A 144,179-nucleotide genomic window follows, 5' to 3' on the forward strand; every position below is an offset into this window, starting at 1 on the left:
CTCTCTTGTTCTTTTTATTTGCTACTATTTTGCTCTTTGGGTTTCCCTGGTGTCTCAGCAGTAAAGAGTTCACTTGCCGGTGCATAAGACATGGGTTTGAGACCTGGGTTGGGAAGATTCCCTGGAGAAGACATGGCAACTCACTCTTGCATTCTTGCCTAGGATATCCCATGCCCAGAGGAGCCTGGAGGGTTATAGTTCATGGGGTCACAGAGTGGGACATGCTTTAGTGACTAAACAAGAGCAATTTTTCTCTTTGCTGCTTTATTTTTTTTCTCTTAAACTGCATTTTTCTTTTATAAAGAAGAAAAGAATGTTGATTGCCATCCACTTCTATAAGCCATTAGCCTCTGCAATTGCCCACTGGCAGTGAACCTGCAGGGAATTCAGGATGGACAAAAAACAGGAAGCATTCTGTGCTTTCGATATGGCACCTAGAATGTTAAGACACATATATAAGGAAATACTGCAGTGATCCTGGATTCTTGCATTTTCCCCCACACAGAAAAGTATTTAAATTATTAACTTGAGATGTTAGTTCTTTGTGGTTATCAGTAATCTTTTGATGCTTGACTACATGTTTTCTCCCAGCAAAAAATTCACATGTATTCTGTCCCTTCCTTTCCCTCTTCTGACCAGTTTCTCTGAGCCATCTGAGAGGCTATTTCCTGGGATAAAGTCCTCATTAAAACATTGAATAACCTCAATTCGGGGATCTTACACTTTGCATTTGTTTTTTAAGTAAACACTATTTTTTTGGAAGATAAACATTTATTTTCTTGTCTTTAGAGTGCTAATATAGAACTGTGTTTAAAATGAAAAGCTACCCACAAGAAAAAGACAAGAACATTATAATACTTGAGTTCATCCCTCTAATATATTTCATGTTAGTTGTTACAACATTAATTCAAAGTGTTTTAACCTGCTGCAAATTATAAATGATTGTTTTAGCTTCCTAAGGCATACTTCCTTTGATTTATCCATGTGGTTACCAGTTTTTTGGTTCACTACTTCTCCCTGCACCGTGATTCTCCATTAAAGATTATATTTCCTCTTGCTGAAGTACACCTTTGGGTGCTTCTTTTGTCAAGTGTACGAAATGGTAAATTCTTGACTGTAATTGGTCTGAAATGCTTTTCATTCTATTGTTGTTAAAATTATTCTGTTTGAATTTATCCAGTATGGCCTTAGTGTTCCCCTTGTTGCCAGAATGCAACTTCTGTATACTGGTATGAAATAAATCTCAGAGACAAGAGTTTTGAATGAAGTAGAAAGAAATAACTAATGCTTTGCCAGGCACAGGGGACCACAACAGGTTAATGCCCTCAAGACTGTATCCCTTCCATGGTGGGGGGTGGGAGGGTAGCATGAGGAATATTTACAGCATTTAATGAGCAGGGCATGATCAGCTCATGAACATTCTTCTGATTGGGTGGTGTTGAGGGAGTTGGGAGATAGCATCATCAACCTTCTGGTTTAAACCAGTCTGGGGTCTGCATGCTTGTGGGCAATATTTTGCTAACTTCTTCCCCCTGGCAGGGATTTTCATTATCTGTAAGATACCTTAAAGGACATGGTTCAGAATATTTTCTATAGTCCCTGAGGAAAAACTAAAGGTCCTTGACTTTGTTTAACGGCTAAAGTAATATTATTTTGTCTTGACTGTATTCCTTTCTTTCTGCATTTTCTCACTCCTCTGATTAAATTTACTCTTCGATTGAAATTTTCTACAGACAAAGGCAGGTGGAGGACATGGGGAGGGGGTCTATTCTGGGAAGGTGCCATAGGGTCTTGCTTGATTACACCCTCTGCTTGAATAAATATTTTCCTGACCATAGGCCCCTGACCTTTCTTTTCTTAGAACATTTGTTTAAGGCAACTTGGAGCTATAAATCTTTTCCTCTTTGAAGGATAAATCTAGCCTCTTGCCAGTTGTACAATCAAGGAATGTCTTTCTCAAGGAGCTGGGAGCCATCACTTTGAAATGCCCAGAAAGATAGAGCTCCTACCTTCTGATCTCTCTGGGAGGGGAGGAACCTGATTTTGATAAGTTGGGTTTAGCAAATACAGAAGACCTAATCACATTAAACACTTCACCCTTAAGTCTTCCACTAGTTCACTTCAAAGCTTAAATTCTTATTTTGTTCCAGTGGAGCTGGGTTTGATCACATATATTTCAATAGCCTTGAAAAAGCTCTGCTTTGCCTGTTCAACTCTTTATCTAGACCAATTTTTCCCTGACAGAATTTGCCATATCCCAGATTTCTATGCTTATATTTTTGTATTAATTTTATGATGCTTCTTCAATGTGAAGTTACACTTTTTATTAATTCTGCAAATTATCAGTAATATTTCTCTCAGCTATTGTCTTTCCCCCATTCTATTTTTTCTTTTCCTTGCTAGTAACACGTTGCCCTCCCCAATCTAGCTGTTAAATTGCTTTACTGATCTTTCAAACATATCATTATCATTTATATAATTAATTCAATAACTTCAGCAGAATTCAAAGTAAATTTTGTTTGAAATGAATTCACATTTCAAAAGTTAATTGCACTGATTCCTTCTTTCCATCCTTCCTGCCATTTCTTGTGCACGTGTGTGTATTGGGTTTTTTTCACACCCAAGCAAAAATCCAGTAGATAATATATATAAACAGAAAGATCATGCAATAAAGTCCCCATTTCTTTATCCTCAAGGAGTGTCACAGCATTTTTTTTTTCCCACTCACCTTTCAAAATCAGGAAGTCTGGCTTCCATTTATAATGGAGGCTAAGACCCTTTGTCTCTTTGGATCCATTTTTATTCCCCTTTACCCATTTCTTGCTTTAGAAAGTGTGTGTGTGTGTGTGTGTGTGTGTGTGTGTGTGTGTGTGCTCATGCTCGGTGGCTCAGTCCCTTCTGACTCTTTGCAACCCCGTGGACTGTAACTAACCAGGATTTTCTGTCCATGGAGTGGGTTGCCATTTCCTACTCCAGGAGATCTTCCTAACCCAGGGGTTGAACTGTGTCTCTTGCATCCCTTGCATTGGCCAGAAGATTCTTTAGCACTATGCCACCTAGACTTCCCTAGGAAGTGTAATCAAGCACAAAAACCTTCATCTTTCACAACCACTACCACTGTGTTTCCAATTCATCTCTAGAACACAAAGAAATTTGTGTTGTTTTAGGACTGGGGAAGCAGAATGAGCCACCCTAGAAAGTGCCAATTTGGCTTTTGGATTATTTTGATTTGAAAAAAGCAAGAGCCCAGCAAACTCAGGAAGTGCTTTTTCCATCCCTCTTAATTATCTAAGAAAATTTAGATAGGAATTCCTTACCAGGAAGAGTGCTATTACCAAAGATAACTTTTGTATCCAAAATATATAGCTACATGATGTGACAAATATTTGTGTACCAAATCTTTGCTCTTTACATTTTCCTAATGATTGTTCTCTTCCTCTTTGAAGTTCCAGACCCCAGTCCCTTTCTCCTTAGCTCAGGTTGATATGTAAACCTCCATTACCTGATTATCAGGGAGTCTCATATTTTTATAGGGCTCAGGCACAAACAAAATTTGTTTATCTGCTGTTAATCTGTCTTATGCCATTTTAATTACTAGACCAGCTAAAGAACTTAAAGGAAATTGTTTTCAATCCCTATAGGATTCAACAGCATTTGTTTAGTTGTTGTTTTCTACTAACTATTTATCTAACAGTGCTGTTTGTTTGGAGGGAAAGATGTATCAGTGTGAATTCTCTGTATTGTGGTGACAGGAAACCTATGGATACAGTTCACACGTTTATACTTCTATGTTACCTGGAGATGTACATGTTTATACTTTGAGTGGATCTGAACTCTAGACTAAACTGCCAATTGTCTTCTTGGTAACTCATTTGAATGTTTAATAGGCATCCTCAAATTTAAAATATCCAAATCAGAACACATCCCAATCTTCTCCATGTCAGTAAATAAAATGGTGCTAGTTTCTACAAACCCGCATTTAAAATCTATCCCAAATTTTCTTTTGCTACCTTAACTATATCAAGTCTATTACCTCTGCATCTTTGTGAAATAAACAGCACTATCCTTTTTGTCTTAATGTGTGCATGCATGCCAAGTCACTTCAGTCCTGGGCATCTTCCTGACCCAGAGATTGAACCCACCTCCCTTATATCTCTTGCATTGGCAGACGGGTTTTTTTCCACTAGTGCTACCTGGGAAGCCCTTTTCTCTGAATAATGTCACCATATTTTTTTTTCCATAGCATTCATGCCCTGGAATTGTTTTATTAATGCATTTATTTGTGCACTGCCATTTGCCTATCAACATGCAAGTGTGATAATCAAGTTCATCACCCATCTTGTATATTGCCTTTTTCTCTGTGTACAGAGTTGTGAATAAAATTAATGAATCTTGGGTAAATGAATGAAAATCATTCTTCAGGATCAGAGAGAGATCAGTTAGACTTTGAATTTGGTGCCAAAGCTTACTTCTGTTCCTCCATAAAACACAGTATTAAAAAAGACTTAACTGCTTCATTTATACTTTCAAATATCTACTTTATGTTTTAAAGGGAAAATCAATTAAAGGTCATTTCCTACTGCTATTTTCATATAAACTGAAACTGTGAAGAGATTAATTTATTGATAATCTTGTTTATGCCTACAATATAGTATAATATTTTTCTGTGCAAGTTTACATCAGATGCTACTTTTGAGCAATAAGACTTTCAAAGTCAGTTGTTCTCAAACTTTAGTGTTTTACATAACCTCACAACTCACCCATTTCTATTGAATCAGATTCTCAATATGCTTTTATCTGCTGAACATTTATGTTTCCTCATGTATAAAATGGGAAAATGCTTTAGTAGTGGGAATTCTTAAGAGCTTTAAATAAAATATGTATATACAAGTCCTTCATACAATATATGGTACATACATGTGCTTGAAATTTTTTGCTATACTCACAAGTTCCTTCAAAAGTTTTCACTTCATTATAATCACTCATTTGATACTTAGTATCTACAGATTAAAATATAAGCAGTGAATTAAACTATGAATTCAAGGTGTGCTATCAATCAGAAATTTTAAGAAACCCTTTAGATTACACAAGGGTCCCTTTGGGATAATAGGTTGTATTTCACTTTTAAGCTGGACTAACATACATCTTGAAAGGTGATCGTGAGTTGTTTATGAAGTACAGTGTAACTGAAAAATGAATTACTTTTTCTTGGGTTTATTGATATTTAAACATGAATGCAGAATGTGTTTTTACTTCATAAATTTTTAAATAGCAGATACCCTGGAAAGTGCTGATAAAATATTCATTACTTAAATTCCATCCATCATCTCATTTTCAAACTCCAAATTTTTTATGACAAAATGTGTGTGTGTTTAATTTAACTCTTTTCCTATCCACAGAATGAGTAATGAGCAAATGCAGAACAATTGCAATAATTTAATTTCTATGTACTATTCCTACAAAAAGCAAGTTTATTTGGAGGAGTGTGGTTGATTCCTATTCTGGGGCTTGGACATTATATGATGAGCCTGGGACTTGAACCAAGAAAGAAATGTTATCCATCAGTGTCATCTTTCAATATAGTCACATTAAAACGAAAGAAGAACCAGCTTAAAAGGACACACAGATGACAAATTTTGGAAAATTAGAGCATCGACATTTGCCTTGAAAAATCAAACTAGTAAAATAATTAAATATGGCACTTTAATGGTTTTTAAAAATCATTCTAAATATTGTAATTCTGGAAGGACCCTGTTTCGTCTACAATCTAACACTTCTCTTTTGATAAAATTGTTTCATAAAATTTAAAAATATTTATTTATTTATTTTTGGTTACTCTGGGACTTCACTGCTTCACGGGCTTTTTCTGAGCTGCAGAGTGCAGACTTCTCATTGTGGCAGCTTCTTTTGCTGCAGATCGCAGGGCTCTAGCCACCTGGGCTTGAGTAGTTGCAGCACATGGGCTCAGTAGTTGGGGCTCCCTGACACTCTAGAACACAAGTTCAGTAGTTGTGGTGTATGGGCTTGGTAGCTCCTTGTCAGCAGGGATTTTCACGGATCAGAGATCAAATTGTTGTCTCCTGTATTGCGTATTCTTTAACACTGAGGCACTAGGGAAGCCTCATACAATTATTTTTCAGAAAATTTAGTAATAAATCAGTGTGAATTATTTGTGTTCATATTTCAGTTCAGTGACTCAGTCCTGTCCAACTCTGCAACTCCATGGACTGCAACATGCCAGGTCCCTGTCTATCACCAACTCCCAGAGCTTGTTCAAACTTGTGTCCCTCTAGTCAGGGAGGCCATTCAACCATCTTATCCTCTGTCATCCACTTCTCTTCCTGGCATCAATCTGTTTGAGCACCAGGGTTTTTTCCAATGAGTCAATACTTTACATCAGGTGACCAGGGTATTGGAGCTTCAGCTTCAGCATCAGTCCTTCCAATGAATATTCAGGACTCGTTTCCTTTAGGATTGGCTGGTTTGATCTCCTTGCAGTCCAAGGGACTCTCAAGAGTCTTCTCCAACACCACAGTTCAAAGGATCAATTCTTCAGTGCTCAGGTTTCTTTATCGTCCAACTCTCACATACATATATGACTACTGGGAAAAACATAGGTTTGACTAGACGGATCCTTGTTGGCAAAGTAATGTCTCTGCTTTTTAATATGCTATCTAGGTTGGTCATGGATGGGAGAGTTAAACTATAAAGAAAGCTGAGTGCCCAAGAATTGATGCTTTTGAACTGTGGTGTTGCAGAAGACTCTTGAGAGTCCCTTGGACTGAAAGGAGAGCCAACCAGTTCATCCTAAAGGAGATCAGTCCTGGGTGTTCATTGGAAGGACTGATGCTGAAGCTGAAACTCCAATAATTTGGCCACCTGATACAGAGAGCCGACTCATTTGAAAAGACCCTGATGCTGGGAAAGATTGAGGACAGGAGGAGACGGGGATGAAAGAGGATGAGATGGTTGGATGGCATCACTGACTCAATGGACATGAGTTTTAGTAAACTCTGGGGATTGGTGATGGACAGGGAGGCCTGGCATGCTGCAGTCCATGGGGTTACAAAGAGTCGGACATGACTGAGCTGAACTCAACTGAATGTTGGTCATAGCTTTTCATCCAAGGAGAAAGTGTCATTTAATTTCATTTTAGTTTCACTGCAGTCATCATCTGGAATGATTCTGGAGCCTAAGAAAAAAAGTCTGTTGTTGCTCCCATTGTTTCCCCATATATTAGCCATGAAGTGATAGGACCAGATGCCATGATCCTCATTTTTTGAATGAGTTTTAAGCCAGCTTTTTCACTCTCCTCTTTTTATTTTCATCAAGAGGCTCTTCAGTTCCTCTTCATTTTCTGCCATAAGTGTGGTGTCAGCTGCATATCTGAGGTTATTGATATTTCTCCCTGTAATCTTGAATCCAACTTGTGCTTCATCCAGCCCAGTGTTTCTCATGATGTACTTTGAGAAGTTAAATAAGCAGGGTGACAATATACAGCCTTGACATACTCTTTTCCCGATTTGAACCATTTTCCATGTCGAGTGCTTACTGTTGCTTCTTGATCTGCCTACATATTTCTCAGGAGGCAAATAAGGTGGTCTGGTATTCCCATCTCTTTCAGGATTTTCCAGTTTGTTGTGGTCCACACAGTCAAAGGATTTGGTGTGGTCAATAATGCTGAAGTAGATGATTTTCTGCAACTCTCTTGCTTTTGTGATGATCCAATGGATGTTGGCAATTTGATCTCTGAATCTTCTGCCTTTTCTAAATCCAGCTTGAACATCTGATAATTCTTGGTTCACATACTTTGGAAGTCTTCCATGGAGAATTTTGAGCATTACTTTGTTAGTGTCTGAGATGAGGGCAATTGGGCAGGAGTTTGAACATTCTTCTGCATTGTCTTTCTTTCGGATTAGAATGAAAACTGACTTTCAGTGCTGGGGCCACTGCTGAGTTTTCAAAGTTTGCTGGCATACTGAGTGCAGCACTTTAATTGCATTGCCTTTTAGAACTTGTTATAGCTCAACTGGAATTTCATCACTTCCATGATCTTTGTTCATAGTGATGCTTCTTAAGGCCCACTTGACTTCAGACTCCAGTATATCTGGCTCTAGGTGAGTGATCACACCATTGTGGTTATCTGGGTTATTAAGATGTTTTCTGTATGGTGTTTATATTTAGTATATAGTAAAAATAAATTTAATAGTCAAAGAAACAAATTATTTTTGATAATTATTTCTATAACAAAAAAGGAATTAACATGTGAAATGTATAAAACATTTCATTCAAAAATTATAAACTTTATTTTTAAATGTATTATGTCTTCCACTTTCCTTTTATCTTTTCTGTAATATGCTAAATGACAGCTAAAATTTTTTAAAATCATATATCTTCAGCAGAAAATTACCACTATTATATATATATTTTAATATATAAAAATATTTATCATGCCTTTCCTCTTTTCTGTATCTTTCAAATGCCAGACATCTGAAAAATTAGCCCCTTCTTGTGTATTATTATATCCATAATACTAACTAGCTTCTATTATTTTTAGAGATATTTAAAGCTCAATATTTAAAGCTTTAATGTTTTAAATTGCTGATAAATTCACAATACATTCAAAAGTTTTTTCAGTTATAAAAATGAAATTGCATGCTTTGTTCAAAAATTTTTGGCCTAATTGTAAATGCAATCTTTGAAGTTTCAATCATCTAAATCCTTAAGGTCAGAGATTTCTTTAAATATAAGATAACTGCTCAACTCAGAATATATTCTATTTCTGTGATTTAGCACATATTTTGTATTATCAAATGAAAGTAGAGATCTCTTTAGATATCTCTAACTCTGCTTGGTACACCTTAAACAAACTTACCATTTAAAATATTCAGCATTCAGTATATTCTGAGATAATACTTGAAAGTTATTTTATGTGTAACAGATATATATAGAGAGAGATAGATAGATATAGATATGGTTTGTTTGTTAGTTTAGTGTTGCTTTTCTTGGGAGTTAGTATTGGAGAAAAAGAAAAAGAAAAAAGAAACAGTCACTATGAGTTATGGATTTTTGGATATGGTAAGTGAAACAAGTCTCTCTCTTTTTTTGCTTTTTCCAGGGAACATTAGTAAACATATGTGATTCCTCATGAGTATTAGTGCAAAGAAAAGAGTACCCAGGCCCTTAAGTTCAGTTAAATGACAAGTTAAATATGAAAATATTAAAGAAGATGGAAAAATTATAGACTATTTCAAAGGAAATAAGGACCTTAAGAAACAGATAATAAATAGATGTTCTCATCAGAGTATTCACTGTCTGAGGCAAGTCTATGTTTTTATTTAATGCTACTCTGCTATATTTTCTTTAGCTATTTCATGATATTTCATTTACATATGAATGAGAAATACCTTGTAAAATTTATAATACATTTGAGAAATGAAAAATAACTATGTTTTCAGGAAAATTTCTTAACATTTTTATTCCATATCATTGATAATTTGAGGGGTTATGGATAATTTGAGGGGTTATGCTATAAACTGAAGCAAATATTTAAATGAAGAATCAATATTTTATTTTATTTTTTGATGAATGTTATTATAGAAAAATAGTGGATAAAGATTGGCCTCTTTAGGGTAAAAATATTTATATGTAAATGTTTATGAAATAACATTTAATATCTTGAGGTTAAAATTTTGCATGTATCTCAGCAGAGATTCTTTTTAATTAAATACAAGTCTTCTCTATTACCTTATGTTCTAAAATATTAATGACCTGAACCAGAGTCTGCATTAAAAGAGAGGTCATGGTTTGTGTTCTCTGCAGTCTCCAATATGAGGAAATAAATAATATCACTAATCTATGCTAACAGAGACATACAAATTTTCTTAATTTCTCTGATACACTTGATTGCTTTCTAAGTGTGCTTTTTCATTAGCATCTGAATCATTAAGTAGATCCAAAGTGCAGGATTACATTAAATTACAGTTCTTAAAAATGACAAATTGTTGAACATCAATGGTTACATAAACTACTATGTGGAAGTTCTGAAGAGCTAAATTCCTTAACTGTGTGAAAGAACGTTAATTATTTTGGAAAATTTTAAGTAGTTTCACCAAAATACCTGAGTAGGAAAGAGGGGACTAATAAGAGAGATGGTAGGAACTGAGGTTGGAAAGAAAGTCAGGGATTTTTCAGGAGCTTTCGTATACAAGGTTAAAAAATCTAAGTTTATTCTGGAAATAATGAAGATACATCATGACATTGAGGGTGGAGAACAGTGATTGAAAATAGATGGAGAACAGTGATTGAAAAAAAAATTTTTTTAATTGGAAAAATAGTAGAGTTTTTTGATAGTCAGAACTAATTTGTTGCATTAGCAGCAAGGAAGGGACAGAGGTGAAAAGACAAGAGAGGAATAAGCAGGTAAGACCCAAACATTTGGTGATCCTTCCTGGATAATAGCAGAAAAGAAGAGATGCTGGCTAAAGATAAGAGGGATAAGTTCAGTCAGAACCCAGCCACCTATGGACCTTCCCCTTACCTCACCCATAATGGGGGAAACTATGGTCAGGGGGTGGGCAGCTGAACTTGATAAACAAGGAGCAGAGTGACATGAGAGAACTTCCTTGGGCTGCACATGCCCAGACTTTGTTGTTCAATTTGATCTCTGGTTCCTCTGCCTTTTGTAAATCCAGTTTGAACATCTGGAAGTTCACAGCTCATGTTGAAGCCTGGCTTGGAGAATTTTGAGCATTACTTTACTAGCGTGTGACATGAGTGCAATTGTGTGATAGTTTGAAGATTCTTTGGCATTGCCCTTCTTTGGGATTTGAATGAAAGCTGACATTTTCCAGTCTGGTGGTCACTGCTGGGTTTTCCAAATTTGCTGGCATATTGAGTGCAGCACTTTAACAACATCATCTTTTAGAACTTGAAATAGCTCAACTGGAATTCCATCGCCTCCACTAGCTTTGTAGTAATGCTTCCTAAAGCCCATTTAACTTCATACTCCAGGATATCTGGCTCTAGATGAGTGACACCATCATGGTTATCTGGGTCCTTAAGAGATTTTTTGTACAGTTTTTTCATGTTTTCTTGCCATCTCTTTTTAATCTCTTCTGCTTCTGATAGATCCTTGCCATTTCTGTCCTTTATTGTGTCCATATTTGCATTATATATTCCCTTGATATCTCCAATTTTTTTGAAGAGCTCTCTAGTCTATCTTATTCTAATTTTTCCCTCTTTTTCTTTGCAGTGTTCACTTAAAAAAGGCTTTCTTAACTCTCTTTGCTCTTCTTTGAAATTCTGCATTCAGTTGGGTATATCTTTCCTTTTCTCCTTTGCCTTTCATTTCTTTTTTCAGCTATTTGTAAGGCCTCCTCAGACAACCATTTTGCCTTCTTGCATTTCTTGTTCTTGGGGATGGTTTTGGTTACTGCCTCTTGTACAATGTCACGAACCCCTGCCCATCGTTCTTCAGGCACACTCTTTATCAGATATTATCCCTTAAATTTATTTGCGACTTCTACTATATAATCATAAGGGATTTGATTTAGGTTATGTCTAGGGAGTATGTAATTTCCTAAGTTCTGTCTCACCACAGCAAAGATTTGAAAAGGCAGACCAGTGTTACAACTCAGAGTTTTATTAGGCAAGCAAAGGAGATACACCCTTGAGGCAAGAGGGTGGACTGACCCCAAAGGACTCAGCTGCCTCTGTTTATGTTTTATCTCCTTCCCCTGAGTCTGCCCTATGCAAATTGGGCTAGCCAAGAAAGGGGTGTGTTTGCTTCACCTGAAGTTCTCACTCAGGTCCACTGATATTCTTTTGTTCCATTTTCATTGGCTTTTTCCTTTCTTTGTCTTTTAGCCACCTCCATTTTGGACTCCTTTTTCCTATTCTAACTATCTAACAGTTATATCTGAATGGCCTACTGACTTTCTCTATATTCTTCAATTGAAGCCTGAATTTTATACTAAGTAGCTCATGCCCAGACTAGACAGATATATAGTCTATCTAACAAACCACTAACACCTCTAAAACACCCAAATTCATAATAACAACAGTATTATAAAATCTGCACGTGGTTCCCTCCACCACCACCACCATGGGCATTTCTTAACAAATGAAAGGTGAGGGCATGCACAATAATAACTTTTTATGGCCTTAGGACAATCAGTCAAATAGCGATCCCCTGTCACACATGATCACCACGACTCATCACAGAATAACTCCTTGTAAACATCCTTAAGCCTGTACCTGTATGGGAGGGCTGGTTTAACCTCACAGAAACAGCCCACTGTTCCTTTGAGAGTGCTATTGTTCTTCAATTATCCAGTCGTGTCCAACTCTTTGTGATCCCATGGACTGCAGAATGCCAGGCATCCCTGACCCTCATCATTTCCGAGAGTTTCCCCAAGTTCATGTTCATTGCATTGGTGATGCTGTCTAGCCATCTATGCTTTAATGAACTTTGCTTTGTGCTTAAGTCTGAAGTAGTAGTTTGCAAATTTTTGCTTGCTATTGCAAGGATTGAGATTGCTGGTCTGTCTCCTGTTGATCTCCTTGGTTAAAGCTCTCTGACATGTCACCACCAACCGCATAAGCGATTCAGGTGAATCATGATGTGAGATTGCAAGGAAGGAAAGGTGAGTGTTTGAATTTAAATCAGGAACATGAGACTGTGTGTTCAGGGGTTAAAATGAGCACTAAGTGACTTGCAGATGATGATGTCTTCTAAGAACTGCTCTTGTGATTTCAGAGTGACACCATACATGACCTTGTAGGGCTCTTGGGCACAAAAGCCTTCCTGTGTCTCTAGCTTCTTGATTACAGGAAATAGGCTTCATTGAGCCTCCTTGTCCTTCCCTGAATTCCAAAGATCAGGTTTAAACTCTTGCTAGTTAGAGAAGGGAGGGGCTGCAGACAAGGGATGAATAGTTAAGAGAAGCAATAGTGCAGCCTCAGGCAGAGGGTCCCATCAAGGAATATATAAAACAATACCTTTGAGTGTCTGCAGATAATGAAACTTCCATCAGGAGGGAGAACATAATGGTATGCTGCCCACATGTAGATACCCATAAATACTGTAGACCCCAGATTAGCTAGAATCAGAAGGTTGATGATACTGACTCCCAATTAACTCATCAACCAGTCAGAAGAATATCCAGGAGCTGATCACACTCTCTTTGTGCAATAATTATAAAACCTCACAATCCACTTCAGTTTGGGACATACAGTCATGAGGCCTTTAGCCTGCTCTGGCTCTCTTTTTCTAAAACTATTCTTTTCTACTTCACCCAGAACTGTCTCCAAATATTAATTTGATGTCAGGTTACAGAGGCTAGATTCAGCTTCAAGAGCTACAGACGTCAGTTTTGGAATTGCTCCTGGATTTATTTTCATGGACGACCAAGATGTTATTATCCAGAAATTACGCAGAGTGGTCAGAGAAGTACAGTAAAACTAATGTGACAGGACTGGTGGAAGCCCAGAAATTGACAAAGAGAGAAATGCTATTTTGAAATGCAAGTGAATGGCTTTATATTAGCCAGGGCAGATCCAGTGGCTCAGATGGTAAAGAAACTGTCTTCAGTGCAGGAGACTTGGGTTTGATCCCTGCATCAGGAAGATCCCCTGGAGAAGGACATGGCAACCCATTCCAGTATTCTTGCCCTAAGAATTCCAAGGACAGAGGAACCTCACAGGTATAGTCTATGGGGTAGCAAAGAGTCAGACACGACTGAGCAACTAACATGTTCACTTTCAAGTACATTCAAAATATTAAGAAGAGATAAAATTATCCCCAGAGTCAAGTATTAATAGCACAGTTTCAAGTGAGGAATGTGCTGGAATTTGACCATGATGGAGACTATTTACAATTGTAAATTTTTTTCTTTCCTTCTTTTCTTTTTGTTTCAAAACTTTTTTCCTTCTTTAACTTCATATTTTTTTATATTAATTTTTATATCTAGTTATCAAATATTCTATTTGTGTGTTTGGTTGTTTGTATTTTTTTACATACATTCATTACCTGACTTTTCTTATCCACATAATGTACTGTTCCATTCCTCTTACTTGATAAAGACACAGAATTAAAGCCAATTCTTTCCTTTATCATAGGAATATAATAGCACTTTTTATTCAAGGGTCTTAAAAATAAATTAAGCTTAATATCTCATAAAGAAAAATGTTGGTATATTAACTTACATAATACTGTATACTTTTTGGCTAGTTTGCAGAAAATTTATCTACTCAACAGATAGAGTAATTTACTTAAAAATAAAATTAAAATAATTTTAGAAACTATAACTTTAAGACATAGGCTGTAAATTCTATTCATAGAGTTAACCATCACAAGAAATATAACTATTAAAAGCAAAAGAATAGAGAGGAAAATGTAAATTAGTAAACATCATCTTGGATATATCTTATCATACATTATGCTTTAGGAGAAAGAGGCAGAAAATAAAATTTAATGAGTAGTTGTCTAAGTTCCTCTACCATATAATGTTCTCCAAATTAACTTTCTGAAGCTAACCAGAAAGAAAACCTGTCAGGAGATCAAATTTTATAACCTGCATGAAAAGAATGATTCTTCAAGAATTTCAGTTAGGAATGATTCTTACGAATAAATGTCAACAGACAATATTGTTTGCAGTCAGTTCTTATTAAAGATATACCATTCAAGGTTTAATATGATTTAAGACTGAAGTTACCACAGAAATGCTGTAAAGAGGTGTTTTGTTTTGTTTTTGTTTTGTTTTCCTAGTGTTTGTTACCATTTTCTCATTTCTCACAACTTGTATCCAGTTGAAGATCCTGGCTTTGCACTCTACAGATTCTCTGCACACTGAATGATTTTGCTTCCTCAAGGCCACAATACATTACATCTGTCTCAGCTTGGCTGATGCTCTGGCCATGGTTCTCTTTGCACTGAACACTGCTGGCACATTCATTTGGCCTTTTAAACTTGAAACAACAGGAAAGTTAGAAATACAGAGGACTCAATTCAGTTCAGTCGCTCACTTGTGTCCTACTCTTTGTGACCCCATGAACCACAGCAGGCCAGGCCTCCCTGTCCATCACCAACTCCCAGAGTCCACGCAAACCCATGTCCATCGAGTCGGTGATGCCATCCAACCATCTCATCCTCTGTCATCTCCTCCTCCTGCCCTCAATCTTTCCCAGCATCAGGGTCTTTTTCAATGAATCAGCTCTTCGCATCAGATGGCCAAAGTATTGGAGTTGCAGCTTCAACATCAGTCCTACCAATGAACACCCAAGACTGATCTCCTTTAGGATGGACTGGTTGAATCTCTTTGCAGTCCAAGGGACTCTTGAGAGTCTTCTCTAACACCACAGTTCAAAAGCAACAATTCTTCAGCACTCAGCTTTCTTTATAGTCCAACTCTCACATCCATACATGACTACTGGAAAAACCACAGCCTTGACTAGACGGACCTTTGTTGACAAAACAATGTCTCTGCTTTTCAATATTCTGTCATATTGAAAAGGTTGGTCATAACTTTCCTTCCAAGGAGTAAGCGTCTTTTCATTTCTTGACTGCATGAATACGGAGGATTAACGTAGAGGACAGTGACTGACTTTATTTTACTGGGCTCCAATATCACTGTAGATGGTGATTGCAGCAATGAAATTACAAGACGCTTACTCCTTGGAAGGAAAGTTATGACCAACCTAGACAGAATATTGAAAAGTAGAGACATTACTTTGCCAACAAAGGTCTATCTAGTCAAGGCTATGGTTTTTCCAGTGGTCATGTATGGATATGAGAGTTGGACAATAAAGAAAGCTGAGTGCAGAAAAATAGATGCTTTTGAACTGTGGTGTTGGAGAAGACTCTAGAGAGTCCCCTGGACTGCAAGGAGATCCAACCATTCCATCCTAAAGGAGGTCAGTTCTGGGTGTTCACTGGAAGGACTGATGTTGAAGTTGAAACTCCAATACTTTGGCCACCTCATGCAAAGAGCTGACTCATTTGAAAAGACCCTGATGCTGGGAAAGATTGAGGGCAGGAGGAGGAGACGACAGAGGATGAGATGGTTGGATGGCACCACCGACTCGATGGACATGGGTTTGGGTGGACTCCGGGAGTTGGTGATGGACAGGGAGGCTTGGTGTGCTGCAGTTCATGGGGTCGCAAAGAGTCGGACATGACTGAGAACTGAACTGAACTGAATACGGAGGATTAATATTGTGCAAAACTGAGATTAACTAAGAATGATTATCTTTCCATCGAAGTTGGCTTTTAACCCTTCAATTCTCAACAAACACTAATTATATATTTGCCAAACTCCTACCTCAGGAAATAAGGGTAAGGAAAAAATAATATTTGAACCTGACATGATTTTATATCATTCTAATATGTTTGTGGGGGAGGGAAGAAGCAAATAAAAGGATAATAATAACATGATATGCAAAATTATATGGTTATTAGGTGTTATGTAACATGTGAGCCCAAAGAACTACAAGAAAAGCTGGCATTGTATATGTTACCTCCTGGTCACCTAATAACATCACTAACAACTGAATTCATCCATAAAAATGTTAACATCAAAGGGGCAGAAATGCTTTATTTTCATAACTGTTCTACTCCAAGCACCTCCCCCCATAAGATTACTAAGTTTTCGATAAATATCTATCAAAATAATGAATGAAATACTTTGAGATTTTTGAACAAAAAACATATTCTCAATGAATTCAGCTTTCTTACTAGAGCTTCAAAGAAGGCAAACAAAGGTATGATCACTTACATAATTCTCAGCAATACTTTTTACTTCTTGCAGCCTTAAACTTAATATATATATATATATGTTAATATATATATATACATATACACACACACACAATCAAAACACTGTAAAATGGGGGACATTATTTTTAACTTAAATTTTGGAACCTGTACACTTCATATTTGTTAGGATTTTAACCAAAGAACTGCCCTAGTTTTCATAAGATTTTCTTCTGTGCTTTTTGTTTTTTTCTCTTAATCTCCTCATTCGGAATCAATTCTGGAAAAAGTCTTGAGAGATTATCATCTGACTGGTCATTTTGCTTTGATGAACATAGTTGGGGTTTCACATGCTTTGTTCTGCTTCAGTTGTTAAGTCCTATCCTACTCTTTGGGACCCCATGGACTGTAGCATGCCAGGCTTCCCTATCCTTCACTACCTCCTGGGGTTTGCTCAAACTCATGTCCATTGAGTTAATGATGTCATCCAACCATCTTAACTTCTGTCTCCCCTTTCTCCTTCTGCCTTCAATCTTTTGAGTAAAGGAATAGCCAAGCAGAAAATTCAGATGACCAGTAACTTAAACTTCTGGAAGAGAGAAGAGAGGAGGAGGTAAATTTGCCTTCCTCCCACATAAACTGCTACTTGTTTAGCAAGTAAACTTGAGCCTCACCTGCCCCTTAGCACCTTAGAGACAAAGACTGTATTCTCCTTTTGAAAAATGAACCTCTATCATATCTGCAAATATGAAACTAACAATTAAAATTCTTTTTAACTTAAAGCTTGAGCATCGCCATTTCTTTTCTCAGAATATCCTTATGAAATCATCAAAATTCTTCCACTTCCCAGGAGTTTCTATACAAAAAACTGAGAGAGACGGAGGCTAAAAATCTCAGTCCACCTCCCAGCTGGCTGGTTGTTCAAGCAACTCAAAATGTGTCCTGAGTTCACTTTCACACAGCTGTGCTCATTACTTTATACATACAGATATAAAGAAAAAACTAAAAAAGAAATATATTGAAGAAAATTCTGGATATTGAAAATATAAAAAGCAAATGATAGAAAATAATTTTTTACCAAGGATTAGAGCATTTGATTTAACTGATCAGTACTGTAAATTAAATAGACATGAGTAATGCTGATATTTAAGATAAGACAGAATCTTGGTTCTGCTAAGAAATTATTAATCTTGAGAATATCTTGCTTTTATAAAGAATTTGGCCCTTTGAAAATTTATTCAATGATTTGGGATTCTTTTTACCTTCATTATTTGTTTAAAATGTTATAGAATTACAGTATTCTCTATATACAACTTTCTTTGTACATTTTCAGTTGGAATGAGCCCTGTTTCTTAGAGAAAACTATAGATTCTGAATTATATTGTTTCATATGAGAATAAAAATGTCTTCTATATGAATGCAATTAAAAATCACCAATAGATTTACCAATTAGTTGTTTCAATATAATGGTCATAAAATTCATTATAGAGCAAAAATGCAAAGAATCTTCCATATTCCATTTCTTTAAAAGAACAGAAATAGTATATTTCAATTCACTTATTTATTACATACTTTTAATATGTTGTTTTTTCTTTTTCTTTTTATTATGTTATTGTGAACACTTTCCAAGTTATTAAATATTCTTTGAAAATTCTATGTTTCATGACTGTATAACTTGACCTGTGAAGGTACCATAATTTTAAAAATATTATTTTATGACCTAACTCCTAATTAATCAATTTGTCATTTAATAATGTGATTTATACTGATAATGTGTTTAATACTGATAATATCAGCTAGATCATATTTGATGTGAAAAACATGAAGAAAAATGACACAATCAAAATCATGACAAATAAAATATTTATACCTGAGATGTTGAGCAAGTAAAAATTTATACCCAAAATCACATTGCAAAATTCAGAAAGCAAAAGGAAAACTTCATTGAAAAAATGATAAGCACATTGCTGACTTTTAAAGTAGAAAAATTATTCAGGGACCAGTAATAAAAAGGAATCCCACAGTAAACAGTAAGAGATACACTTGTTTACTTCCAGGAGGTAACTATCTCAGATCTATTAACTATCTTGGTCCTTGAGATTTCTAATCCCTTACAGACAAGATATAAGCCCACAGATACTTTCGATAGGAAATCTGGAACTAGACTCCCTACATAATACAAGCTGGTGGGAAAGGACTGAATATCAGAATACCTGAGCAGGGACAATGCTTCTTTTTCTGCCAATTAGGCATGAAAGAAACATTTGGGGATAGCAGAGTAACATGACAAACTCAGATTCTAATGGGAATACATGAAACAAAGCTTGCCTACAGCTTGGACAGGGTAGACTTCTATGTGACAGAGAAATAAATTTTCATCTCATAAAATCCATTCAGTTTTTAGACTATTGTTAGAATAATCCAGATTTTATCCTGATACACTTACTATTTAAATGATCTGTCTTAACACGTGATTAAACTGTCCACAGTATTAAAGGACAGATTTTGCACTGTCATGTAGAAAAATGTGGTTTTATTTTCTGTTTAGGACAGGGATGCCTGGCGTGTTGCCGTCAATGGGGTCGCAAAGAGTCAGACAAGACTGAATGACTGAACTGAGCTGAAGCTCCTTATGAAAGTTGTTGTTTTGCTGACATTTTTCCTCAAAGTAAGTAACATATAACAATTTACTAAAGACAGATAAAAATGTATTTTAAATATCTTTCATGGATTTTGCCTGATTGTTCAGTTTTCTTAATTATTCATGAGAAAGATTTTATAACTTCAATGAATAGGCTTAATATAGCCTAGGTGTGAAGGGTTAATGGTGGGCAGATAACTCTTGACTTGAATTTATCAAGAGTTCATATGCTGTTGATCACACAATGCAAAAAAAGATTCAACCCCAATGTTTTACTGAAATATAAATATCACAAGAGGTGCTTTAAATAGAACTACTGTGAAGGATTTCTAAAATTAGCTAGCCTCCCTTTTGGACACCTCTACTTTGATCACAAAGTTCTTTGTGTTCCTGTTTTCTGAAATTATGTTAATAGCTCCTCCAGTGTCTTATTTTTCAAAATAATTCAACCCTGGTTCTTAAAGACTATTATACAGCAAAGCCAGAAGAGCAATAGCTAGCTTTGCCTATCACATTCTTTGAGAAAGTAGTTCAGCAACCTCTTATGGTCACTCAAAGCATATCATCTATGCCTCTCACTGCCCATACTTCAGCTTTAAGTACTTCATCCATTTGTGATATTCAAATGTGGAATTTCACTGTATGCTCCTCTGTGATAGTTTTAAAGTATGTCCACTAATCCTTCAACACTTCTTCCTCAAAAAGTGCAATCTAATTTCCCTGTCCTAGTGATTTGCTTACATAAAACAAAAGTATCACAACACTTCCCTCACTACATTGCTCCAATTTTGATTTTTTTAAAAAAGTTTTATTATTCAACAATATGTACAACAGAAAAAGTGGACTCTATATTTCCATATGGACCAAAAAAAAAAAGGTTGATTTTTGTATTTATGGTAGTGTGACTTTATTTTTCTTTTAACCTTTGCATGGTTTTGACATTTCACTGAGTCTTCCTTAATCCTAGACATGTCACTGTTAGCTGTGTGAAAGCTCTAGAGGGTGGCTTTATGCTTATTTTAAAAGGTGATTGAAATATACTGTCATCTAGGGTCGGGTCTTCTCTAATTAAGCAGAAACATCTGGTGTCCCTCAAGGGTCTATGTTAAATAGTTTATTATTAATTTTGTATGTTAATGACTTGGAACCCTTTAAATTTATGAAGCCAGCAGGGTTATTATTTTTGTCAATGATGCACATTACTTGAAAAAGTCGCTACAAATTATATGCTTTTTTTTTCAGTAATAGCACATTGGCATAATATGAATATAACTTGAAGTTGTTCATAAAAGTTTTAAAACTTAACTCAATAATTATTGCTTAATCAATAGAAAATATTCTTTATTGGAAATACAATCAATTATACAATTTGAATCAGCAATACCAGGAAAGTTATTTTTACAAGATAAATATACAATCATATTTTAAAAAGAAATGTTAAAATATATATGTTCAGTAGCATTAACTAGTAGAATTGGATGTTTACCCCAAATTTTTAATATTGGCTATATAATTACATGGATGCGTTTTTAAAGCCAGTGTTTTAGGAATAGCTATAAATGGTTCAGAATATGTTTTAACCTCTAAGGAACAATGGCAAGATAATAACCAAGCTCAACAATAAATTGTAGTTTTGAGTATTTTTTTCTTGTATATGAACACTGCTTTTGGATTGTTTTATAACTATCAACAAAATTTGCTCAGAAACTTTTAAGATCTCCTTGAGAATATGACATAGAAGTCTTTATTTTTGTAAATATATGCTTATAACTGCCTGTGTTATCAGAACCATGATTAAGTTTAGTATAATCTCTTCCACACTGCCTCCTATTCACATATTCAAAGTTTTAATTTGCTCAAAGTCATTTTTCTGAGTATTCTTACATTCTGTTCTCATTAGTGATAATTTATTACATGCTGAATCTCTCAGCCTCCTCTAGATCAAGACCATAGATATTTCACCTCTATTATCCACATCTGGCACAGGTTTAACAGTTCAGGTTATCCTTCCTCTTTCTCCTTTGACTCCTCTCTAATTTGTACATAGCCAATAAATTTTCATAATTCAAGGTATCTAAGTAGCTGCTGAGAAGAAATGTAATATCTTTTATCTAGCATTCTCTTGTGTTTTGAAACAAGGTGTGATTGCTCTTGCTATTGACACTTTTATTCATATAATTTCTCATACTATTTTTAAAATTTTTTATTTATTTTTAAATTATTTATTTATCTGTTTGACTGCACCAGGTCTTACTTGCAGCATGCGGGGTCTTTAGTTGCAGCATGCAGGATCTCTGATCAGGGATTAAATCCAGGCTCCCTTAGAAGTGGGAGCACAGAGTCTTAACCACTAGACCACCAGGGAAGTCCCTAATTTCTCATATTATTTAGCAATTCCAATTTTATAGTGAATGAAGTCAATTTAAATTACAGAAATAAAGAAAAACACAATGTGTCTTTTCATGTAAACTTGTCCTCTTTCAGAGATGCTACCAAACCTTACCAATTTTCAAGCTTAAACCCAGAACCTGACACAATATTTCTTAAAGATTTCATTTTCAAAATCTTAGTAGATATTCTAGCTCATTATGTGTATATAGATATCTATCTGGTACATGATTTTTTAAAAAAACCTAACTTTGGTGTTCAGACTATATTGTGTTTTTCTCAAAAATAACTGAGAAACTCATAGTAACCTTACACCAGCAATGTCATATAACTCTAAATTTGTGAAGCTATGCTTCTGAATATTTAGGGGAAAAAATCAGAATGATAATGCTCCTTATAATTCTCTTTTGGCTAAAATGTTTTAAATATATATGAGTCAAATATAATTTTATAGTATGTCTAAAGATAATTAAAATTAGGTTGTGATAGATTGCCATATGAACTTCTAGTTTCAGAAATATCATTAAGGAATATATTTGTTACAGGCAGGTTTTCTGAGAAAGAGTAGCTGAGGAAAAAACCTTATGGGTTAAAGTTTTATTTGGGAGTGTACTATCTAAGCTGACATTCTGACTGCTCAAAAGCCAATAAATACATGAAGTTGTTGAAAAGGAAAGTTTGCTTTATTTCAGATGCCAGCAGCCCTGGGGGTATGGTGGACTCCTATCCAAAGGCCACCCCCACCCCATCCCATTCAGGGAGTAAGTGATTTTATAGACAGAGAGAGGGGGTTACATCTAAAAACAACACCATCACCTGAAATTGGTTTGAAAATTGATTAGCAATCATCTTCAGGTCACTGGTGGTCTGACCAGCATCATTGTGGCTGTTTTAAGTCCAGTTAATCCTCAATTTTAGGGCTTGCTCATTCCCATTTCCTTGAGGCCAATTTTCAGAATCGCAGCAGCTTATATCAGAGCATGGTCATCATATAGTCATGGCTGCAGTCTGGTCATCTTTTTCCACCTGTGGGGTTTCAGTATCTACAAGACAGCTCACAGGCTATGGATCAGAATATCATCTGTAGCCCTTGAAGAGGAACTAACTGTCCTTGACTTAGGTTAATGACTAAACTGTTATTAATCTTTTTGGACTGTTTTCTTTTGTTTCTTCATTTTCTCACTTCTCTGGTTAAACCTAATCTCTAGCTAAAGTTTTTCCACAGACAAAAGGCGGGTTGAGGTCATGGGAGGGGCAAGGATATCCTGCTCCATTTTAGAAAGAGCTAATAAAGAGAGCAAACACCATAATGTATGTTACCAAGTCAGCCATGGTTCTCAAAAACACAACTGACTGCTCCATCTGGGGACTTCTTAATGGAGGCCAAATGGGATGATCATATCTTGGATTCTTCATTTTTGTGTTGGAGTGGGGATTGCAGCAAGTTTAAAGACATTTACTTATTGATCCTTCCTTCCCCCACCCCTCACTGGTCAAAGTTGAATGTATAAACCTTTTTACTCCTGCAATTCTGACCTGTGGTAAATGGCTCCACCGGGTTACCTCAGGAAGAAGCTAGAACCTTAGCCAACTCCTCTGACAAGTGTGCATTCACACTGACCTCTTTCCATGTCAGTCATCAGTATATGGAAGTATTAGTTAACAACTGTGTTATAACACCAGATTTATAGGTTTAAAACCACAATTATTTATTACCTCAGCTCCTGGGGTCAGGAACATGTAAACAACTTAACTTGAGCACGTATGGGTCAGAGTCACTCACAAGTTGTAGTTCATCTATTGTTCAGGGCTGCACTCATCTCCACTCGGGGAGGAGCCATCTCCAACCTCACTCACATGGCTTTGGCAGATCATAGGTCCTCCCTGGCTGTTGGCCAGAGATGGACGTTTCTGGCCACGTGCCTTCGTCCACAGAGTAATGAAGTGATTCACAACATGCCTGGTAGCTTTCCACAGAGAAATCCCAACAAAGCCAGAGTCTTTCTTTAACCTAATCTTGGAAATGACATCCCGCCACTTTTGTTATATTCTATCAAATTCAATACACAGTTCAGGGGAGGGGAAAAAAAGGGGTGAGGGCATGATACCAGGTTGTGGGCATCATTGTGATTACTGTGGAAGCTATTTTATTATATATATTTCATTCACGGCAAACAGATGTGGAAACAGTGGCAACAGTGGCTGACTTTATTTTGGGGGGCTCCAAAATCACTGCAGATGGTGACTGCAGCCATGAAATTAAAAGACACTTACTCCTTGGAAGGAAAGTTATGACCAACCTAGAGAGCATATTAAAAAGCAGAGACATTACTTTGTCAACAAAGGTCTCTCTAGTCAAGGCTATGGTTTTTCCAGTAGTCATGTATGGATATGAGAGTTGGACTATAAAGAAAGCTGAGCACCAAAGAACAGATGCTTTTGAACTGCAGTGTTGGAGAAGACTCTTGAGAGTCCCTTGGCCTGCAAGGAGATCCAACTAGTCCATCCTAAAGGAAATCAGTCCTGGGTGTTCATTGGAAGGACTGATGTTGAAGATGAAACTCCAATGCTTAGGTCACCTGATGTGAAGAGCTGACTCATTTGAAAAGACCCTGATGCTGGGAAAGATTGAGGGCAGGAGGAGACGGGGACAACAGAGGATGAGATGGTTGGATGGTATCACTGACTCAGTGGATATGGGTTTGGGTGAATTCCAGGAATTGGTGATGGACAGGGAGGCCTGGCATGCTGCAGTTCATGGGGTTGCAAGGTCAGACATGACTGAGCAACTGACCCAAACTGAATCAATATTAATAATGTGGGCTATACCTAAAGTAACATTTGAATGTATTTATTTACCCTCATTAAATGCATCTGTTATTCCTTTTCTTGTACTGTATTTTCTTCTCTGTAGCTTCAGGAACAAGAGATTCTGGTAATGAAGGAAAAAGGACTAAGGTCACATTGTGGAGGTTCTTCAATTCATATTAGGAGCTTCTGTACTACTCTGGAAAAGAGAGAAATTCAGTGATAGCAACAGGAAAATATATAAATTACTTTGCATTTATATGGAAGTGATAGCATGGTGCCAAAGGCGTGGAAGAAGTTTAATGTTTTATTCAGAAGCTAGTGAAAATTGCAGTTATCACAAAACTTTCCCTTAAGCATGTTGTTTTTCAATATTCAAATCTCTTGGTTTCTAAATTTTTATTTTTTCAATGGATTTACATATGATTAACACATTCTTTTCAATATGAAAGATGTTGAGATTTTGAATGAATATTTCCATGATGTGAAAACTTAAATTACCTTATTCTTTAAAAGTTTCCTCAAAGCTGAAATTCATCAATAATTCTGTTTATATTGTTTGAGTATATTACTTGTCATTGAATATCTAAAATATAGGGAAAACAACAAAAAGCTGTGTTACCATATTTGTGACAGGTTGCATTTTTCTGATTGGGATTAAAAAAAAAAAATTTTGACTCAGTTTCCTCAAGTTCCAAATCTCTTTCTTTTTTCCAAGTTCAGTAAGTTATTTGTTCTTAATCAGTCATTAACATTCACCATTATGATGATAGCATGTTGATTTTTGAAATAGGCTAATAAAAAGCACTTTTCCCCCACTCAAGTGGTGTTTCAATTGAGAAATGAAAATGAGAAATTATGACCAACCTGGACAGCATATTACAAAGCAGAGACATTACTTTGCCAGCAAAGTAGTTAAAGATGTGGTCTTTTCCAGTACTCATGTATGGACATGAGAGGTGGACCATAAGGAAAGTTGAGCACCAAAGAATTGATGTTTTTCAACTGTAGTGTTGGAGAAGACTCTTGGGAATCCCATGGACTCCAAGGAGATCCATCCAGTCCATCCTAAAGGAAATCAGTCCTGAATATTCATTGGAAGGACTGATGCTGAAGCTGAAACTACAGAACTTTGGCCACCTGATGTGAAGAGCTGACTCACTGGAAAAGATCCTGATGCTGCAAAAGATTGAAGGCAGGAGGAGAAGGGGACAACAGAGGATGAGATGGCTGGATGGCATCACCAACTCAATGGACATGAGTTTGAGTAAACTCCAGGAGTTGGTGATGGACAGGGAAGCCTGGCATGCTGCAGTCCATGGGGTTGCAAGGAGTCGGACACAACTGAGTGACTGAACTGAGCTGAACATAGCAAAATGTGATAATTATTATTGAAAGTATTGATAGGATAAACTGTAGTTTGCATTCATGCTCTTGATTATCTTTTAATTTCTCTAAAGTTAGGCAATCATAATGATTTAGCCAAAAGCAGAGCTGGAAGAAGATAGATTCAAGTAAAGTTTACTCATAGCAAAAAGAAATTTAGGATACAGAGTTTGTGCACCTAGGAGAGATCAAAAGTAGAGTAGTAAGGGGCTAAAATATGCAAGCCCAGTTCCCTCCTCACCCCAAATACAGCAATTAGCTGAATCACACTTCCAGTGGGTGAGATAGTGGAGGATCATCAGCCAAAGGCTGTAGGAACACACATAAGGAAACAGAGGGGAAAAAAAAGATAAGCATTTAATGAAGGTAGATGGATATGTTTAAATGTTGCACTAAGTATAGCTTATAAACAGTTATGAATAGTGATAAAATATATGATAAAGGAGCTATTGATTTTGATGAAACCAGAATGCCATCTAAATTAAAAGATCACCAGTGTCAGAGAAACCTCAGTGAAAGCAACAATTTAACTTACATTAGTCTAGCACATTTTATGCATTTCTCCTTTATCTTCTTCAAACTTTTGAAATCTATGTCTTAACTCACACTAACAGAATTGAAGAAAATCACACTTACTAACAAGCAAGGGATTACATGCAACAGATTAGTATTAATATGGTTCATGAAGCCTTTATGAAGCTGGGTAATTAATAGCTTTCTAAAGAGAAATAGAGAGAAGTTAACTAAGGAAAACTTTAGATTATTTCCATTAAACTATTCATGGACAGTTAGTTCTGTTAACTTGTTGTAAAATATAAGCCCAAGCAACCTTAAATGTTTTTAAAAAGTAAATCATTTTAACAATTGTCCTTTTCCTTCATTAATGTAACCACCTGGTGGCACTGTTGATTAACTTGGAAAAAAAATCTAAATTTTTGATAAATCCTTTTAAAAGAGCATTTTCTACATTAAAATTGCAAAATGTTTATGATTTCTGTTGCAATTGCATTACCTGAAGTTATTTGATGCTGGATTGCTGTTGCTAAAAAAAATGCATGAAAAATCTTTTGTAAAAATTTTAAATGTAAAATGCATCTTATTGAATATTTATGTGTGCAAAATTCAAAGACTTCCAAATGGATGTGCCTAATATTAAAAAGTAAACCAAAGACAATCATAAAGAAAATGATTGTGTACTTATTTAACTGGAGAAATATTTCCAAATGAGATTTATTTATTAAAAAAAAATTAAGACAAAAAGCATGTCTCATTTTCATGATTTGATTTCAGATAATTTGTCAAGAAGACCACTGCTCTTTGACAGAGAGAGAGATACCAGAATCTCAAACATAATCTTCCATATAATTCAGTTATCTATAAGATTCTTTTCCAAATTCACTCACAACTTGGTTCCATGCCAATTGTGAGATTAAATGATTGTGGTGAACTGCAACAGCACTTTGTCTTTTGCCTCATATATTATAAAAATCGTTGGAAAATGAAAAGTGTTAAATTAGATTCAGGATACACTGATAAATCAAGAAGTCTTCAACTAATCTATACTTTGTGAGAGCAGGACGTGACAGAATACTACTTTACTGAGATATTTTAGAATTCACTTGATAGGTAAAGAGGAAAAAGTGTCTTAAAACATTGAGGAATATTTTATAAATATGGTGTGAATGAAACTGAGTTCGTAACCACAGGCCATATATAACAATCTTCAGTTCACTTCAGTCTCTCAATCGTGTCAACTCTTTGCGACCCCATGGACTGCAGCATGCCAGGCTTCATTCCTTATTGATCACCAACTCGCCGAGCCTACTGAAAAACATGTCCATGGCATCACTGATGCCATCCAACCATCTCACCTTCTGTCATCCCCTTCTCCTCTTGCTTCAGTCTTTTCCAATAAGAAAGGGTCTTTCCATCCGTGTCTTTTCCAACAAGTCGGTTCTTCACATCAGGTGGCCAAAGTATTGGCATTTCAGCTTCAGCATCAGTCCTTCCAATGAATATTCAGCACTGATTTCCTTTAGGATGGACTGGTTGGATCTCCTCTCCATCTAAGGGACTCTCAAGAGTGTTCTTCAACACCACAGTTCAAAATAATCAATTTTTTGGTGCTCAGCTTTCTTTATAGTCCAACTCTCACAGCCATACATGACTACTGGAAAAACCATAGCTTTGACTAGATGAAATTTTGTTGGCAAAGTAATGTCTCTGCTTTTTAATATGTTGTCTAGGTTGGTCATAACTTTTCTTCCAAGCAGCAAGCATCTTTTAACTTCATGGCTGCAGTCACCATATGCAGTGACATTGGAGCCCAAAAGAATAAAGTCTCTCGTGGTTTCCACTATTTCCCCATCTATTTGCCATGAAGTGATGGGACCAGATGCCATGATCTTAGTTTTCTGAATGTTGAGTATTAAGCCAGCTTTTTCACTCTCCTCTTTCACTTTCATCAAGAGGCTCTTTAGTTCCTTGCTTTCTACCATAAGGGTGGTGTCATTGGTGTTTCTGAGGTTATTGATATTCCTCCCAGATACTGTGATTTCAGCTTGTGTTTCAACCAGTTACACACTTCAAATGATGGACTCTGCATATAAGTTAAACAAGCAGTGTGACATTATACAGCCTTGACGTACTCTTTTCCTGTTTTGGAAACTGTCTGTTGTTCCATGTCCAGTTCTAATTGTTGCTTCCTGACCTGCATACAGATTTTTCAAGAGGCAGGTCAGGTGGTCTGATATTCCCATCTCTTTCAGAATTTTGCATAGTTTGTTGTGATCCACACAGTCAAAGGCTTTGGCATAGTCAATAAAGCAGAGATAGATGTTTTTGTGGAACTCCCTTGCTTTTTCAATGATCCAGCAGATGTTGGCAATTTGATCTTTGGTTCCTCTGCCTTTTCTAACTCCAGCTTGAACATCTGGAAATTCACAGTCCATGTACTGTTGAGGTCTGGCTTGGAGAATTTTGAGCATCACTTTGCTAGCATGTGAGATGAGTGCAATTGTGTAGTAGGTTGAGCATTCTTTGGCATTGCCTTTCTTGGGATTGGAATGAAAACTGACCTTTCCCAGTCCTGTGGCCACTGCTGTTTTCCAAATTTGCTGGCATATTGAGTGCAACACTTTCACTGCATCATGTTTTAGGATTTGAAATAGCTCAACTGGAATTCCATCATCTCCATTAGCTTTGTGATGCTTTTGAGGGCCCATTTAACTTTACATTCCACAATGTCTGGCTCTGGATGAGTGATCATACCATCGTGGTTATCTGGGTCATGATGATCTTTTTTTATAGTTCTGTCTTGGGTGGCCCTAGATGGCATGGCTCATAGTTTCATTGAGGTAGACAAGGCTCTGGTCCATCAGATCAGTTTGGTTAGTTTTCTGTGATTGTGGTTTTCATTCTATCTGCCCTCTGATGAATAAGGATAAAGGGCTGATGGCAGGTTCCTGATGGGAGAGGCTGACTGATGGGGCAACTGGGTCTTGTTCTGAAGGGTGGGGCCATGTTCAATAAATCTTTAATCCAATTTTCTGTCGATGGGTGGGGCTGTGTTCCCTCCCTGTTGTTTGACCTGAGGCCAAACTATGGTGGAGATAATGAAGATTATGTCAAGTTCCTTCAAAAGGTCCCATGCATGCACTGCTACACTCAGTGCCCCAACCCTGAAATAGGCCACGGCCGACCCACGCCTCCGCCAGAGACTCCTGGACACTCATGGGCAAGTCCAGATCAGTTTCTTGTGGGGTCACTGTACATTTCTCCTGGGTCTTGGTGTGCAGCAGGTTTTGTTTGTGCCCTCCAAGAGTCTGTTTCCCCAGTCCTGTGTAAGTTCTGGTGGGTCTATGGTGGGGTTAATGGTGACCTCCTTTAAGAGGGCTTACGTCATACCCAGGTCTACGGCACCCAGACCCCCTGCAGCAGGTCATTAATTAGAACTGAAACATAATGGCTACTTACATTGTCAGGGTTATCACATGTCAAAACTTTCTAACTTAAGTATTAAAATTCCAGGTTTTACCTGTTTGCTCAAAATCTATTTATGTCAGATATTCCCTTGTATCTATTCCAACAGAATTGATAGAAACTATTTAAATAGTGATCATACAGGCATTTTTAAATTGATTATTAAAATTTAAACTTATGCAATGAATGATTTTTTTAAAAGGTGCAATTGACTCATTTACATTTATGTTATGTGTATAAATATGCTTTTATAAATATTAGTCATTTTGTGTGTTAATCTTTGATAAGATGCTGCATGATAGATGTGAAAAATTATAGGTGTTTTGTTAAAGAACCTGCCTGTCAATGCTGAAGATATAAGATGTCAGTTCAACCCCTAGGTCAGAAAGATTCCTTGCTGGATTCAATTCTACCTGCCCTCTTGAGGTGAGGTCTGGGTAGTAGCTCATTTTTTGCTCATCATACGTGATATGGTAGTGCTGGACTGTATTCTGAATGGGTGTCGAATCTTTCATGTACCTTTCTATGTTTTAGTCCTATGGCTCAAAAACTAGCAATGCTTCCTCAAATAAAGAACCTCCCTTTGCCATCTCCTCCATTGTGAATCCTTTCAGTTCTTCAGTTACTTTTTCTTCCTCTTGTCACTCTTTGTTCTTTCTCTGGGCACATTCACATCTTTGAAAACTTGCAACCTGTAGCTTCATATGTAGGGGACTTACTTTAGTAGGGAAGTAGCGCAGAATCGGTCATCAGTGTCTCCTGCTGCCTGAATTTCTATGGGCTGTTGAATTAACCAAAAATCTCTCTCTCTATGATCTTACTATCTCTCCTGCATGCCTCATATACAATTCTTCCTGCAGATACTCTTCATATAGATAACTGCAGTCAATATTAGCTAGTACTTTTTTCTGTGCACTGGGTCCTTCATTTTTACCTCCACTTTTCTCTCAATTGTTCCATGCTGGAATGCCTTACTTCTCTTTTCTCTCTATTGAAATCAATGATTGTGGGAGACAATAACTGGTCGCAATTCTTAGGCAATTTTGGAAAGAAATGCTTTTGACTAGATCTGATGATAATATGATGCTTGCAATGGATAAAATGCCTCTGCCAACTTTCCTTTTTTACAAAGAAGCCTTAGTTTCCTAAATTATCTACTATTCAAATTTCTTTGACAAATTTTATAAAAATACACAGCAAAAGAATATAATCTTATTGAAGAAGAAAAATTCAAATCTCATAGGCAGAATATATTGAGTCTTCCACTCATGTTTCAAAATCTGTCTTTTCTATTAAGCAAACTTACCCAATGAATTTCTATCATACTGTGATTTTTCAAAATTTAATTTTTATTGCATCTAAACATATGTATGTTATCACTTTAAATATCATTATTTCTCAGTAATCTTTTAATGACTGTCAGTAATTATTGCTGAATAAGCATGAACGAATGTGACACCTCTTTATGAGAATATAATTGAATCTCTATACAGTTCTTATGTTTGTTCATTTAAATAGCATTATTCCATGTCTACTCTGTTCAAGATACAGTTTTAGGTGCTGGAGAAATGGAAAGTGGTAGAGTAGAAGGACATACGCACATCTTCTCCCTTGAGAACTCCAGAACTACACTGTATTACTGAGCCATCGATGGTAAATTTTAGATACCACCAAAAAAAGATAGCCCATGTGCGAGAGCAAAGGAGAATCCCCAGCAAGACAGTAGGAGGGGTGAAGTTGTGTTTAGAATCAAACATCTTACCCACCAGAGACACTCAGAGGACTCAAACAAACCACGTGTGCACCAGAACCCAGAGATCCCACAGAGACTGAGCCATACCTGTGTGTGGATGTCTCCTGCAAAGGTACGGTCAGCAGTAGCCTGCCACAGGGGCAGGGGCAGGGGCTCTGGGTGCAGCAGACCTGGCTATGACATAAGCCCTTTTGGAGGAGGTCTCCATTAACCACTATAGAGCCGCCAGAACTTACACAGGACTGGGGAAACAGACTCTTGGAAGGCACAAACAAAACCTTGTGCTCACCAGGACCCTGGAGAAAGAAGTGACCCCACAAGAGACTGACCCAGACTTGCCTGTGAGTGTCCAGGAGCCTCCAATGAAGGCGTGGATCACTGTTGGCCTGCTATAGGGTCGGGGGCACTGAGGGCCACAGTGCTTGCATGGGAAATTCTGAAGGAGGTCACCATTAACTTCATTACCTCCACCATAGCTTGGCCTCAGGTCAAGCAAGAAGGAGGCAACACAGCCCCACTGATCAACAGAAAATTGAATTAAAGATTTACTGAGCATGGCCCAGCCCATCAGAACAAGTCAGTCTGTTCTGACAGACTAAGTCAGTCTCTCCCATCAAGAGGCTTCCATAAGCCTCTTGTCCTTATTCATCAGAGGGCAGACAGAATTAGAAACAATCACAGAAAACTAACCAAACTGATGACATGCATGACAGCATTGTCTAACTCAGTGCAACTATGAGTCATGGAGTGTAGGGCCACCCAAGATGGCCAGGTCATAGTGGAGAGTTCTGGCAACTGGAGAAGGGAATGGCAAACCACTTACATATTCATGCCTTGAGGACCCCATGAAGAGCATGAAAAGGAAAAAAAGTAATGACACTCAAAGGTGAACTCCCCAGGTCGGTAGGTGTCCAATATGCTACTGGAGATCAGTGCAGAAATAACTCCAGAAAGAATAAAAAGATGGTGCCAAAGCAATAACAACACCCAGTTGTGGATGTGACTGGTGATGGAAATCTAAGTCTGATGCTGTAAAGAGCAATATTGCATAGGAACCTGGAATGTTGACTCTATGAACCAAGGCAAATTGGAAGTGGTCAAACAGGAGATGGCAAGAGTGAACATCAACATTTTAGGAATCAGCGAACTAAAGTGGACTGGAATGGGTGACTTTAACTCAGACGACTGTTATATCTACTGCTCTGGGCAAGAACCCCCTAGAAGAAATGGAGTAGCCCTCATAGTACACAAAAGAGTCTGAAATGAAGTACTTAGATGCAATCTCAAAGACAGCAGAATGATCTCTGCTCATTTCCAAGGCAAACCATTCAATATCACAGTAATCCAAGTCAATGACTTGACCAGTAATGCTGAAGAAGTTGAATGGTTCTATGAAGAGCCACAAGGCCTTCTAGAACAAACACCCCAGAAAGTTGTCCTTTTCACTATAGGGGACTAGAATGCAAAGTAGGAAGTCAAGAGATATCTGGAATAACAAGCAAATTAAGCCCTGGAGTACAAAATGAAGCAGGTCAAAGACTAACACAGTTTAGCCAAGAGAACACACTGGTCATAGCAAACACCCTCTTCCAACAACACAAGAAAAGACTCTACACATGGACATCACCAGATGCTCAATACTGAGATCAGATTGATTACATTCTTTGCAGCCAAAGATGGAGAAGCTCTATACAGTCAGCAAAAAGAAGACCAGGAGCGGACTGTGGCTCAGATAATGAAGTCCTTATTGCCAAATCCAGACTTAAATTGAAGAAAATAGGGAAAACCTCTAGACCATCCAGGTATGACCTAAATCAAATCCTTCATAATTATACAGTGAATGTTACAAATAGATTCAAGGGATTAGATCTGATAGACAGAGTGCCATAAGAACTATGGATGGAGGTTCATGATATTGTACAAGAGGCAAGGATCAAGACTCCCCAAGAAAAAGAAATGCAAAAAGGCAAAATGGTTGCCTGAGGAGGCCTTACAAGTAGCTGAAAAAAAGAAAAGATGCAAAAGGGAAAGGAAAAGAAGGGAAGATATACTCATTTTAATGCAGAGTTCCAAAAAATAGTAAGAAGAGATAAGAAAGCCTTCCTCAGCAATCAAAGCAAAAAAAATAGGGGAAAATAATAGAATGGGAAAGACTAGATAGATCTTCAAGAAAATTTGAGATACTATGGAAAAATTTCATGCAAAGATGAGCACAATAAAAGACAGAAATTGTATGGACCTAACAGAAGCATAAGATATTAAGAAGAAGTGACAAGAATACACAGAAGAACTATACAAAAAGATCTTCATGGTCCAGACAACCACAATGGTGTGAACACTCACCTAGAGCCAGACATCATGGAATGCGAAGTCAATTGGGACTTAGGAAGCATCACTATGGACAAATAAAGTAGCTATTTCAAATCCTAAACGATGATGCTGTGACAGTGCTGCACTCAATATGCCAGCAAACCTGGAAAACTCAGCAGTGGCCACAAGACTGGGGAAGGTCAGTTTTCATTCCAATCCCTAAGAAAGGGAATCCCAAAGAATGTTCAAACTACCACACAATTTCATTCATCTCACACGCTAGCAAAGTAATGCTCAAAATTCCCCAAGCAAGACTTCAATAGTACATGGACTAAGAAACTTCCAGATGTTCAAGGTGGATTTTAAAAAGGCAGAGGAACAAGAGAACAAATTGTCAACATCTGTCGGATCATCGAAAAAGCGACACAGTTCCAGAAAAACACCTACTTCTGCTCTATTGGCTATGCGAAAGCCTTTGACTATGTGGATCACAACAAACTATGGAAAATTCTGAAAGAGATGGGAATACCAGACCACCTGACCTGCCTCCTGAGAAAGTTGTATGCAGGTTCAGAAGCACCAGTTAGAACTGGACATGGAAAAATAGACAGGTTTCAAATCAGGAAAAGAGTGCGTCAAGACTGTATATTGTCACCCTGCTTATTTAACTTATATGCAGAGTACATCATGAGAAACGCTGGGCTGGAAGAAGCACAAGCTGGAATAAAGATTGCTGGGAGAAATGTCAGTAACCTTAGAAACACCGATGACACCACTCTTATGGCAGAAAGCAAAGAAGAACTAAAGAGCCTCTTGATGAAAGTGAAAGAGGAGAGTGAAAAATTTGGCTTAAAACTCAACATTCGGAAAACTTAGATCATGGCATCTAGTCCCATCACTTCTTGTCAAATAGATGGGGAAACAATGGAAACAGTGTGAGACTTCATTTTTTTTGGGGGGGGGAGGGGTCTCCAATATCACTACAGATGGTGACTGCAGGCATGCAATTAAAAGATGCTTGCTGCTTGGAAGAAAAATCATGACCAACCTAGACAGCACATTAAAAAGCAGGGACATTACTTTTCCAACGAAAGTCCATCTAGTCAAAGATGTGGTTTTTTCAGTAGTCATGTATGGCTGTGAGATTTGGACAATAAAGAAAGCTGAGCACCGAAGAATTGATGCTTTTGAACTGTGGTGTTGGGGAAGACTCTTGAGAATCCTTTGGACAACAAGGAGATCAATCCAGTCCATCCTAAAGGAAATCAGTCCTGAATATTCATTGGAAGGACTGATGCTGAAGCTGAAACTCCAATACTTAGGCCACCTGATGTGAAGCACTGACTTATTTGAAAAGTTACTGATATTCGGAAAGATTGAAGGCAAGAGGAGATGGGGATGACAGAGGATGAGTTCTTTGGATGGCATGACCAACTTGATGGACATGAGTTTGAGTAAGCTCCGGGAGTTTGTGATGGAGAAGGAAGCCTGGCGTGCTGAAGTCAATGGGATCACAAATAGTCGGACACGACTGAGCGAATAATCTAAACTTTATTTTCAGAGGAAAGAAGCATGTGTGTTTTAAAACATTCATTCCTGTATGCAATCTATTCTGTATCTAAATAAATAAATTTAGAACATAGATGCTTCTGTAATACTATAAATATTATCTGCTCAATATGCTAATATTTTGTTCTTTTCAAACTTTTATATTAGCCTTGAACCAAGGAAATAGAGTAAGTCACATAGCTTTTATATGCTAATCCTAAATCAAATTTACTGCATTCAGTACCTAAATTCATGAAACCTGTTATTTTTCTAGATACTTTAAGTTAATGTTCAGGCAAGGAAACGCTGTGATTTTATGGCTATCAACTCCCTCCAGCAATACAGACTTAGAGATTTCACTGTTGAAATATCCTACAGCTGTGACTTTATTAAATTAAACATAGTTCATGGCAATTAGCCATGGAAATTTCCTTCAGGCCACTCTTCTGATCACGGAGAAACATTTCGTGAATGACTGGAATTCTACCCATCGAACTGCCACTTCCCTGCACAATGTCTTTTATTCAGGGTTTCACCTGCTCTCTCTCCTAGTTCCCAGGGATATGTTTGCTGATTTTTTTTTATCATTATTTCTTTCTATTTTTTTTTTCAGTTTTAAAATGGGCAAAACATCCATTAAATGAACTATGTAGTTTTGCCTTTGTTATTGCGTTTACTGTTTGTCATGGTTTCATTTGCAATGGCCATAGCCACAAAAGTGTAAATGAAGATCTAAGCCATCTGGTCTAATTATTTTAGGAAACATGAACTGTAAGGCTTGTCAGTAATTATTATTTGCTCTTTCCTACTTCACGTTGGCTGAAAACCCTTTTTACTTTCTTTGTTAGTTTTCAATTTAACACTTGAATTAGATTTTGATAATGCCAGTTTGTTGATTTCACAGTTGGTACCAAGATGACAGAATCTCTCTACCCTGAAGTCACATTGAACTGTTTTTGCTTTTCTGTTTGTTTGTTTGTTTTTCTTAGAGGCTCTGCACATTTGCACTTGTCAATTTTTTTCCCCTCCCTTTTATTTCTTTGGAGAGGCCCTTCCAAGCCAGGTAGAGCCTTGTTCCCTACATGCAACTCTATGTTGTTAACTGTTCTCTTTTTCAAATTAATTGATTAACTTGTCATCTCATAACCAATCTCATTTACTGTAATTATCTGTCTCTCACTGAATGTAAGGTAAATGAGAACAAATCCTCATCTATCTGTCTACAAGGTTACAGTCCTCAGTAAGACACTGAATAAACTCCTCACAGCTTCTACTTGTGCTGTTGTTTCAAATTCACAAATGTCTGCTCTCGTTGCAATTGCCAGAGGCCTCAGATTTCTCAAGGTTCTTTTCATCTCATTTGTTGAATGTGTAGTTTCCTAAGTATTAATACACCTACTTTAAGTGTGTGTCTTCCAGCTCTTTCATCTGTAGCTCCCATTATTGTCCTGGAGCCCTGATGAGCAGTGCTAATTTGTGCAGTAGGGAAACATGCTACCATGTCTTCTGAAATCTCAGTCTTTTGTGCCTTTTGCCTTTGGTCTGTCACCTGTGACCTTCACAAGTGTTTCATAGTTATTTTTCTTTTTTAAGATAGGAACTCTAAAAAGGACTGTAATGGGAGAAATGCTTCTTTCCTAGGAAGGATGAGATCTGGTTAAATATCCTCAGGTGCATTTATTATGGGTTGCATTTTAGGGGGGTGATTCACAAGGGCTGTTTTTCCTGCCAGAGCAACAGGGTATCTTTCTCAGCTCTTCCCAGGAAGAATTTGATGGGATATCTGAAGTTAAAACCCATGAAGGAGTGGCCAACATTTTGTAAGCTGAGTTCCAGGAGTTTGGCATTCTTAGGACAGTCTATTCTCAGCTTGCCACAATTTATCAAAATTGGATTTTAGCAGACCATGTATATGACAAAGTGGATTCATCAGTTTCTCTAGATTTCAAGGTGACTATCTGCCCTGTCACCTCAGTCTCTAATGAGTTCAAAACGTTATTTATTTTCACTTTGTTTAGCTCTCTGTTTTTGTAAGGATAGGAATGACATCTTCTAAACTCTTCCCATGCTGAAACAAGCCAAAAATTTACAGCTCTCTTTTGGTATTACCCTACTCTTCCTCATCATTCTCCTTGACAATAAAACTGAATGAGAATATAGGGATCATTGTCCATTTTGAAGAAAAATCAGATGCTTCATTGGTGATTGAGATTGACTTAGTAAGAAGGATAAAGAAAGAAGGATTCCCTTCTAATAGGTGCACATTTCCATCTGGAGACATAACTTAAGATCTAAATTGATGCTTAGACAGCCCCCATTATGGTAGAGAGGTCATAAACTACAACCTCTAGCATAATTAAGTACAGCAAATTTATGAATCAATTAAAAAGGGTGGAAGGAGTTGCTGCTAAAATATATATGTACACTTAAGTGACAGTTACAGAAGTGCACATATGCTTCTAGTTGATTTAAGTGTGTGATTAGGCAATTATTATGTTGATTTGATTTGCTCAATTTGTGTCCTGAAAGACAAGACAAAAATTAAGGTATATTAAAAAAATTCTGCAGGACACAAGAATTCATTTTTAAAAGTTGATCCTGATGTCTCCTATTCAGCTTAAAGATACTGCTTTTAATATAATGCATTAAATTGCCATTAAAATTAACTAATAATCTGCTTCCATAAACAACAGATGCTACCTTTCTCTAGCCATTATTCATGGACACATTAAATCATTTGAAAAAAATTTAATTTCCAATATCTTTAGCATGAACAAAGATCAGGGAGCCTCTGCTGTGTGATTGATAAGTAAACATGAATTTGTATAGACAAGAGTAGGAAAAGGTAAGAAGAAAAGAGAGATGAGATATTTCAGCAATGTCTGTGCTAAAGCTCTTTTGGGTTTGTTCAATCCTCTGTTTTAACTAAATAAGGAAAGGTAAGGAAAATAGGAATGATTTAAATGGAAACGGTAGAAATCATGACACTGTAAGACAAACGTGTATAATACAACCCAGCAACCCAGTGGATTTCAGTGGTGGGTTTCTGTACTGAAACAAATTGTTCTGCACAAATTGTACTCAAGGTGTGAAGAGGGTTAGTATTTGATTACAAGATTATATTTTATAGAGCAGACCTCCAAGCAGCTGTTAGAAGTCTGTTGATTAGTTAGGAATACTTCAGATGAGTAACTGGGGTCTGAAACAAAGCTCTGGCCCTAGCAAGAAAAGTAGAGGGTTAATCATTCATTGAAGCAGAAGTATAGTAAAGAAGGCGTAAAAACTGGGCTTAAGATCACAGCTCAGAGGGTGCAGGCATAAGATCTGATTAAAAGCTTGACATATAAAAGAGTTATGACATAATTTAAATGTCATCTAATGGTATGGGAGAATTAATATTGTTTTCCTAGTGTGGTTGTTCCAGGGTTTAGAATGGGCTGTTTCTTCAGCTATAGATGAGAGGAAAACTAAGTGACAAGCAATTTATAGAAAACCCCAAACTTGCATGTTTGGAAGTCAAGGAAGAATGTAAATTATTAGGGAGTGTGAAAGGGTCTAAATAAGTTATTGTTTCAATCTGTGCAATTCTGAACGATGTTATTGAGTAAATATTTTCCATCATAATTAGTCTCTAAACAAGCAATTACTAATTTTATTAGGTCTACTCATTGACAAATTATTGTAATATATATTGTATGTGATTTATTTCACCATGATATCTATATACCCTAAAACTATGTTTATAATAAAAATGTAATAATATAAAGAATTAGAAGCTTGTGTATTTAGAAGTGCATACTATGTTATTAACCTAGTAAACTTTGAGAAACATGTCAAAATAAAATTGTGTATAAGCCTCCTTCTGATTAAGTATTGATGGAAGAGGTGTTTGTATTTCCTTGGTTTTGTCGATTTAGAAAACAGTATGATGTAAAAGTTTAGCTATTTTTTAAAAGGTCCCATGAAATATCAATATATTTAAAACATTCTGTAGTTTATCTGTTGTGTATAACTAGGTACTTTCACTCTCCTATTGCTTGTGGTAGACTCATTAGGCTTATAGAAAGATTCAGCAGAACTGATGGCCAGAAACTGACTTAAATAATATTTTTGAAGATGGATACAAGTTTCTTCTTTAAAATATAGAAACATTCCCATCATATATTTACTGAAGCTTTCAAATTCCTACATGACAAAATATGTTTTAATTTCAAAAGTAATATTAGATGTTTAACTTTGGTTAATGGCTTTTAATGGCTATACAGTTCATACACCATGTGGAAAACATATTAGCTCCTGACACCAATTATTAAAGTCAGATATTACATCCTATTACATTTAATTATTCAGAACTTCTGTAGCATGTAATAAGATAATTTCCAACATAATTAGAAACACTGCAATATCAAAAGAAAACTATTTGTAGAATCTCAGCAGCAATTATAATATCCTATAGACTTTCCTCTATGGCAGGATTCTTTTAAAAACATTTACTGATTGCTATTCAAGACAGATGATTTTTTTTTTTTTTTTTTGGCTTTGGTAAAATTAACACATAAAGGAACCCCCACTCTCTGTCAAAAAACTTTTTCTGTTAGTGCATTAATTGTAAATATTTACCATGACTCATAAAAACAAGCCTTATAATTCTGCTTAGTCTAAAGACAGCTTATCTCTCCTCTGTTTGAACAGTATCCACAGTTCAGCCTCAATCGCTAAGGTGACATATTATCCTTTGTTGCTCTTTTATTTTCTAATTTTTTTTATTTTTTATTAACACTATTTATTGTACATGACAAAGTGCTTTTTTGAAAGTGAAACAGAAGCACCATGTTAAGAATATAACACTATAAATAAACCCAATGATTACAATTTTTAATGTTATAGTATAAGTAAACATATTTCTGTAGTTTGAAAGAAATGTGAATATAAGGTTTATGGTAATGATTTATTATTTTTCTATTTAGAAGCAACTTTTTTCCTAGCAATAAAGTAGCATTTTAATTTATTTGAACTTTATTTTGATTATACAAATCATAATATTATAGGTTTGGCCAAAACCTTGCCTTGTATTTGTAATTCCAAATAGAAATTTGAACTGCCTTCTCTTTGGCAATCCTACAATACTACTTTGATGTTAATCGATTTCTTTGTCTTAACGTTCCCAAAGGAACACTTAACAGTAACAATCCACGGAATTTGTAAGACCTTTCTTTGTGTTAATTCTTATTACATATCCTGACCTTGTGAGAAGAAGAGCAGGTTTTACTGACATCAATCTCTCCCTTCAGGCAAACAGCTAACAGATAAAATTTAAAATATAAAAGAAGAAAACAGTGATTGTGTTTGTGATTTCAATGTTGAAATCTTTTGTCATTTGACTACAACATAGCTTTCTTTTAGAGAGAACACATTCATTTTATGAATGTGAACTTGAATTCTAATCAATGGAAGCAAGATCACAACCTGTGTCCTTCAATACAACCCACCATTAATTTTCCTCTCTCATGTTGCTCCTCTGTAACAATGAGGAAACTTCCCTTTGGAAAATACTTATGAGTTTTAAAATGTGCTTCAAATATATGTTACAGGAATAGGCACTTTACTATTTACAAATGAGGACATGGAGGTCATTGAAACTGTGACACTTTGATATTTCACGTAACTAGAAAACTATATGGAAGTCCCACATTTTGATTCTTAATATAAGAAATCCTTGCAAGTAAACAATGTATCTTGATTCTCTTTAGCTGGTTTGGAAAATTTTCCAGAAAAACATGTTTTGGTAAGTCATTAGAATTTTGTTCTGAAAGAAAAAGAGAAACATTAATTTCCTAAAAGAAGGCAGTGATAGAAAACTCTACAAATCTAAAAAGATCTTTGGGGGGAATTTTCTTCTATATTTTATTTCTTTGAATTAAAGGGCGAAAACTTAATACCCAGAAATTTTCTGAAAAATGTATGTTAATTCTAGAAGCATTGTGGCATGTATTCTCATTTTGTTCAATATGAAAATGCACTATTATTACAGGTTTCAATTAAATTTGGTTGATTTTTTCAAGGTTATGTCAAAAGTCACATTGAATTACTTAGCCAACTGTAAACAGTGCTTAATTCTAGAATTTAATATGTATTGTTATGGAATCATAAGTATATTATCAGTTCAGTTCCGCCACTCAGTTGTGTCTGAATCTGCGACCCCATAGACTACAGCACACCAGGCTTCCCTGTCCATCACCAACGTCCAGAGCTTACACAAACACTTTTCCATAGAATTAAGAATGCCATTAAAACATCTCATCCTGCCATCTCCTTCTCCTCCCTTCTTTAATCTTTCCCAGCGTCAGGGCATTTTCAAATGGGTCAGTTCTTCGCATCAGGTGGCCAAAGTATTGGAGTTTCAGCTTCAGCATCAGTCCTTCCAATGAATATTCAGGACTGATTTCCTTTAGGATGGACTGGTTGGACCTCCTTCTTGTCCAAAGGACTCTCAAGAGTCCTCTCCAACACTACAGTTCAAAAACATAAATTCTTTGGCACTCAGTTTTCTTTATAGTCCAACTCAAACATCCATATATGAGTAGTGGAAAAACCATAACTTTGCCTAGACAGACTTTTATTGAAAAAGTGATGTCTCTGCTTTTTAATATGATGCATAATTGTGTCATGACTTTTCTCCCAAGAAGCAAGCATCTTTTAATTTCATGGCTGCAGTCGCTATCTGCAGTAATTATGGAGCCCCCAAAATAAGCTGTATCACTGTTTCAATTGTTTCTCCATCTATTTGCCATGAAGTAATGGGACCAGATGCCATAATCCTAGTTTTCTGACTGTTGAGTTTTAAGCCAGTTTTTTTTTTTTTTTTTTTTTCTTCACATATACAACCTTGGCATACTCTTTTTCCAATTTGGAACCAGTCTGTTGTTCCATGTCCAGTTCTAACTGTTGCTTCTTGACCTCCATACAGATTTCTCAGGAGGCAGGTTAAGTAGTCTGGTATTCCCATCTCTTTCATAACTGTCCATAGACTGTGGTGATCCACACAGTGAAAGGCTTTGGGATAGTCAATAAAGCAGAAGTAGATGTTTTTTCTGGAACTCTCTTTCTTTTTCAATGATGCAATGGATGTTGGCAATTTGATCTCTGGTTCCTCTGCCTTTTCTAAAACTAGTTTGCACATCTGAACTTCACGTATTGCTGAACCCTGACTTGGAGAATTTTGAGCATTACTTTACTAGCATGTGAGATGAGTACAATTGTGCAGTAGTTTGAGGATTCTTTAGCATTTCCTTTTTTAGGGATTGGAATGAAAACTGACCTTTTCCAGTCCTGTGGCCACTGATAAGCTTTCCAAATTTGCTGGCATATTGAGTGCATATTGAGCTGACTCGTTTGAAAAGACCCTGATGTTGGGAAAGATTGAAGGGAGGAGGAGAAGGGGACGACAAAGGATGAGATGGTTGGATGGCATCACCTACTCAATGGGTAAACTCCGGGAGTTGGTGATGGACAGGGAGGCCTGGTGTGTTGCAGTTCAAGAGGTCGCAAAGAGTCGGACACGACTGAGTGACTGAACTGAACTGAACTACAATGTCACGAACCTCCATCCATAGTTCTTCAGATACTCTATCCGATCTAATCCCTTGAATATATTTGTCACCTCTACTGTATAATTGTAAAGTATTTGATTTAGTTAACATCTGAAAGGTCTTGAGGTTTTCCCTACTTTCTTCAATTTAAGTCTAGACTTGGCAATAAGGACTTCATTATCTGAGCCACAGTCAGCTCCTGGTCTTCTTTTTGCTGACTGTATAGAGCTTCTCCATCTTTGGCTGCAAAGAATGTAATCAATCTGATCTCAGTATTGAGCATCTGGTGATGTCCATGTGTAGTGTTTTCTTGTGCTGTTGGAAGAGGGTGTTTGCTATGACCAGTGTGTTCTCTTGGCTAAACTATGTTAGCCTTTGACCTGCTTCATTTTGTACTCCAAGGCCTAATTTGCCTGTTACTTCAGGTATCTCTTGACTTCCTACTTTTGCATTCTAGTCCCCTATAGTGAAAAGGACATCTTTTTTGGGTGTTTGTTCTAGAAGGCCTTGTGGCTCTTCATAGAACCATTCAACTTCTTCAGCATTACTGGTCAAGTCATTGACTTGGATTACTATGATATTGAATGGTTTGCCTTGGAAATGAGCAGAGATCATTCTGCTGTCTTTGAGAATGCATCTAAGTACTTCATTTCAGACTCTTTTGTGTACTATGAGGGCTACTCCATTTCTTCTAGGAGATTCTTGCCCAGAGCAGTAGATATAACAGTCATCTGAGTTAAAGTCACCCATTCCAGTCCACTTTAGTTCGCTGATTCCTAAAATGTCGATGTTCACTCTTGCCATCTCCTGTTTGACCACTTCCAATTTGCCTTGGTTCATAGACTCAACATTCCAAGTTCCTATGCAGTATTGCTCTTTACAGCATCAGACTTAGATTTCCATCACCAGTCACATCCACAACTGGGTGTTGGTTTTGCTTTGGCACCATCTTTTCATTCTTTCTGGAGTTATTTCTGCACTGATCTCCAGTAGCATATTGGGCACCTACCAACCTGGGGAGTTCATTTTTCAATGCCATTACTTTTTTCCTTTTCATGCTCTTCATGGGGTCCTCAAGGCATGAATATGTAAGTGGTTTGCCATCCCTTCTCCAGTGGATCACATTTTGTCAGAACTCTCCACCATGATCCGTCCATCTTGGGTGGCCCTATCACTAATTTGCTATGATATAAATTAGGAAATATTAAAGGTTTAATAATTATCACAAAAATATTCCCATTAAACACTAACTCTGCTGTGATGAAGTATCAATACTGTGGTAAGAAGAAAAAGAGAATTAAACAATGACCTTTTTTTTTCGCTTTCATTTTCTCCTTCAATTCTTAATAGTTATGTGTAGAAAATTTAATAGCGTTATTTGGAAATGTTATCAAGCTGTCAGTGTTTCACTTCTTAAGAACATGAAATGTGTATTTTTAAAAGATGAATAATCAACTCCCTTCATTGTTGAAAAAATGTAGTTTCATGATTAATGGAACATTCAGATCATGATGAATACAAACAAATGAAGGATCTTTCCTTCTTTAACACCCATTTTCTCACAAAAGTAGTCCTCACCTTAAAATAATATTCCTATAAATCTACCACTGAGTCAATATGTTTTGTTGTGGGTGAGATGCGACAGGTTGACAGTCAATGATAATCTGAGTCTTTACTTACCTTAGAGTTTCTACCACTGTCATCAAATTATGTCAGCAATTTAAATATCTTTTCTTAGAGTAAAATAAAGAGTGCCCATGCAAGCTAACAATCCTAACTTTCTTATATTTAGGTCTTTTAAATATCTATAAGCACAGAAAGTTGCCTGCTCTCTAGCTGAAAGTTGAATGCAGACTTTTTCATACAGTTAACTATGTGTAAAATTGTCTTTCTTATTTTTTCCTTGATGTATATCTCAAATTTATAATCATCTGCCATGTACCTCCGCTGAAGAATCTGGTCTTCATTTTAGCACTTAATTCTTGATCACTTGAAAAAGAGGGATGGCAAGGATGCTTTACTTGCATATATCTTCTTGAAGCAAATTGCTGTTTTCTAATGCTGATGAAATTTCTAGTTTTAATGTTTTTTTTAATGCTGTGTACCTTTCTAAGATATGAAGTATTTTATCTTTTTTTTTTCCCTCCATATATGTACTCTTATAAGGTTCATCTACTCAGCTGTGTAGGGCACAATTTTTATTATCTATAAGGAGAAATGTACACTTCAAAACTATGTATATGCAGATATACACAGTCTGAATGATCCTCTCCGTGTTTCTCTTCAGTGAATTTATCATTAAATCTCTTTATCATATCTCTGCTATCATTAAATCTACTTTGGGAATCTTGCTATATACTACAGAGTAAATGATTAATCACATTATTCACATGTTAGGAAGTCATTACTTCTTTTGAATGTTATCACTAAAAAAAAAAAAAATCTATATCCAGGCTAGCCAAGAATGAAAAGTGTAACTTGTATTAATTTAAAAACAGAGATGGTTAAAAATTAGTAACACTGATGAAAGGTTTGGGTTTGACATTGCTATCAATTTGATGGAATAACGAGTCAAAATTTCTAAAAATATGTGAGATGTGCTATTTATTTTACTTATGCTTATGTAGCTATGCTTAGAAAAGCAGAGAACATTGCACTGGAATTAGAGCAACCACTCACTAGAATGCTGAGATTTCTTACAAATTCTATGGTACCCTGGAAAAACAATGGTCTTGGAAAGAGAGACTTGGATTTGAATTCTTGTACTGAACTTGTGCTAATAGATGGCTAACTTCAACCTTGGAATTTAATATCCTTACATTCAGTGTGCTGGTAAAAATAATGTAGTAATGAATTTTACCTTCACTGGTTTAAAAAAAAAAAAAAAAGAGGGGCTTCCCTGGTGGTCCAGTGGTTGAGAATCTGCCTTGCAAAGCAGAGGACAATGGTTTGATTCCTGGTCCAGGAGTATCCCACATGCCACAGAGCAACTCACCCTGAGTACCACAACTACTAAGCCAGCGCTTTGGAGCCCACTGGCAATTATTGAGTCCATGTGCTGCAAGTCCTGAAGCCTGTGCACTGCAACAAGAGAAGCACCGCATTGAGAAGCCCTAGCACTGCAATGAGAGAGAGAGAGAGAGAGAGGGCCCCCATTCTACGTAACTAGAGAAAGCCCATGCACAGCAACGACTAAAAAATAAATAAATAATGTTTTTTTAAATAGAAAGAAAAATTTTAAAAAATATTGCCATTATAAATATTATAAGACATGACATAAATGTGCCCCCAGAATTTACTTCTGTTTCTTTACCAGGGACCCAGCTTGCTTTTTTTTTGTTCTACCGCTTTAGTGTTCCAACTGATCCTTCGTTTGTCATGCTGTTGCTGTACTTAGTTGCTCAGTCGTCTGAGTCTTTGTGACCCATGGGCTGTAGCCCGCTAGGCTCCTCTGCCCATGGGATTTTTCTCTTGATTTCACAGTCGTTAGCAATTCAAGATGGTAGAGCAATTCTAGGAGTCAGGCTTTTACTTTACTGCTTTATAACATCAAACTCTTCCTGGGAGCCTTATAGAAAGCTACTTGATTACTCTCTACACAAAATTGCATCATACATCTCTTATTTAATCCTTTCTTGGGTAAACCCAAGATGGTTAGATCCCTCTTCTATCCATAGAATGTTCTACACAACCCACTGGAGTGGGTTACCATTTCCTTCAACAGGAGATCTTTCCCACCCAGGGATCAAAACTGCATCTCTTGGGCCCCCTGCCTTGACAGTGCAATTGTTTACCACTGCATCACCTGGGAAGCCCACAATGTAATGTGAGGATATGTAAGTTACTCAACACACTGACTGACAAAAGGTAAGTGCCCCAAAAGAAAAAAAGGGAAACTCAAGCCACTGCATTCCACCCAAATATATTGGACTTCTACATTTCAATTATCAAGCAAGTCATTTCAGAATATGAATATACTGAACACATTTGCTGAAATCAAATATCTAATTACAGAAGAGTCAGAAAACACAGTACATAAATAAAGCATGAGAACAAGTGAACAGTCTTACAAATTAACATTACAGATGCTCTGATAGATGAAAATCCATACTGGAATGAAGGCAAATAAAAGATCATTAGTCATGAATTTGATTGAAAGGATGGGAGGCAAGCAGGACTCACATTGGAGTGAATACGGTGGTGGAATAATTTATTTTTAAAATATGAGTCGTCAGTAATGGGGGGGGGGCATATATTGGATTTTCCAGAAAAAAAATACAAATAGGAGTATAATGAGAGACAGAAGCAGTTGTACTGACACCACTTTCTGTTTTCCATCTGCATACTTGGGTAGCAGAAAAGGACACCAGTGTCTAGAGAAGAGGTTCCTCCTTTTAAACTATTGACTTTAAGGTTCATGATTGGTGAAACACAAGTCACTTCCCTGTCATCATCTGGGGCTAGTTTCAATAGTTAATGAAATGACAGAACCTTGGCTTCAGTCTTATTTGCCAGATGAATATTCATAGTTGAAAGAACATTGGTCCCTCTTCTAACATTGTCAGGCACCAAAGCTTCAGCCTTGGCTTGTAGCTAATATAATGATAGATAAGCGACTTGATTTGTTACATTCAGTTCTCTAGTAAATTGACTGCCTTACAATTTGGTTGCAGCAATTTTTCACAGAGCCCTTCAGTCAAGCCAGTATTGGGGATTGTGGACTCTTCCCTCTCAAGGGGGTATAACCATAATGTTTTAATTTTATCCAATTATTGCTTTTGATCATGCTTATTAATATCTCCTTTCCTATTTCTTGGGTGGCTTCTATAACTTTCTGGAAACTTTTAGTTTTACAAGTTACATCAGTTACAGAAAAAAGAAACCCTTTATGGAAAACTTTTTTTGTTTTAAAACACTAAAACTTTTGTTCTACAAAACTTTTTTTATGTTATACTAAAAAAAAAAAGTCTCAAAAATCCAAAGAACAAATTTGTGGTTGTCGAAGGCAGGGCAGGGTATTTCGTGGTGGCTTGGCTGGTAAAGAACCTCCCTGCAAGTGTAGGAACCCACTCCAGTGTTCTTGCCTGGAGAATCCCAGGGACAGAGGAACCTGGTGGGCTGCCGTCTATGGGTTCGCACACAGTCAGACACGACTGATGCTACTTAGCAGCAGCAGCAGCAGCCAGTGTAGGAGATGTGAGTTTGATCCTTGGATTGGGAAGATCCCCTACTCCAGGATTCTTGTCTGAAAATTCCATGGAAGGAGGAGCCTGGTGAGCTACAGTCCAAGGGGTCTCAAAGAGTTGAATGCAACTAAACACACATACATGCAGAGGCATGTTGGGTTTGGGGTTGGGGATTGGGGGTTGGAGCTAGGAGAGGTGAGTGAAATATTTTTTGTTTGTTTAGTTTAAATAAACTGAATAGAAAAAAGTTACAACAAAATTAACCACTTTAAAATAGAAATTGCTCACCCAATTCAATACTCATCCCCTCTCCTCTTTCTTCAAAGTTCAGGGAGGCCTCAAACCTTAGGAAACACTCAGTTAGAGGAAATGAATTATGCATTTTCCTTTAACCACAATTTTCTCTTCAGGATGCTTCAACCTTTACAGCACTGGGGATTCATGAGAAGGATTTTAAAAATGAGGCAAATTTTTTACTTAACTAGGAGTGACGTCATCTCCTCTTGCTTGTTATTACTGACCTGAGGCAATCCTCCAGGTATCAAATGGCTCAATACTGGCTTCCTATTATACACCTGTATGAGTTCTTTGAAAATCCCCACTGAGAGACCTCCCTATTTCATGGGTCCTTAATTACTTTAGCTTTGCATGTTCACCTCTTCACACCTCTCATTTCTATGATCCAGTTTCTGCAGAAGCTCTTCTCTTAGTGGCTTGACTTAATGGCAAACTTCCGCAGTGGCCAATGCATTTGTATTATTTGGGGTTCTCCAGAGAAACAGAGGGTTTTAACTCAACTGGTAAAAAAAATCCATCTGCAGTGCAGGAGACCATGGTTCAATTCCTGGGTCAAGAAGTTCCCCTGGAGAAGGAATAGACTACCCACTCCAGTATTCTTGGGCTTCCTGTGGGGCTCAGCTGGTAAAGAATCCACCTGCAATGCAAGAGACCTGAGTTTGGTCCCTGGGTTGGGAAGGTCCCCTGGAGATGGGAAAGGCAACCCACTCCAGTATTCTAAAGAATTCCATGGATTATACAGTCCATGGGGTCACAAAGAGTCAGACATGACTGAGCAACTTTCACTTTCAATTTTAAAGCAAGGATAGTAAAGAGCCAAATTCCCTTTAAACATTAAAACTACATACATTCAAAAAGAGAAAAGTTTTTTTTTTTCTGTTTTGATTTAGTATTTTACTGTTTCTCCTGATGGCAAAGGTTTTCTGACTTTTATGTTATTGTGTAAAATTTGGGATAAATACCACAGAGAAATGTTGGCTTCATAAAGTAAATCAACCACCAATTATGGTTCCTGTTTCATTTCTGTACTTTCCTTTCTTTTAAACAGAACAAACATGCCATAGGGTTTTTCTTAAAATCAGTTTGAAAGTGCGTTTCTGTTATGAGACATCAGTATGAAATACAGTTTTCTGATAACATGATGGGGAAAATAAGTTTTTGTCTTTTTCATAGGTGGATAGCAGGTTGAAAATGTGAAGTCTCAATATGGCAAGAATTCAAACTATAATGATAAATGCAAAGCAAAGCAAAATGTAAACAAAAAACATAGATGCAAATACCATGTTTATCATGAAAGGTTATGGAATCATTTGAAGGTTAAATAAAAGAGAAACTGAGGTTCAAATAAAACAGAAACTTATTCAGGTGGTCAAAAATCAATTTCTTAAAAGGTGCTAACTACTAAAATTCAACCAATATTAAATTATCTGTATCTATTTTTTAAAATGAATTTATTTAGTTAGAAAATTCTCCCCAAAAGAACTCCAAATACAGATGATTGCACCAAAGAAGACTACTAAAAGATTACCAAATAATTAACACCAATTTTACACAATCTCTCCTGGAAAAAAGGGAGGAGATACTCCCAATTTGTTTTATAAATCCATATGTTGCAATTCCAAAATCAGACAGGGACAGTTCAAAAACAAAATAAAACAGTAGATCAGTATCTCTCATGATCATAGGTGCAATATTCCTCAAAAATGTATAGCAAATCAAACTTAGCAATATGAAAAATTAATTATAACATATGACCAAGGGGATTTTATTCCAGAGACACAAGCTTGGCTCAGTATTCTAAAATCCATCAATATAATTTCTCATGTTAATAAGTTGCAGTATAAAAATCACACAAATATATCAGCTGATACAGAAAAAGTACTTGACAAAAATCAGCGATCCCTAGTGACAAAAATTCTGAATAAATTAAATAGAAACTTCTTCAACTTGGTAAGGACATATACAAAAAACTAAAGCTAACATATTTAATAATTAATGACTAGGTGACTAAATGTTTAATGAATAAATGTTTTCTTCTTAGATCAAGAACAAAGAAAAATATTCTTTGTCACCTCTACATGGTCTGGAAGTCCTAGTCAGAGCAATAGGCAAAAAGGAAATGAAAGGTACACAGATTGGAAAAAGAATAAATAAAGCTGTGTTTATCCATAAATGAGATGATTATATAGGAGAAAATTTCAAGGCATGTACACAAAACTTCCAAAACTAATAATTGAGGTAAAGTCAACATACAATAATCAATTGTACTTCTACATACTAGCAATGAGCATATGGAAACTAAAATTAAAAACTTAATAACAGTTACAATTGCCCAAAAGATTAAATTCTTAGGTTTAAATATAATAAAAGATGTACAAGGCTTATATAATGAAAGTTACAAAATGATAATGAAACAAAACAAAGAAGACTAAATAATTGTAATGATATGCCACCATGTCCACATCAAACTTTGGAGAAAGCTTAGAGCCTATAAGATGTTGATCATTTTCATTACCCAGAAGAATAGATGATACAGTTTCAAAATTAATAGCATATAAACCACTTTTTTCTCAAAAATATTTGGCATTCAGAAACTTTTATTTCATTTATTTTAAATATTTACTCAAAACTGTTTCTTATATACAGAGATTTTGGTGTATACCTGAGGCTACATAGTAAGATAGCAGGATTAGGCAAAGTCTTATGGTAAACAGTGATTTTTCTCAGATTAGCAGGTGGATTTCAGGATTTACAAGTAAACATTTTGAAAGTTTGTATTCTCAAAAAATAAATGCTAAAGTTTGTGCAAGTTCTGTCAGAACAACACCACTTTTCTGTGTTTTCTGTGTATACATGTGAGAAAGATTGCAACTATTTATGCAAAGAATTAAATGATCTGATATCTTGAGTTTTCAAATAATCTAGACGAATTTATTGTGTAGCCACATCAAAGTGAGAACAGAAAACTACTGTAGCTCAAAAAGCATTTTATTATTGATAACTAGGGCTGAGGGGATTGGTTGAGGTATACTATTTCTTCATGAGGCTGTTCACCTTGATTTTGATCCATTGTTTATCTTTTTTTTTTTTCTTTTTTCCAACACCATTACACAAAAACTGTTCCATAAATCTGTTTGGCTTCCTGTTTCTATTGTTATCATCAATTTTTATTTGCTTTATATATTTTGTGATATTAAACTACTTAATATTACTTAATAATTTATTTGATATTACATCTGTTTAAGAAGGGGAATTTTTAAGGAGGTCAAAAACAGCAAAAGCATACAATAAAATAAAAGAAATTTAAAATCCCTAAAATGATAAAGGACTGAAGCATACACGGTAATTTGATTTAAACAACCCAAAATGATCTTTTGAGAAAAGGAAAAAAAAATAAACTAATTCAATTAGAACTAAAAATCCTTATCATTATTAAAATACAATGGTCATTACAATAATAATTGTTACAGACAAAGTTCCTTTAGGAGATGTTAAAAACCAATGGACTAAAGATTTGGAACAAACATAATATGATGGCCTCAAGGTATACTGACATGATACTTACCAATGATAAATAGAACATTGATGTTGAAATGAAGAGACTCAGAAGACCAAGCGGCATCATTATTAATGACGTATTAACATCAAATAACCTCTGATAAGGTGTACTAAGAAGGATACCCCATTATACTGTGATATTCTTGTCAAACATGTATATAACCTCCATCTAATCATGAGAAAATACCAGAAAAAACAAAAGTCAGGAGGTATTCTGAAGGAAAATGCATACAGCTGCTTTTCAAAGGAATCAAGATGGTGAAAGTCAAGGAAAGACTGTGGGATGGGTATAGACTGGAGGAAAATAAGGAGATACAGCAATTAAATTAAATGTGGGATGCTCGGAAGAACATTAGGAAAAAAGATGGAGATTTTAAACACGGTCTTATGTTTAGTTAATATAATCAATACCACTACTATCAATGATAATTAGATTGTGGTTATGTTAACTTAAGAGGAGGCTGAATGAAGGGTATGAGTTCTATACTATCCTTTTTAAAATATTCTGCAAGTCTAAAATAACTTCAAAGCAAAAAGGATTGATCTGTAATATATTCACAGGAATAAACAGTTCCCAACTAAATCAATATACTAAATTTTCATTTTACAAAAATAAAATAACAATAAAACAATGGTTAGATTCTGTGTGCAATTAAATGATTATGATGAAATTATCTTTTAATCACATAAATTCCCTTATGGACACTGACAAAGCAATTATATAGCAAGTAGAACCAAAATAAAAAAAGAACCCCAAGCCAAAACATGGTGAAGCCAGAATATAAACATGGGGGGGGGGTATTATGTCAAGATATTGACAAGGTCAAGTTGCACAACAGTATAGGAGAGTCTAGAGGGAAGGGGAAAAGTTAGTATGATGGTCTTAAACTTAACCCAGAGAACCCAGAAGTTTCCTATGGTACTTATTCATTCTCCTTCATAAAATTGCAAGTAGGCAATTCAGTAAGTGGATCAGAAAGAGACCATCAAAACTAAGGAAAAGATTTCACAGTTCCAATCTATAAATTATGTCAAAATTACCATGGAGAGACATTTTTGGTAGTCTTGTGGGGCTCTGTGCTTCCAAAGTGTGGAGGCCCAGGTTTGATCCCTGGTTGAGGAACTAGGATCCTATGTGCCTCGTGGGTGGCCAAATAAATATATAAAATAGATAAGCAACAAGGAATACAAAATTACTGTGGAATATCTGAAAATTACTGGGGTCAGGTATGGCTAAAAATCTCAAGGCATCCAACAAAAACTCTGTTTTGAGAGGACAGAGACTTCTACAGAAAAAAATCTGCTAAGAGCAGACAGTCAATTGAGCTGAGTAGAAACACTGGAAATAAGGAAGAGAAGAAAGAGAAGATGCAGAGAAGTCACCACTCTCTTACAATAAGAAAAAGCAAAGCAAAGGAGAGGTCAATGAATTTTCTTTATTCTATTCAAGAGCTGGAATTGTAGGGCAAATCCCCACCTTGAAATTGGTAAAGAGAGATGAATACTGAGATTACAGCAAAAAGTTGCTTACCTGAAGGCATCAATTGTAGAAAAACTTGTACAGTAATTTTGACCAATTGCTGAAGTCTGAGTATGGACTAATGAGAAGGAGAAATTTCTGGGGCCTACCGTGTATAAACACTCCTCACAATTTTATGGGTTTACCGGTAGGTCTTCATGTTATCCTTCATGGCACTGGTAAAGGGAGAAAAAGAAGAAACCTTGTGAAGTATGACCAGAAGTTTGTCTCAAACAAATGCCTATTAAGTTTGTTCTCTAAACTTATGGTTACCAAGGAGGGGGTGGGGGATGGGATGCAATGGTGGACTGGGATTGACATATATACACTGCTATGCATAAAATAAATAACTAGTGAGAACCTACTCTATAACATAGGAAACTCTACTCAATGCTCTGTGGTGACCTAAACTGGAAAGAAATCTAAAAAAGATTGCATATATGTATACAGATATATTACAAACCCTAGGACAACAACTAAAATTATTTTTTAAAAGGATTATAGAGAACAGAAAAAAATGGAATCATTTAAATAATATGAGGGCTTCCCAGGTGGCGCAGCGGTAAAGAATCTGTCTGCCAGTGCGGGAGATGAAAGACAGGAGAATTTGAATTCTGGGTCGGAAAGATCCCCTGAAGTAGGAAATGGCAAGGCACGCCAGTATTCTTACCTAGAAAATTCCATTGACAGAGGATTCTGGAGGGCTACAGTCCATGGGGTTCCAAACAGTCAGACAGAGCTAAGCATATGCAGGCACTCAGGCATAAATGCCATGTTCAATTGAAATCAAAGAAAATCTAAAAGAGGGAACAAAAAAGAAAAGAAAAAAAATGCAACTAAGGGAAAATTGTTACAGCAAGGTGAATATTAATTCAACAATATTAATTATCACTAAAAATATGAATAATCTAAATATAGCAATTACAACACAGAGAAATAACAGGAGATCAAAAAACCAAGAACCAGCTATATGTTGTCACAGGGACACCACTTTAAAGTAAGGTTCAGGTTGGTTGAAACTGAAAAGATGGAGAAATATGTATTCTGTAAATACTAACTAAAAGAAAGTTGGAGTTGCTGTATTAATTTCTGACAAAGTAGATTTTGGAGTAAAAAAAAATTATCAGTGATAAATAGGGGCATTATACCATGATAAAGTGGTCGATTCTCCAAGAATAAATACAAATTATAAAGGAGTATCTGTATCTAAGAGAATGTGAAAATCCATGTGACAAACACTGATAAGACTACAAGAAGAAATTGACAAATCCATTGCTATTGTTTAAGACTTTGATACCTCTCTCAGTAATTGATAGGCTAAGCAGGTAGAAAACCACTTAGAATGTAGTTGATTTGAGTAGTCTCATCAATCAACCTTATCCAACTGATGTTGATCAACTACTTTATCCAACTGCAGAATACACATTCTTCTCAAACTCACAGGCAACATTCAAAAATCCACAAATATTTGGCGATTAAAGAAGGCACTTCTAAATAACAAATGGACAAAAGAAGATAAACTTTAAAATATTTTGAACTAATTGAAAATAGAACTTATCAAAATATGCAAGATGCAGCAAAAATAATGCTCAAAAAAGATAAAGGATCTAAACTCAATCATCTAAGCTTCTTATTTGAGAAACTGAAGAAAGAAGAGCAAGATAACTGCCAAGAAGTGGAAGAAAACTAATAGCAAAAAGTTATTATTATAAAACTGAAAAGTGGTATACCTCTCTAGGGCAGTACAATGAAGCTTCTCACAATATGGAAACTGTCTAGGAGAGTCAGACACTTTTGACTGTCCTCTGGCTAAGAGGGATAGAGAAAAAGTATAGTTCATAGCATTTGCATGGAAAACCACACACGTCAGGTAAAAGATGAAAAGTGCCTCAGGATGTGACACTTATTCTGACAGCTTACTCTAGTTTTAACCCCTTTTTGAGGCCCTACTATGTACCTCCTCTTGGATTCAAGGAGATTCCTTTGAGGAACCTCATGTAATTTTACTTAGATTAATTAATTCCATTTTTATTATTTGTAAGCAAGAGGTGGAATAACTAAGACACATCGCTAAGCAGCAAAGTCATTAATGAAAAGAATCTTCAGCCCTGTCTTATTTTTTTTTTCTTATAATAACCAGAGGTTATGAATGGATTTGGGCTATTTAGCATCACAATTTTGAACTGAATATTTGTATCACTTGGAAAACACCTTTAAGTTGAAAAGTAGGAACTTAGATTTGGGTACATTTGTAACTGCTGTGAGATTATTAAAAGGATTATGGGTCAAATATATTGACTTTGTAGATTTATTATGAGATAACCATTAACTTATACTAGTGATATTCAGGGAAATAATTCACTGGAATTCCAGTGGTCTATATTAAGGATAAGATCTCCATTGAGTATTCAAGAGGTTTTATAGCACTAAACAGTTTCAACTTATTTCTTGGTTCCAACTTTGACTAATTTTTATTTTTTCTTCACACACATAAATATATCAATAAATACATAGATACACACAGATGTTCATGTATAGCTTTAATATTTTTCTATTCTGCAGTTTTTTAACCAAGTTCTTTGTACACTCTGAAATTAGAACTCTGTGTTGGTATTATTGTGAAAGGCAAGTGCATGGTAGAACAAGCTAAGGGCAACGTATATCTTTAAATAACTCCTTTGACTAAATGTACAGAAATTTCAGAACTTTGTGATAAAAGTCATTACCATGATACAGATTCCTGATTACTTTTGTTTAAAAAAAGCTTTGAGAATATCCCCCTTAGAGTTTTGGAAAACTCTTCTGATTACTTTGGAATTAATCAGCTCTATCTCCATTCTTTTACTTAGGTAAAATGTGTTTTGAAGTTCCTTTTCTATAAAGGGCATTGGTATCAATGGCAGTTCATTTTCTCCTGGGATGCTCTTACAATTTTGCTGTGCTAAATGCTTCCACTAAGCACTTAGTGGAGGTTGAGGTCACCTCTCTTGTTAAAGAAGAAAAATTGCAACCCTTTAACTTCAAGTTTCCCATAGTGCAGTGTAAATCGTAATTAAAAGCTGGAATTAATTTTTAATGACAGAAATTTTATTCTCGTTATCTATTCCTGCTGTTTAGGTAGGTAAATATTAATTTGAAACAATATAGTCTGACCCCAAAGACATTCATTTTATCCCACAATGTCACATGTCTTATAAAACATGGTGATACAGTAAGAGAAATCATATTTCTTCCAGGTGTCCAGACACAATGTTACGTTCCAAGTAAAATACATCTATGAAAGTAATGACAAAGTCATTTCCAGAGTGAGGGTTTCCAGTAAATTGATAGTTTCTTACTAAGTGGGAAAGCCAATTCCACTGTTGATAGCTCTGATTAGTACAGCTGCTATTATAGACACTTAAAGTGTGTGTGTGTTTAAATTTATGAAATCTACACCCTGCTTAGTGTTCTGCATGCATAAGTCCTACTTCCTGTGTTCATATGCTGATTTGATCATATGAGACTTTTGACTTTGGGGAATGACCTTTAATTTCTTAAGTGAAAATAATAAACAAACCTTCATGTCATAGTAATGATTAAATGAGATACCGTGAAATAATATTGCTATGCAGTAAAGAAGAAGTATTAAATTAGTTCTAGTTACCTTTTCTTCAGCACCTGCAGACAGTAAGAAGGATTAAGACTTCTCATTTTTTGGCAAGAAAATTATGCTTTATATTGTATATTCCTTAGAATTCAGAAAAAATATGAACAATACAAAATATATTTTCTAAGAGTTGAACTTTTAAGTTAATACACTTTTATATCATGCTAGAAATATATGTTTTAAACTGAAACATCTTTCAAGCAATTGATCTAGATTCTTAACTGTTTGAAGTAATTAACATATATAAAAAATAAATGCTCCATTGAGAGGGCCTCATTCAACCAGAAAATCATAGAGGGAAAAAAAAATTGAAGAAGCAAGAGACATTGTTAAAAGAAGAACTTGACTTAGAGATTTAAGTATCCGCCTCATCAACTGGCCCAACCCTACTGAGGAGATACATGCTTCACCTCTTGACATTAAATACAGAGAAAAAAAATCTATGTCAATTTGCTTATATCCATATGTGCCAAGCAAGATGCTGTTTCTTCCAGGGAAAGAATGGGTTAGTCATAACACATGTGAGTATTTCTGTGCAGTTAGGAATTGCTTCTCATATTTAAGAAATGGTATTTTTAAAGTTTTCTCTTGAAATATATTAATATGATCTTCTTTCTTTGTAAAGATGTCATATTTTTGGTGCTGTGAAGAAAGTTAGAATTGATGGCAAGAACACAGCCTTTGGTAAATTTGCAAAAATAATGAACATTACTTGTGAGATTTCATTACAGTCCTGTCACTAGTATTGTTGTTCAGTCATTCATTGCGTCCGATTCTTTGTGATCCCGTGAACTGCAGCAGGCCAGGCTTCCCTGTCCTTCACCATCTCCCAGAGTTTGCTCAAATTCATGTTCATTGAGTCAGTGATGCCATCCAGCCATCTCAAGCTCTTGTCATCCCCTTCTCCTCCTACCTTCAACCTTTCTCAACATCAGGGTCTTTTACCATGAGTCAGTTCTTCGCATCAGGTGGCCAAAGTATAGGACCTTAAACTTCAGTCCTTCTAACAAATATTCAGGATTGATTTCCTTAATAATTGACTGGTTTGATCACTCCAAGAAACTCTCAAGAGTCTTTTCCAACACCATAGTTTGAAAGCATCAATTCTTCAGTGCTCAGCCTTCCTTATGGTCCAACTCTAACAACCATATATGACTACTGGAAAGACCATGGCTTGACTATACAGACCTTTATCGGACCCTTGTCTGTAGTATGACCAGGGCAATCATGATTACTGGAAAAGATGATCAGCACAGTCTTTCTGCCAAGGCTTTTAAGAATGAGCCTTGAACCTGGAACACATCTTTACCAAGAGAAAGGGAGCCCTTACAGCCTGAGCTGGGCTCATCATTTTTTTTTTTTTTTTTTTTTTTTTTTATTATTATTGGAGTATAGAGCTTTACAATGCTGTGTTAGTTTCCACTGTGTGAGCATCTTGCCCTGTCCTAGACTGGATGCGTACTTCTCTATTCTGAGGCTTAAGCTTGTGATTCGCTTGGCCCTCAGGCATGCCTTGCTCTGTATTTCTGACATTAAAGGAGAGAGACTGAGGTATTTCACTGCGGCACAGAATGAGGCATGTGCAGCTTCTTTACCTACCTTGGCATTGGAGTGGATCCGCTGGCTGTGGAAGACATGCAAAGCAAGAGGCTGCATCCTGGGCACGCTTCTCCTCTCTTGCAGTAATTACACACTCGACTGCTTGAGCCTGCTGGACAAATTGTCTGCTTTCAGGAACCTCTGGACAGATCTACCTTTAACCTGAGTCACAACTTTAGGCACTCTTTACAAAAGCAGTCAGCACACAAGATATGTACACCAGCCCTAAGATCACGAAGGACTTCCCTGGTGGCTCAGATGCTAAAGAATCCATCTGCAATGCAGGAGACCTGGGTTCAATACCTGGACTGGGAGGATCCCCTCAGAAGGAAACAGCAACTCACTCCAGTATTCTTGCCTGGAAAACTTCATGGACAGAGAAGCCTGGTGGGTTACAGTCCTTGGAGTTGCAGAGTCAGACATGGCTGAGCAATCAACAGATGCACAAAAAACAGCTTGGCCAGTGAGGAATGGAATAATGATGTACTTATATACACCTAGTCCATCACAAAAGTGCAATTACAATTTCTACTATACACGCACAATTGGAAAAAAATGCAGAAAATTACTTTAAAACAAAAATGTAAAGTTAGAAAAAATGGCAAGCAGCTACTGATACCTCTGTAGCTCTGATATATTTTGCTGGTCTAAATAATCAAGTGGGTTAAATATTAATGGTGTGGTGTTGTGGGGGAAAAAAAGCCTGGATTTCACAGAAGCTTGTGCAATGAAAATCAAACAATTATCTAAAACTCAAAATCTTGAAACCTATAGAAGATAATCCAACAAAAGAAGATGACAGGAATAGTATCCACAAAATGCCACTTAAATACAGGTTAAGACATGATTGTGAAGTGTTCTCTTCCTGCCCACATCCTTGTTAATACTTGGTATAGACATTTTTTTTTTACATAAATCTAGTAGGTGTACAATTATACTCATTGAGGTTTTCTTTGTCATTTCCCTAGTAATTAATGAGATTGAGAATTTTTCATACACTTATTGTCTTTTTTATATTTCTATTTTTGGGGGAAGAGTACCACTCAAGATTTCTACCCAGTTTTTAAAATTTATCCATCTTCCTTCCTGGTTTCAAGAGCTGTTATGTATTCTGGATACTAGAACGTTCTTGTTCAGTAACTCAGTTGTGTCTGACTCTTTTGTGACTCCATGGTCTGTAGCCTGCCAGGCTCCTCTGTCCATGGGATTAACCAGACAAGAATATTGGAGTGGGTTGCAATTTCCTAGTCCAGGGAATCTTCCCAACCCAGGGATTGAACCCCTGCCTCCTACGGTGGCAGGAGGATTCTTCACTACTGAACCACCAGGGGAGACTGGATAGTAGATAGTTGCTTTTATATTGCTATCTTCTACCACTTTGTAGACAGTCGTTTCACCTCTTAAAAAATGCCTTTAATAAATATGCATTCTTAAATTTAATATAGTTCTGTTCATCAGTTACCTTCTTTATGGTAACTGATATTATAGTCTTGTTTTAAATTGTTTTAACTTATTTTAAAGGATATTCTAAATTTTATTCTAGCTACTCTGTCCGAGGAATTCTCCAGGCAAGAATACTGGAGTGGGTTGCCATGCCCTTCTCCAGGGGATCTTCCCAACCCAGAGATTGAACCCAGGTTTCCCATATTGCAGGCAGATTCTTTACAGTCTGAACCACCAGGGAAGCCCATTCTAGAAAATGTACTATATTTTCATAGTAATGAAATTTGGAACTGATTTGTCACCTTTTTCCCCTAATTTAGGTATTCAACTGACTCTTTGTTTACTGATAGGCAATGTTCATCTTGTTATAAATCAAGTATCCCTGAATATGTAGTTTTGTTTCTAAATTCTATTATTTTCCATTGGTTTATCAGTCTATATTTGAACTAATGTTGTAATAACTGCAGTTTCATACTATTTTCATCTAGCATTTTAAATCTTCTAAATTTGTCCTACTTTAAGATTGTTTGGCTATTATATCTCTTGCATTTCTATATTCACTTTTGAATAAGTCTGTCAATTTCCTCAGAAGAACAGCTGGGGTTTTGAATGGAATTCTATTAAACCTATATGTCTATTTGGGAAAATTTTTTGCAAAATTGAATTTCTTTAATTCATTACCATTGTATATTCTTCTATATGTCTCTTTTGATTTTTTAATATGTTGATATCTTCTTAGTAGAATTATTGCACAATTTTCATTATATTTATGCCTATGGGTTGCAAATAGAATAATTTTTACATTTTAATTTAAATTTTACTGCTATAAATAAGTAGGTTTAAACTTTCTATATTCTATTTCTAATTATTATTATTATTTTGCATAAAGACATTCACAATCATGTTGTCTTACATCATAGTAGTTTTAACACACCCATACCAATCCTTGAATTTTTATTTATTTGCTTGCTTTATTCTACTTGGTAAAGTCAGAATATAATACTGAATAAATATGCTAATTATAAATACTTTATGTGTTTGTAGCATTAGAGGTAAAACTGTCAATAATTCATAATTAGGCAAGATGTGCTTTGATTTTGTGTAGTTACTCTGTATTACATTAAGGATATTCCTAAATTATTTCTATTCCTTGCTTTCATGGCTTTTTTTTACCTTGACTAGCTGTTGAATTTTACAAATTATTTGCTTTTTGTCCAATATTAGCCACTATTATCAGAATGTTATCCTTAATTTAATTTAAAATTTTATTCTAATATAATTTTTATCCTTATGCCTATCATATAGTGAATCACATTGATTGAATTTCAGTTGTTAAATGACCCCCACATTCTTGAAATAAATTTGACATCAACATGAATAATTAATGACATTGAATTTGCTCTATTAGTCTTTTGTTCATCATTTTGAACCCATGCTCATAAGAGACATTAGCCTCTAATAATTGCTATGTATTATGTGCAATATCCTTTTGTAATATATGTTGGCCTCATTTAAAGAAATAGATTTTCTGACATTTATTTTCTCTATTTTTAAAAAGTATTAGCTTAATTTTTCCACTCAGTTTTATAAGAATTCTCCACTTTAGGTCCTGGACATTACTTTGTAAGATTTTATATTTTTAATTTATTTAATAGTGCACATCTATTTAGATTTCATTTTTTTTTAGTCAGTTTTATTGTTTTGTTATTCTAATTTGTCACTTGCATCTACATTTTCATATTTTATATATCTTCAATTTTTAAAACTCATTTTAACTTGCTTTTTGACCCACTATATAAAACATTTTATTAATATCCTATATCACAAGTAATGTTATATTTATACCATTATGTACATTCTGTCAATCATGTTCATGGCATATTATATTTGACGATTTTTTTCCTTTGTCTATCAGCTATTGTGAGAAGTTTTAAACAATAATACCTATGAATCCGAATTTGTCTCTTCTTTTAGTTTTCTCCATTTTTCTTTGTTTATTTGGAAGTTATGCTATAGGTGAATACAGATTTAAATTTGTGTACTTCTGGTGGACTGACATTTATTTTAAAGAAATATCCATCTATATATCTAATAATTTTTCTAAGTCTGAAGACTACTCTTTCTTCTATTATTATGGCTACTTTCACTTTGTTTTGGTTAGTGTGTAAAAGTGGAAGTGTTAATGCTCAGCCGTGTCTGACTGTTTGTGACCCCATGGACTGTACCCACCAGGCTCCTCTGTCCGTGGGATTCTCCAGGCAAGAATACTGGAGTGGTGGTCATTCTCTTCTCCAGGGGACCTCTCTGACTCAGGCATCAAACCCAGGTCTCCTGCGCTGCAGCAGATTGTTGGCCGTCTGAGCCAGCAGGCAGCGTCTACTTTTTGGGCTAGTGTCCTAGCTATCTATCACCGCTGGGACAAAGGGGCTTCCCAGCTGGCACTGGTGATCAAGGATCCACCTGCAAATGCAGAAGACTTAAGAGACTTGGGTTCAATCCCAGGGTTGGGAAGATGCCCTGGAGGAGGAAATGGCAACCCGTTCCAGTATTCTTGCCTGGAGACTCCCATGGACGGAGGAGCCTGGCGGGCTTCAGTCCACAGGGTCACACAGAGTTGGACATGGCTGCAGTGACTTAGCACACACGCTGTGGCAAAGTGCCATACACTTGGTAACTAAAACAAACACACATTCATTTCCCTAATAGTACTGGAGGTTGGATATGCAAAAGTCATCTTTGGTGTGTTAAAGTCAAGGTGTTGGCGAGGAACATTTAAGACAACTACTATTTCCTTGCCTTTGGAAGATTCTAATGTCCACCTGGGTGACCACTGGCTGATGGTCCTTTTTTGACCTTACTATATCCTCTTGCTTCTGTCATCACATTCCCTATTGTTCTTCTGATCTTTCAGGCTCCTTTATATAAAGATGCCTTTGACTATTACAGAGCCACCTGGAAATTCCATTATCTTCACATCTCTAAATCTGCTAAGTCCGTTTTGCCATGCAAAGTAAAATGTACATGTTCTAGAGACTAGGGCCTGCCCATTTCAAAGAGAGGAATTATTCAGCCTACTGCAGTTAGTCATGCATGGTCCCTCTCTTCCCATTCTATTACTTTCAACATTTCTAGGTCTTTATATACATTGTGCATATCTTAACTAGATTATTTATTCTGTGTATTTTAAATTGGATATTATTGACACACATTTTTAATATATTTACAACTTTATTTTTTTATTCTACTTATTTCATGTTATTTTTTTTAATCTCCTTTGCCTTCTTTGGGATTACTTGTTTTTACTATTCATTTTTCCTTCTATAGCATATTAATTAATGCATTATTCATGGCTCATTTAGTGATTATCTAGAAATTATGACATGCCCCATTTAGCTGCTAAAGTCTTATATCAATTAGTACTTCCATCACTTATTGAAAATTGAGTGATCATGGAACACTGATATTTTGCACTAAACTTGCATGACATTTTATGTATACTTTATTTCTATACATATATAACCTCTACAAAGTCTTATTTCATATAGTCTACTATAGTTTATAATTTCCATATAGCATTCTCTTTTTGCTCTCTATACATCCATGCTTCCATTTAATATTTCTTTTATCTCAATTTTCTTGACTTCAGAGCTGCTCGTGATTAATTCTCTCCAATTTGGGTTGGACAAATATTCTTAATTTCCCTTCACCTCTGAAAGATTTATTTTTAGGGAAAGTCACATAGTGTTTTAGGTGGGCAGTTCTTTTCTTTCAGCACTTTACAGGGTACCATTACCTTCTGCCTCTAGTTCTATATCTGGTAATCAACCATCAGTTTTATTATTTCTTCCTTGAAAATAATGTGATTTTATTTTTTTAACTTTCATTATAAGATATGTTTTCATTATATTTACTGTTATGTGCCTTGGGGAGTTTTTCTTTTTATTTATTCAAATTTCCTATAAAGTAGCCCCTAAAACCTGTTATTTATGGTTGTGGATCAGTTTTTGAAAATTCTTAGCCTTTTCTCTTCCGTTGTTCGTATTCTGTCAGATTATCTACCTTCCCTTCCTTGAACTCCAATTATAGCTATAATCCTTAGTATGGCAGTTAACAACAGGGACTTGGCAAACATATTTATTAATTTTAAACCCCAGAATTTTCATTACTAGTTCTACCTATTAGTTAGTCATTCATCTGTCAGTTTCCTCATTTGTAAAATGAAGACAATAATTGCATTCCTGCTCTAAGACAGGAGTAAATATTAAAGGAAAAATATATATAAAACATTAAGAACATACCTTTTATTTCTTGTATGGCATACTTTCTTATACTGTTTGTACACCAAACAGACTGAGAATGAAAGAATTTTCTCTAGTTAGCATCTTCAGTTAGTCCACTTTTATTGTTCTTTATTCTGTGAGTTTTATTGTCATTTATTCTATGAGGAATGTGTCAAATTTCATTGCACTTCATCTGTCCTACAGGCCACATACCTCCACATTAATTTTCTTCTAGAAATTGAGCTTGCAAACTCTGACTGTACTTTCCAAATTTTATTCATCAGAGTAAATCAAAGAAAGAGATGATGAAAATGCTGGGAGATTGTAGGCAGGGGGAGGATGAGTACATTTTGCAAAGGCTAGTTAATTTTCTCTGATTACTCAGACTTTGCTGAAGGATTTATAGTTATTCAATAAATAATATCAACCAACCACTACTATAAGAAAATAGGATTTAAACAAAGCATAAGCATGTGTGCATGCTATGAGTCATGTCCAACTCTTTGCAACCATATGGACTCTAGCCTGCCTGTCTCCTCTGTCCATAGGATTCTTTAGGCAAGAATACTGGAGTGGGTTGCCATGCCCTCCTCCAGGGGATCTTCACGACCCAGGGATCGAACCCTTGGCTCTTACATCTCCTGCATTGGCAGGCAGATTCTTTACCATCTGAACCACCAGGGATACCCAAGCCTTTCAAAGGACAATACTATTACTGGCCACTCCTGTAAAAACCTGACATTGAACAAAATAATAAATACTAATAGTTAAGTATATTGTATATTTCTGTACTCACAATAAATAATTCATTTTAAAGTATGTTGTATATTTGTTAAAGCCAATTTAAGTTATTTTCAATAGTCAAAGTAGATCTCAATTATCTTTCAAAAACTAGTGTTGTTATTCTCTTAATTCTATGACCACTATTTTAGTCACTAAGCTATATATTCATTCATTACATATGCATATGAATAAAAGTCACTGGAGTCATTGTATTTTGATTTTGTATAATTGGGGTTTAACTGGAAGAGAAAGATATCAAAGATTATCCAGCAGTTCCCTACAGATTTGTTTGTAAATAATTTGTTGTCCTCATTCTAAGTACTGAAAAAAAAAAGGAAAGTTGAAATAAGCTGCTTATTCTGGCTTTAGAAAATAATTTACTATGTGATTTCTTTTTCTACTAAGCACCAACAATTTTTTAATATTTTATATTTTGATTAAATTATCTTCTTCTGTCTTTTCTTCTAGATCCAAAAAAGTAAATCAAAAGCAAAAAAAATAAAATAAAATTGTCAGTAAATCAAGGCATCAAGTGTAAAAAGCAATCTCTGAAAAAAATAATATTTTTTTAAGTTAAGACATTATAAATTTGTAAGTTTTATTTCAGAAATATAGTTTTGGGGTATTGATATTTGCAGAATCTCTTCTTTATATACGTCACCATCATCATCCACACCTTCTTATATAATGACCTGCAGACATTCTAAATGAGACTCCATAAAATATGATAATTTTATATTTTTAGCTAAATTACAATCTGTTAAAATTTGCATCCCTATCTAAACCACATTTGCTGTCACTGTTGGGTCTCATTTAGTACTCAGGAAACCTGACCTTGTGTTTTGAAGTGTAACTGAGAACATGCTTGTGTGGACATTTTTATTTATATTAAATGTTGGGCAAAAAGTAGTAACGATCTTGGATTCAATATGCATCTGCTTAGGTAATAGTGATGTATGGTTATTTGACTTCCTAAGATTATTGTTACATGCTTCAATTTAGTATTCATAATTTTCTGCCTGGGTTTGCTAAGGATTGATTTTATTAAATTGACAAGCAACAAATTTAATTTTCCAAATTACTTTTAAGCCCATCCACTTATAAATTTCAGTTTTGTTTAGTTTATTTATACTTTAACCTATTTCAAAAATGAGGAGACTGTTAAATATAGTGTTAATTTAGTAGTAGACTTCAATAAAACAAGCAAAGAAGAAATCACAACACTAGAAAGATTATCTAGCAAAACTTCCACTTTATAAGCTTTTAGCCTGTCTGTGCTCCTTTTGTCCCCCTCAAGTGACCATCTGCCAAGTCACAATCTTACATAGGTCAACATGCTCTCTTTAAGGATGAAATTGAGGAACAAATAAAAACATTGATTTTTTTCCCCCAAGGTCATAGATAATTCACTTCCTAGACATGGTTTTTATACTCTATTCCAAAATCATAAAGAACTCTGTTTTAACAAAGGGTGAAGTACCCTAAACTTGAATTTCTTACTGAATTCTAGAATAGAGAACTCAGGATAGGTTGCTTTGACAAAACATTGATTTCATTACCTGCTTGAATTTATTTTTATGTTTTTATAACACACAAGTAAAAATGTTTTGGGCTTAAAAAAAATGATGTTTGCTAGTCATTCTTTTGTAATATTAAAGATGTGAACATTTGGCATAAAGAATATAAGTTTTAAAGGTAGGCAGAATCTTCAGGTTTATCCTCTCTGATCATCGATTTTGTTGTTGTTCAATCGCTAAGGCCTATCTGACTCTTTGAGTCTCCATGAACTGTAGCCCTCCAGACTCCTCTGTCTGTGGAGTTTTCCAGGAAAGAATACTGGGGTGGTTTGTCATTCACTTCTCCAGGAGATCTTCCCAACCCAGGGATAAAACCCAAATTTCATGCATTGACAGGCAGATTCATTACCATTGAGCAACCAAGGAAGTCTGAGCATCACTTTATTCATATTGAAATGGTACAGCAATAATCATCTCTGTGGGATTAAATCACATAATGTAGTAAGAAGATATACATTAAGATCCTTGTTTACAGTAGATGCTCAGTAAATGTAGTTCCTGCCTTCTAACCTGGTCTTTCACAATTTACAGCTGTATCTTGTCATTTAGTGGTTTTATTTGTTATTATTGATGCTATATTGTTATTAATATAAAATTGGCACAGGACCGGGTTTTAGTTTAATTCAACCAATTTTTGGCCTCTTTTTATAGTTTCTTTCTGTTCCATAATCCATGTCTTCAAATAGACAGCTCTTTAGGTAATTAATTTAATCTTTATTTGAGTTGCTTTAATTTTAAAAATATATATTTTATAGGTTTAAAACCTGTATTTTCCTAGATTTCTTTCTTTTTTTTCTCACTGTGCTTTTGCTGTCTTTAAAGAAAATTCCTTATCTTCTAAGTTTCAAAAGCAAATAATTCACTCAATCCAAATAAATTAAAACAGAGGTACAAAATGTGATAGAGCTTCAACTTCGGTGTCCTGAATAAAGTCTGTTATTGTAAATCAAATGACTACACCTTATGTCTGTGGCTTGCGGATGTAAATTTCCACCACAGAGAAAGGCTGTAAATGCTTGAAAGCCTATACAATCTAAATAGAAAAATAGAATAATATAAACATAATTAACTATGTACATTGTATTTAAAGATTACTGGTGAGTTGGAGGGTATCAGGGGTTTGTGTAATACCTGGAGAAGAAATGGTAGTGTTGGGAATAGTGGAAGAAGTGACGATATAAGTGAGTAGATGACTGAGAATAAATAAGGGCATTTTTTTCCCCCCCATCATTATCTACCTTAAAGAGAACTAATATGAGTTAATTACATTTAAGCATTAATTTTTTTCCAGCTAAATAACTGAATATGGTTCAGTTCAGTTCAGTCACTCAGGCGTGTCCAACTCTTTGTGATTCCATGGGCTGCAGCACGCCAGGATTTCCTGTCTGTCACCAAATTCTGGAGCTTGCTCAAGCTCATAGCCATTAAATCAGTGATGCCATCCAAATATCTCATCCTCTGTCATCCCCTTCTCCTGCTGCCTTCAATCTTTCCCAGCATCAGGGTATTTTCCAGTGAATCGGTTCTTCTCATCCATTGCCCAAATATCGGAGCTTCAGCTTTAGCATCAGTACTTCCAATAAACAGTCAGGACTGATTTCCTTTAGAATTGACTGGTTTGATCTCCTTGCAACCCAAAAATCTTTTCCAATGCTACAGTTCAAAAGCATCAATTTTTAGGTGCTCAGCTTTCTTTATGGTCCAACTCTCATATCTATACATGACGACTGGAAAAACCATAGCTTTGACTAGATGGACTTTTGTTGGTAAAGTAATGTCTCTGCTTTTTAATATGCTGTCTATGTTTGTCATAGCTTTTCTTCCAAGGAAAAAGTATTATTCTTTTTATTAGTACTTTTAAGTGTTAATTTTTCCAGATAAATAACAGTATGGAGCACTTGGCATTTTTCATTTTTAATTCAAACTCTATTCTTTTGCATCTTCTGCATACAGTTTTGCACTTTTGTGTTCGCAGAAGAATTCCTGAATATCCATGAAACACTTTTCTTAAGGTTAAATATATTTTTGTCTCTTGTAGCCGTATATATTTGCATTTGTCATAAAAAGGCAAAAGTGATGTATAGAATTAAAAATATTTTTTATATTCTGGCTAATATCTTTTGGTACAATTTTATATTTATGTCTCTTTGAATGCTGGAACATGAGGGTATCACTTTTCATCATTCTTTATTCCCTGTGGAGTTTATCAGAATGTATAGCTATCTTTAAAGTTTATGCTCTGATCAGCTCAGTTGGAAACCTATAAAGATAAGAATGTAGCACAAGTTAGTGTCAAACTTTCAGTATTCACGCTTTGCTTCAGAGGACTGAATTTTGCATTGATTCTGAACCCTCTAAAGGAGTCTTTATTGGATCTTACTTGGTTAGCTTCATTTTCTTATTTTGATTTTCAAAAGTAGCTACAAATGTGAAGTCCTGGAATTTATTTAAATCAAAATTTAATATACTGACTAGTCAAAGTGTAAAAAATAGTTATGTATCTGACAATTTAGCTATACATAAAACTGAGAAAAAAATGAAATAGGCAAATAATTTCATGAAGGGCTTTTTTAAAAAACTAACCCTCATAATATGTTCACCAATCTCAAACCAATGGTAACAGGTAAAAATTTACACTTAAAGATTTTTTTTGTATTAAATTAGAGTGTTTTATAAATATTTGGTTTCTTTAGAAAGCAAACTCAAGTTTATTGCATATAACAATTATATACATAATGAAGAATGCATCACACAGCTAAATACTATCTAAAATGTGTGGCTAAGATAGTCAGTGTCATTGAATATGCTCATACTTGAGTTTCATACTATTAAAATTACTTTCAAAGAAGTAACACATTTATGAGAAGTGTATTCTAGTAATTTCCTTCTTTCTTACATCATGCATTATTATTTTTACAAATATGGCAGTAATATATTTAGATTTCTTGAGGAGCAATTTATCCCAAGGGTATTCATGTTGATGCTAGGCCCCCTAGTTTAGGGAGACTAGTTAGCAAGCATTCCATGCATTTCTATGTATTCCTTTGCCAGGACAGTAGGAGACAAAGACTTGAATGAATTTGCCTACAGTGTAGACTCACGTCTCTCTAGAAAGCACTTTCCCAAGGATATCACTGAGGAGAGTGGAGCTACCTGGTCTATTTGATATTTATTGCAACCCGTAATATATATGGCTTCCCAGGTGGCTGAATGGTTAAGAATCTGCCTGCCAATGCAGGAGACACGGGTTTGACCCTCGGGTCAGGAAGATCCCCTGGGGAAGGAAACAACCCACAGCAGTATTCTTGCCTGGGAAATCCCATGGACAGAGTCTGCTTGGCTACAGTCTGAAAGCATCTCAAAAGAGTCAGACATGACTTAGCAACTAGACAACAGCAACAGTATATAAACAGCTTTATTTCAACAGTAATAAAGTTAGTATTTTGGAAATGATAAGTATTGCATTTACTTCATCAAATATTCAGAAACTATAAGAGTAGGGGTACTTTTTATACAAGGTAGCCTGAAACTCCTAAAACTTATTATTTCATTATAATTCAAATTCTACAATTCTTAGATTACTAGTGAGGCTGGGTTCTATTTACATGTTTAATTACCTCTAATTTTCTATTTGGTATGAAAAAAATGACTCTTTTTATTTGGATTATTAGCATTTTCCAACCTATATTGTATGTTTATTATTATTAAATAAGATAGATATTTTGCCATCTTATTAGTTGAATTGTTTCATAAATTGGTATCTGATTTTATAATATTTTAATAAGAATTTTAGAGCAAGATAGGCAAGTGATTTTCTAATATTTGTAACACCCCATCTAGCCTGCTGTAAATCCACCATGAGCAGATGTTGGAGTGCAGAATGAAACTTTACTTGGCTCAAATACATTGAATAGAAGATAGAAAATATGATAGATAGAAAAATATAGGTGAATATAAGAAAAATACATTTTTGTGATCCATAAAGGGAAAGTCCATAGCAGTACCACCTAAAATTTTACAGCCTACAGAGTAGAAAGTTACTGCAGTACAATTCATTAATCCTGATGAACAGGGTTTATAGACCAGTTGGGATAAGTCTACTTGCCAATGTGTGAACCTGGCAAAGAGCTGGCCCATAACTTAAGGTAAAACCAATCACTACAAAATCCAAGACTGGATATCGGTCCCTTGTTGGTGCAACTCTGAAAATGAACTTTTTGTGATTAGGAGTCCAGAGATTAGCTGCTAATGTGAGATTAGTTTTATAAGGTCTGTGAACAATGAAAAGCTAACTCATAGACACTGTTCATACTATCTCATGGACAATCCTTTCTGGAAGAGAATTCTAGCAGACAGAGAACTGTCATATAAAAAATTAAAAACACATAAGCAAGACAAGCACCTCAAAAATTAAGTGAAAGAAAGTAAAAAAAATAATGAAGAAATTGAAAAATAGGTTTTCCTAGAAAAGTGAAAACAAACATTCTAAATTCTATGTAGAATTGCAAAGGGTCAAGAAGTGTCTAGACAATTCTAAAAAGCAAGAATTGAGGAAGTAGTCAAGTTAATTGGCATTGTCTTCCACATATCAAGTCACTACGTTAGGTATAGTTTTTTACACAGCAATAGGTAACTTGTATACCAAGATCCTAGTCCTTGTTCTAGATTATAGATTCTAGTCATGATTCTGGTTCATTGGTAGCTTACTGTTTCCAGATGAGATAAGTATCTGTTTTAGATTTTATTTCTTTATGTACAATTGTTATATTTAAGTAACTTCTGGGTTTAAAAATGGAATCTTTTACCATAACTGCATGATTTATTGTGACCGAAAAGTCTTTTATGAACATTTTAATAGAGTCTAACTTAAAGAGTGAATGGCATTTTGAAATAATTATATGAAATGTTATTTCTTTCATAAGAAGTCATCTAGTTGAAATTATTTCTAAAGAAGCATTCTGGTCTCACACTGAAAAGAACAATCTTTCCATCAACTAGTTTCCATTTACAAAAATCACAATTTTATAAATGATGTAATTTATTTAAGTCATAGCTACAGCATCATCTTGCTAATAGCTGTTATCAGTCTTTTCATACTCTGCTTATGAAAGAATTAGATTTCTGTCTTTCTTTCTATTTCAATTAACAGAGTGTCTTAATTTATGTTAGGAGGACTTCCCTGGAGGCTCAGTGGTAAATTCACCTGTCAGTGCAAGAGACATGGGTTCGATGCCTGGTCCAGAAATATCCCACACGCTGCAACTAAGCCCGTATGCCACAACTACAGAGCCTGTGCTCTAGGCCCTGGGAGCTGCAATTACTGATCCCGTCTGCTGAAATTACTAAAACCCATATGCTCTAGAGCCCTTACTGCCTGACAAAATAAGCCACTGATCTGAGAAGGCTGCCGCAACTAGAGAAAAACCCATGCACCAACAAAGCACCCATGCACCCAGCACAGGCAAAACTAAATAAATACATTTATTAAAATAAATAAACAAATAAATTAGGAAACAATTTTGAATCAGTAAAGAATAGAGAGAAATGAAAAGTCAAGACATGCATATGTATTGTTTGTCTTTTCCTGTTATTCTCTTTTTCCTGTTACTCTAAACAAAGTAATCTTGTTTATGAGTTATTTTTAAAATCATATATGCTACAAATATTTTCTAGTACCTGAAATATTGATTATGTATTTTGTGGTCTTATAACTAAATAATATAGATCGAGCTATAAAAAAGCTCTAGTGCTGAATAAGTATGTGTGATTTTTCATTTTTTCCCATTTTAATGGTTATGGAGGTGATGTGATTTAGTAGTATTTTCTTATTCAGTTTTTCTTGATATCAGTGATATGATAGCCAGGTAATAAAAGAATGGAAACTGCTTCTGTGTAAATTAAACCTTTGTCTTAGCAATACTGGCATGAAGATCTTACCAAATAACTAAACACTCACAGTCTGCAGTAATCATCAATCATCAACCATATTTAATAAAATAATAATGAAATTGAGGTAGAAACCTATTCCTATACTTAACTTGTATTTATATCCTCTTTTAATATCTATATATTTTCTATATAATATCTATATATTATCTCTCAATAATACAAGTTCTTAAGAGCTCTTACTAATATATTTTTATTAATTCTCCTAATTATTTTTTAAAATGTACTGCACCTACTAGAGTCCAAGAATACAATCTGTTTACCTTAAAATAGTGACAAAAGCAAATATCACACTTGTTTTCATGGTGTCTACAGTCTATGAAAAAAGAAATAATAACAAAAAACTATAGTATGAAAAAAAAGTGCTTGGATTATTAGCTAACTAAATGAGTTTCTAAATATTACATTAAGATGTTTCACTTTTAATTAATGTAAATCCTTGTACATTTTCTATGATGCTAGAAGTAACCATGTTATAATTTATATCTCATGGGAACAAATTGTTTGGTATTTTAAAAACATAAAATATATGTAACCTAAAGCTGTGTCTACTTTTTAAAATATATAGATGATAAGTAGCAGGGCAGGTAGATAATAGGTGATTAGGGTGCCTATATAATTCAGCATAAAGTATGAGAATACATTATTTTAAAAAATCTCTCAGACTATTCTTATATTTACTTTTCTTTAATTCTAAAACTATGTAAGGCAAGTGGCAGTCCCTTGTGAAAGCTGAAGTCTCCTTTGAACAGGCATAGCTCTTCAAAGAGCAGAAAAAACTTCTTCTCCAACTGTATGGCCTTTCAAACGTTCCTTCTCCATTCCAGTGACAAACTGGGAACATTCATCTGAAATTATTGTCTTTTTGTTCTCCACAGGGCTGGTTACAGTTCACTTCAGGAAGACAAGAAGGACTTTTCCTTCACAATAGCTTCGATGAGAGAGGATCCTGCCTTTTATCTGTCTTTTTTTTTGGCAAGATAAATGGAGCAGGTGTAAAGGAATTAATGAAACAACTGCCAAATTGCAGGGGTCATTGGTGTGTTGAAAGCTATAAATTAGCCAGGTCTTGTGGGAAATTACCCTTTACCTCTACTGAGATTCTGACATTTCTAAATTCAAGACAAGAGAAAAAGCAATTTGAAAGTCGAAAAGAAAAGTTCTATTAATAGTTAACTTTCATTATTTGGGGTAATTCTAAGTGAAAAACATATTGAAATATTTCCAAATATTAACTGTATGGTTGAATCTACCAATATAAACATAGTTAAATTTTAATTTATTCTGTAGAAGAAAATACTGCTCACATATTATTAAAACCATATTTCTCACATTAGAAACACTTTTCAACTACCAGGAATACAAGTTGGTGGTTGCAAAGATACTGAGCTGCAGAACTCATATTAAATTTGGTTTTCTCAGGAAATAGTTCTAGAATTGTTAAAGGCTGGGGATTAAAGAAATTCAAATTTAAATTTGAAATCATAAGACGTACTTATATCACCTGCTGCCTCAGACACTCATTGTTTAAAAAAAAGAAAATCAGAGGGAAAATGTTCTCTTTTTAAAGCACATTTGAGATAATTGGATGCAAACTAAAAGGAGAAAATATTAAAAATCTTTTGAAATAGTGTTAATTTTATTTATACTATTTAAAAGTCACAAAGAGCAAAACAAGAAATCTAATGCAGTTATGATGCAAGAAAAATGATTTACTTGAACAGGCAGACCTGTAAATTATGCCAATTTTGATAAACATCCTGCTCTTAAAAGAACCTATAATTTTAGTTCAAATGTACATAAATCATTGTAAAGTAATTTAGAAATAAAATATTCTCCAAATGAGGTAAGTATAGAAAATATGGTTTTGTCTGGAAAATAAGAAAAAAAGCAGTAAATTTTATGTATATGTTAAGTATGTGTTTAGTTAGATGTCAGATATGTACAGCTTGATAATTATTTTTCTTAATTTATGTCATATACCAGTTGTGTGTGGATCAGAAAAGAGTCAAACACGGATGGCTTAGCAACAAAACAGCAACAAGTAGACTGCTGTCTCTGCAAGTATACCCTAGTTTCCTTTTCTTTTTTTATCTTATTTCAGTTATCCACATTACTGCTTCCCTCTTCTCCAAAATATGTACTACTTCAATGTGTTGGATAAACATCTTAGAATACATCTCTAGCATTAAAAAACACAGAGTATGAATTTTGTGTGTATGTCTTTAATTTTAATTTATGATGTTGGAAAATATTTCCCATTCTTTTTGTTGTTGTTGTTGTCCTTCTGCTTTAGTTTATCAGTCAGGGTGATGTACATAACATTATGTAATCTCTTCAGCATCGGGTGATGTGTGTACCATTACGTTCTCCAGCCACGTTGTTACTTATAAAATCATTGCTTATAATTGCTGAGGATGTTGCTTTGTATGCATTCATCACATTTTAACTATTCTTTCCCCTACTGAAGAAACACATATGACTTTCAATAACCAGTTAGGCAAAACTACACTGAAAAGAAAACCTCCAAAAGTATTCTTGTGGACCAAGGCAAACATTTCCATTTGTATATATGTAAGATGGAATGCTGGCTTGTAGGGTGAATATTTGCCTAATTTCATTACATTTTTCCAAGGTTGATCTCCAGAATGATTACATTGCTCCACAGACACACAAGCAATATATGACAATTATTTCCCAAAGTATCAATGGAGTTAAAACTCTACAGATTTCCTGTTTATTCACTATCCCTAATTTTCTAATAATGAAGCTGAATGTACAGAAGAATACTTTGGTATTCTAGAGATTAATCCCTGTTTAGTTAGATGATGAAAATATCTTCTCTTACCTGTCTGTTACCTGTCTCTTATTCAGGATAGTTGTTCGTTGAACAGAAATTCTTAATTTTTATATATTAGCCAAATTGATAGTCTTGCTTATGATAGCTTATCTTGGGATTTGTTTAATATATCCATCTCTACCCTTAATAAATAAGTTCTCTGAATTTTCTTTGATTAAACAAGCATTTTTCCCTTTTACATTTTGATCATTGCAGTATTGGAGTTTGTTTTCTGCATACCTTAGCATAAATGTTTAGCTCTGCTGCTGCTACTAAGTCACTTCAGTCATGTCTGACTCTGTGCGACCCCACAGATGGGAGCCCACCAGGCTCCCCCATCCCTGGGATTCTCCAGGCAAGAACACTGGAGTGGGTTGCCATTTCCTTCTCCAATGCATGAAAGTGAAAAGTGAAAGTGAAATCGATCAGTCGTGTCTGACTCGTAGTGACCTCATGGACTGCAGCCTGCCAGGCTCCTCTGTCCATGTATAGCTCTAGTTTTCTTTAAATGGTAAGTTTTTCTTCAGATGATTCATTAGAAATTCGTCCTTTTCCTACTGATATGTGGTATCCCATCTATCATGTCACCATTTCCCATATGTGTGTGCATCTAGTACTAAGCTTCCAATACTGTATCATCATTTATTAATTTCACTGTCAGAATTAGCTTGTTTAGTCTATATGATTTTGTGGCAATCAACTATGCATGGATCATTATACACTCAAAAATTAGTATAGTAAGATGTTTGAGGTCATCAGTGAAGTCCTGCTATTATTATTGCAGGGATTACATTTAGTCTGTAGATCAGAATGAAATAAAAAATATGATCTGAAATGGTTTTATCAATGAAGAAAGCAAATTTTTCATTTACTCATCATTTTATCATCTTTATAGCAATGAAGTTTCAAATTCTGTCAACTTTGCATTGCCCTACACATACATTCTTCCAACATCTTAATTTTCTGTTTAAAAGTTTAGCCCCTTCAGCATCTGTCTTAGGACTGCTCAGATTTCGTATTTCACCATCATAAACCCCATTTACACACAACCACAATTACCCGGCGACCAACTACTGTTTTCATAATGTGGGAAAAGCCCAATTCACGTCCATAGTAGGACTAGCAAAAGTGGGTGTCTAAGAAGATAGAAAATCTTGTGGGGTACTCTCACTTTGAATCCAGAAACTATAACATCAATTATGCTCTTGCTGATGCCAATCTTACTGTATTTCAGCAAGTCCATTTACTCTTTCATTTTCTTAATTTATACTTATCTCCCCTTTTCAGATACCTCTTTGAGTCTCATTTCAACTAGTGACCTTGATTTCTTTTTCACTGATGGATTTTAAAACAATGAATAAAAGAAAAAAAAAAAGCTTGCACGTGATCTCAATCTTCCATTACCACAGACATTTGTGTTAATTTATCCTCATTTCAAGAGTCCCTTGGACTGCAAGGAGATCCAACTAGTCCATCCTATAAGGCAGATCAGTCCTGGGTGTTCATTGGAAGGACTGATGCTGAAGCTGAAACTGCAATACTTTGGCCACCTCATGCGAAGAGTTGACTCATTGGAAAAGACCCTGATGCTGGGAGGGATTGGGGGCAGGAGGGGAAGGGGACGACAGAGGATGAGATGGCTGGATGGCATCGCCTACTCGATGGACGTGTGTTTGAGTAAACTCCGAGAGTTTGTGATGAACAGGGAGGCCTGGCATGCTGTGATTCATGGGGTTGCAAAGAGTCGGACATGACTGAGCGACTGAACTGAACTGAACTTAACTGACCTTCGTTTCTCCAAACTCAAATAATGGAGTGCATCATAGTACCATCTTCAGCTCCCTTTCAATGCTCACTCTATCAGTGATTTTCAGTATCATTTACATGATACCTTTTTGCCAACTTAATGAGTTGCCAAGGCTTTTCCCTCTCCTGGAGATACACACATCCAGGTCCCACATCAAAATCATCACTCAACACAAGACATCTAAAATGTTTCTACAGCTCCACATTCCAAAGCGAAAGTTCAATCTTTCCCTACAAGAAGCAGCTCCATCTGCACTCTTCTCAGTAAACCGCACTTTCATCCAGTTACTTGGGCTGAGGTAGAAGTGTGCCTAACAGACCAACAAAACTTACTGACTCTTTATAGACAGTATGTTCCAATTTCCACTGTGGTAGATGAGACAGTGTTACTAATTATAGTCATCAGAATGTGTGCAGAATTGAATTATGCCACTTCAATTTCTAGCTTGAAATAAACAACACTCGAAATCTTCTCTGCTCCTTTGTGCTCTGACGGGTGATATAGAAACAACCCCAGAGTGTGTCTGACAAAGGCAGAGCTATAGAGTGGAGAAGCGGGGATCCCTACTTTACTGCTTGGATGAGATACTTCTGTCCCCCCCAAAATACATAGACGATTGATATGTGTGCAAGAAATATGCAAATGCTAAATCCTAGACCCTTCAAAGTTTACTGGTTTTAGAATACAGAGTCACAGTAGGTCCAACTATCTCAAACAACCAAACTCTTCATATTGCATTTTCATTCATCAACTATATTCATTTGACCATCTTTTCAACTTCTTTCTTATAAACTACTATCCTAAATCCCTGTTGTCTCCCAACAGATTTATTTCAGTAACTGCAGAACTACTTCCCTTGGACATACATTTACATCTTTAGACACTGTGGTTTTGTTTTGATATGATCCTGTTAAAACTTCAATCAGACAATGTCACGCTTCTGCTCAAAACTATGCAGTAGATTCTCTTCTCAAAATAAGCCACATAGATTTATAGAAATTGCCTCTCTTTCATTACCACTTTGACCTGTCCTTCCACCTTTCTGCGCCTCCCACTCTCCTGTAATTCTCTGGCTATTTAATAGATCCTTTATTATAAGCCAGGTGCAGTTGCACTTTTGTACCTTTGCGGCAGCTATTCCTTCTGCTTGAAAGGCTTTTAACCTAAGATATATGTACAGCCTTCTCATTCCATGCATTCAGGCATCTGCTGAAATTTGTTGCATGAGCATGTTACAGTGTATTTCTTTATTTTTGTTATTTCCATTTTATGATATATAGACTAGTTTTGGTTTTATGCCTTTACAAGCAGCGCATGTCTTTGAGTATACGTGAAAACCTTCCAGTGCAATACTTACTTAAGTTATATATTCTGAATTATAGTTAAATTGCTCAGCTATGATATATGGAATGGTCAAACTATGCCAAGTAATGCCAGTTTGTACTCCCACCAACAGTGGATAAATGTTTCAAGAATTCAAACTTATTACCAAAATCAAAGTTGTCCCATTAAATTTTTAATATTTTTTTCTGATAATCTAATGGGTGGACTTTAATTTTCAAGTGCCCTGATCACTGACACATTTTGACAACTTTTCATACATTTATAGATCATTTATGCAATCTGTTTGTCAGATATCTCTTCAGACACTTAGTCTATTTTCTCCTGTGCTTTCCTTCTTTCTGACTGTGTGAATTACTGTGCTGTTAATTCTTTATGTGCTATATTTGTTGGAGTTATTTTCCTTCTAATGATGACTATTCTTTAAACCTTTCTCTCTCTTTTAGTAATGCATGTTAAGGATCAGAATTATTTAAGCTCTTTGTTCTCTTAAATCCAAGCAGATAAATGTTAGACTTTCTCACCAACACCCCCTAAAAGCTCACATTTATATTCCTATCTCCTTGTCTCAATCATTTTGGGTCATATCTTTATTTTTATCTTTGAATTTTCCAAAGGACTGTTTACTCATCCTCATATGAAATTGAGTTTACATTTTAATTGCAATTAATGTGATATTCTGATCTTCAAGGTTTGAAGGGAGAAATAGGGGAAGAAAGGGTTTAGTTTAACCAGCAATCACTTTCCCTTTTGTGTACCCTTCATTCTAGTGAGGGTCCAGGTTCCTAGAGCTCGGTGGGTGTTCATTAAATTCTTCCTTCAACCAGGCTTAGGGCAAGCATATATTTTTAAGTCTATACTTGCTCCCTGGATTTCAACCACTGTCATTCCCAGAGTTCTTATAAAACCACTTTCCCACCAGCCTAGTGTCATTCATATTAACTAGCCATAAGAAAGTCATAGGAAGTTTTTGAATTATTTTTAGGACTTTGTCCCTATTTTGATTTTCCAGACTTATATTGAAAAAGGAGAAAGCAGTAGCCCATATCACTGTGCCACATTGTTGGAAATTTTAAAATCATATTTATCTAGCAAATTATATGCTACTTACAATAGGGAATGAAAAACAGCAAGTAAATACACTTTAATTTCATTTCTTAACAAATTAACAGATACTTGTGAAAACTAGAGGAGAAAAAATTGTATTTTAGAAACTCTTTTATGCTTTACCATTCTTTAAATAAGTAATGAAAATCAGTTAATGAAAAATCTAGGTCTTCAATAGCTTCAATTGTAGAAAGGGATAATCACAGTGTAAATGTGCAAAGAATAAATGATATCCATTTCACGACTTCTGTACTTTTTATTTATTTATTTATTTTTTTTTTTTTTTTAAATTTTTTATTAGTTGGAGGCTAATTACTTCACAACATTTCAGTGGGTTTTGTCATACATTGACACGAATCAGCCATGGAGTTACATGTACTCCCCATCCCGATCCCCCCTCCCACCTCCCTCTCCACCCGATTCCTCTGGGTCTTCCCAGCGCACCAGGCCCGAGCACTTGTCTCATGCATCCAACCTGGGCTGTTGATCTGTTTCACTATAGATAATACACATGCTGTTCTTTCGAAACATCCCACCCTCACCTTCTCCCACAGAGTTCAAAAGTCTGTTCTGTACTTCTGTGTCTCTTTTTCTGTTTTGCATATAGGGTTATCATTGCCATCTTTCTAAATTCCATATATATGTGTTAGTATGCTGTAATGTTCTTTATCTTTCTGACTTACTTCACTCTGTATAATGGGCTCCAGTTTCATCCATCTCATTAGAACTGATTCAAATGAATTGTTTTTAATGGTTGAGTAATATTCCATGGTGTATATGTACCACAGCTTCCTTATCCATTCGTCTGCTGATGGGCATCTAGGTTGCTTCCATGTCCTGGCTATTATAAACAGTGCTGCAATGAACATTGGGGTGCACGTGTCTCTTTCAGGTCTGATTTCCTCGGTGTGTATGCCCAGAAGTAGAATTGCTGGGTCATATGGCAGTTCTATTTCCAGTTTTTTAAGAAATCTCCACACTGTTTTCCATAGTGGCTGTACTAGTTTGCATTCCCACCAACAGTGTAAGAGGGTTCCCTTTTCTCCACACCCTCTCCAGCATTTATTTTTATAAATGAATGAAAGTGAAGTGTTGGTTGCTCAGCCATGTCTGACTCTTTTGTGACCCCATGGACTACAGCTGGCCAGGCTCCTCTGTCCATGGCATTCTCCAGGCAAGAATACTGGAGAGGGTTGCCATTCCCTTCTCCAGGGGATCGTCCCAATCTAGAGATTGAACCCAGGTCTTCCTCACTGCAGGCAGATTCTTTACCATCTGAGCCATAATACATCTAAAATATATGTCACTAGGGATTACATTTGTATATGATTCTTTATATGTACTTCATGTTAACTTTATATGTACTCTCACATCCATTACATTATTAAATAATGATTTGACTCTAGTAAATTATGCATAGCAAAACACTGGATTTGAAATAGTTGTTAGTTTAATTAACAAATATCAAAGGTATCTTTTTCTGTTATTTGTTAAATGTAAGAAAATTCAGTGAAGTAATAACTCTACACAATAATGACAGAGACTTTTCTTTATGTCTTCCATATCTTAAAATAAATGTCTGAGTACATTATTTATTCATTTAGAGTTATTCTTGAGATTTAAATAAAAATTTAATATCTTAAGATATTTGGGGGCTTCTTTGGGACTTATCTGGTGGTCCAGTGTTTAAGACTACATGTTTACAATGCAAAGGGCACAGGTTTTACCTTTGGTCAGGGAACTAATATCCCACATGCTGTGCAGCCAAAAACATAAATTAAGAAATAAATAAATAAGTAATTTAAAACACTTAAGATTAAAGCAGTGTTCACAGATTATTTCATGGTTTGCATGTTTCCAAGTTCAAATATAATTATCTATTATTTTTGTCTGAAATTGGAAGTATTCAAGCAGCAGCCCTCTTTACAGAGAATGAACCCTGAGAGAATGTTACTGATTGTGTTTTGTTTTAAAAAGATGAGAAATACTGAGATTTCAGTTCCATATTATTTTCTTGATGAATAAACTCCTTATTCAATGATGCAGAAAATGTTTAGTTTCCTCTTAAATTCATAGATTCCTACTGAGATATAAATGAATTGGTTCTAGTCTTAGAAGATTAATGCTCATATTTTCATTTTTAATAAATGTGCTCTTTATTTTTTAGCCCTGTCTTAGTTTTCAGCAGATATGTGTATGAATATGAAGTGGATAAATTCTATCTTAATAGTATTTAGAGTCTCTAATCTCAGGTCAGGATAAATATCCCTAAAAAATACCTAACAAAGGAGTTCTTAAAATATGTGACCAAGACACTAATAAGCATGCTTTTTAAAGGGAGATGCTGGTGAATAAGGAGAAAAAGTGAAAGACATAATGTGTTAAGATAAAGTAGATTTTTCCAAGAGAGCAAAGACATTCTAATTGTTTAACAGACATGGAACATTTCCACCTGGAAATGCACTATATAATACTTCCCTAAACTTATTTGTAATGTTTCATAGGTCTAGCTCTAGCAAATATTTTGGGAAATGCTAATGTAAGGGCAGGTCAGGTGGTCTGGTATTCCCATCTCTTTCAGAATTTTTCACAGTTTATTGTGATCCACACAGTCAAAGGCTTTGGCATAGGCAATAAAGCAGAAATAGATATTTTCCTGGAACTCTCTTGCTTTTTCGATAATCCAGCAGATGCCAGCAATTTGATTTCTGGTTCCTCTACATTTCTAAAACCAGCTTGAACATGTGAAGTTCACGGTTCACGTATTGCTGAAGTCTGGCTTGGAGAATTTTGAGCATTACTTTACTAGCGTGTGAGATGAGTGCAATTGTGTGGTAGTTTGAGCATTCTTTGGCATTGTCTTTCTTTGGGATTGGGATGAAAACTAACTTTTCCAGTCCTGTGGCCACCGCTGAGTTTTCCAAATTTGCTGGCATATTGAGTGCAACACTTTCACAGCATCATCTTTTAGGATTTGAAATATTTCAATTGGAATTCCATCACCTCCACTAGCTTTGTTCATAGTGATGCTTCCTAAGGCCCACTTGACTTCTCGGATGTCTGGCTCTAGGTGAGTGATCACAACAACGTGATTATCTTGGTCGTGAAGATCTTTTTTGAATAGTTATTCTGTATATTCTTGCCACCTCTTCTTACTATCTTCTGCTTCTGTTAGGTCCATACAATTTCTGTCCTTTATTGAGCCCATGTTTTCATGCAATGTTCCCTTGGTATCTCTAATTTTCTTGAAGAGATCTCTAGTTTTCCCCATTCTATTGTTTCCCTCTATTTCTTTGCATTGATTGCTGAGGAAGGCTTTTTTATCTCTCCTTGCTATTCTTTCAAACTTTGCATTCAAATGGGTATATCATTCCTCTTCTCCTTTGCTTTTCACTTCTGTTCTTTTCACAGCTATCTGTAAGGCCTCCTCAGACAGTCATTTTGCTTTTTTGCATTCCTTTTTCTTGGGGATGGTCTTCATTCCTGTCTCCTGTACAATGTCATTAACCTCCATCCATAGTTCATCAGGCATTCGGTCTATCAGATCTAATCCCTTAAATATATTTCTCACTTCCACTGTATAGTCATAAGGATTTGATTTAGGTCATACCTGAATGGTCTAGTGGTTTCCTCCACCTTCTTAAATTTCAATCTTAGTTTGGCAATACGGAGTTCATGATCTGAGCCACAGTCAGCTCCTGGTCATGTTTTGCTGAATGTATAGAGCTTCTCCATCTTTGGCTGCAAAGAATATAATCAATCTGATTTCGGTGTTGACCATCTGGTGATGTCCAAGTGTAGAATCTTCTCTTGTGTTGTTGGAAAAGGGTGTTTGCTGTGACCAGTGCGTTCTCTTGGCAGAACTTTACTCTGCTTCATTCTGTACTCCAAGGCCAAATTTGCCTGTTACTTCAGGTGTTTCTTGACTTCCTACTTTTGCATTCCAGTCCCCTATAATGCAAAGGACATCTTTTCTGGTTGTTGGTTCTAGAAGGTCTTGTAGCAGGTCAGGAAGCACAGTTAGAACTGGACATGGAACAGCAGACTGGTTCCAAATAGGAAAATGAGTACATCAAGGCTGTATATTGTCACCCTGCTTATTTAACTTATATGCAGAGTACATCATGAGAAACGCTGGGCTGGGGGAAGCACAAGCTGGAATCAAGATTGCCGGGAGAAATATCAATAACTTCAGATATGCAGATGACACCACCCTTATGGCAGAAAATGAAGAATTAAAGAGCTTCTTGATGAAAGTCAAACAGGAGAGTGAAAAAGTTGACTTAAAGCTCAACAACAAGAAAACTAAGATTATGGCATCCGGTTCTATCACTTTATGGCAAATAGATGGGAAAACAGTGGAAACAGTGGCTGACTTTATTTTTCTGGACTGCAAAATCACTGCAGATGGTGATTGCAGCCATGAAACTAGAAGACAGTTACTCCTTGGAAGAAAAGTTATGACCAACCTAGACAGCATATTAAAAAGCAGAGACATCACTTTGTCAACAAAGTTCCATCTAGTCAAGGCTATGATTTTTCCAGGAGTCATGTATGGATGTGAGAGTTGGACTATAAAGAAAGCTGAGTGCCGAAGATTTGATGCTTTTGAACTGTGGTGTTGGAGAAGACTCTTGAGAGTCCCTTGGACTGCAAGGAGATCCAATCAGTCCATCCTAAAGGAGATCAGCCCTGGGTGTTTATTGGAAGGACTGATATAGAGCTGAAACTCCAATACTTTAGACACCTGATTCAAAGAGCTGACTCATTTGAAAAGACCCTGTTGCTGGGAAAGATTGAAGGCAGGAGAAGAAGGGGACGACAGAGGGTGAGGTGGTTGGATGGCATCACTGACTCGATGGACATAGGTTTGGGTGGATTCTGGGAGTTGGTGATGGACAGGGAGGCCTGATGTGCTACAGTTCATGGGGTCACAAAGAGTCGGACACAACTTGAGAGACTGATCTAACTGAATTGAATGTAAGGGCAATTTTTTTTAGGAAAATGTGGTGTTAATTGATAATAAATAGGTAAAAAGGTAAAGATAAGTATGCTGACATATTTTAATGAAAAGAGCAATTATTTTCTACTGCAAAACACGGATAGAAAATAGAAGGCTCTGGTTCTAATGTCATTGGTATAACGATTTATGGAAGGAATTGTGAGCCAGACTGAAAGATAATTTGTGTCATCAGGAATAAATTAAGTACAATATATATACTAGTTAGGCTTTGTGTCTTTTTTATGTACGTATATGCTTAAGAAGCTCAAAGAAAAGCTCTTAAAGATTCTCACAGTTTCCTTAGGAACAAAAGGGTAGAATTATGGTACCTGAATGTTCAAGTTCTAGGTGATTTCAGTGATAACCAAAGTCTCAGAACTAATGTTCTAGATGAAGAGTAGGAAGATTACTGCAAATGGGTCACACGTGGCCCATAGTCTGTTTGGGCTAGAATGGTTTCCATAGTTAAGTTCATAACAGCTCAGTCACTAGACGTGTTGGACTCTTGGCGACCCCATGGACTGCAGCACGCCAAGATGCTCTTTCATTCTTCTTACCTTTCTGCCATAATGGTGGTGTCATCTGCGTATCTGAGGTTATTGATATTTTTCCTGGCAATCTTGATTCCAGCTTGTGCTTCATCCAGTCCAGCATTTTGCATGATGTACTCTGCATTTAAGTTAAATAAGCAGATGACAGTATGCAGCCTTGACGTACTCCTTTCTAATTTGGAACCAGTCTGTTGTTCCATGTCTTGTTAACTGTTCCTTCTTGACCTGCAGACAGATTTCTCAGGAGGCAGGTCAGGTGTTCTGGTATTCCCATCTCTTTCCTGCAAAAATTAAATAAATAGAAGAGTATGTGACAGAGACTACTTGCCCAAAAAGCCTGAAACCTTATTCTTTGGCCCACTACCAACCAAGTTTCTTACCAGTAGTCTAAATTATTTTTCTAAGTATCACTTTTATTGAGATATAATTTCAGTTCAGTCCCTCAGTGGTGCCCAACTATTTGCAACCCCATGATCTGCAGTATGCCAGGCTTCACTGTCCTTCACCAACTCCAAGAGCTTTTCAAACTTATGTCCATTGAATCGGTGATGCCATCCAACCACCTAATCTTCTGTGTTCCCCTTCCCCTCCCGCCTTCCATCTTTCCCAGCATTAGGGTCTTTTCCACTGTGTCAGTTTTTCTCATCAGGTGGTCACATTATCTGGGTTTCAGCTTCAGCATCAGTTTTTCCAATGAATATTCAGGACTAATTTCCTTTAGGATTGACTGGTTTGATCTCCTTGCAGTCTCAGACACCAGAGTTCAAAAGCATTAATTCTTCAATGCACAGCTTTCTTTATAGAACTGAGGTATAATTTACATAACATAAATTCAACCTTTTAAAATCTATAACATGGGTGCTTTTTATGATATGTGAAGATACCATCTGATGCTATCAGATATCGAAAGTTCACAAAATTTTTATATACAAGCAAATTTTACTTTTTAGTATAAATAGCAGTCTTCAACTGGGCTTTCCTGGTGGCTCAATGGTAAAGAATCTGCTTGCAATGCAGAAAATGCAGAAAACTCTGGCTGAATACCTAGGTCTGGTGATCCTCTGGAGGAAGAAAAGGTAACCCACTCCAGTACTCTTGCCTGGAGAAGCCCATGGACAGAGGAGCCTGGTGGGCTCAAGAGATTCAGACACGACTAGGTGTGTTAATATATTTCATAATAATTGGGTCAGAAATATTACCTAATTAAATGACAATTGATAATGCACAAATGTTTCCTATTAACAAACTTGTTAGAAAGTTTCTCTGTTGTGACTAATCTAAACAAAAATTTCTAAGAAAGTATATTTCAAAGTAACCACATTTATATATGACAAAGTAGCAAATATGGTAGGAATGTCTAAAAATCTGGCAACTATTGTGTATGAATTAAGGGTAAACTTCAGATTCTCTTAGCAAAAGTAACAGAATTCCAAAATAAGCAAACATCAGAATGCACTTAATTTATTTCAGCAAAGAAAAATAGTACCTGATGTAAACTATTTTATTATTGCCATATTCTTATTCTTTCTTTTCACTACTCACAAATAATTTAATATATTTCTACTGTTGATCATTTTTCCTATTTGAAATGTCTTGTTACTGCTTGTGGTTCATTAGTGACCCTGAATTCTATATAAATGTATAATACATTAGCTTTCCTAGATAACTTGACAGTTTGACTTTTTTAAATATAACCATATCATGGCGCCAGGTTTAATGGTCTGAACTGTACTTTATACAAAGAAAGTTCATTTGCTGTTCAATGTCATGCTTTTTATTATTTTCTCCACATGCTAGTGTCTTCAGTAGGTTATTAAGAATTTACAAAAGAATTGTTGAAAACACACTGTGTGAAATTATTGCTTTTTGAAAGAACACATTTGAAAGATTTTACTCTATATAAATATAGTTTGTTATAATTTCTGTTGTACTGAAAAATGACTCATTGCAGTAAAGTAATTATTTCAATTTAATGATTCTATTTTATATATCATGACAAGGTTTAAATAAATGTAACAATTTTCAAAATAACCTAGTGATTTGTTACCATGCTTACTAATTATAGTGTGAAAAGTATGTAATATGTACAAGGTTGCAGCTAAAAATCAGGAAATCTGAATCACAGATTTAGAGAACAAACTAGCAGTTCCCACTGGGGAGAGGGGAAGGGTGAATGGGCAATATATGGGTAGGTGATTAAGTGGTATAAGCAATTATATATAAAGTAAGCTGCAAGGATATATTATACAATATAAAGAATGTAGTCAATATTTTATAATAGCTATAAATGGAGTATAACCTTTAAAATGTGTCACTATATTGTACACCTATAACTTACATAAAACTGTAAATCAACTATATTTCAATAAAAAATAATTTTTCAAACAGGGGAAATCTTTTTATAAATAGGCTGTCAGATACCAAATTTTCAGTTGCTGCATCAGAAGGTGATGGTGAAAAATTAAACACCAGAGAGAGCTTATTTATTTTGTATTGTATGCAGCAAAAGCTTTAACAGTTTTTTTTCTGTCATTTTCCAATTTCTAATGAAACACACATACACAAAATTAATTACAAGAACTAATGTTGCTGAAGCATGATATCTCCATGATCACTGTGACTATAAGCTTCAGTATAAATTTGATGCCAGAATATGTCATCACCTGAGATACACATCATACAAAGCTGTAAGGGAGGAACAGTGCCAGAGCCTGAGCTCAGAGACAATGCCCAGAGAAGTATCATTTAGATTCCAGGCTTCCCTGGTGGCTCAGATGGTAAAGCGTCTGCCTGTAATGGGGGAGACCTGGGTTCGATGCTTGGGTTGGGAAGATCCCCTGGAGAAGGAAATGGCAATCCACTCCAGTACTCTTGCCTGGGAAATTCCATGGACTGAGGAGTCTGGTAGGCTACAGTCCATGGGGTTGCAGAGAGTCAGACATGATTGAGCAACTTCACTTTCACGTTCCCAAGCAGCTACAAAGAACATGAGGAGAGGGAGGAAAAAGGGCCTGTGTGTGGTTGATGTGTGTCCAAATATCATTTGGGCAACAGGCAAATCAGCAATGCACACACATACATAAAAAAAATCTAAAATTCTCAATAAGATTGAAAGAGAGGTAAGTCGACAGAAGACCATTAGAAAAAGAAAGAGAAAAATAGCACTTCTTATGTTTTGCCTTAAAGTGCCACTTAAAATGAACACAAAACATATCACCATTTCAATTAGTCTTACCACAGGCTGTGCCACATTCTAATTCTGTTCCTGTTCATCAGCTACGATAATACTTATGCAGATTTACATAAGTAGACCCATTTAGTGTTTACTTTCATATCTAGAAATTCCACTATTGATAATTAGCTTCTTTATATTGTTTTATTGCTTAAAAATAGCAAATACATTATCTATGCGCAGTGACACTGTTTCTGTTACATTCTTAAAAAGAAGTAATTTAGAAAGAGATTTCCATGTTCCAACAGTCATAAATCAATTGCCAAATCTCTCCTTCATAGGATTTTTGGAATGTTTAAGTACATTTTCTCCAGAAAACTGGGTGCCTAAATATATCCTAACATTCATGATTAATGAATCAAAAAGTGATTCCACTTTGTAAAACTGAAATAAATATCAGGGCATGACTGACACTAGTCTCATATGTGAGATACTTGATGTTCTCTTTATGATTATGACTTAAGATGTGTGTGTGTGTATGTTTGAACAAAAAAAAAGAAAACAAGAGAAAAAATCATTTTGAAAAATTGGGGGTACATATTTTTTCTTCAAAGACTTAATATTTCATCTCTTCCCAAACATTATTTTTGTTCTAATGAAAGTGCTGCTCCAAAAATGAAATATCACATGCTTTGAAACACAAAATGCAAACTAGTTGCAAATCATAGCAGCAGAATATTCAGTTAGATGAAGTAATTTTCCTCTTCATAATTAGCACATGGAAATAATATATATTTTCCTTCCTCTAAAGAAGGATATTTCTACCTTCTGTTTTTGTTTTTGGTCAATTATACATCACAAATAACCATTTATCTTTATTGAGATGCTAAAAAATAGTGTAATTATCTATTCTGCTTTTTCTGTGATTAACTGGAGGAACCACTGATAATGCAGTTTCAATTATCATTAAAACACTGTGTTATTCAATATTTGATATAGGTAAATAATTCTGGTGTTTTTCTATTGAAATTATCTTCTGAATAGTGGCATTAAAAATTGAGAGAATTATTCTACAAATATTTGAAAAAAAGTGAGTCTAGAATTTCCTAAATTCAGTTTCAAGGAAAGCATAAAAAATGGGCTTTATTTATGTAAGTTTCAGGATGCTTAAAAATAAAGTTGAGAAATTAATGTGTGTATCTTGATACTTGACTTAAAAAATAAATAAATAAATAGTCCTTCCAGTATTTTAAACTCAAAGAGTAACAACTTGTGGAGTTAAAAACCTCCTTATGTATAATTAACCAGAGTGCCTCTAAGTGGCCTGAGAAGTCTCATTAATAAGAATTGAAGCAGCTGAAAGGAAAGACGCAATTATGAGATGTGGTCAACTCTTCAAGGCCATGTGTTCAAAGATGATTCTTTTTCCAGTGGTCAGCATAGAAACAGGCACATGACTTCCTGATTCAAACCAAGTGAAGTTAGCTGGGAAATTTGGGGGAAATATTTCTTCACTAGCTAGGGTTAAAAGTTATAAAAATCTTTTTTGTTTTCTGTATGCAAATACATGCTCACATAATGAGTAGGAATACAGAGCCAGTGTTTAACAAGTAAAGAACATTACAGGGTAAACACACACAAAAATAGGGCATTTTCTTCTACTACTCCATAAGCCTGACTTACAAGTTTTGCTTTCCTAACTTAAAAAAAGTGCTCCAAGGAAAAGTCTGCCAACTTCTCCTGTTCCTACCTAGTCTCACTCTACTGATGATTTTACTACATCTAGAGGTTTAAGATTGTCTGATGTCTCAGATGGTACTAAACTGCCTGCAATGCAGGAGACCCAGGTTTGGACCCTGGTTTGGGAAGATCCCCTGGAGAAAGGACTGGCAACCCACTCCAGTATTCTTGCCTGGAAAATCCCATGCACAGAGGAACCTGGCAGGCTACAGTCCATGGGGTCCAAAAGAGTCAGACATAACTGAGTGACTAAACACAAACACAGAGGTTTAACTACTCTTCACACATGAAAATTTGCAAATTTACCTCTACTATTCAGACATCTCTACTGTATTCTGCTCCTGTATCTTACTACCTATTCAGTATCTCAATTTCAATACTACAACTAGCCAACTCAAAGAGTCCAACTCACATTCTCACAAGTAATTCTTTTCCTATAGTTTTCTTAGCTCAGTTAATCAAATTTAAATTTTTCCAGTTTATTAAACCAAAAATATTAGAGTTACCATGGACTCCTTTTTCTCCCATCTAAAATGTCAAGTGTTCTTCAGTAGATGAATAGATAAGTAAATAAACAGTACCTCTAGACAATGAAATGTTATTCAGCTCTAAAAAAAGATGGACATAGAAGCAACCTAGATGCCCATCAGCAGACGAATGGATAAGGAAGCTGTGGCACATATACACCATGGAATATTACTCAGCCATTAAAAAGAATTCATTTGAATCAGTTCTAATGAGATGGATGAAACTGGAGCCCATTATACTCCAGTGAAGTAAGCCAGAAAGATAAAGACCATTACAGCATACTAACACATATATATGGAATTTAGAAAGATGGTAATGATAATCCTATATGCAAAACAGAAAAAGAGACACAGATGTACAGAAGAGACTTTTGGACTCTGTGGGAGAAGGCGAGGGTGGGATATTTCGAGAGAACAACATGTATATTATCTATAGTGAAACAGATCACCAGCCCAGGTGGGATGCTTGAGACAAGTGCTCGGGCCCGGTGCACTGAGAAGACGCAGAGGAATCGGGTGGAGAGGGAGGTGAGAGGGGAGATCGGGATGGGGAATACATGTAACTCCATGGCTGATTCATGTCAATGTATGACAAAACCCACTGCAATGTTGTGAAGTAATAAAATAACTAATAAAAATAAATGAAAAAAATTAATAAATCACAATGTTTAAAAAAAAAAAAATAAAGATGAGCTATCAAGCCATGAAAAGATGTGGAGGAACACTCTTCCAAGTTTTGGAAATTATGAACAAAGCTGTTATAAAATGCAATGGTTCCAGCAGTCCTGTTCATACTATCTGTTATGTACAGAGTTGCTTCCCCCACCCCTAAATTAATATGGTGAAGTCTTAACCTCCAATGTGACTGTATTTGGCAATAGGACCTTTAGGGAAGTAGTTAAAGTTACTGCTGCTACTGCTAAGTCACTTCAGTCGTGTCCGACTCTGTGCGACCCCATCCCTGGGATTCTCCAGGCAAGAATACTAGAGTGGGTTGCCATTTCCTTCTCCAGTGCATGAAAGTGAAAAGTGAAAGTGAAGTCGCTCAGCCATGTCTGACTCTTCGCGACCCCATGGACTGCAGCCCACCAGGCTCCTCCATCCATGGGATTTTCCAGGCAAGAGTACTGGAGTGGGGTGTCATTGCCTTCTCTGAGTTAAAGTTAAGGAAGGTCAGAAACACAGGGTTCTAATCTGATAGGACTGATGTCTATATAAGAAGAGAAAGAGATATCAGAAATATGAGAGAAGAGTGGCAGTATCTTTCTCTTTTACTTTGTGCAGATACAGATGAGAGGCGATGTGATAGCACAGGAAGAAGGCAGTCGTCTACAAGCTAGGAAAAGAGTCTCAGCAGAAACTAACTCTGGTCCTTTGATCTTGGACTGCCATCCTTCAGAACTGTGAGAAAACAAATGTTTATTGTTAACAGTGCCCAGTTCTGTGGTATGGTTTTTTTTATGACAGTTCAAGAGATGAAGGTACTATCTCTTACAGACCCCCAACACCTATCATGTCTTTCTCTGCCTTCAGCCTCCTCCAAGCCAACATTATCTTGCCTATGTAATTGAAACTACCTCACAGCTGGCCTCTTCTTTCTGTCCTTCTTCCCATCAGTTAAGTTTCACCATAGCATCCAGGGTGAGCCTCTCAACTGGAAGTCATTCTTTTATTTAACATTTTTATTTTGTATTGAAATACAGTCAGTTAGTAATTTTGTGTTAGTTTCAGGTGTATAGCAAAGTGATTCACTTATACATATCACATCTATCTATCTTTTTTTCAAATTCTGTTCCCATTTAGATTGTTACATAAAATTGAGCAGAGTTCCATGTGCTATACTTCAGGGAGTTTGGGATTGACATATACACACTGCTATATTTAAAACTGGGAGTCATTCTTGCTCATAATCCACTGTTGCCTTCAAAGTAGATGGTGAGCCAAAGTGCTTAAAATGATTTGGCCTTCTCTTACTTCTCGTAACTCATATACTATTACTCGTTCCATCCCTCATACAGTTGTAGTCACACTGATCCTATAATAGAACCTGGAACACGCCAACTGTCTTCCTACAGCATGCCTTTGCACCAGCTGTGCCTTTTCTGGGAATCTTCCGGAATATATCCATATGGACTCTCCCTCAGCCCGCTTCCCTCATTCTGTACTCAGATTGCACTGTGTACCTCAGCTGTTCCCTGACCTCTAGTTCACTTTGACCTCTTCCTGCACTCACTGTTGTTTTTCCTAAGCTTTCTTTTCCTTCATAGTCCTTACTCCCATGTAAATTACTGTACCTGTCTGCAGGCAGCCGTGGAGACACAGACATAGAAAACAGATTTGTGGGCATAGCAAGGGAAGGAGAGGATGGGCCCACTTGAGAGGGTAACATCGTATCATACCCATTACCATATGTAATATTAGGTAGCCAGTGGAAATTTCCTGCATGGTGCAGGGAGCTCAAATCCAGTGCTCTGTAATAACCTAGAGGGGGTGAGATGTGGTGGGAAGTGGGAAGGATGCTCAAGAAGGATTGGACATATGTACACCTATGGATGATCCATGTTGATATATTGCAGACACCAATACAATACTGTAAAGCAATTATCCTCCAATTAAAAAAAAATAAATAACAACTAAAATATTAAAAAATAAATTATTATTAATATTAATCATTAGCCTCTTTTTCATAAGTTGTATATTTTGCCCTCTCTCATTAGAATATATTCTATCAGGTATAATAGTTCTTCTATTGCTGCCTTAACAAAACTGCCACAAAACTATCAACAGAGAATAAAACAAATGTTATTTCAGTTTCTGTAGGTCCAAAGTCCAGATTCTGCATAGCTCACGTGAATTCTCTGCTTAGAGTCTTACCAGCCTGACATCAACAGAACTGCGTTATTTTTTGGAAGCTCCGGGGTTGGATCTGCTTCAAACACTTTCAGGATGTTGGCAGATTTAAGTTCTAAGTAGTTGTCGGACTGAGGTTCTTTGTCTTTGTTGATTGTCAGATGAGGATGATTCTCCACTCCTAGAAGACACCCTCGTATTCTGGCCACTTTCATTTTCAAAGTCAGCACTAGTTTGTTGACATTTTATCATGTTTTTCTTCTTTCTGACCTCTCCTTTTGCCTCCTTCCTCTCTACCACTTCCAGCCAGAGAAAATTCTGCTCTTGATGGCTCAGGTATTTAGACTTGCCCATTCCAATAATCTAGGATCATCTCTTTATATTAAGATCCACAACCTTTACCTATATCTACAAAGTTCTTTTGGCCATGTAGTGTAACACATTAAGAAGCTTCAGGGATTAGGCCCTGGACATATTTGGAGAACATTCTTCTGCTTACCATGAAATTTATTGATTTGTAATGTGTGCATGTATTTTCTTTCCACCTTACGTGGTTGAGAGTCAATGCAAATTAATACGAATTTAATAAATTTTATTAGCAAACTCAAAAGATCTCCAGTTTAACATTGAAGTATCAATTTCATATATTCTAGTAGTGCTTAAAATAACATTTCAAATTAAACTGCTACATTCTTTCTAACTTATTGCTCAAATATTTTAGATTCATTTTAGTACTATCATTTGTCTCAGAAGTTCTAAGAATTATAACAGAAATTTAGTGCTTGGCATTGTTACCAAGGAATTTATCATTTACTAAAAGGCAAAAAGAAAAGTCAGAAATAACTATAAAACAGTAAATGATATTATATGTCATGAAGGGATTTATGCCTTTTTGAATATTATGAGAATACGTGGTCATAATGGTGGGAAGAATAAGGAGTAGTTTCATTAAGAAATATGACTTGAAGAATTAAAATAATTTCAAAGGATGTGGTGCTTGGGGGAAAAGGCACCCCCTAATAGGGGTGTGTATATATATATATATATATATATATATATATATAATATATAATAGTGTAGAAGTAAGAAAATACAGAGCATGTTTGAGCAAGAACAAGCAAGATGTGTGATTTTTTTCTGAAAATAAATGATATGAATGAGATAGCCAGACATGAGTCTGGAAACAGTTACATTAACACCATCAATTTATTAGTATCAGTGAAGAACATGAACCCTTCATTTGGGTACATAACATAATAGAGAAGAAATGCAAAGTTCCAATGGGTAGACATGAATATAAACAAATACAAACATATATCATCTATCAGTTATACAGAAATAAATCCTGAGTCACACTGGTCTTGGAAGGAATAGATTTCTAGGGGAAGAAACTGAATGCAGAAGGATCTGAGATGAGATAAGCCAGGAAGCAGTTGAATTTATTAAAAAAAGAAAAACAGAAGAAAGGCTCATCTTATAGGAAAAGGAAGATCATGTGTTGGAGAGGCGTGGAAGGAGAAGCAGTCACAGCCTTGCAATGGAGGACCTTGCTTGAAAGACTGAAGAATGCTGATTAGTTTCATAAACTGGGCTCCCACTAGTTACATGGAAATAATTTGGAGCTGATTTTGAAAAACATGACTGAAAACAGTATAGCGTGTGACACTGAGGTGAAATAGATCAGGGGCAGGAGACAGATGTGGGGTATGACAATGATCTTGTAGAGAAGCACAGCTGCACTTGCAAATGGTGTATTGACAGTGTCTAAGTCAAATAAGAAGTAAGATGCTGCAAAGAATTATTGAGAGGAGACAGAAAGGAATAAAATTTGGTAAAGAATTTCCAAACTTAGGTAAATGGAAGTAAGTTGGACAGCAGATTCATTTTGGTGAGAGAAAACTTATTTCAGTTTAGAATATTTCTTATGTTACTGTTGGCACATTTTATCTGAAACCTCTTATGGATGCCTTGGATTCTTGCTTGCATCCACTGCTTCAGATAGAAGCACTTGCAGCACCTAATTCAGAACTTTAGTGCCTGCTCATTTCAACCACCTGCAACTGTTGCCTAATATCTGACCTCCTCCTCAAAACCTCTATTTTGAGACAGAGATTTTAATCAACTCTCATTCACTTGATTATATGAATTGAAAAATACATCAACCAATTACTACCCCAACTTATTTGAAGAGTTTATATAGGAAAAAAGTGCAATCAGAGCAATGACAAAGTACAGATTAGAAATTACACACCCAGAGAGATAGAGACAGGGATTGGGATACACATGGATGAGTTGCATATTTGAATTTTAGATCATAGGTAGACAAAATTAAAAGTTTAAGAAAAGCTTTAACCATATTGTCATTGCTTATAGCGTTAGTACAGTATGTTCCTTTGGAGAACCTAAACATTTCCGGAATTATTTCTGTGCCCACTCCCCGTGAGCTTTACATCCATGACAATGAAGGGCATAATGTACAATGACATAAACTACATTTTCTCAACAGATATAATTGTGGGTTTTAAAATTTGATCTTCTTGGGTCCTTTGAAGAAAGAGGAAACTGAAAAAAAAAAAGTGAAGCTCAGAAAAATTGGGGAATAAAAGTCAAGAAAAGTAAGAAAATAATCTATTGTTATTATGGTAGAAAATCCAAAACTAAATTACAAATATACAAATTTACAAATGGTCCATCTTATTTGTCCCTAAGGGAGGAATAATATGTCCTCTGCTATTAGGAATTTGGTCATGCAAGTTTTGGCCTATTTTTTTTTTTTTTTCTTTTAAATCTGGGGCCTAGAATGATATCAAGGATCCTACAGATACCTAGCTACCTTTATATTTCTTATTATAACAGGACAGATAGCCACACTGTTCAGCCATTTCTGGTTTTATATTGATACATTTATGATTATCCACAATTCTAAGGTAACCATGTCCTAGGATATTTAAAATCTATTCCCACAAATATTTCTGGTATCTATAGATATAAACTAGTAAGATTTACAATCCATGTGTCCATTTCTATGCTTATCTCTTTTATTTTTTGTACTTTTTTCCAGAGCACACACTTTTCTTCTTGCTGATACATACTCTTCAGTAACTTCTTCAATGAGTGCTCTGGATGGTACATTTCTTACTGTTTTTGTGTTGGGATTCATTTTAATAATATGTCTTTTATCACTTCCAGGTTTTGATATTTTCTCATTACTATTGTTTGTTACACTCCTCTAACACATCTAGATTTACTTTCTTTAAAATTTGAGAATGCATGTTTTCTCTAGGATACTGCTTCCAGACATATTTCACTTATTAACTAGCAAATCAAATTAGAACAATTTCCTTTAAATTTAAATAAAATATATCAGCATTTTTGTAGATTCAGCAAAGATGCTAGCATTTACCAGATTCAGCGTATGAGTTGCATACAGCTACTTTACATTTTGGAGGATTTCCAATATCACTACTTACCTAAATGACATTCAAGGTGGTGGCACTTAATGAGGTACATGCAATACAGTACTTAACTCATGACATCTACCAGGCAGAAAAATGCTTTATTAGCTGATCCTGTTCTATGAATATAAATTGATTTTCCCCATGGTTAGTAAAATTGGCTCTTCAACTATACTTAAAGACAGAGTTAACTGGATCCATCTAGCAAATTAGAGTAGATTTCCTTGCATAAATGACAGCATAAATGGGAAAGGGTACTTAAGTCTAGTGATCTTTGTCCCTGGGCAACATGTTTATTGATTGCCCTACATTTAGGTCAAGAAGAACAGGCTTACCTTATAGTTTGTAGAGACCCTGGAAGTTTAATCACTTTGCTACAAAGCATTAGGTAATTCTCTTTTAATAAATGGATTCCTTAAATGTCAAGGCTTTAGCACTAATAGACTAGGACCTTTAAAAAAATTTTTTTTTCATCTAAATTTCTTATTTCTGAATCACACCGTCTTTGATCCATAAGTGCAAATAGTTTTCAACTATTGTCACAGTTACTGATATTCTTGAGCACACACTGGAGGCTCCTGCAAGGTCATTCAAAATGGAGGCAGTGAAAGAAATATGAGGGAACTTCCCTTTTATCAAAATTCTTTCAACAAAAGAAGAGAGATAATGGCAAAGGCAGAGGGAGAAACAATGAATGAGAGTGTGACACAGAGAAAAAGACATAGGGATAGAGAGGAAAGAGGGTGAAGAAAGAAAGAAAGATAGATTGTAGGTACTTAAAAGTGTGCAACTTGGGCTTAAAAACAATGAGTCATCAGAAAAGGAAAATATTCACATAGATACAGGAAAGAAGAAAAGCTAGAAGAGGAAACTTGACTTGATCTCAGTGTTTAATGACATGTAGGATTTACTTACTTAGAGAGGAAAGAGAAAATGTTTCTAATTTAGTAAACTAAGTAAATTTCAAGAAGTAGAAATGGAGAATAGAAATGAAGGTTACCTTGCTGATAGGAAGACTAGTCTGAGCCATGGTACCGCTGGGTTACACCTTTTGTCAACTGTGTAACTTCATGTGTGAAGCCTTATGTAGAAAGTGCAAGCTTCTATATTTTGTACACAGAATAGTGATGGAAGTCTAGAAATTATGTTGCATGAGGAATAACTAGGAAATGAGGTGATGTTTGTGAAAACTATTTTTGAAATTATATTTGCCAGTTGCTTTTATACATTAACTTTTAATTATACTACTGATGGCTTTCATGGAAAGAGAAGATTGAGAAAATATATAAAATTTGCCAGTTAATATGTGATGGATGTCATTTAAAAGAAATATTGGATGATTATATATGATGCCAAACCAACTAGGTAAGAATTACAAGCAATTTGGGATCTAGTAAAATAATAAATAGTTCCCATGGAGTCAAGTATTAGAGATAGCTTAATAATAAGGAAATGCCTCACTTATTAATTGTACTTAAAGGATAAATTATCTTTAGACAATGATGCTATAGAAGTAAACATGATTTATTCTACATTATTTTAGATAGCATCTAGGATGCCTTCTCTAAAGAATCTAATATTTTACCAGTAAATTCACTATGATAAGTCAAAGTGTAGAAGTCTTAGGGGTAAATGTTCAGTATTTCATTCTTGATATTACAGTCACAAGTGAAAGAAACTAAATTTTGTTAAAAAGATAACCACAATAGTGTAGCAATGATTAAAGGGATATTAACCCAGCAGTGACAAGAAAAATTAGAAACAAACTTTAGGGAATTACTATTAAGTTATGAAAAATGCATAGATCATAAAACTCTGTGAGATGTCTTGCCTTAGAGCTAAGGAGGACACATAAGATAAATTATAAAAGAATATCTTGATTTTTGGAAGTAATAGCATGGGCTTGTTCAGCAATCCTTTTGTTACTTTTTGGCCCAAAGATTCATAAAGCACACTATATTTTTTCTGATATAAAAATACATATTTTTATATTTGTATTTTAAGTAATCTTCTAGATAATTTTAGTATTTATTAAAAAAAAAAACCAAGGCAAAAGCTAGGAGCAAAAACAAAAAATGTATGTGACATGGTATGTGAGCTATACATGTGTGTTCGCAAATGCACTTGAGCACACTTAAGATATATTTTGATAGGGGACATTCATCTGCATGCAGGAGAACGTGCACATTAAAGTGGTTTAAATGATGACAACACTCATTGTCACATATAGCAAGAAGTTCCAAGATATTTATATTATTCAGTATATTGATTAGACATCTTGTCAACATCATGTCATTAGCAGAAATGCTTTTCATCTTTTTTGAGTCTCATGTTCAGTGTACTGCTTTGATCTTTAAGTTGTTGTACAGGATGCCACATCAAGATCTTAGAAATTTAGGAGTCAGATAAAAGGCTATACATCTTTTGTATGTTTTCAAGAGCTAGGAGATCTTTTGTAGGAGACACACCATTCTCTAGCAGACTTCTATCATATCTCATTGGACAGAAACTGGTAACATCACTATCCCAGAAACCTGTTACCTTCTAAGGGATAGAACAAAGTTTGACTTCATGAGAAGCTGCCTATGAATCAGGTAAATGCAGATACTGGAACAAATTCAGACTTTACCAGTAAGGTAAGAGGAAGGCATAGCTGCCACACAAAAATATATGACAATTTACCTATAACTAATGAGTAAATCACATATATCTCCTCTGCATGCTATTGCCACTGATAGCTTCTTGGTGACCAAAGCTCTTGGAAGAAAAAGTACAAGAATTATGAAGGAGAACCACGTTTAAATTTACTACTGCTATAATCAAAGCAATTTGCCTTGGCAAATGAAAACTAAAAATAAATACATGGTAATGTACTCATAATTCTGCTCTCTTTTTAAATGTTAGCTAGAGAGAAAATCTGTAATTCACCAGGTATCTGCCTACATGAAAAAGGGTACACAGTGTACATGCAGGTAAATTCACAAAAACACACATACATACAAACATACATGATGACTCATGGACATTTAATTATCTAACAACCGCCAACTATCAGTTTATATTTACTTATTTATAGCTAGCATCTGAGCTATGAATAAAAAGAAACTGTAACTGACCCAAGTACTTGTAATTAAATATAAGACTTATTAGGTAAATCATAGCACATCCTACCACCCTAATTTGGGACTTCCCTGATGGTCAGATGGTAAAGTCTCCCTGCAGTGCAGGAGACCCGGGTTCGATTCCTGGGTCAGAAAGATGCCTTGGAGAAGAAAATGACAACTCACTCCAGTATTCTTGCCTGGAAAATCCCATTGATGGAGGAGCCTAGCAGTCCACAGTCCATGGTGTCACAAAGAATCGGACGCAACTGAGTGACTTCACTTAACTTAATCACAGAATCTGAAAAAGTAGGGAAAGATTCCTTGCTCATTGAGAAGTCTGATGCACTGATTTACTAAGAAAATAACAAGTTTACTGGGCTCTTATTTTACATGTCTTCCTCTGTGGTCCAAGTGACGGATTTTAGCACTGCATATCTATTATTGTTGTTTTAATTTAGGTTGGTAATAACCATTAAAATACATAGTTGCATCACTTTCAATGACAGATAACAGAACAATTTTGTTTAAACAGAATTCCTAATATGATAACTGCAGTTTGTCCTTTTATTTCTTTTCCATGATATATATTTCCTTCAATTATAATCTTAGCATTTAATACTTCTACATTTCTATTTTATATCAAACTATAAAAAGCTGAGTTAAATTTTCTGTTGTTTGTAAGCATTTTTTTTAAAGTTCTTGACTTTGTGAATTCATCACAGATCCCAAAGTGTTTATAGTTTTTTTAAAAATTTTATTTATTTATTTTAGTTGGAGGCTAATTACTTTACAATATTGTAGTGGTTTTTGCCATATCTTTTATACTTATAGTGTATTTCTATGACTACTTAAATTCACAATAATGGCCAAGTTGTGAATATTTAAATAATAGTGTATGTGCGCATGCTCAGTAATGTCCAGCTCTTTGTGACCCCATGGACTATAGCCCAGCAGTTTCCTCTGTCTATAGGATTTCCCAGGCAAGAATACAGGAGTGGGTTCCCATTTCCTCCTCCAGAGGATCTTCCCAACCCAGGATTGAACACACATCTGAAACTCTTGCATGGGAAGACAGATTCTTGAACACCAAGCCACCTGGGAAGCCCAAATATTTCTATAAAAAAGTGTAAAATATGTTATAAGTAATTGTAAACAACTAAATTTTGTTTTCTGGTTAAGCAATTTAAGTATCAAAATATTTTTCAAAATATGGAGCTATCAGGTAATATAGGACAGGTCTGGATTAGTGGAACCTGAAGCTTATATACTTTGGGGAGGCCTTCTTTAAAGAAAAAAGATATTTATATAGAATAAAAAATAAGATAGCAAATATTTATATAGAATAACAAATGAAAACTACAAAAAATTACTATAATCTACCAGAGAAGCTTGCAAAGAAATCCTTTGACTACAATCAATTCATCTAGAATATTCCACAATTATAAACAAAACCTAGTACACTAGTCCCCCCTTACCCGCAGTTTCACTTTCTATGATTTCAGTTACTGCTGCTGCTGCTGCTGCTGCCAAGTCACTTCAGTCATGTCCGACTCTGTGTGATCCCATAGACGGCAGCCCACCAGGCTCCCCGTCCCTGGGATTCTCCAGGCAAGAACACCGGAGTGGGTTGCCATGTCCTTCTCCAATGCATGAAAGTGAAAAGTGAAAGTGAAGTCGCTCAGTCGCCTCCGACTCAGCGACCCATGGTAAATCATAGCCCAAAAACATTAAATGGAAAATTCCAGAAATAAACAATTTATAATTTTTAAACCATGCATCGTTTTGAGTAGTGTGAAATCTTGAGAAGCCACACTGCATTCCACCCGGGATATGAATCAACCCATTGTTCAGTGTATACAGCTTGTTAGTAACTTAATGGCCCTCTTGGTTATAAGATAGACATTCGTAGTATATAATACTCATGTTCAAATAACCTTTAGTTTGCTTAATAGTGGCCCCAGAAGTTCCGTGTTTGTCCAGTGGTTAGGAATCTTCCTTGTAATGCAGGGAACAAGAGTTCAATCCCTGCTCTGGGAAGATCCCACAGGCCACGGAGCAACCAGGTCCGTGCACCACAACCCCTGAGTCAGTGCTTCAGAGCCTGGAAGTCACAAGCCCTGGGCCCACAAATTGGACCTACCGAAGTCGATGTCCTGGAGCCCACCCTCCACAGCAGAAGCCGCCACAGGAGAAGCCCGCACACCACAATGAAGAGTAGCATCCGCCTTCTGCAACCAGAGAAAGACTGCATGCAGCAAGGAAGACCCACCATAGCTAGCTAAAACAAAAAGTGAAATAAATACATCTGTACTAATAATAGCCCCAAAATGCAATAGCGATGCTGGCCATTCAGATATGCCAAAGAGAAGTCGTAAAGTGCTTCCGTTAAGTGAAAAGGAGAAAGTTCTCAACTTTAACAAAGAAAGAAAAAATCACATACTGAAGTTACTAATATTTACAGTAAGAACAAATCTTCTGTTAAATTGCAAAAAGGGGAGAAAAAAAAAAAACCAATGTGCTAATTTTGCTGTCACACCTCAAGCTGCAAAATTTGCAGCTGTAGTGTAAGATGTGTTTAGTTAAGGTGGAAAGGCATTCAATTTGTAAAATAAAATATTTTGAGAGAGAAATACCACATTTATGCAACATTTATTACAGTATGTTGCTGTAATTGTTCTATTTTATCATTTGGTGTTGTTAGTATCTTATTGTGCCTAATTTATAGATCAAATTTTGTCATAAGTATGCATCTATGGGCTTCCCTTGTGGCCCAGCTGGTAAAGAATCTGCCTGTAATGTGGGATACCTGGGTTCGATCCCTGGGCTGGAAAGATCCCCTGGAGAAGGGAAAGGTTACCCACTCCAGCCAGTATTCTGGCCTGGAGAATTCCATGGACTTTACAGTCCATGGGGTCTCAGAGTTGGACACCACTGAGTGAGTTTCACTTTCACTTTTCATGCATCTATAGAAAAAATGTTGTAGTATATGCAAGGTTTGGTGCTATTCATGATGTTTCAGGTGTCCAGGAGAGGTCTTAGAATGAATTCTCTGCAAATAAGGTTGGGGAGGGGGTACTGTAATCATAGAGACCTATTCACATAAAAGATTGAGAAACATAAACTTCTTTGGTTTCTTGGTATATTCTTCTCTGATGGTGGCTCTAAAATAATCAGCATCTTTGATTTTAAAATAGAAAACAAGTTCTTCTTCATTTTGTTTAAATAGGAATTTATTGTGTATTCAAATAGAAATGTATTTCAGAAAATATAATAAATGAATGTATAAGAGACTGGTTTCAGATTAATTTGTTATTGATCTCCTTCCCACTTCTCATCTTTCTTATTTGTATTGATGATCTTTATAATCTTTTTCATATCTACATTTCTCTAACTATGACTTAAGGGATAAAATTAAATATATACTAATTCTCAAATCTTGTGTCAGCCTATTGTCACTTATTTCAATAAAATAGTAAATATATATTAAAGAAAAATGTCTATCTGAATAGTATCTTAAAATTTAATTCTCCTATGGCCAAAATAATTGTATATTAAAGTTGATATTTGTCAGTAATTCTTCAGTTCAGATCAGTTCAGTTGCTCAGTCATGTCCGACTCTTTGCTACCCCATGAATCGCAGCATGCCAGGTCTCCCTGTCCATCACCAACTCCTGGAGTTTACTCAAACTCATGGCTATCAAGTCGGTGATGCCATCCAGCCATCTCATCCTCTGTTGTCCCCTTCTCCTCCTGCCCCCAATCTCTCCAGCATCAGGATCTTTTCCAATGAGTCAACTCTTCACATGAGGTGGCCAAAGTATTGGAGTTTCAGCTTCAGCATCAGTCCTTCCAATGAACACCCAGGACTGATTTGCTTTAGGATGGACTGGTTGGATCTCCTTGCAGTCTAGGGGACTCTTAAGAGTCTTCTCCAACACCACAGTTCACAAGCATCAATTCTTTGGCACTCAGCTTTCTTTGTAGTCCAACTCTCACATCCATACATGACTACTGGGAAAACCATAGCCTTGACTAGATGAACCTATGTTGGCAAAGTCATGTCTCTGCTTTTTAATATGCTATCTAGGTTGGTCATCACTTTCCTTCCAAGGAGTAACTGTCTTTTAATTTCATGGCTGCAACCACCATCTGCAGTGATTTTGGAGCCCCCAAAAATAAAGTCTGACACTGTTTCCACTGTTTCCCCATCTATTTCCCATGAGGTGATGGGACCAGATGCCATGATCTTAGTTTTCTGAATGTCAAGCTTTAAGCCAATTTTTTCACTCTCCTCTTTCACTTTCATCAAGAGGCTTTTTAGTTCCTCTTCACTTTCTGCCATAAAGGTGGTGTCATCTGCATATCTGAGACTACAGTAATTCTTAAAATATAAGAATTAGTGAGATATACTTTCACTCTTAGTTTTCACTCAGAAAACTAAGATCATGGCATCTGGTCCCATCACCTCATGGCAAATAGATGGGGAAACAGTGATAGACTTTATTTTTATACTGGTGACTGCAGCCATGAAATAAAAAGACACTTGCTCCTTGGAAGAAAAATTATGACCAACCTAGACAGCTTATTGAAAAGCAGAGACATGACTTTGCCAATAAAGGTCCATCTAGTCCAAATTATGTTTTTTCTAGTAGTCATGTATGGATGTGAGAGTTGGACTACAAGAAAGTTGAGCACCAAAAATTGATGCTTTTAAACTGTGATGTTGGAGAAGACTCTTGGAAGTCCCTTGGACTGCCAGAAGATCCAACCAGCCCATCCTAAAGCAGATCAGTCCTGAATGTTCATTGGAAGGACAGATCCTGAAGTTGAAACTCCAAGACTTTGGCCACCTGAAACTAAAAACTGACTCATTTGAGAAGACCCTGATACTGGGAAAGATTGAAGGTGGGAGGAGAAGGGGACGACAGAGGACAAGATGGTTGGATGGCATCACCAACTTAATGGATACGAGTTTGAGTAAACTCTGGGAGCTGGTGATGGACAGGGAGGCCTGGCATGCTGCAGTCCATGGGTGGCAAAGAGTTGGACACTACTGAGTGACTGAACTGAGCTGAACTTTCACTCTGGTGTAATTATTTGATATTTAGATAAATTTTCTTTAATTTTCTCAGTAAGCTATAGTTATATTTTATCACTAAATCAACTATGGTGGGTTGGTGTGTGGCAGCAATAAATGAACTATATTAAACAGCACTATAAAATTTTAGTATTGAGTATTTAATTGTTAAAGCACATTAAACATTTTTCATTGTTACCATTTAGAGCAACTATAACTGGGTTAGAGTTCTTTTTAGAGTTACTGGCCAATATTGCTGTTAAACTTAGATGCAAGTCTATTAAAAATATATTAGCAAATGAAATTCAACAACACATTAAAAGTGTCAAGTGGGATTTAGCCCAGGGATTCAAGGATGGTTTTGCAAGTTAGTAAATGTGATACATCATATTCACAAATTAAAGAATAAAAATCATATGAATTTTATACCAAAATGCTTTTGAGAAAATTCAACATATATTTATGAAAAGAAACTCTCAAATTGTGGGTACAGATGAACCATACCTCAACATATTAAAGAACATGTACAACAAAATTATAACCAACATCACATTTGATAAAAAGCTAAGAATATTTCCTTTAAGATCAGGAGTGAGACAAGGATCCCACTTTGCCACTTTTTTTAAGCCATGAAGATATAATACACAGCATAGTGAATATATGCAATAGTGTTATTCAGTGGTAAATAATTTGTCTGCCAATGCAGGAGATGCAGGAGACATGGGTTTAAACCCTGGGTCAGGAAGATCCCCTGGAGGAGGAAATGGAAACACATTCCAGTATTTTTGTCTGGAAAATCTCATAGTCAGAAGACCTTGGCAGACTACAGTCCATGGGGTCACAAACAGCCCCACAAGACTGTGCAAAAGAAGTTTAACATTGTTATCAGATTTTTGGTGGTGATCACTTCATAATACATGCAAATATCAAATCATTATGTAGCATACCTGACTCTAAAATACTATCGTATGAAAAGTATGTTTAAAAAAAAAGCAGTTCATGAAAAAAAATAACTTAATCTGGCAAAATAAATATGCAAATATTCAAAGTATTACTGAAATGAGCATTCTATTAGGATAAATCAGGCCAATATATTACAGTGGAAAATTTCCAGTTTTAGAAACCTTACTATATTAAAAAATAATCCTGTTGAATCTAAAATCAGTTAGATTTATTCATCTAAGTGATTTTTAAATGTTGTACCACAATGAACCTTGCAACTATATAGACTGGAATTATGAGAAATATAAAACATATTATGTCTGATATGTTCAATTCATCTGTGTCATACCATTTGATTTTAGTACTATTATTTCAAAGATATTTGAGACAAAGTCATTTTTTAATTAGCTCATACAATTAATCATAAATCATGATTTATGATCATTGACTCACAAATCATAGAATTAAATAGTCTGCTCTATTTCTTTAGTTATAAAAATAAATAAATATCTCTATAAATTTATTTTATTTGAAACATTGTGAAAACATAATTTTTATTGAAATCATGATGCGCATGAGACAAATAAAAATATAGTTTCAAATGTTCATTGGCATGCACATACATACATTTATAAGAATTTGATAGTTTCTAGTTCCCTTTAGGGTTCATAAGACAAATTAAAATACTATAACACCGCTTTTTAAATATATAACCTCAGTACACGGCTTCCCCTGATGACTCAGACAGTAAAGAATCTGCCTGCAGTGTAGGATACCAGGGTTTAATCTCTGGGTTGGGAAGATCCCCTGGAGAAGGGAATGGTAACCCACTCCAGTATTCCTGCCTGGAGAAGTCCATGGACAGAGGAGCCTGGTAGGTTATAGTCCATAGGGTCAGAAAGAGACAGACTTGACTGACACTTTCTAAATATCAAGGCTATTTATCAAAATAATTGTCAGAAAAATCAACGTTTAACTGTAATTAGATTTTATATAAATGCAAGTTTTTCCTTTTCCACTCCTCAACATAATCCCTTTTGTTCCTCTAAGTTTCTTACAGCAAATCCAGACCTTTGAAGTCTAAAATCAGCTGGCATATTCTCCCTTACTGTTCAGCTGTCAGGAACAGGCCTGGGTATAAAGCAGTGCATTACTTGCCGTAGCTGATGGAAAAAACAGTCATGTAACAGAGTAAAACAATCCCAGGTAATGTTTTTGAGTCTTATGTGGCTGGAGCTACAGTCTTCTCTTTAACCTTGAATTCAAGAGCCATTTTCCTATTATGCCCTTGTGTAGTGCAGCTGCTGAGAAATCTCTGTGTTAAATATATGCATGAGTAAATAATCAGAAAACTGCAGAATGTGAGACATCCAACAGGACATTTGACCTGAGACCCTTCAAAAATCCAAGGTCATTAAGAAAATACAGAAATGTGCATTTGTTCTAGATTTGGGGAGAAAATGACAAAGAAAAAAATCCTTAAAAATATTTTAAATAATATATTTAGTAGTGGTTTAGAGGTCAGACTTATATATAATTGATGATTTTCTTAAATTGGTGTTAAATATGGTAGCATTTTGTGGTTATACAAAAAAATGTAATTTTCCTTAGGAAACACACACTGAAATATTTAGGAATAAAGATTTAGATATCTGTATTAGTATTAGTATTATTCTCTCAGTTGTATCCGACTCGTTGCGACCCCATGAACTGTAGCCCACCAGGCTCCTCTGTCCATGGGATTCTCTAGGCAAAAATACTGGAGTAGGTTGCCATTTCCTCCTCCAGGGGACCTTCCCAACTGTACATAAAGGAGACTTCATTAATGTACATTACAGGATACCCCAGGTTAACCTGTTATAGAAAACTGTCTCTTGAGTCTTTGAATTCTATACTGATTCTACACCTCTGGTTGGCCAATTGCTTGTTTCTTTATTTAGGTTTTAAGGCGAATGACCTGGGGATATTTGTTTGTGTTTTAATAGTACAGAAGAAAAAAAGATATTTCCATAAAAAGAGATGAGCAACAACAAAATACTAATACTCTAAGTAAGGGACTACTAGAGTTTGTTGTACTATTCTTTAAACTTTCTGTTACTTTAAACATTTGAAAATACAATAATAATTTCCACAGAGTGATCATGGTTACATATGAAAGTTGAAATATTCCAGTTATTGTAAGAGCTAAAATTTAGAAAAAAGTATGCTTTATATACTTTTACTTTTACTCCTGAAATATATGCTAAAGTCAGATTTATCAAGAATATCATAAAGAATAAAAGTACAGTGATTCTATAGCAAGAAATTCACTTTTTCATTTATTTGAAAACAAGGTTTAATAAGTAGTTTTAAAAATAATGATATACTCAATAAATGCTTAATATACTTGCCTTTCATTTTGATTTTATTTCTTTTATTTTGTATTTTATTTCTTCTAGTCATCTGAACCTTAAAATATTTGTCAGTTTCAAATATTTACAAATCATTGTGAGGGAACACAATTACCTTATTACCATCCTGGTCTGAGAAACTTTTGAATACTATCAATGCATTTTTAATGAACTGTTAAATAAGTTTTAATGAACTGTAAAAATTTTAAATTCTTAAAGTTACCTAATCAAAACTTATTAACTAAATTTCAATCAGTAGTGACACATTTTACTAATGATATTAAACATTGGTGCTTATTTGACTTCATTATACATAATAATGCAAACTAAGTAGTAATGAACGAAAACATTCAATTGTCTACGTATTTGACCATTTTAATTGAAAAAGCTGGTGAATATATACTGAAAGTTTATACCAGTTTCTATACCACATCAATAAGATGTCATATTAAATATAAAATTATACACAGGTATTAGAAGTGTAGGAAATATTGACAAAAATATGTTTCTTAATTACATTTTCTTCATGTGTACTCAGACGTCATACTGAGTTGGCTGGCAATTTAGCTTTACAATAATGGGTTTTAAAATGACATCTAGTTTGCACTGAAGTTCCAAGTGGATGAAGAGAAAATGGGAAATAAATGAAGGCTCACATTTTTAGGCGATCATGGTAATTCTATTTCAATTGCCATATAAATAACAGAAGTTAAATTCCTCTTAAAGTTGGGGTTAGAAACATCAAGTATCACTTAGAAAATAAATTACACAAAGACAATCTTTCTCTCTCTCTCTCTCACAAACACACACACATCCCAGAATTTTACGTAATGATTATAAAACATGGAACATAAACACGGTTTACATTGTAATAATTTTTGCTACTTTTAAAATGCAATTATGTTCTCTGAGTACAATATAGCTCTCTCTGACATATTTTAATATTTGTTTATTGGTGAAAACTTTCTATCCTATTTTAAGAGTATGCATATTTGGATGGCATCACCAACTCCATGAACATGAATTTGAGTAAGCTCTGGGAGTTGGTGACCGACCAAGAAGCCTGGCATGCTGCAGCCCATGGGGTCACAAACAGTCAGATATGACTGAGTGACTGAACTGAACTGATATGCTTATTAAGTTCCATTTACATTCATGAAACTTAGCTTCTAGTTCTTTTGAACATCAAAAATAGAGTAGAAAAGTAAGTTCCTTTTACATGCAATTCCTTGCTATATCCTCTAGTTATCCTACTTGGGTTTTTAATTAATTTCTTTCTATTTTCCATAGTTTCAAAGAAGCCATAAATTTGAGAATTCTTATCATTACAGTGTGATGTGGTCTAGAATTATTTAAACCACCGTCTGAGTATGTTTTGCCTTTTCAAGGTGTCTGTTTGAGGTTGGTATAAATACTGTGGAATAGCAATCTCGGTTGCTTTGCAGAAGTTACCGTCAATAGATGGGAGACCAGTGGAATAATCAGGCTTACAGAGACTTCATAATGCCTTATTTTAACTTCTGGCCAAGAAAATTCTTATAAAATGTTCATTAAATTCTACATTATTTTCCTTAATATTAGGCAATTGTAGAGTAGATGAAACTTTCTGAAAATCCAAGTTATGACACTCAGTTTAGAAAAGGAATAATAAGATAGAAAATCCTCTAGTAATGGAAGATGGCAAAGATATTACATAATAATTATCCATCTCAATAGATAATAACTAATTGCTAAATGGTGAGCCATTGAGAATGAGATCAAATAAGAGAGATAACTAAGAATTCTCAAAGTAAGTGAAATTTGAGAAGGGCTTTCATGAAGAAGTACTAAGAGTTTTGCAGATAGAGAGGAGGAAGCTAGGTGTACCAGGTTAAGAAACAAACAAGCAAAGTCCAGAAAATAGTATGAGTATGATATAAAGAGGGAAGAGTAAGATCTCTTCTTGACAAGACTAGAATGTCTTATTGAGTAAAAATATTGGGAGTTATTATGAAAGACCTAGTATGAAATTAACATGAAAGCTGTAACTATTTTATGAGTGGTGATAATCAGAAAGTAGCCTTTGAATAAAATAGCTAATTATAGCTTTTTTCACTGAACTGAAGTCTTGTTGGGTATAAGTAACCTCTTTCCACCTTCAAACACAGGAAAAGCATAATACCTGGAAAAAATTATGTAGTCAGTAAATAGCATGGAATGAACAATGAAGGGGTGAATGAAGAAATAAAGAGCTGAATAAATGTATAAATTAAAATAGATTTATTTTTCCTGACAGGAGTAGAATATTTTCAATAATTCTGAAAATTGCCTAAATACCTGAAAACAAAGTGCAAATTTAAAACACCCTTGGAAATTAGACATATGTAATCAACAATATTTGGCTTCCCTGGTGACTCAGAGGTTAAAGCGTCTGTCTGCAATGCGGGAGACCCGAGTTCGATCCCTGGGTTGGGAAGATCCCCTGGAGAAGGAAATGGCAACCCACTCCAGTATTCTTGCCTGAGAAATCCCATGGATGGAGGAGCCTGGTAGGCTACAATCCATGGGGTCACAAAGAGTCGGACATGATTGAGCGACTTCACTTTCAATCAAAAATATCACAACTTCAGAAAAGCCTTAAGAGATGCACTATTATTGTTATTTTAGAAATAAAAGTTATTTCTAAGCTTTTAAAGTTTAGATCAGTTAAGTTAAGTTCAGTCACTCAGTCGTGTCTGACTCTCTGAGACCCCATGAACCGCAGCACGCCAGGCCTCCCTGTCCATCACCAACTCCCGGAGTCCACCCAAACCCATGTCCGTTGAGTCGGTGATGCCATCCAACCATCTCATCCTCTGTAGTCCCCTTCTCCTCCTGCCCCCAATCTTTCCCAGCATCAGGGTCTTTTACAATAATGTCAACTCTTCAAATCTGGTGGCCAAAGTATTGGAGTTTCAACTTCAACATCAGTCCTTCCAATGAACATCCAGGACTGATCTCCTTTAGAATGGACTGGTTGGATCTCCTTGCAGTCCAGGGGACTCTCAAGAGTCTTCTCCAACACCACAGTTCAAAAGCATCAATTCTTCAATGCTCAGCTTTCTTTATAGTCCAACTCTCACATCCATACATGACCACTAGAAAAACCATAGGCTTGACTAGACAGACCTTTGTTGGCAAAATTATGTCTCTGTTTTTTAATATGCTGTCTGGGTTGGTCATAACTTTCCTTGCAAGGAGTAAGCGTCTTTTAATTTCATGGCTGCAATCCCCATTTGCAGTGATTTTGGAGCCCAGAAAAATAAAGTCAGTCACTGTTTCCACTGTTTCCCCATCTATTTGCCATGGAGTGATGGGACCGGATGCCATGATCTTAGTTTTCTGAATGTTGAGCTTTAAGCCAACTTTTCACTCTCCTCTTTCACTTTCATCAAGAGGCTCTTTAGTTCTTCTTCCAAATTTAACAGTTTATTTTAGTATTTGATTTTTTATTGTAGTTTAAGATGATATACTTTCTTTTTCTTAAAGTGCAATTTTAAGTGGGTAATTAAAACAAAATACATAACATACTTATCAATATTCTTTCTCATATCTGAAAATACCATGACATATAAAAGCATAATGAGTCACAGTGTCAAGCCCAACCATCGAATACAATGGCACTGGAATTATACCATCACTGAATACTCTGTGCTTTCTTTTCCCTAGGAAAAGAAATGAAAACTGCATTCAGATTGCTTTATTTAAATCAAATTATAATGTAATTATAGTTTTAAAACATTAGGTTTGTTGTTAAAGAATTAGAAAAAGTAGAAGAAAATAACAATCTGTTCCTCTACTGAACACAAGATCTATGTAAAGTGAAACAAACATCTTATAAAATTGTGTATTTTCTTTCCAACAAGCAAAATGTGAGAAACTTTCAATGATGAAGATATAAAAACAATAAATGCTGTAATTTTCTATCATTACATATGTTTAGATTTTGAGGCTTGTTAGACTAACTCAGTAGAAAATTAGTCAAGCATCACATCCTTTACTGTTCCTTTGTGAACTTACATAGACAAATTAAATGCAATAAACTAATAGCTATTCACATTTTTACACATATATTGGAGTGATATTTAGAGAAATGGTTATGAGTATGAACTATTATGTACCTTCACATTGAAATTTGTGTGCTTTGAATCAATGTTTGTAACAATTTTTATCTTTCCATCTGAATAAAATCAATCCAAATATTTTGCTAAATGATGGCAGGATCTGACTGATGTATATGTGAGATTTCCAAATAGTGATATATTATGTGCCATAACTATGGAATTGTGGTATCAGTGTAGATTTGTAAATACACACACAGAGATTAAAATTTATGTGTTCATATATAGATACCCAAATTCATTTGATTTCTAGCTTTGTCTCTTGAGAGGGCCTAAGAGCAGTAATGGTCTAATAGCATTAAGCCTATTTAGTGTCTATATCTTGGATTCTCTATGCCATTTTCCACTAAAGGGAAAGCTCCTTGAAGAAATGACTGATTGTAAGTCTGGTACAAAAAGTACAAGATGATAATGGGAATATTTTGTATTAGAAGCTAAGAATGTGCTAAAAATAAAAATAAAGTTGGGGGTAAGTTGAAAGGATGCAGAAATCAGTTTGAGAAAGGTATCACTGGTCAGACTGAAGACAATGTAAGATAATATAACATATGGCTAAAACAGAACAAAATGTCCATGAATATACCAAGAAAAATAAATAAAAACATGTATGATAAAATGGATATTTATACAGTTTCAAAAAGTGTTTCTAAATAAAAATATTTACTACTTACAAAAGGAAACAAATAGTAACTTCACACTGAAAAAAACCCCAGCAGATATTACTATAATCCAGTGACATAAGTGAATATTCTCAGTAATAGAACAAATTAAAACTATATGCCATCGTAAGGAAAACATTCAGAAAAATTAAACATCGTTTCTAAGATGTTCATGAAAAAATATATATAACCTGAATTATTCATAAAGAAGCACTTCTAATATTCTGAAAAAAACAAGCACATGTAACCATCTTGGGTCAAAGTCATGAAAATCAAGATAAGATTAAGGAACTCAAAACTGAGCCCTTTGTTATCATGACAGCATTGTCACAGTTGTCAAATAAGATTGGAGTCTCTGTATTATATAGTATTAATGTATTAATGTTGAGTATTTTTTGATGATCATACTGTAGAGGTGACTGTATTATACAAGCAAATGTCCTATATAATATTATATAATTACTAGCAAAATCAGTATTAATCTATTTGAATCATCAGATCTGCAACTCATTATCAACTGCTTTAGGGAAAAATAATTCTTGATAGTACTGTACTTATAACTTCCCTGTGAATTTGCTTTTATATTAGAAAGAAAGCCATAATATTACCCTTAAGTTATTTGGCAGTTTCTGAAGCTATATGACTTGAGTCTTTTTTTTTTAATTGATATATACTTTATATACTCTATTGTGTTTGTTTCAGGTGTACAATATAGTAGTTCAACATCTAAATGCATTACAGAATGATTACCACAATGCCTAGTAAGCATCTGTTCTCATACTCTTTTAAAGTATTATTGACCATATTTCTTATGCTGTACATTATATCCTTGAGACTCATTTATTGATATTTTATAACTGGAAGTCTGTACCTCTTTATTATTTTTTATTGTTTTTCCCATCCCTCACTCCACTCCCCTCTGGTAATCACCAGTTTATTCTCACACCTATGAGTCTATTTTCTTTCTTTTTTTTTTTGTATATTTGCTTTATTGTTTTGATTCCACATGTAAGTAAAATCATGTAGTATTTGTCTTTGCCTGATATAAATGACTTAGCATAATACCATCTAGATGCATCCATGTTGTAGCAAATGGAAAGATTTCATTCTTTTCTTATGGCTGAATTAAAAGTCCATTTTTCACATATTCCAAATTGTCTTTGAGATTCGTGAGCCTAAGCGCCACCTGAGGACCAAAATATGAAAATTCTACAATAGATATAATACATTTCCATAAGGAAAGAGATATTTTAAAAAGGCAATATTCAAATAAATAATAACCAACAATGTCCAAACTTATTAGTAAAAGTGTCAATGTACAAAATTTTCAAAATTTCTACTTTTATGATATTTGCACTTTATGTACCTAAAAAGTACTAAAAATAGGAATTTCTTTACAGACACAGAGTGCATTTAGAAAAGTTAACTAACATAATTCAATTTACTTGAAAATGTACTTGGGAAAATATTAAACATTTCAAGTCAAATGATAATTTTGAACCTTTTAGATTGTTTCTTCAATATGTTTAACTTACATGAGTCTTTGTCTTCACTTTTAAAAATAGAATAAAACATCATTAATTTCATTTAATGTACACAACGTGTTCCTTGTGATAACATGGAAAACTTTCTCACTTTGAGAAGTAAATAAATCACATGAAACTAATCAAATTTTTAAGAATGAAATTTAAAATTCTATAATTTTGTGCATATTCATGCTGTGTGTGTGTGTGCACTCCGTCATTCAGCCATGTCCAACTCTTTGCAACCCCATGGACTGTGGCCCCCAGGCTCCTGTCCGCCCGGCAAAAATACTGGACCGGGTTGCCACTTCCATACTCCAGGGGTCTTCCAGAAGCTAAAATGTTTGTCACAGTTTTAGTATGTATCAGTAGCTCCAAAATTAGTTTGAATTTATGTTTATTCATACTTTAAAAGTTGCTGAAAGTTCTGATAAATGTCATTTTATGAATATGAAATTTGAAGGTTAGCTTGCTTAGGGGTAAAGGTCTTTTGACATCAAGAGTTACAGCTCCTTCAGGGCTTTAGCCATAAAGAAATACATTTTCATAATATAACTCAGGACCAAAAAAAATTGAAAAAGAGACAGAAAATATTACCCTTTAAGGAGACAGAGATTTTTAGGAAAATATTTTTCTATTTCCAATAACATATGGAAAATATTTATAAAAATCTTTTGTTTTTATCTATCACAACACCTTTATCTCTTTTAAACTTGAAATGAAAATACTGATTTACTTTTTGTGTTTGCAAATGGAAACAGTGACAGATTTTATTATCTTGGGCTGCAAAAATCACTGCAGACTGTGGCTGCAGCCATGAAATTAAAAGATGCTTGCTTCTTAGAAAAAAACAGTATAACAAACATAGTGAATTAAAAAGCAGAGACATCACTTTGCCAACAAAGGTCCATATAGTAAAAAGCTATGGTTTTTCCAGTAGTCATGGATGGATTTGAGAGGCTGGACCATCGGGAAGACTGAACGATGAAGAATTAATGCTTTCAAACTGTGGTGCTGGAGAACTCTTGAGAGTCCCTTGGACATCAAGGAGACTAAACCAGTCAATCCTAAATGAAATCAACCCTGAATATTTGTTGGAAGGACTGATGCTAAAGCTGAAGCTCCAATAGTTTGGCTACCTGTTGTGAAGAGCTGACTAATTGGAAAAGACGCTGATGCTGGGAAAGATCGAGGGCAAGAGGAGAAGGGGATGACAGAGAATGAGATGATTGGATGGCTTCATCTTCTCAATGGATATGAGTTTGAGCAAACTCTGAGAGATAGTGGACAGGAAGACCTGTTGTTCATGGGGTGACAAAGAGTCGGACACAACTGAGTCACTGAACAACTAAGGAACAATTATCAAAAGTGTGTTTTATGTCTGACTTGAACATACCCTCTTGGTGAAAATAAACTTTTTAATTAATAGATAAAATGGCAATCCTACCAAAAATTTCAAGAGTTGCTGGTGATAAGTGTTGGCTTTCTTTACCTCCTCCCCTGCTCACATTGATTATTATTCCTTTTTTCTTGGCATTTGCTTGAAATTTATCTTTTTTCTTTCCCTCCATTCTTATAATATTGAAAAATACATATCTTGAAAAAGTTGTGATATTTCTTAAAGCTGTCTTTTCATTTTTTTTTCATCCTGAAATGTCATTATATTAAAAGGTTCACAAATAGAAAAGGTTATAACTCATTCACATCCTCAACTCTTCCACGTCAAATAGAAAAATAAACATTTATTTTTAACATAAAATTCTATATTAAATTATAGTTTAAAAAGCTCAGTTTCATAGCATATTATAATTTGTCAAAAATTTTCCATGGTACTTGTATATAATGCACATTTTTTCATCTTTACCATCATATGTTGAAACTACTTGTGATTTTGTGTGTTACTTGCTCAGTCATGTCTGACTTTGCAACCAAATGATCTGTAACCCTCCACGCTTCTCTGTTCATGGGATTCTCCAGACAAGAATACCAGAGTGGGTTGCCATTTTCTTCTCCAGAGGATCTTCCCACCCCAGGGATCGAACCCAGGTCTCCTGCATTGCAGGTAGTTTCTTTACCATCTGAGCCACCAGGGAAACCCACTTGTGATTTTAGGGATCTCAATTTTTTTCTAAATACTTTCTCTCATTAGAGAGTTTTCAGCTGTTATGGAGTTCAACCACAAATGTCTTCGCACTCTACTTTTAAAATATTGACTGAAATTCATCAAGTTATATATTTAGTGTATATGAGTTTTTCCACAGGCACATTGTTCCTCAACAACAAATTTTAAAATTTATAACGACAGTATCTTAGGCCTAAGTAAAAATTATCTCCTAGAATACAGGAAAAAAAAAAAAAGACACCATTCACCTTAAGTGTTGTATAATGGTCCAAGTTTAACCACTTTATAAATGCTTTGTATAAGTGCTACATATCGGTTCGGGCTTCCCAGGTAGCGCTAGTGGTAAAGAACCCTCCTGCTAATGCAGGAGACTTAAGAGACATGAATTTGATCCCTGGGTCAGGAGATCCCCTGGAGGAGGGCATGGTAACCCACTCCAGTATTCTTGCCTTGAGAATTCCATGGATAGAGGAGCCTGGTGGGCTACAGTCCATAAGGCCACACACAATAGTACATGACCAAGGCCACTTGGCACTCACATATATGGGTTGCAGAGGCACAGCTCACCTTTTATCACTGATGATGGTGCAAGTATCAAATGCGTGTGCTTAGTCACAGTCCGGTGTCCAACTCTTTGCGAACGCACGGATTGGAGCCTGCCAGGCTCCTCTATCCATAAGGACTCTCTAGGCAAGAATACTGGAGTGGGATGACATGCCCTTCTCCAGGGTATCTTCCTAACCCAGGGATCGATCGAACCACGGTCTCTCACGTTGATACGATATTATCTAAATAACAATTTACTACACCAGCTTATTGTAAGGATACTAACATCTTCAGGGAAACCTTTAAGAAAAAGACAATTACTTTATAAATGTACAACAAAAAGGCAAAAGTCCCTGTTCTCTCTAAATTGACACTTGACTTCTAATTTTGTTTTTTTAATATCTAAATAATGATTAAGAACATAAAGCTTGATTGAAATACCAAAAGCATTAATCTAATTATATTCTATGTTATGGGTGCCAATTGTTTAAATGTAACAGTGGCAATTCTTTTTATCCAGAAACAGTTTCTTACATACATTAGTCTCTAGAATTCACCCCAACAAGATTTATGGAGAAATTGAAAGCATTCCAAGGACATTACTGCTCATTTTACAGCTGAGCTATTTATCTTAGCTTAAGTTTAAGAAACTCTGTAGCTGACATGTAAAGAGTGCTTTCTGGAGTATAAAGAGAAGCCTTGATTACTTTGGCTTCTTTTGATAGAACAATTGAAGGTGAATTATCACAATTGTTTGAAACCAGGAAAACAGATCCCTGGTAAGTACAGTGCACTTTATGTTGGCAGAGACCTCTTACTGACTGGAACAACTAAAAACATGAGATGTCTACCTCATGAACCATTTTAGTATAACATAAATATATGTACATAATAAAAAAGAAATATTAAAGGTGTCTTGTGTCACTGCCCAGAAAAAACACATTTTAGCTTTCTCAGCTTATTGGTTCATCTGTTCATTCCCTGCATCATAATATATTAAATACATTAACTCCATTTCTTGTCAGCTTAGATTCGATTAATTCCTTACTATGGAAAAATAATTGTAAATAAATCCTATTTCCCTTTCTTAAATTGATCAGTAAAATTTTTCTTAATTTCTCTCATTAATTAGTCTTTTATGTAAGATACTCATGACTGTTTCTCTTGCTAAATCAACTGCAACCAGTGTATCTTGACTTCTTTTTAAGTAAAATGCAGACATTTGCACACTAAAATTTCTCTTAGTTTCTAGTATGTTACTTTACTTTTCAAAATTTTCAAGCCATTTTTGTTTGTTTTTACTTTGCCAAGGTGTATAATCTTACATAAAAAGTGTAACAAGTTGGTCAGAAGGTGTCTTTATAGGTTAAGTCTAGACATTCAAGAAGAGCATAAATTATTATGAACATCTTCTGTATTACCGAAAACCACTAATGTGATTGAACCAGTAGAGAAATAAAAAATGTAATTCCTTGTTATTCAGATGTGCTCTTGGATGCAAATAGGAATAGTCTCTAAATGTCAAGGACAAATCCCCCTCCCTAACTGTTACATTCTGTATGTTGTTAAAAATCAGCATTTCATTTTAGTTTGCTTTATGTTTGGCCCATGACTCTTGAACATTTTTTTTTTTCTGAAATTTGCAATTGTTTTGCTTTCTTGTTGACCAAAGAATCATATGTCATTGTCATATTGCTAGCATCCATTTTCTTAATATTGTGCTAGTTTTTGTCAGGGGAGTGTGTTTCCTTGGTTCTGTCTCACCACAGCAAAAATTTGAAGAGATGGATGGACCAGTGTCATAGCACAGTTTTATTGGCAAGCAAAGGAAAATACATTCTAAAGAAGTGAGGGCGGGCTCACCCAAAAAACTCAAAGAGAAGAGAAGACCCCCGCTCAATTTTGGCTCACTTTTTAATGTTTTTTTCTCCTCCCCCTGAGCCTGACCTATGTAAATTGGGCTAGCCAGGAGGACTGTTTGTTTTACCTGAGGTCCTCACTCAGGTCTCCGGACATTCCTTTTCTCTATTTTGCAGGCTTTTCCCTTCTTTGTCTTTTAGTCAACACCATTTTGGACTCACTTTTTGTATTCTAACTACTTAACATTTGGATGCAGGTTTAGTTGTTGTGACAATAATCAAAATAACAGTAATTAAAAAAAAATTTTAAATCTCTTTAATAGTTTACTCTTAAGAAACAAAGGTGAGTAGGTCACTTCCATGTTTTAAGGACTCAGGTTTGTTGGTTTTGATTCTCTTCCACCTTCACGATTAGGTTTGCATCTTCAAATCTAAGAGACTTGCACAAACTATTAGTATAATATCTACATTCCATCGCATGGGAGAGGAAGAGCCAGGAAGAAGAGAAGGGTAAGAGCCTTGCCTTTCATGCTGCACATATATTATAAATTAAGACATTTAGTGTTAACTTGTGAAAGATTTTAAAACACTTCTCATATGCAAATTCCAGGTGGCATTAGTGGTAAAGAACCCACCTGCTAATGCAGGAGACATAAGAGACATGGGTTCAGTCCTTCTGTTGGGAAGATCCCCTAGAGAAGAAAATGGCAATCCACTCCAGTATTATTTCCTGGGGAATTCCATGGACAGAGGAGACTGGCGGGCTACAATCCATAGGGTCAAAAAGAGTTGGACATGACTGAAGCAACTTAGCATGTACACTGGCACCTACTTCATATGGATGGATTGAGAATTAAATGAGTTAACATTTATAATGCATTTGGAATAGTACCTGACACAGTACAATAACTGGCATGATAAAATTATTTAATACTACTGTGATAACTTTGTCATTTACTGTCCAGAAATTAATTGCATGACCAGAGTTTGTTGCAAAGAAATTAGAATATTTTTTACTTCACCACCATGTGCTCAGGTAAAACTTTTATTATTGGAGAAAAGAGAAGGCATTGAGAGGGACTATAGGAAAGACTTTGACATATTCTATTAATTAAATTATTAATTAAAAACAACAGCAACATAGTCATTTTTTTCCTTGATATTTCATTCTAAATCTGAGACTCACTGATGTAGAATGAGAGCCATTCTTCTCAAGCCTCCCTTTTCCTCATATTCCTGTGTCATATCACTTTTTATGTTTTTCTTTCTTGAATTTATTTTCTATTTGACAGAATATATTCTTTTTTCTTTCCCATCTCTTTGTATCAGAAAGTGCAAATGGTACATTGTCTTAGTTGGTTCAGGGTGTTTTAACAAAATACTGCAGACTAGTAGCTTAAAAGGGCTTCCCTGGTGGCTGAGACGGAAAAGAAACCTACCTGCAATGCTGGAGACCCGGGTTCGATCCTTGCATCAGGAAGATCCTCTGGAGAAGGGAATATGGTTACCCACATCAGTATTTTAGTATGGCTACCCATGCCAGTATTCTTGCCTGGAGAATCCCATGGACAGAGGATTCTGGTAGGCTATAGTCTACGGGGTCACAAAGAGTCAGACATGACTGAGTGACTAACACTTTCACTACAGGTAGCTTATAAATAACAGAAATTTATTTCTCACAGGTCTGAAGTCTAGAAGGTTTAAGATCAAGGTGCCCGCATGATCACTTTTTTTTTAAGGACCTTCTTCCTGGCCCATAGCTGGAAATTTCTCTCTGCTTTCTGTGTCCTCATGTGTTTCAAGAGATTGTGGGTCTCTATGGAGCCTTTTCTATAAAAATATTAATCCCATTAATGAGGGCTCCACCCTCCCAAAGGCCCTGTCTCTTAATACAATCATTTCATACAAACATTCAGATCACACATCAATGTTCTAATTGCTTATCTCTGCAAATATCTTTATTTATTTTTAATATTTTGAATATTTGCTTTTCAGGATCTTGATTTTAGTTATTATACTGTGTTTTCAAAAAATTTTTTAAATATCAAATTCCATTATTTTCCAAAAGCTAATATTGCTAATGAAAATTCTCCTAGAATACTTGCTTTATCTTTTACAGATAAACTGTTAATTAAAAAATTAATTTGGTGTTTTAAATTTTCAGAAAAAATGTGGTAAAACACCTATCACTTATTATGATGGATGTTGTTTAGGAGTGAGATTTTTCAATCTGAAGTTTCTTGCTTTTTTTTCCATCTAGGATTTTTTTTTTTTCTTCTCTTGATTATTTCTCCCATTTTTCTATTAATTTTTCTCTCTGGGTCGTCTATTAGAAAATTTGAAAACTTCATAGTTATTCTTCCATGTAACTTCATCTTAAAATTTCTTTTCAAATATTGTCTTGGGTTTTTCTTCTTTTTTTTTTTTTTCTTTTTTCCCACTCTTTGCTCTACATAATGAGATATTTCCTAGCATTCTTTTCCCACCTTCAATTTCCTAGATGTCCTTCTTCCAGATATTTTACTGTAACAACCCTAAATTCCATAAATGGTATCACAGTCTTTGACTATTTTTGATCCCCCCCCCCCCACCTCCCTGAGTAGACTGTTCTTATTTTAAAGATATTACATTTCATGTGCTTGTCTGTATGCTAAGTTGCTTCAGTTGTGATCCTATGGACTTTAGTCCCCTAGGCTCCTCTGTCCATGGGATTTTCCAGGCAAGAAAACTGGAGGAGGTCGTCATGCCCTCCTCCAGGGGATCTTCCCAACCTGGGGATCAAACCTGCACCCATATGTCTCCTGCATTGGCAGGTATGTTATTTGCCACTAGCACCACCTGGGAAGCCCCATGTTACCTTTCACAAATCTTCCAAAATTCTAACTAGTACTTTCTAGGTTTTATTTGTTCCCTGGATGAGTTTACGTTTCTCTAAAGTTAGTTATCTTTCATGTTACTGAATTTCCTCATATACATAAATTAAAATTATTTTCTCTCCATATTTAAAAACAAAACCACTGCTTGTTCATTCTAAGGGCTTGATTAGATTGGTCTTACCTTGTGAAATTCTGCTACTCATGTGGCCTCTCCCTTGAAAATACAGCTTGACTTTTGCCTCTGTGAGACATATCAATTGATTGGTTTCACTTAAGGATATATGGAATGGACATACAGATTTATGCTCCCTCCACTTCCCACCATGTGTTCCCCAAATAAACATGACTTAACTCTAAAGTGCCTGTATGCGTGTTAGGAATTCAATCATGCACAAGCTCTTTAGAAAGGAAATATCAGCTTTAAACTGCAGGCCAGAGTTATTGATGCCATTCTTTGTTATTAGTGGCGTCCCTGGTGTCTCAGCAGTAAAGAATCCTAGTTCAACGCAGGAGACTGCCTGCAATGCAGGAGATGGGGGTTTGATCCCTGGGTCAGGAAAATTCCCTGGAGAAGAGAATGGCATCCCACTCCAGTATTTTTGCCAACAAATCCCATGAATAGAGGAACCTGGTGGGCTAGAGTCCATGGAGTCTCAAGAGTCAGACAGGACAGCGATCAAATCACCACCACCTTCATTACTAGTAAGGAATTTAACCAGCCCATTTCCATTTGTTAGACTGACTTCAAAATTAGAGTGTTTCTAGGGTTCAACAGGGAACAAATAACTTCACTTCCATTGATTTCTCCAATTTCTGGTTCCTATTGTGGCCAATTATACTCTGGCATATAATTCAACAGGAACTTAACCACCTCAGACCTTTCAGAAATGAGCCAAAGTCCCTATTTCATTATTGTTCCATTTCTCACAAAAGTCTAAGAACTGCATTTGATTTAGTTTGTGTACTTTGGATTTTAGGGAAAGATAGTAGTAAATGCATGTACTGAGTTTTGTATATCAAATTGTTCAGATAATTTCAAATCTCTGGAGAACTTCAATAATGGCATAGGAATAATAAAAACATTTTTCAATATTACAATGTGAATGCAATCAATGGCACTGGAAGCAGATGTTCCAAATTGTCTCTGAAGCACAGTAAGAGGAAATTCTCTGGGGAAGGAAATTTATTTATCCAATGGAAAATTTTATCAAAAATATTTATACAGTTTAGCCAGACAAAACATAACGTTTGTTAAAACTTTGCCAGATTTTATCTTCTACCTCACTTATCCTATCTTCTGCCTCCATTATTCCACTGTTGGTTCCCTCCAGAGTGTTTTTGATCTCATTTATTGCAGTATTCATTTTAAATTGACTTTTTTATTTCTTCTAGATCCTTGTTAAACATTTTTTTGCATCTTCTTAATCCTTGTCTCCAGGCTATTTATCTATAACTCCATTTTGTTTTCAAGATTTGGGATCATTTTTATTATCATTATTCTAAATTATTTTTCAATGTCTCCATCAGTCTCACATTACAGGTAACTTTGGACATAGGTCCTGAATACTCAAATGCTCATATCATTAAGTTTCTGTCCTCCAAAGGAGAATTCTTACATGGGCATCAACAAATTTGTATGCATACATCTACTGTATGTTTTTAAGATTATGCAAATTCTATTTTGAAGAAGATTTTGTTTCATGGTTATGTAAATATCCAATAGAATACAAACATTTACAGTGGTAAGCACTTTAAATATCTTTAAAAATATTTATATGCATTTATTCTGATTCATTAAGGGTATGAAACACGGTAACTTATTAACTCAATTGTTATTTGAGCACCATACCAGATGCACCAATTATAATCATAGACAAGACAGATAAACTACTTAATTCTATGGTGATCACAGACTAGAAAATATATATCAATCTATATCCATAACTTGTCAGTAATGTGGAAATCTTGATTAAAGGGGACAGTAAGAGAAAATAAATGAGTATAATGATACTTACACTTACCCATGTTGAAGTACCCCTGCTATATGGTATCGGAACTATCACTGACATACTATGCTGAGAAGGGGACGACAGAGGATGAGATGGTTGGATAGTATCACCGACTTGAGCTACATGAGTTTGAGAAAGCTCCGGAAGTTGGTGATGGACAGGGAAGCCTGGCATGTCCATGGGGTCTCAAAGAGTCGGACATGACTGAGTAACTGAACTGAACTAACTGAACTGACCGATGCTGATTAAAGCTACCGTTTCTCTGAAATGTGCACTCATTGGAAAAGAGCACATCTCTCTAACACCTAGACTATTTCACTTTACAAAGTGGTTTATATTTTATCCTTTCCTCCTCACAACATGCTATCACATTTGCTTATTTCAAATATGTACATAATGAGGACCAAGGAGATGAAGTAACACATAGCTCATTAATAGTGAAGCCAGTTTATTCCAGTGTTCCGAGTGAATTGTGTGCCCCCTCAAATTTATATCTCAAAGTTTTAACCTCCAGCATCTCAGAGACAGTAATTAAGTTAAAATGAAGTCATTAGAGTGTGCCCTAAGGCAAAATGAAGAAGAGGTTAGTACGACACAGAGGGAAAATCTTATAAAGAATAAAAAAAAAAAAAAAAAAGAACGAAAGAAAATGGCAGAAGAAAGCCATCTACAAACCAAAGTCAGGGCTGGTGCCCTGGGAAGACCCAGAGGGATGGGGTGGGGAGGGAGGCTGGAGGGGGGATCGGGATGGGGAATATATGTAAATCCATGGCTGATTCATGTCAATGTATGGCAAAAACCATTACAATATTGTAAAGTAATTGGCCTCCAACTAATAAAAATAAATGAAAAAAAAGAAGAAGAAGTCTCAGAACAAATACACCATCAACATCTTGATCTTGAAATTCTAGCCTCCTGAATTGGGAGGAAATAAATTTCCACTGCTTAAACCATCTAGCTACTGTAGCCCTAGCAAACTAAAATATTCAGATTGGACCAGGTTGAGCATAAGCTTGCGACCTGCTCATAAGTAAAATTTATGGAAAGTTATAAGAACTTTACAAGAAAATACAGATAACTAGCAGATTGCTAATTAATTTGGTTCTCTGCACATTAAACTATCAATTGTGTGTTACAAATGAATTGTTGTTGTTCAGTTGCTAAGTCGTGTACGACTCTTCGTGACCCCCATGGAATGCAGCAGTAGACAATGTGATGGTTAATTTATGTGCCTTCTTTACAGGTTAAGGAATAGTCAGAAAACTGAAAAAACATTATTTTAGAGTGTGTATGTGAGGGTATTTCAGGAAGAGATTTAGCACTCTACACTCCAGTACTTGCCTTTATTCTCCTTAATCCTCTTTATTCATTTATGCTTTTTTGTGTATAATTCTATGTGCTCCTCCCATTTCATCAAAATTTCCTTTATGATTAGGACCCTATGACTGATTTCCTTTCCTCATCAGCTCCCTTCCCATAACATAGCAAAATAATATAGCAAAATCAGTAACATAATTTTATCGCTATAGTTAAGTGCTAATTGTAAAAAAAAAAAAGGAAAAGATATTAACTTCTATCCTACTAACTAGAGGAACTACTTTATTATATTTTCTTAGTTTCTTAATTCTACTTCTGTGCCCTTATGTCTCTATTTGTTTGCATGCGTTAGTAGCTGGGTGAAATGTTGATATAATCTTCATTGCTTCTCTTCCTTTTCTTTTCTTTATTATAAAAGTTTGCTCCGTGAATAAGTTGATAACAGAAGTTCTGTCTTTTGAAGAAGAGGCCCAGGTTCCAGAGTAAAAAGTCAAAGCAGAAAGATAGAGTAAGTGCCTGGGAAAGGGAGAAAAGAGGAAGATTTGTGTATCTTAACAGCAGTGATAACCACACCCTACCTTTAGGTATGTATACAAAGAAGCAGATAAATTCATGAAGAATAAACACTACTATCTGGGTTTCACATGCACACACAAATGCCTGAGGCAGACAGCCTGTTTGCTAACAATTATTTGACAGGGTGCATTGCCAAGGAAATAAGAATAGGGGTATAGGGAGAGAGATGGGGAAGGAGGGAGAGCAAACGCAAAGTGACGCATCACCAAGCTGGTGACAGCTTAACATCAAAACACAACAGGTTCCTGTGACACTTGGGGGTGTCTCCCAAGAGACTGCTTAGAACTACTGCCTTTCAAAACAGTTCAATGATTGTGGAAGAGAGTAAATGAGGATTGAGCAGTTAATCTGCCATCTCTTTCTTGTCCTTTATCTCACTGAACTCAGGGGTGTAACCCTGTGGGTCCCCACAATCACACAGTTCTGGGTAGTGTTTTTCAGCATTTTTAAGCAGCAGTTCGGTTCATGTCAGTCCCTTAGTCGTGTCTGACTCTTTGCCACCCCATGGACTGCAGCATGCCAGGCTTCCCTGTCCATCACCAACTCCTGGAGCCTACTTAAATTCATGTCCATTGCATTGGTGATGACATCCAACCATGTCATCCTCTGTCATCCCCTTCTCCTCCCACCTTCAATCTTTCTCACCATCGGGATCTTTTCAAATGAGTCAGTTCTTTGCATCAGGTGGCCAAAGTATTGGAGTTTCAGCTTCAGTATCAGTCCTTCCAATGAATATTCAGTACTGATTTCCTTTAGGATGGACTGGTTGGATCTCCTTGCAGTCCAAAGGACTCTCAAGAGTCTTCTCCAACACCACAGTTCAAAAGCATCAGTTCTTCAGTCCTCAGCTTTGTTTATAGTCCAACTCTCACATCAGGGTGTGACTACTGGAAAAACCATGGCTTTCACGAGACAGACCTTTGTTGGCAAAGTAATGTCTCTGCTTTTTAATATGTTGTCTAGGTTGGTCATAATTTTCCTTCCAAGGAGCAAGCATCTTTTAATTTCATGACTGCAGTCACCATCTGCAGTCATTTTGGAGACCCAAAAATTAAAGTCTCTCACTGTTTCCATTGTTTCCCCATCTAATTGCCATGAAGTGATGGGACCAGATGCCATGATTTTAGTTTTCAAAATGTTGAGTTTTAAGCCAACTTTTTGTCACTCTCCTCTTTTACTTTCTTCAAGAGGCTCTTTAGTTCTTCACTTTCTGCCATAAGGGTGGTGTCATCTGCATACCTGAGGTTATTGATATTTCTCCTGGCAATTTTGAATCCAGCTTGTGCTTCATCCAGCCCAACATTTCTTATGATGTACTCTGCATATAAGTTAAATAAACAGGGTGTTGATATACAACCTTGATGTACTCCTTTCCCAATTTGGAACTAGTCTGTTGTTCCATGCTCAGTTCTAACTGTTGCTTCTTGACCTGCATACAGATTTCTCAGGAGGCAGTGCAGGTGGCCTGGTTTTCCCATCTCTTTAAGAATTTCCCACAGTTTGTTGAGAACCACACAGTCAAAGACTTTGGCATAGTCAGTAAAACAGAAGCAGATATTTTTCTGGAACTCTCTTGCTTTTTTGATGATCCAATGGATGTTGGCAATTTAAGTTAAATAAGTAGGGTGACAATATACAGCCTTGACGTACTCTTTTCCCAATTTGGAACTAGTCTGTTGTTCCATATCCACTTCCAAGTCTCTAGTTCCTCTGCCTTTTCTAAATCCAGCTTGGACATCTGGAAATTCATGGTTCACTTCCTATTGAAGGCTGGCTTGGAGAATTTTGAGCATTACTTTGCTAGCCTGTGAAATGAGTGCAATTGTGAGGTAGTTTGAACATTCTTTGGCATGGCCTTTCTTTGGGATTGGAAGGAAAATTGACCTTTTCCAGTCCTGTGGCCACTGCTGAGTTTTCCAGATTTGCTGGCACATTGTGTGCAGCACTTTCACAGCATCATCTTGTAGGACTTGCAAGCAGCCATGGAAGACAAGTAACACCATCAACAGCTTTCCTTATTGGCGGTCCCTCTTTATCAGGGGATGCAAGAATGGGTGAGATCATTCTCAGGCAGTGGTAAAGTCAGTTGCCTTGACAACTTTAAAACTGTGGGTATAAGGGGAGTCATCAATAGAATGGATCCAGCAAAGAAACAACAAGAATGGTCAAAGCCCAGAAATACAGAAATACTTGAGAAGAGAACTAAGAACATACGAAGTCAGTCTTTCTGTCAGTCTGGCAATGTAAGTCTTTGAGTGAAGAATTAGTTACTTAGAATATTGTAATACATCATTAAATGCAAACATATATCATTTTTTAAAATTTTGCTTTATTTAGTAATTGTCCTTTATTTTCCAATGTCACTAAATATATACAAAGACATTTCAGTATTATATTAAGTAAATGTGCCATGTGGCACTTATTTGTACTTCTATTGGTGAAAATCTTGTTATATAAACTCTGAGACAAGTCTGATTACTCAAAAAAGAAACATTTCTAGAAAAACTATTACTTGAGCTATTTTAAAGACTCTTGGAATATTGGAAACCTCCCTCGGGAAATTTACAATTTACGATTTACAATTACTATACTTACAATTTACAATTTACAATTACTATAGCAGTGCATTCAGTTCAGTTCAGTTCAGTTCAGTCGCTCAGTCGTGTCCAACTCTGCGACCCCATGAATTGCAGCATGCCAAGCTTCCCTGTCCATCACCAACTCCCAGAGTTTACTCAAACTCATGCCCATCGAGTCAGTGATGCCATCCAGCCATCTCATCCTCTGTCGTCCCCTTCTCCTCCTGCCCCCAACCCCTCCCAGCATCAGGGTCTTTTCCAAGGAGTCAACTCTTCACATCAGGTGGCCAAAGTATTGGAGTTTCAGCTTCAGCATCAGTCCTTCAAGTGAACCCCCAGGACTGATCTCCTTCAGGATGGACTGGTTGGATCTCCTTGCAGTCCAAGGGATTCTCAAGAGTTTTCTCCAACAACACAGTTCACAAGCATCAATTTTTTAGTGCTCGGCTTTCTTCACAGTCCAACTCTCACATCCATACATGACCACTGGAAACACCATAGCTTTGACTAGACGGACCTTTGTTGGCAAAGTAATGTCTCTTTTTTAATATGCTCTCTAGGTTGGTCATAATTTTCCATCCAAGGAGCAAGCATCTTTTAATTTCATGACTGCACTCACCATCAGCAGTGATTTTGGAGCCCAAAAAATTAAAGTTTGACACTGTTTCCACTGTTTCCCCATCTATTTCCCATGAGGTCATGGAACCAGATGCCATGATTTTAGTTTTCTGAATGTTGAGCTTTAAGCCAACATTTTCACCCTTCTCTTTCACTTTCATCAAGAGGCTTTTTAGTTCCTCTTCACTTTCTGCCATAAGGGTGATGTCATCTGCATATCTGAGGTTATTGATATTTTTCTGGGCAATCTTGATTTCAGCTTGTGCTTCTTCCAGCCCAGCGTTTCTCATGATGTACTCTGCATATAAGTTAAATAAGCAGGGTGACAATATACAGCCTTGACGTACTCCTTTTCCTATTTGGAACCAGTCTGTTTTTTCATGTCCAGTTCTAACTGTTGTTTCCTGACCTGCATTCAGGTTTCTCAAGAGGCAGGTCAGGTGGTCTGGTATTCCCATCTCTTTCAGAATTTTCCACAGTTTACTGTGATCCACACAGTCGAAGGCATTGGCATAGTCAATAAAGCAGAAATAGATGTTTCTCTGGAACTCTCTTGCTTTTTCCAGCAGATGTTGGCAATTTGATCTCTGGTTCCTCTGCCTTTTTGAAAACCAGCTTGAACATCAAGAGTTCTCGGTTCACATATTGCTGAAGTCTGGCTTGGAGAACTTTGAGCATTACTTTACTAGTTTGAGCATTCTTTGGGATTGCCTTTCTTAAGGATTGGAATGAAAACGGACCTTTTCCAGTCCTGTGGCCACTGCTGAGTTTTCCAAATTTGCTGGCATATTGAGTGCAGCACTTTCTCAGCATCATCTTTCAGGATTTGAAATAGCTCAGCTGGAATTCCATCACATTCACTAGTTTTGTCCATAGTGATACTTCCTAAGGCCCACTTGACTTCACATTCTAGGATGTCTGGCTCTAGGTGAGTGATCACACCATCGTGATTATCTGGGTTCTGAAGATCTTTTTTGTACAGAGCTTCTGTGTATTCTTGCCACCTCTCCTGAATATCTTCTGCTTCTGTTAGGTCCATACCATTTCTGTCCTTTATTGAGCCCATCTTTGCATGAAATGTTCCCTTGGTATCTCTAATTTTCTTGACGAGATCTCTAGTCTTTCCCACTCTGTTGTTTTCCTCTATTTCTTTGCATTGATCACTGAGAAAGGCTTTCTTATCTCTCCTTGCTATTCTTTGGAACTCTGCATTCAAATGGGAATATCTTTCCTTTTCCCCTTTGCTTTTTGCTTCTCTTCTTTTCACAGCTATTTGTAAGGCCTCCTCAGACAACCATTTTGCCTTTTAGCATTTCTTTTTCATGGGGATGGTCTTGATCCTTGTCTCCTGTACAATGTAATAAGTCTCTGTCCATCGTTAATCAGCCTCTATGTCTATCAGATCTTGTCCCTTAGATCTATTTCTCACTTCCACTATATATTCATAAGGGCTTTGATTTAGGTCATATTGAATGGTCTAGTGGTTTTCTCTATTCTCTTCAGTTTAAGTCTGAATTTGGCAATAAGGAGTTCATGATCTGAGCCACAGTCAGCTCCAGGTCTTGTTTTTGCTGACTGTATAGAGCTTCTCCATCTTTGGCTGCAAAGAATATAATCAATCTGATTTCAATGGCGGCCATCTGGTGATGTCCATGTGTAGAGTCTTCTCTTGTGTTGTTGGAAGAGGGTGTTTGCTATGACCAGTGCATTCTCTTGGCAGAACTCTATTACCCTTTGCCCTGCTTCATTCCATACTCCAAGGCCAAATTTGCCTGTTACTCCAGGTGTTTCTTTACTTCCAACTTTTGCATTCCAATCCCCTATAATGAAAAGGACATCTTTTTTGGGGGTGTTAGTTCTAAAAGGTCTGGTAGGTCTTCTTAGAACCGTTCAACTTTGGCTTCTTCAGTGTTACTGGTTGGGGCATAGGCTTGGATTACCGTGATATTGAATGGTTTGCTTTGGAAACAAACAGAGATCATTCTGTCGTTTTTGAGATTGCATCCAAGTACTGCAATTTGAACTCTTTTATTGACCATGATGGCTACTCCATTTCTTCTAAGGGATTTCTGCCCACAGTGGTAGATATAATGGTCATCTGATTTAAATTTACCCATTCCAGTCCATTTTAGTTCGCTGATTCCTAGAATGCCAACATTCACTCTTGCCATCTCCTGATTGTCCACTTCCAATTTGCCTTGATTCATGAATCTAACATTCCAGGTTCCTATGCAATATTGCTCTTTACAGCATCAAACCTTGCTTCTATCACCAGTCTCATCCACACCTGGGTATTGTTTTTGCTTTGGCTCCATCCCTTCATTCTTTCTAGAGTTATTTCTCCACTGATCTCCAGTAGCATAATGGGCACCTACTGACCTGGGGAGTTTCTCTTTCAGTATGCTATCATTTTACCTTCTCATACTGTTCATGAGGTTCTCAAGGCAAGAATACTGAAGTGGTTTGCCATATTAGGAGTCTTGTTTTACTGCAACTTCTCATTAGAATTACTAAAATTTGTGGTAGAGAAAACAAGATATGGTATTGATATTGATTCCTATAAATTTCATCTTAGGACTTCCCTGTAGCTCAAATGCTAAAGAATCTACCTGTGATGTAGGAGACCAAGCTTCAATCCCTGGGTCAGGAAGATCCTTTGGAGTTGGGAACAACAACCCACTCCAGTATTCTTGCCTAGAGAATCCCATGGACAGAGAAGCCTGGTGTGCTACAGTTCATAGGGTTGCAAAGAGTTGGACATGACTGAGCGACTAACACACAACACACACCCACAATTCTATTTTTTTGGATTCTGAGAACAGTGAATGTACCTTAACACACATTACGCATACTGGTTATTTGTATTTCTTCTTTTTTGGAATAATTGTTCATTCATTTTTAGTTTTTTTTTTTTTTTTTTTTTTTAAAGCCTAGTGCATCCGTTTTACCTTCTGATCTTCAAATGTATCAGTACTTCATGGCATAATAGAAAATTAATTTGATCTAGCAATATCTCAGTAAACTATGTTGATTGGGATCTCAGACTTTGTGGTCAGTTCAGAAAGCTACACTTCTTAATGCATTGCTTGTTATTCAGCTTTGTGAGCTTGGGTAAGTTACCTATCATCTTTCAACTTCAGTTTCCTCATCTATAAAAATGGAAATGGCAAAAATATGTTTCCTAGTGTTATGTGATTTAAATGACATAATGTATCCAAAATAATTTAGCATCTACTGGCACACGGTATAAGTTGAATAGAAGTTAAGAGAATTAGAGGATAGTACCACTGACACTTTTCCAAAGAGAAACTTGGATTTCAATCTGAATGCCACATTCTGACAACAACAACAACAACCCATACACAAACTATTTTTAAGGGTATCGATGTGCCAACCCCAAATATGAACAGCTCTGTTTCAAAATAACATGCAAAATATCTAATAGTCATATTAGTGAACTTTGTCATAAGAAATGAGTGGTTTGGATACTGCAGATCTATTACATTATGGTAGAAATCCCCCACCATGTATAATATTATGGAATCTTCTCTGAAATTATGAGCACATTATCTAATTTTGTAGATTTTTATTGTTGCTATTTCCTCAAAATTTTAGCCAGTTAACTGAGATATTGAGTAGATTTTTTAAACATTCTAAGACCTTTAAAATACATTTTGTAAATACAGGTTTGAGAACTGGGTCCATTGGGCTGCTTTTGATGAAATCGGTACAAACATTCAATGGGTAATGAATATAAAAATGGTGGTGGTGGTGGTATAGTTGCTAACTTGTGTCCTACTCTTGCAACTCCATGGATTGTAGCCTGCCAAACTTCTCTGTCTGTGGAATTTTTCAGGCAAGAATATTGGAGTGGGTTGCCATTTCTTTCTCCAGGGAATCTTCTTGACTCAGGGATCAAACCTGAGACTCCTGCATTTCAGATGGTATCCTGCATTGCAGGTGGATTCTTTACCACTGAGCCACCAGGGAAGCAGGCACATATAAAAATGTCCTACCTGAAGCCATAGGCATGTATAATCCATTTACCACGATGTCCATAGGTGTGTTCTCTTGCTACTGTCCTGGTGACTCAACAGTGTCATCAAGGATTTAGGCCTTTAATCCAGCTTCTCTGACATACTTAGAGGCTTGAACATTAGGCAAAGCAAGAAAGGAAGTGAAGGTAATTACAGAGATTTCTCTTCCTTTAAGTTTCTCCTTTATCAGGGAGGATACTGTTTTTTCCATAATTCCACATGTATGCTTTTTCTTGCACTTCCTTGCCAGCAGGACAGAAAAAGAGACACAGATGTACAGAACAGACTTTTGGACTCTGTGGGAGAAGGCGAGGGTGGGATGATCTGAGAGAATAGCATCAAAACATGTATATTATCAAGTGTGAAACAGATCGCCAGCCCAGGTTGGATGCACGAGACAAGTGCTCAGGGCTGGTGCACTGGGAAGACCCAGAGGGATGGGATGGGGAGGTGGGAGGGGGGATCAGGATGGAGAACACATGTAAATCCATGGGTGATTCATGTCAATGTATGGCAAAAACATACATACAACATACAATATTGTAAAGTAATTGCTAAGTCACTTCAGTCGTGTCTGACTCTGTGTGACCCTATCCCTGGGATTCTCCAGGCAAGGACACTGGAGTGGGTTTCCATTTCCTTCTCCAATGCATAAAAGTGAAAAGTGAAAGTGAAGTCGCTCAGTCATGTCTGACTCTTCGCGACCCCATGGACTGCAGCCTACCAGGCTCCTCCATCTATGGGATTTTCCAGGTAAGAGTACTGGAGTGGGGTGCCATTGCCTTCTCCGATTGTAAAGTAATTAGACTCCAACTAATAAAAATAAATTAAAAAAAAACAAAAAAAAAAAAAACAAGAAAAACTAAAATCATACCATCCAGCCCCATTACTTAATGGTAAGTAGAAGGGGAAAAGATGGATGGAAATAGTGAGAGTTTTGCTCTTCTTGGGCTTTAAAATCACTGCAAGTGGTGACTGCAGCCATGAAATCAGAAGATGACTGCTTCTTGGCAGGAAAGCTATGACAAAACTAGACAGTGTATTGAAAAGCAGAGACATTACTCTGCTGACAAAGGTCCATATAGTAAAGGCTATGGTCTTCCCAGTGGTCACATACAGTTATGAGAGCTGGACCATAAAGAAGGCAGAACACCAAAGAATTGATGCCTTCAAACTGTGGTACAGGAGAAGACTCTTGAATGTCCCTTGGACAGCAATGAGATCAAACCAGTCAATCTTAAGGGAAATCAACACTGAATACTCTTTGGAAGAACTGATGCTGAAGCTGAAGTTCCAGCATTTTGGTCAAATGATGCAAACATCAACTCATTGGAAAAATCCCAGTTTCTGGGAAAGATTGAGAGCAGAAGGAGAAGGATGAGATGGCTCGATGGCATCACCAATGCAATGGACATGAACTTGGGCAAACTTTGGGAACTTGGTGAGGGACAGGGAGGCCTGGTGAACTACAGTCCATGGGATCTCAAAGAGTCGGACATGACTGGGTGACTGAACAACAACGATGGACTGTAGCCCAAAAGGTTTCTCTGTCCATGTGATTTCCCCAGCAAGAATACTGGAATGGGTTGCCCTTTCCTCCTCCAGGGGATTTTCCTAACCCAGGGATCAAATCTGGGTCTCCTACATTAGCAGGAGATTCTTTACCCCTGAGCCACCTGGGAAACCCTAAAGAATCATAATAAAAAGGAAATTAAAAATAAATAAATAAAACAACCAAACTTCTCTTACCAAAATAATTGTTAATAGTTATAGTATGTCAAACATGTAGGCTAATCATACATGCTTGCTCATTTAATTCCCATATAGCACTGTTATAAGAACCTCATTTGATTGTGACACTCAAGTAACAAATTAAAAATTACACAGTTAATGATCGGTGGAGCTTGAATTTCAATTTATTCTGACTCCTGAGCACAAGTTCTTAATTAGGACTCTGTTCATTATTTCATTCCGAGTTCAACTTGTAATTCACACACTTCCAAAATAACAGAGGGAAAATGGCTTAAAAACAAAGTTAAAAATATCAGTGAAAGTTTACCAGAAAATTAACTCTTAGCCTTAAAAAAAAAAAAAAAAAAAAAAAAAAAAAAAAAGATTTACCCTGAAATTTCAGTTCTGAACAAGTATTGAAGGTGACATAATCAAGGTAGTTAAGGGAAAGTCAACTGAAGCACTGGAAATTAAGTGATTCCTCTTGTGCCCTGACCTGTATGAAAAATCAACTTTTAAAATTTGAAGCACGCTTTAATATCAGATGATAAATTCTTACTGTAGACAATATATGCTTTCTAACTTTCATCTAGTTTCTATTTTCACCTATTTTTTCATACATCTATTGAGATGTATGAAGATTTTTAAATTACAGAAAAATATCACACACCTTGTTGTCAATGGCTGAGGTTCTTTCCTGATTCAGTGCAGCAATATCATGACCAGATCAAGAAGCACAGCAGAAGCCTCAGGGGCTGAGAATTTTTTGGCTTTGAAACATAATGTGGAATTTTTTTTTTTTTTTTTTTTCTAAAGATAAAGCAACTGATCCAGGGCATATGAGCATACTTTGCCAGGATTTTCTTTTTTATACTCCCTGTGGGTATTGGCTTTTAAACTTACCTGGAGTTACAGGTTCTGTGTGCTGTAGAAATGAACAGGATCGTTGAAGTGACATTAAACTGCATTCGGGGGCTTGCTCCATGTTTGACCCAGAGACATTTGGACTGGTATTCAGTGTATCAGAGCCTCTGTTTCCATAGATGTAAAGTGTGTGTGTCTGGAGGTGGGTAGAAAGAAAAAATGGGAAGCATTAAAGAGTTAACCTCTATAAACTTACACACTATGCAGCACATAGCAGTGTCTCCATAAACCATTAGCTTCCGGCTAGAATCTTTTCGTCCAGCAGATGAGGTCACGCTTCTGTTCAGAGACAGGTTAACTGGAAGCCTGGTTGCCACATGTGCTATTCTCTGCTTGACCAGTCTCTGAATCAACAAAGCGCTCTCTAGTGATCTCATGAATCCTTTTCTTCTCACCTCCTCTATTCATCATCAGTTTCTATTTGACTCCCTTTCCAACTTATTTATATGATTTAAAGCCTTTACTACCCTCCCCTGAAATCATCTACAAAACCGAGTTTGGATCTTCATGACTATCACTTCCTGTAGGAAACCTTTTAGCATCAGGACATTTTGGAAAATTTACAGCTCACTTCAAGGGCGAGCTCTGCCCAATTGTCAGTTTCTTCTCTCAGCTCCATTCCTCCTCTTTCATGCTTCTTTCTCTGTTCATTTCTACCGAGGTAGCCTCTTAGCACCAAGGCTGCTGGAATGATAATGATGATCTCAAAGCATTCACATCCTCTATTGCTAACCTAAAGGTCCTCTTGAGAACTTGGCTTCCTAAGCTGTTTTAATTGTGTATTTAATAATTGCAAAACAACTCCATTTGATATATTGTAATTGTTAATTTTAAAAATATACATTAAGTTACAATACATATAGATAAGTTACAATGATTTCAGTAATTATTTAGCCCAATGAATATGCATGTAACTATAAAGACTGGTGGTGGCAGTTTATTCCTTAAGATGTATCTGGCAATTTACAACCCCATGGACCATAGCCTGCCAGGTTTCTCTCTCCATAGGATTTCCCAGGCAAGAATACTGGAGGGGGTTGCCATTTCCTTCTCCAGGGGATCTTCCTGGCCCAGGGATTGAACCCAGGTCTCCTGCACTGCAAACAGATTCTTTATCAACTGAGCCATCAGAAAAGCCCCTAACTAGAAATACTGTGTGTGTGTGTGTGTGTGTGTGTGTGTGTGTGTGTGTATAAAGAGTGTAACTTTGTCTCCTATAAAGACTCTTACATAGTGCTCACAATTAATTAAAGCATATTGGATGACAACAATTTTTCAGACATATTTTCCACTTCTCATATACATAAATGATTATGAAGACTGGTACCTTATCCTGAATAAATCTTCAGAACTTCCAAATTATTCATTATTAACTTATGATATTCATAGAATATATGCATCAAAAATGTACAGGTGGGTGTATTTTCAGAAACTGAATATACTTGCATAATATACAAACTGATCAAGAAACACATCTGACCAGTGCATCTGAAAGTGATCAATTAAACATATTAAGATTCATTAGGTCTTCCCAAGTGGCGTTAGTGGTAAAGAACCTACCTGCCAAAGCAGGAGACATAGGAGATTTGGGTTCAATCCCTGGGTCAGGAAGACCCCCTGGAGAAGGGAATGGCAACCCACTCCAGTATTCTTGCCTGGAAGCCCATGGACAGAAGAGCCTGGTGGGCTACAGTCCATGGGATCGCAAAGAGTCGCATAAGACAGAAGTGAATGAACACACACCAGCACATGATTCAGTATAGTGGCTGAACTTGCTCAATTGTGTGAGCTGGTTAAACAGTCTCTGTAAGGTTCTTGTCTTTATGTGTGATGCTGAGGACTGAAGACCCCAGGGCAAGCTCTCAGGCAGGGAAGATAGATATGAAGTGGCTGAGAGTTGTGGCAACTGGAACCCACACAGGGGCACAGGGATCTATGTCCAGTCCAGTGTCTCCAGCCTTCACACTGCGGATTTCCCCGTCTGCCTTAAACCAGCCCAGGAGGTGGGGAAGCCCCGAGGAACGCGGAGGCTGGAGCAATTTCAGACCGGCTGATGCCCCACAGCAGTCAGGCAAGCCAAGAGAGGAGGAATAATATGTATGAGATGTAATAGTGCCTGATTGAACCATGGTAAAGTAAAAGTCAAACGATTGTTCCTTCTTTTTCGACTCCGAGGATCTCTTGTGGGTCCACTCTAGCAGAAACGGAGAAAAGGGAATTCTGAGAAACGTAGCACAAATGACACATTGCAAAGTCACCAGCACCAGTATCTGCAACGCACCCATGGTATCCTTCTATTTTCTACCTCGCCCAAAGCTGATCACTATCCTAAGTGAAATTTGAGTTCAAACACCTAGGCTTTAGTGAATAGGAAAGTAGTTAAAGTCCTCTAATCAGATATTTTAAAGAAAATATTTGTTAATCTAGATATAAACATTTGAATTTATATGTACAGTAAATTAATATAGCTTGTCAGGTCTCCTGCATTACAGGCAGATTCTTTGCCATCTGAGCCACCAGGGAAGTCCATAATTATATTTAAAAAAAATAATTTATATTATTTTTAAATGTGTCTAGTATTAAGATTGAATGATTGCTTTAATAGAATAAAAGTAGAACCTTAAACCATTTAAAAAAGAGTAGCAACACTTCTAATAAAAAGTGTTCTTAGGTAACTTTATAAAAACTACTGTTTTGATTGGAGCATAATTATAAAATAGTGTCACATGGTATTAAAATTTAAAAAAAATTACTTATTCAGTTAACCTTTTACAACATAAGTAAAGCTACTCCAGGTTACAGATATGGAAAACCAAAGTAATGTTTCAATCTCCTTCCATTTATCAAAACTTTACTTTTTTTCTTACGAATTTTACAGTCCTGTTCCCCTTCTTTTCCATCCCTTCATCACCCTTTCTCCTATTTAGGTAAAAGTATCTCGGGATTTCTTCTGGCCTAAAGGAAAATCCATTACTTAAACAAGCTCCATCAGGCACTTAGTATAAAACTCTATTAGCTCTAACACAGCATCTGGCAATTAGCCCAGGGCAGTTCCTTCCAATAAGGAGCTTGTGAATACCTAGTGACTTCAGCATTCTGAAAGCACCCTTTCCCATTCCAATAGACTAAAACTGACTTCTCATAAAAGCCATCTTTTGCTCTTTCTAGTTTTCTATTTAAAGATGATCTCCCTCATCTAGTTGCCATTCTTTTGCATTCTAACCTAGCATTTGAGAACAGGAATAAGAATGTAGATTGCTTCCCATGATTACTTTCCTATAGGCTGAGTGACTCAAACATGTTTTAAGCATGAACTTAATGTACTTCCTTAAGAACTTAATTCCTCTTTATTGTAGTTTATTGGTTTAGACTGAAATAAAACAATAATACTAAAGTATCCTATTCACATTGAGACCAGTGGAAAAATTGTATCAAAACTGTCCTCTTGGAGAAGACAAGATCCATGAATAAAACTCATCTGTCAATGTTTCTATTTGCATAATTAGAAAAACCCAAAGTGACTTGAATAACAAAATTTATTGTGAAGAGTTTGATTTCATGAACACAACAATCTATCCTACTTATGAATGGCCTAGTAGAGTCATTGCTGATTATGTCAACACATATATTGCTGCCAGTTTGGGACACCACATATGTTCATAACTTGGGTACAATTTGGGTACGTTGTTTCTCCTAAAAGTATTGTTTGTCCAATGAAAGTGTTAACCAATATAGTCTACTCCCCAGTACAGCTCAGTCTTAGAGTGCCATAGGGCTTCAAAGATGTAGCTCCTTACAAATCCCAGAAGATATATGACCCCTTAATACCGCTCTATCCAAACATTTTGATCCTCCTCAAACTTCCTGCCATGTAGAGCCAGTGCATGCACACTCTTTCACCTGTCATAGTCAAAAATAATCTCTAACGTACTTTGTGGATGAGAGCAATCTGTTTCACCATCACACCTAGATAACTGCATCAGGTTTGGGACACTTTTATTTATAGCTACACCTCCAACTGGTCAGCATCATCCATCCTGTGAGATTCAAAAGTAATAAATAAAGATTAGTTAATCACAAAGGCAATGAAAGGTAAAACTTACCACCTGCCATTTAAGTCACAAAGGGGTTCTATTTCACATCTATACTCAAGATCATCAAGATACAGTCTTTAGGCAGAACATAAAATCAGCAGAATTTAATTTCCCTTCTCCAGACAAAATAGGTCAAGTAAACTCTCCTAGCATCAGTTGTTTGTTGGTTCTACATCTGAGACAAAAGTTGAAGTATTGCTATTTTTTTCTTGATATGCTGTTGGGTAAAGAGCTACTACATCTTTCCCTGGCATCATGATCCTCCTTTGCATCTTCTTTCCCTTTTCTATCATATTCCTTCCATTTTATATTCTAACTATTTTCACCCATTTTTTTTTTTCTTCCCCTAGTGGAGGCACCTGGTTCAGATACATTCAGCAGGCAGTAACATCACTCAAACCAAGACTTTTACCTTCATTCATTTTCTAATGTGATATCAAAGGATTTGAGATTAAAAATTTTTTTTATTTTTTATTTATTTTTTTATTTTTTTTAAATATTATTTTATTAGTTGGAGGCCAATCACTTCACAACATTTCAGTGGGTTTTGTCATACATTGACATGAATCAGCCATATAGTTACACATATTCCCCATCCCGATCCCCCCTCCCACCTCCCTCTCCACCCGACTCCTCAGGGTCCTCCCAGTGCACCAGGCCCGAGCACTTGACTCATGCATCCCACCTGGGCTGGTGGTCTGTTTCACCCTAGATAATATACATGCTGTTCTTTCAAAACATCCCACCCTCACGTTCTCCCCCAGAGTTCAAAAGTCTGTTCTGTACTTCTGTGTCTCTTTTTCTGTTTTGCATATAGGGTTATCGCTACCATCTTTCTAAATTCCGTATATATGTGTTAGTATACTGTAATGTTCTTTATCTTTCTGGCTTACTTCACTCTGTATAATGGGCTCCAGTTTCATCCATCTCATTAGAACTGATTCAAATGAATTCTTTTTAACGGATGAATAATATTCCATGGTGTATATGTACCACAGCTTCCTTATCCATTCATCTGCTGATGGGCATCTGGGTTGCTTCCATGTCCTGGCTATTATAAACAGTGCTGCGAGGAACATTTGGGTGCACGTGTCTCTTTCAGATTTGGATTCCTCAGTGTGTATGCCCAGAAGTGGTATTGCTGGGTCATATGGCAGTTCTATTTCCAGTTTTTTAAGAAGTCTCCACACTGTTTTCCATAGTGGCTGTACTAGTTTGCATTCCCACCAACAGTGTAAGAGGGTTCCCTTTTCTCCACACCCTCTCCAGCATTTATTGCTTGTAGACTTTTGGATAGCAGCCATCCTGACTGGCGTGTAATGGTACCTCATTGTGGTTTTGATTTGCATTTCTCTGATGATGAGTGATGTTGAGCATCTTTTCATGTGTTTGTTAGCCATCTGTATGTCTTCTTTGGAGAAATGTCTGTTTAGTTCTTTGGCCCATTTTTTGATTGGGTCGTTTATTTTTCTGGAATTGAGCTTCAGGAGTTGCTTGTATATTTTTGAGATTAATCCTTTGTCTGTTTCCTCATTTGTTATTATTTTCTCCCAATCTGAGGGCTGTCTTTTCACCTTACTTATAGTTTCCTTTGTTGTGCAAAAGCTTTTAATTTTCATTAGGTCCCATTTGTTTATTTTTGCTTTTATTTCCAATATTCTGGGAGGTGGGTCATAAAAGATCTTGCTGTGATTTATGAGATTAAAAATTATGGGAATATTTCTGACATTTGGTAATGCTGTCTCTTTACAATTAGCCTTACTTTAGTAAGGTAAGGTAAGGTTAGATTCACTTCCAGTGTTCTACATGTAATGCATGCAGTCAGACTCAGCAGTGTAGTTATATTATATAGCATGATGCTCTGGCTACCAGCACAACAAGTAAAGTTCTTTTTCTTTTTAGAGAAGATGATATCTTTTTTCAAAGATGTGAAGTAAGATATATGTTTTATCTATTGATCTATTTATCTATCTAGGCTTCCTTGGTGGCTCAGCAGTAAAGAATCACCTGCAATGCAAGAGATCGAACCCTGGGTTCGATCCCTGGGTGGGGAAGATCTTGGAGAAGGAAATGGCAACCCACTCTAGTATTCTTGCTGGGAAATTCCATGGACAGAGGAGCCTGGTGAGCTAAATAAAGTCCTTGAGGTCACAGGAGTTGGTCATGACTTAGTGACCATCCATCTATATCTATGTATCTGTCTATACATTTATTTACACGTGTATATATGTAAGGTTCTTTAAATAAATGTGTATTTCTAGAGCTACAAATGTAAACATAAGAACACATGGGATAGAAAGACAATATAATCATTGAGGGACTATCATAAAGTTCTTAGAATAGTCATGAAGTAATAGAATTCTCTTGAACACAGACCAAACGAGTTACAGGTACACTAAAATCCTTAAAAAAAGCTCAAAAGAGGCTTAACTTAAAAATTCATTAGAACATATAAAATAGAGCAAAAAGTAGTATTTGATTCAAGTTACAAAGACAGAAGAGAAGTAATGAAGAAAGAGCAAATGGGACACATAGAAATCAACTAACAAGAAGTGAATTTAAATCCAAACATATCAATAACTACATCGAATATAAATAAAAATCCCAAATAAAGGCAAACTTGTTATATTTAATTAGATAATAACTCTGTATGCATTATTTACTAAAAAAAATATAGCAATTGACTCTTAATGACACACATAGATTGAGAGAAAACACAGAAAAAAAATTACTTGCAAAAACTATATGAAAGAACACTGACATGACCATTCTAATATTAGAGAAAATAGGTCTCAAGACAAGAATATCACTAGAAAATAAAAAAAAAAAGGACATCTCATGATGTCAATCGATCAAGAGAATACAAAAATAGCACATGCATATACACTCATTAAAAAAGATTCCAAATACATAAAGCAAAGTCGGCAGCTTCTAATACTGCCTCTCTGAAATGGACTGATAAAATGAAAACAAAGTAGGTAAGACTATGGAAGATGTGAATACTTCTATCAATCAACATAACGTACAGAACATATAGAGAAGACTGTACCCAATTAAAGAAGAAAATGAATCCTTCTGAAGTGGGAGAACACTTAGAACATATGGAATAATAGGGGACTACAGAAAAGGAGTACATCAAGGCTGTATATTGCCACCCTGTCACATCAAGAGAAACGCTGAGCTGGAGGAAGCACAGATGGAATCAAGATCACTGGGAGAAATATCAATAACCTCAGATATACAGCTAACACCACCCTTATGGCAGGAAGTGAAGAAGAATTAAAGAACCTCTTGATGAAAGTGAAAGAGGAGAGTGAAAAACTTGGCTTAAAGCTTAACATTCAGAAAACTAAAATCATGGCATCCAGTCCCATTGCTTCATGGCAAATAGATGGAGGAACAGTGGAAACAGTGACTGGCTTTATTTTGGAGGGCTCCAAAATCACTGGAGATGGTGATTGCAGCCATGAAATTAAAAGACGCTTACTCCTTGGAAAGAAAGTTATGACCAACCTAGACAACATATTGAAAAGCAGAGACATTACTTTGTCCACAAAGGTCCATCTAGTCAAGGCTATGGTTTTTCCAGTAGTAATGTATGGATGTGAGAGTTGGACTATAAAGAAAGCTGAGCATTGAAGAATTGATGCTTTTGAACTGTGGTGTTGGAGA

Source organism: Muntiacus reevesi, chromosome 21 (genome assembly GCF_963930625.1).
Source record: "Muntiacus reevesi chromosome 21, mMunRee1.1, whole genome shotgun sequence".
In the NCBI taxonomy this organism is placed as follows: domain Eukaryota; kingdom Metazoa; phylum Chordata; class Mammalia; order Artiodactyla; family Cervidae; genus Muntiacus; species Muntiacus reevesi.